Genomic DNA, 137,791 nt, shown 5'->3' with positions numbered 1-137,791 from the left:
TAGCTGCTTTGCCACTTAGGCCCTATGGCCCAGCAGATCCTATGGTGCTTGTCAGTGGTGAATAGGGATACTATACTATGTAAAGCTTTTGGCAGAACTTTATCCCAGCGACTACCCTTAGAATTTTGGAACAAAGTCATGCTATCTTCTGGTGATAACTTCTCTTTTAAGAAACAGCTTTTATATTGCTACAGGTCTTTAGCAGAGGCTGATCATTTGACCACGGACCACCAACTTACCATGTGACCTAAACCGCCCATCATGAACTATATGTGGTCCCTTGTTCACCAAACCGTGAAGCTAGGTGTGCACGACTCCACTCCATTATCAAACAGAAAAAGTGCATGCAAGGTCTTGTTCAAACCAGTCCTGAAGGCACAAGTAAGTTACATGAACCCACATGTCCTTTGTCCCCGCCTGCTACATTATCTTCTCCTTTTTGACATGTTCCTGTGGTCTCATAGTAAGGTCCACGTGACCAGTTGATTGAAGAAGAGAAATCTTGGGCTTGTTGTATAGGTAGTCCTTCACGATACACAGGCACAACCCAAAAGAAAACAGTTAGAATACTACAGCCCCACTCCGAGATAACACTGAAGGATTGTAGTGGAAGAAAATCCTTCCGATGGGTAGAACTTCAAGAAGTGCCTCTGGATATTCATTTTTTGTGGATGAAGGCATGACATGATGTATAAATCTACACATATTTATGAAGGATAGCCAATGGTTTGACTGGATGGTCAAGAACTTCAAAGGAACAGATTGGAAATCTGATTATTAGGATTTCTGAGAAAAAGCTGTGTGATAGACCGTTCCAAACAGGCAGAGAGGTCGAAGATTTGTGTCCCATGTGAACGCTCATCAAAGAGTGAGTGTAGTAGACAATGTTTTTTATAATCAGGTGCATGGGATGACTCACTCTGTGAATAAAGTTAACTTACTTCTCTAGCCACTCCTGCCCTTGCCTATTGGGCTCATGGGTAAATGGCCATGACAGCAGAAATGGAGGTTATACATGGGCTCAGCATCATGGACTTTTTCACACCAAGGCTGATCTGCTACCCTCAATGATGAGTGCCTGATCTCAGCAGAGAACTGCTACAGAGACCAACATAAACTTCTGATGTGACACGATTCCCCTGCTATGTTAGGTTATTTGCATTAGGACACTTCCATTATGAAAAAGGCAGAATTTACTTCTTACTAAAATACTCACTCTGCATGTAGATTTGCCCTCCCTAATGCTTTTGCCAAAACTAATAACCATACCCTTCGGGATGCCTTATCTACCGTAACGGTAGTCCACAGAGCATCACTTCTGACCAAGGGAATCATCTCACAGAAAATGACCTGTGATGATGGGTTCATGCTCATGGAATGCATGGGTCTGAACTTGTTCCCCCTTATCTCAGAACAGCTGGCTTGATTGGTCAGGATTTGAAAACTTGTGCTAGTGGGGTAGCGACAGCTTGCGGGACTAGTGTAATGTCTTCTCAGATAAGTATACGCTCTAAATCGGCATCCAATGATGCTGTTTTCCTATAGCCAGGATCCATGCCTCCAGGAATCTAAGCACGAGGTAGATGTGATCCTTTCACTACACCCTAGGTGATCTATTAGCAGAAAGGTCCTGTTTCCCGTGTCCACGGTCTGCTGGGAGCACAAAAATGATTCCATTCCAATTGCTGCTTGGACACTGGTTTCTTTAGGCCTTTGAATCAACAGGCAAAGAAGAGGGTTATTCTATTGGCTGGTGTGTGTGATCTTGACTATTAAGGGGACCTAGACCACTAATACACAATATTTTAGTATCAGATGCAAAGGCAATAGCCTTCCAGAGACTACTTAACCAACTTAAGCATCCAAATTGTATAAGGTCAAATCCTTATAACAAAACTCCATATCTATCTGTTTACTGCACAAATATTTATTTCTATCATCTATAGTTTCCTGATAATTCTGCTTTTTTTTTTTATTGGATTCTAATGAAGGTGTCAGTGTAAATGATTACAAAGAAATNCATATCTATCTGTTTACTGCACAAAATATTTATTTCTATCATCTATAGTTTCCTGATAATTCTGCTTTTTTTTTTTATTGGATTCTAATGAAGGTGTCAGTGTAAATGATTACAAAGAAATCAAAGTGTTACTTTCTAATAAGAATCGTATCCTGAAGCCACTGGAGAAGAGACGTACTTTTGGAAAAGGGCTTTTGGACTAATTGCCACTAAGGTCAGATTACCACCAAGGTCAGAAAAGATATTTTCCCAGTAGGATCCAGTACGTGTTTTTCACTGAAACAATGTGTGTTAACCTAAATAGGCCTGCTACTTTATTTGCTAAATTGGCACTGTAGCTTGGGTGAATCTAATTAGTCTAATAACACCAAGTCTTAGGAAAATGTTTTCTGTGTTTCTAACAAATGGCTGCAATAGGACAATCTATTTTATATTGGGGATTTTCTATGTGAGGCATTAAATGGAAGGAACCAGAAAAGCTGATCATTCAATAGAAAGGAAAAAATCAAAATGGAATTTCTTTGAGACTGTTTCTTTCTGATAAGAACACATATTGTTCTATTCCTTGGCCTGAAAGAAATGGACGATTTTCTTCAAACCTGCTTAAGACTGAACTGTTAGTTCTATAAACAATAATAAAGACTTCCTTTGTGCTATCATGTAATTACTGTAATGAGAGAGTGAGATCAAAATCTCACTAATATAATGAATATCCAGCTACATTTTTTAGTGTCAGTGAATCTGAAACGTACAGAGTTAGTCAGCAAAGGCTACATGCATGCACCGAGAACTCAGGATAAAATAGGTTTTGAGCGTGCCTCATGGCCCTTGTTTCAGGATTGTATCCTTGATCATGGTAAATAAAGGAGGCCGCCTAATGCGATCTCAGCTTCACCCCCACTTCACAAATACCCTAATTTTATCTCAGAATTTATGTAAACAACTTATTTTTGTCACTTAACACTTTCATGTTCAAAATGCAGACATCTGCTTTTATGGGTTTCTAGGGCTTTCTCTCCTCAAACCAGGAGAAGATGTGTTCCATGTTTCGCCACCCCTTTCAGTAACAGCCTCTTTTAATCGCTTCAATCAATCACAGTCTAACTATGATTAAAATCGTGTAATAAATTACCAGTTGCATGCCGGACACCAGGAAACAGGTAGCTTGAGAAGCGTTTATACTGAGGATCACAAAATAAAATATTCGGGCCCCTTCTCCTCACTCTCTTCTTGAATCAACCAAATTGTCAAAGCGCAACAGCATCTGGAAGATTCATCCAAGTATTCATTGTCAGGGGATGGCAGAATGGCCTCCATCCTGTAGGAATTTCTAACTCTAGAACTGTATTTCCAACAAGGCTCACTGGCATTATGTTGCAAGCCTCCTTACCATATTTCTTCGAATATAATAACCCCAGGTATTTTCCGTCCCACTTCAATTTTGAGGAACAAATATCTTTTTTTATTTGGTTGGTTGGTTTTTACTACAAGTTATTTTCACAGCGGTGAGCTGCTTTGGTTGTTGACAAAAGTAGTCCCCGCTCTGAAAGAGGCATGAAAGACCCTATTTGCTGAAAGAGAAAGCAAGAGTGTGTATAGACTTTGTAACAATGCTTGAGTGATTCGAAACCGAGGAAATTTAGCTCTAAACTGCAGTGGCTGTGGTCCCTGGGGCAGCCACAATCTATTCCTCTAACTTTCATCTTCTACTGACCACCTTCTCTGCCTCATCCTATTTTACTAATAAAACATTCATTTATGAGGCCACAGAAATTAAGCCCCATGTAAATACAAAGTGTGGGAGGGGCTTGTGTCATAAAGCAATTTTTGTTTTGAAGATTTCCCTCATTTTAGAGATTTCAGACATGATTACAGGAGAATTCTAAGCATTCAGTTCATCTCAGTAGTTTAAGAATTCAGAGGGTAACTTTCTCAGCATGAAAAATCTGAAACATATTTTGAAATAAAATCATTAGAAGCATTGTTTTCTAATACATTTCTCAGCTAACCCATGCTGAGCCACGTAAAAAGGGGGAGAAAATACAACTAAATGGCATTTTGTCCCTGACTATATTGGTAATTAGAACATTATAAGACTAGTAAACAACGTGTGAGTTGCAAGCTCTAATGTGATCCAGCACATTATTGTCAGTTACCATTGCATTTATTTAAGCTACTAATTAGAATTGTAACCATTGCCAAATAAAACACATAGAGCCCAGTAGCTTAAAAGCCGAGTCATTATGTAAAGGGCTATGAGAAGGAGTGTTAGAGAAACAGTTCTATGCTGTCTTTTCTAATCAGTGGAATATGAATGCAATACAGCATGAAAAATGAGTAGAAGAAAGATGATATTGGTATAAAACGGGGAAAAAGATATTTCTGCCTCATTGAAATCCATTTGTTTGTTTACGATCTCAGTATTCATCTGGGAATTCACCAAATCATAAGATATTTCTGAGTGACCAAAAAAAATGCTCTTTTCTATTCTCCGTTGTAAATTAAAATGCTTGGCTCTGAACTTACACAGTTCACTTATTTGATAAATGAATTGTGGTAAAATCCGTCTTTGGTAGCCATGAATAATAAAGGCTATTTGGTGTGGTCCTTCAGAACATAAACCTTGATGACAAATGCAACTGGCTATGAACTTCAACTCTGCCACTTACTGAACATGTGATCCTTGACAAATTTCTTAGGCTGTCTGAATCTTAAGTTTATCTATAAAATGGGGCTAAAACAATAGTCTCTATACAGAAGTTATGTGAAAATAAGATGCAGTAAGATAGAGAAAATGCTTAGCACAGAGTCTGATACATAATAAAAGCTCAATAAATGTTTGCTATTTTTAAAGTTGCAAGCTTATATAACCTTGCAATATTCAAAGTATGGTTCTAGAATGTAGATCCATAAGAGGTTGGTCTTTTAATGGAGCAAGGACCCACAATTTTAGATAGATTATGATGACGTAAAGAAACTTTAGATTGGGTCAAATGAGTTCATTGTTCCTTGAAGGTCCAAATGAGATGAACAGGAACATCCAGAATTAAGCATTAAAGCTAACCAGCTGCTAATCTAACAGCCTGAAGCCAGGTAAGGGTAGTGAAGGGCTGTCGAGGCAGGATTTCCTCTGGTGAACAGGCACAGGATTAGACAGATTGCAGGGGTAAAAGATGCAGAATCTTCAAGGACACATTATAAGGAAGGATGCTACATCAGATCACAGACAATTAAATTGGAATCAAAAGCCTAGAAGACAAATCATCAGACAAGAGTTGAGGAATAAAAGCAAATCCTAGAAATGGACCAAAGGGCTAGCTGACAAGCACATCAGCTGAGCCATAGCAAGGAGGAGGGGCAAACTGATGGCAAGCCGATTCTATTCACTCACCTGCTATGTGCCAGGAGCCAGACGAGTTAGGAGAATAAAACAGTATATGCACGAGAGAGTGAGTGTTGGAACTCTGAAGCATTTCTCAGTTGCTATTTATTCATTCAGTCACTCAACAAGTGTTTATCAACCACTGATTTTGTGCTAGGCTATGTTCTAGACACTGACTATACAGTATTCAACAGAGACAAAAATCTCTACCCCCATGGAAATTATATTCTAGTGGGAGAAAGACAGTTAAGAAAAATAAAATATTTTACATGCGAGATGACACGAGTGCTAGGCAGGAAGGGGGATGAGTGTTGTGGGGTTGAGGATGCAACTTTATATAGGCCTTGCTAACAAGTGACACTTAAGTGATAACCGGAAGGAGAGGAGAGAGCACAGCACGTGGATATCTGCAAGGGAGCATTCCCCGGGGATGTGAATGCCGATTTGAGAGCCCGCTGGCTTGCTCTGAGACCCACTACATCAGGGACTGCAGGAGAACCACCAGTCCAGGCTGGATCAAGGGTCTGGTGGACACCATAGTGCCTTCAGTTGGTGGAAACCACACTGAAATTGAGAAGGCAGGCAGGGCTCCCAGGCTATGACCAAACCAGAGAGACTAAATCATGGACAATACAATCAGAAACTAATCCTAAAATGTGAGCAGGGCCGCCATATCCCTTGTTGGCAGGTCCGGAGCTAGACCTGCATGCAGGCACTGAGCCTTACCTTCCCTGCCAATTCCACAAGGACATAAAGGCTGCACGACCCTTCTCCCTCCTCCAACTCCAACCACGGACCCCCCCCCACACACAATATTTAAGGGAAAGAAGCAAGAAGAAGGTTCTGAATCACTGATTACTTTTATTGAAGAGAAGCTGGACTCTTCCTAAACATTACAGTATACTAGATTATGTAACTTATAATATATAAATTACAGATGGATTCTATAATTGGACACAACTTTGAACTGACATGCACAATTGGTTTATTTGGTTTATTTTCCTCCATCCTTCACCTACCCCACGTCAGTGGCTGTGGCCCCAGAGAAAGATGTTTGAATTGTACTGTGAGTAAATGTACAGCTCCAGTGCATTTAAATTACCAAAGGAAAAATACAGGGATGGATGTTTCTTCAACTGCTATGGTATGAAAAAGAGGTTTTCTTCTTAGTTATCTATCAGTTTGTTCTAATTGCCCTTGTTTTTCTTTCCTCCCTTACACATAGGTTTAGTCCTTTTATTTTTCCATTTAACTATTTTTATGTTCTTGTTCCAAAATGATTTTCAGAATAATATGTTCTAGCAGCAGTGCAAATAACCAATATTATTTGGCTAATTCAATACTTTCTATTCTTCTGAGGAAATGTACATTTTTCCTTTCGGATGAAGTAATTCTAATGGGAATTTCAGTGATGATGATGATGATGGTGATGGTAATTTTTAAATAATTATTTACTATTTTTTGAGCATTTAATACGTACCAGATACTGTGCTAATTGCTTCAGGCACATTCATTCAATACTCACAAGAACTCTGTGAGTTGGGAGCTAACATGTTCTCCACGTTACAGATGAGGAAATGGAGATGTGGAGAAGTGAAGTAACTTTTCCAACATGGCACAGTCAGTAAAAATATTTCTTTCCACAAACCTCGACTGTTCTAAAGGGGTGCACATGACCCAAGCCAGGAACTTGTCTTTTCCAAAGTGGAACTAAGATGAGGGGGAGGAGGAGGAGGAGGAGGAAGAGGAGGGTAGCTGAGAGTTTTAGGTGCTACAGGCAGCCATGTTTTCCATCAAATGTAAGAAGCCAGACTAAGAGAATGAAACCAAGATTAGTGGTCTAGAGAAGGTAGGAAGATTCTATTGTTCTAGCCCTACCCCTGAGTTCTGGTGGCATTCCTGCTATTATATAATATAGTTCGAGTTGGGTTTCTGTCGCTTGCCACCAAACTTCCTGAACAAATGCAAATGGGAAGAAACCAAGGAGTGTAAATGTTAAACTCTTCATCTTTGACTGTATCTGTGGTGATGTAGTAACTTCAGAGTTTCAATTTTGTAACTTTTAACATGGAGCTTCACATTAAGATTTTCATTGTTTCTAGTAAAGGTAATATTGCTTTGTTCCATATACTTGATGGTCAAGATCTCAGTGATTTTTTTTTTTTCTTTTTGGATCATAGTATGTGAAAGGACTTGGGGAAAGCATCTTTGACCACCCAAATCTGCAAAAAATAACTCATCTTTCAAGGTTGAACTCAACACATGCTGATTATTTTCTTCATCTCAAAACAAAGATTGAGTTTATTCTTCCTCTTATCTTTAAAATATTTTTTCTATGCTGACAATTTAGTATCTCTTATATGATATTTGGATAGATTTATAAATTGTATGTTGTCAATTTTGGCTTTGTATTTTAATATTTAGCATATACGTAACATTCTCTAGATATTTAAGATACATTTGTTACGTAAATTTTAAAAATCATTAAATTAAATTTAGCCTAAGGAAACAGATAAAAATGAGGGAAATGAAGAACCTTATAAATCACCTAATATAAACTTCTTAGTTTATAAATTTGCAAACTGAGCCCTACAGAGTTGAAGATTTTCTTCCAACTTCACATAACTAATTTTAGCAAAGTTAGAATTAAAACACGGCTCTCCTTTCAGCTATGCCAGGCTGTAGGTCCAAGGAGGTGTTTTCTCAAATTAAACCCTATGTGATACATTTCTGGTTGAGAGAAAAGAGAACTCAAATACCCAAGAAGGGTGGTTCTTGTCATCCCTTATAGAGTTCTACAAAACGGACAGTTATTCTGCCTCTTAATGTGTTGCTTGGTGTAATCTGCCTTGGCTTTGTAACCTGGAAGGGTGAAGAGTATTTTGAGCATGTGACAGTTAATGGTATACTCCCTATTTTGTATTTGAAATGTTTACACTGACATAAAAAAATTCCTCTGTGTTGGAGGTGTTTAAAAATAAGATATCACAATAAGCGTGCTCTTTTTTTTAAAGATTTATTTATTTATTTGCAAGACAGACAGTGTGAGCGGGGGTGGGGAAGGGCAAAAGGAGAGGGAAAGAATGTCAAGCAGATTCCCCATTGATTACAGAGCCCGATGTGGGGCTTGATCTCATGATTCTGAGATCATGACCTAAGCCAAAACCAAGAGTCAGACACTTAACCTACTGAGACAGCCAGACACCCCACAATAAGAGTACTCTCCATTTCCATGTGTTCTGTGTAGGACCCACGTAGTCTTCGTGTTGAACTTTTGTAATGACGCTGGGTCCTGAGAACACTAGGGCACTGAAGAGGAATTCTGATAAGAGGCTGATAGCACATTGGCCGAAGTGGAGATTGCCAACTGTTGATTGCTTGAAGGTCTATATCCTTCATGCATCAAGAACCTATAAGGGAGAAATAAATGGACTTATGTGGATCAACACCTCTGAATTGGGAGTAATATTTCTCCTGATTACAGACTCAAATATCGTAGTATGTGGCTGCAGATAGCAGAGGAAATAAGAAAAGGCTAATCTGAGTGTGGTTTATAAGTGAGATTCCAGCACATGCAGATCACCTCTATGAACTGTCAAAAGAATTTACTCCTTTGAAGTGGAATCAGACATGCATCATCTACTCCCAAGTTGTTTGTGAAATACAAAGTTCTTTTTTAAATTCCATAAACTGGATAGGACCCTAGGAAACCTTATGGGGACTACAAATACTACAAGGATTAGGTGTAAAACTGGGCACCAGTCACACTATATTTCCATCAGAGGAGCTGCTGAGATTCTAAGAAGGAGACAGAGAGCCATGCTTATCCTTTCATGTGGCCTGCGACCTCCGAGACATTAAGGAGAGAACTGAACCCCTGCATTTATTTCAGAGCCAGTCGTCAAACCTAATTTTTATTATAAGATTTCCTTTCTCATCTTTTGTATTTTTGCTACATTAGATCAACATATTTAAGAAATATTTTTATTCATGTATAAACAATATATTTCAAGTACAGCTCGTATTAAATATTTATAAAAACACAAGCATTTTATTTTTCTGTACACAGTTATTAGACTTTCTTTCTTTGTATGTATTAAGATGATACATTTTTTAAAAAAATTATGAGAGTATAGACTTCAATTTATACTAATGCTCTTGAAGGAGAGAGATTAAAACTCATATTCCAACTGTTTGAGAAGACTGACATATTTTATGTTTCTTAATTATCTTTAAAGTTCCCAATTGCATTACTGTTGAAAAGACTCAATTTACTATGTGCCAATGAAAGAATAAAAGAACCTCCCAGACAACTGCTATTTCAGATGAGAGAGTATTTCATTCCTTTGTGCTGTCAGAATATAAAACTTTCATGTGAAGGGCGTTTTTAACCTTCTTTTGTTCTACTCAAAGTCATGGCATCGTTTGGGTCAAGATTGACATTCAACACAAGTATAAAATATTAATTTAATAAAATTTTCCAGTGTATATATTTTCTGTATTTATTAATTGGCAATGCCTCTAGGTCTTTGTTTCTCAAAAATATTTTTATAATATACAATGCAATCTCAAAATTAGCTTGACAAAATTGATCCATCTCTTGAGGTTTTTAGTAGCCTACTGAGATTTTTTTTTAGTCCTTCTCCCACATTTCCTGTTCTTTCTCCAGATGGTCACTACATTCAAGATCTTATTCTGTACCCTCTATGATCCTTTTCACTCTGTGCCTTTTGGAACTAGTAGGGAGAGTTTGAGGAATCAATAGTAGCCTGGGGGAATGGATGCTGGAATTTCTTCGTCATCTGAAATGGCTCAGAAACAGAAAGCCTACCCCTCTCTCCATTTACATTTGGGCAAATTTCAATCTTCCGCAAATCATACTAACTATAAACCTACTTGCATGTTCATGATACAATGTTTTAGATTTGTTTTTTGTTATATGGCTTTTAGCTTTTTGTAGAGAGACTTCTTTTAATCACAGGTCTAGGTTCATGGCATATTATCATCATCAGTGCTCATTTTTTAAAAAATTTTAATTAATTATCCCTTCCTTCAACAGCCACTGGTCTCATTCTTCTCCTGACCCCTCGTCGCACCAAAGACACTATTTTGTTTAAGATATTGTTCATTTGTATAACCTATCCTCGTAGAATGTTGTTTTAAATCTTTTTTTTAAAAAATGTATAGATGGTATTGCACTATGGATCACAGTTCTCTTTTCTGTTTCTTACACTTTTGAAAACTCAGGCATCTATTAACATCCATTCATGTCTGTGAATGCACATTTAATTTCTTGCTTCTAACTGTGGTGTGGTATTTCATAGAGTGTGTCGACCATTCTCCCAGTAATGGACAATCAGGTTGCCTAATGTTTGTACCAACTTCACCATGACCCCTTGGGAGGTTGAGGGGTGGAGGTAGGAAAGAACCATGGGTGGAGAAAATGCCCAGGACCTGGACAGTCTACCCGTACCCCTTGTCAGGGCCTCTATACCATACATGGCTTTGAATGCCTCTCTGTTTTGTCCCTATTATCCCTGTGCTGGCCAGAGATGCTTTTCCCTGTTTCACAGTGAAGAAGGGGACAACAATGTTCCACCTAGGGATTCCTTATTGTTGTTAGTTTTTCAGTGAGAAATTTCACCTTACTTTTGTGGCACATCAAATGTTGGATTTCAATAAAGGGAGCTAGCAGCTTATTCTTAGTGTTTCTCAGAAATCCATCAATATTTTTAGAAGACAAATTTTTGTTTATAATGTAGGGATGGGTTTAAACATTTGGGAGATACAGACTTGAAAATGTACTTTCACTGGGCACATTTAACATGTATATCTACTCTAAATAAACATTAGCCCTGTTAACCACATTAAGAACCACAATTCTCACAGGGAAGAATGAGCGGCTGTGAAATGACCACAAATTTAGTTGATGTAATGAGAGGGGGAAAAAAATGACTTTGGGAAAGATTTCTCAAAATTATTTCAGCAATATATTTTCTGGTCATGTTCTCACCTTCCAAGCAAATTTTGATCTTCATGATCTCTTTTATGTCTTTGATCTCATACTTTGAAACAACTCCTTTTTCTTGGTGGAAGGAACAGGACTTGACATACAATCACTCACCTTTCTCTGCTTGGTGAACTCTGACTAGAACATTCCAACACTGCTTAGAGTCTTCCACTGGGAAAAAAAAATAAAAGAAAGAAAGAAAGAGAAAAAGAAAAACAAACAATAAACAATAAAATACCTTGCTTGATCACATATCTCACCCTAGTAACTGTCTTGTTTTCTTCACAGCCAAATTTCTTCAGAGAGGTCTTCCCTTCCCCCCGTGACCGGTCCTTAACGCTCCACTAAAACGAATGTCACCCTAGGGGGTTAAAGTCAACACTTGATTCTTTGCTCTACATCTTCCCACGTTAGCTAACTGACATTATGAACCCCTTCTCCTACCTCAAAGCTCTCTCTAAACACCCTCTTGTTCAGTTTTAATTGCTGACTCTCTAGGAAATTGCTGTTTCCTTTGTCTCCTAACACCTCCAGCTCAGAAATGTTCTTCAGCTCACTGTCTAAGGAGCTCCTCTCATCACCCTACTCTCCCCCCCCCCGCCACCCGGGGCAATTTCAGAATCTCATTTACCATATGGTTATTTTTCAGAAATTTTCAAATCTGTATATTCAATCCAGACATCATTCCTAACTCCACATGTCCATATTAACTCTCACCTTCGGTAATTTAGAGGCACCTCAAGCTAAGCTTGTCCAAACTGAACACAGGATCTCTCCATTCCCCCACTCGTGTCCTCCAGTCCTCCCTGTTCCTCGTCCAGTTTTTGGACATGTGCCCTGTTTGGTACAACCATCTCTCCAGTCATACAATCTTTATATAAATGGATGAACTGTCCTTTAAAATGCCCTTTCTTTTTTCAATCTTGATATGGAATCAATCACCAAATCTCACCAATATTTTCAAAATATATTTAAAATATATCCACCTTTTCCCATTGTTGCCCCATTTCCATTCTCATGCTCTTCCACACAGTAGCCAGAGTGAATTTCATAATACTGAACCAAATTTTAACATACTTTCAGATGGTTCCATAGTCCACATGATACAATGAAACTCTTCATGGAATAGGTCCTGGCTGTCACTCAGAGTTCTGCTCCGCGCTCTCTTTGCTGTCATCAGACTTGATATAATGCGGTTCCTTGCGCTCTTCCATCTCTCTGCCTGCTGTCATGACTTTCCTTCTGCCTGGAATACTCTTCCTATATCACATTCTCCCACCTTGCCTGAACAACTCTTACTCACCCTTTAGCACTTGGTTTAAGTTTTGCCTTTTCAGATTAGGCAAGGATTCTTTTTGAGGGGCTTATACAGAACATTGCACTTCTCCTTCATAACATGCTTTAATTTGTAATTATTTGTTCATAGACTCCACATGCTACAAGTAAGTAAACGAATTCTCTTATTCTCCTGGTAGGGTGCCTGGTACCAAAGGTGCTCAAAAATATTTGATGAGTTAATGAATGAATGTTTGAAGGACAAACTGCAGCCTTTGAAATTCTCTCATGTATAATCTCCTCAAGAAAGCCTTTCCCTAACTTTCTGTTTCACCTGTGCCCCTTCCCATTACAGTAGCATCACCCTATCCATGACTCTATATTAACTATTTCTAAGTTAGGTGAAAATGCCTGCTTTGGGGTCTGTAACTACTAAACTCTGTCCCGGAATTTGTAGTATCAATTAGAACCGAACTGCCTTGGCTCGAATGCCAGTTCTGCTACTAAATAACTCTATAATAGTCTTGGATAAACTCTGCCTCAGTTTCCCCCTCCATAAAAAAGAGATAGTGAAAATTCTTACGTTGTAGTTTGTTGTTAGGATTGAACGACAATACACATAATAAGTGTTCAATAAAAGTTAGTTACCATTTTTACTAACTTTGTGTATTTCTTTGTGTATTCTGTATTGTTCTGCTGTGAATGATAAGGCGAATTGCTTAAGTCAGCGAAAAGAGAGAGAGAAACCAAATTACAATTTAAATTAATCTATTTATTCTTTCATATAAAATATGTATTGAGTACCTATTTCTAAATTCAGTCCAATTCATCTTCCACACTGCAACCAGAATTATATTGTAAAAATGCAAGCTTTCTTTTGCTACTTCCTTTATCAAAGTTTCTCCTGTGATTCCTGAGCACTGACAAAACAAATACAAAAGTTTCAGCATGGAATGGAATGGTCCACGCTAACCTTTCCTCATTTGCCTCCTCAAAAAAATTTTTTTCCATCCTGTTAGTCTCTCTTGCTTCAGCCATATTTATCTGCCATTACGGGGGTGGAGGGAAAGAGAGAGAGAGAGAGAAAGAAAAAGAAAAAAGAAAGTCAATATTCTCTCACTCAAGCACCTGATCTCTACATGATCAAATTCTCCTTCCTTTTAAAAGTCTGAGTCTTTTCTCTTCTGCCTCATCTCCTTCCCGCTCAACAGAGAATTATGTTGTCTCTCTTCCAAATTCTCATGACATCTTATGAAGCCCATATTGTGATACTTATCACATTTTATTATAGTGATTTATGGGCCTATTTCTCTTCCAGATTAGGAGCTCCTTGAGGCCAGGGATTTTTGCAGAGCACAGCAGCTCAGAATGCAGGCCTTGCATTTTAATTCTAGATTCATCTTTTCCAGGCTCTGTGATCCTGAGCAAGTTTACTTTGGCCTCTCTAGAAAATGAGATAATGTTAGTACTTATCTGAAAATTAGTAAGTGCTTAAGACATAAGAAGAGCTGAATAGATGCTAGCTATTATTAATAGCACTTGTTAGCATAGCAATCCCAAGCCCTAGTAGTTTACACCAACAACCGTTTTATTGTGCCATAATTATGTAGGTCAAAAACCTAAGTGGCGTCTGGACAATCTCCTACTCCTTGTAGCATGGACTAAGACCAGCTGGTCCGGAGGGTCCCAGACAGCCTCATTTGACACCTGATGTTTTGGTAAGGACGGCAGGAAGACTGTGCTCGGCAAGCCAGTCGACTGGAGTGCCCACAAGTGGTCTCTACCTCAGGCAGCCTCAGGGTAGTTGGACTTCTGGAACATGTTGGCTGGCTTCCCCCGGAGAAGAAGTTTCAAGAGAACCAGGGAGAAGATGTGTTGTCCTTCATGACTGGCCTCCAAATTCAAGCACTTTCCTTTCTACTACCTTCTCTTAGTTATGAGCGAGTTCTAAGGCCAGCCCAGTTGAAGAGCAGAGGAATCAGACTCCAGAGCGGAGCCAGGTCACGCTGTAGAAGAACATGTGGGAGGGAGACAGTGCTGCTGCCATTCTGGGAAGTTACAGTTCACCACGGAATTATCAGTGGTTAGCAGAGAGCCAGACACTCAATATTTGAAGAATGGACAAATAAGAGATTCGAGGGGAAGAAAAAAAAGTAGGGCACAGTCCTTGCTCTTTAGGATATTTTAACTCTGTCCTCCCTAGCTGCTGAGAAGAGACAATCACAGTCCGGGTCTGTGTGAAACTGAAGAAATGGGCTCCATTCTTCTTTTTCTCTTTTGCTTCTAAAATAAACCTCAGTGCAGTGTTTTGAAACTGGGAATGAAACCGAGCTTTTTTTCATGGACTGACATCCACTGTTCACTCCCCTCTCCCGTGTCTACCATGTTTTCAAATTTAATTAAGTTTCATATCCGTTGTCTTACCAGTTCAACACAAAGAGATAGTCTTTTTCTTTAACAGGGAAAATTATAGGAAGTTTTATGATAAAGCATTTACTATTTAATTATCTCTATGAATGCGAACTGTAATTTTAAGATAATAACTAAACTTGTAAGTATCATAAAATGTTTCGGAAGTCCAAGATTGTATTTTTAAATGAATGAAAACTAAGAATCATTGATCTAAAAGCCTCTGAACAAATTCTTTGTGCAAAACAAAAATGCTTAGAACAAAAAAATCCTGTGTCCATTCATGGAATCCCCCTGCCCATGTGCCCAAGGGAGCTTTAATAGGCTCCACTCCCTGATGGGGATACAGCTAATAATTACACTACCAGAGAGTATATTTTATTTTCTAAGCCCATAGTTTTTATGCAAAAGATTATTGGCTTGAAAGTAAGTTTTTTTTAAAAATCACAGCAGCATCAGTAGGAAGTGCTGAGCCAAAGATGCATGTATATGATAAAAGGCATGTCCAAGTAATGGCACAACAACGTGCAATATAACAAGACAAAAAAGAATTATTTCCCAAATTGAGTACGGTGTCTCATGCCCAGTGAAAACAAGCTCCAGCTTCATTATTTACATGCACTGGTTAGTTGCATCTTCTTTAAAACTTGGAATGTCTTACCGAGCAGTGGATAAGCCAAGACTCTAAATTCAAGATTTTCCTTTCTCCTGGACCACAGCCCAGCTCACTGAAGTAGAGAGTTGCATTTATTACGATTCAACAGCACCTAAGGGACTTAGACGAAGAATATGCATTGATTTAATGTGACAATTGGCTGCTATGATTTGGCAGAATCCAAGGGGCACAAAAAATGATACTTCTTTAACATAAACTCAAGCAAATGCAAAGGAAAGCACCCCAGTTCAGCTGTGTGAAATTTAATGATGTGTTTGGCTTAGTTACTTGTTTTGCCATTTAATCTCTGCGTTTATCTCTTAAACTAAATGCTAGTGAAAAGTATTTGTTTGACCTTCCTATTCATTGTATCTAATTGTGTTTAAATATGAATGAGTATAAACAATCCCTGAATGAATGTATTCAAACAATGAAAATGGATGTAACTAGTTTCTGAGTGAGATTTAGTCAAACATTACTGAGTCCTCAAGATTTAAGCAGTGGATATAACTTTTCAGCAGAGATTCTAAAGAAACTCAACCAGGTATCTGTTCAGTAGAACTATTTGACTATGCAATGAATGTTGGAGGCATAACTATTTCTGCTCATTTGTCACTGAATTTCCCCCCAGGGTTAGTTTATGCATGGAATCCTTGTCCTCCCTCATGCCTTGGAACAAACACCAAACAGCTTATGGCCATCATACATCTCATCATTAAGTCTGAAGAGAAACAGGCATGGTTTGGGCTCAAAGAAATAATCTCCTTTCCTTGTCCTTCCTCTCTTCCTTCCTTCCTTCCTCCCTCCCTTCCTCCCCCCCTCTTTCTTTTCTTTTCTTTTCTTTTCTTTTCTTTTCTTTTCTTTTCTTTTCTTTTCTTTCTTTTCATTTCTTGTTTAGTTTTTCCAAAGTCTCGAGTTTACCTTTAAGGCACTATTCATTAACTGATGAATGTATAATTTGATCATGAATTCAGTGAACATTACTGAACTCCTATTATATGCCAGGCACTCTAGAAGGTAGAATCATTACTCTGAGTGTCAAATTATAAACAAAAGAAAGTCATTAAACTTCACTTGCTCATGTGGGGGCAGACAGGTAATTACAGGCAATTATATTGTGCTTTATATGATAAACACATAGTATATACACCCAAGCACATATATTAAACCACGGAAGCCCACAGGAGAGGGACACTCATTCTTTCTCCGGAAAAAAAAAAAAAAAGTATTCTTGGAGAAGGTGATAATATGTGGGAAGGAAGTCTTAGGAGACACAAGGAAGGGTCAGAATATGCTTTGATGTTATTTTCTATTTTATTTTTAAGTGGATAGTGTGTATTGCTGAATGGAAATGGTCTTTATTTCTCCATTATTCTCACCTAAAGAGGCAGTCCTAGTCTGCAAACTTCCCACCTTCTCATCACCATTGGAAGAAAACGTGTACAAATTATATATGGGTTTTGTCTGCTGCACAACATAATTGATTTTTGACATTTTAGAAGTCAGTTCCTTACAGCTGAGACAAAGGTGGGAATGGAGGGGGAAGCTATTAAAGAAATCATAATGGCTTTTTTTTTTTTTTTAAATCACCATTTAACTCACTGGTTCTACAGGGACAAAACAGGAAATGAGGTCATTTGACACCATTTATTTTATTGGAAAGACTGCCTTAGAGGCCATTTCTTAGGTGACTCTTTTTTCAACAAAGCTGTCCCCAAGGCCATTTCTATTAACATATATTTCCTGATGGTGATACCACTTGTTGTTATTAAATGTTTTATATTCATTTTTCCATTGATTCATTTATGACTATATATTAAGAGCCACCTGGTCAAGCACTGTCACGAGTGTTTGGGGGGGTTGTTAGTAAATGTTTAATAAAGGCCGGGTGGTGGTGGCGGGGCTTGATTTGTAGCACTGGCTGTTTTCTCTGGTTACTCTCAGGATGGCTGATTTCCAGTTATCAACAGATTGTCTCTGAATGAAGAGTTGGGAGAAGATGTACAGAATCAAATCTTGTGAGCTTGTGCAAGCTGACTTCAGCACACCACTGAATACAGCAGGGAACAAAAGACATGAAAATCATGCCCTTGAGGAACGAACACTGTACATTGTACCCTAGAATCTCAGGACCCTTCCACTCCTCTCTGATACATAAATCTCCGCGAATGAGAAAACGGGAAGCACAATCAGAGATGTTAAATAACTTGAACTGACTCGCCCAGCTGAGAAGGTGTGGAAGCCAGGACTCATACCCAGATTTACTGATGGTGAGGACTGTGTTAGTCAAGTTGTGCGACCAATCCCAATGATAGCTCATTGCAGCGCTTTGAAAATTACCGCTTGTGACCAGCCAGCATTATTAAAATCAACTAGAATTTAAAAAATTAAAGTACATCGTTTGGTATAAGGGATAAGTATTGTTTATGAAACTCTTGTTTCAGTTATGAGTGCATAATGGATCACAAATTAAAAGTCTACTTTTTTCTTCTGGATTATAGTCAAAATTAGTTTGAAAACTGCCTTCTTGACCTAAGCCTCCTAGAATTGCCCTTTAATTGATGTCCTACAAAGGAAATCCCCAAAAGGCATAATTATTGAGCCCCATAGTGAATTTGAATGTCATCCCTTGGGAGAACCTCTGAAAAACACAATTGCCCATTTCAGGTCAAAGGGTAGCTTTTGTTCTACCTTGAATTCACACTTAGGTCTTAATTATATCGACAGTTACTATCCAAAACCCTCTCCAACCCTCTCCCAGTAGCCAGGGGAATGCCTTCAGTTATAGGAAATGAGTCAAAGCCTACAGGTTTAAGAACATTGTAGGCTTTTCCATTTTCCCTCTTGGCTTTGTTGTTGAAGTTATTGTAATTCAGTGGTTATCAGTGAAAATAGTAAAAGATATTGCAGCAGCAAGAAAGAGGAAAGCCTGTCAGGACCAAATCCACTGTAGGACTCATCTTGAGGAACAAGGAGGAGATCACACAGTGATTCTGGAAAAGAGAAAACAGGAAGCATCGCTGAGCTCCGCGGCTGAAAGGGTGAACCAGAAGAGAGGTTCTGGGGCTGAGCCCACGTCTTCAGCATGTCCTCTCTGGATCTGGAGTTCACTTGACTGTGAATTTCTTTTGGAACTCTCATTCTACGTGCCCAATTTTCATATAAAATAACACTCAATGAACTAAGTTTTAAGACTTTTCTGATCAGAAATCTAGGAAGAACAGAATCTTTGTCTATTTTGCCCCCATCAATCTCCTCGACACCAAGTTAATAATAGGTGTTCCATAAATAATTGTTGATTGAATAATTATATGCTTGAAAAAGTGTAAAAAAGAAAAACTTAGGAAACTTTGTATATTTTTAGTCTGTCTTTGGCCTGAGAAATTTTTTTCTTTTTAAGATTTTATTTATCTCAGATAGAGAGAGAGAGTGCAAGGGGTGGGTGTGGAGGGGCAGAGGGAGAAGCAGACTCCCCACTGAGCAGGGAACCCTATGGGGCCCGATCCTGTTTCCCGGGATCACGACCTGAGCCGAAGGCAGACGCTTAACTTACAGACAGAGCCACCCAGGCACCCCTGGGCTGAGAATTTCTTAATTATAACAGAATACTAACTTCTTTGAATCTTTTTTTCCTGGTGCATTATTTGCCAATTTTGGTTATAATATTTTAAAACCATAAAATTGATATAGACTCTGTTACGGTTTCTTATGGCTACTCTAACAAATTATCACACACTTAGTGGTTAAAAACAACACAAGTTATCCCCTTACAGTTCTGGGATTCCCAAGTGCAGAACAGCTTTCACTAGGCCAAAATAGAGGTGTCTGCAGAAAGTCATGCCTTTCTAGAAACCCTAGGGGAGTCTCCATTTTCTTGGCTTCTTAAGCTCCTACCAGCTGCCTGTATCCTAGATCTGCTGCCTGCTTCCTTCCATCTTCCCACCTGGCAGTGGCTGATTGAGTCCTTCTATCACATCACACCGACACTCACTTTTCTGTTTTCTTCATCCGCGTTTAAGGACTCTTGTGATCACGTGGGCCTGCCGGATAACCTGGGACAGTCTCCCCATCTCAAGGTCAGCTGATTAGCAAACTTAACTCCATCTGCAACCTTAGTTCTTTTTTACCTTGTCACCTGACATATTGACAGGCTCAGGGGATGAGGATGGGGGCATTTTTATGGTGCCTTTATTCTACCTACTACAGTTACTAAATACTGGCACTGACCTTCTTGTTCTGCAGTCATCAAGGGTTAAATTCCGTGATAGCACCTTGTCCTTCATCGGCTCATCCACTCAATCTGAAACTTTCACCGAATCGGAGAGGCTTGAGTCACAGAGTCGGGTTTCGATCCCAGCTCTGCTGCGCCTTCTAGTTTTGTGACCTTGGGCAAGACAACTAGACTTCCTCAGCGTCATTCTGAGTCTGTAGAATAGCAATGTGTGTTGCAAGAGTTTTGTGAGGAATAAAAAAATATGGGTAGAGGCAATATATAAAATTTATAGACCTATTAAAATATTGATTTATTCTCACTGTTAGGAGAGAATAGAAGGAATGAAAGAGAAGCTAAACCTCTTGGTTCTAGCTTTGCTTGCCCCAGTGGTAATTGATAGCTACTTTAAAGGTCCATCCGAAGCCATCTTGAAATCTTTATTCCAGGAGGAGATGGGGCTGATCAGGAAGGGGAGGAATGGAAGTGAGCATCTGAAAGGATTACAGAGGTGGTCAGATTCTGAGCCTAAGAGGACATAAGTACTGATGGACCAGTAAAGGAGTTTTGTTTTCCATTTGTACCAGCACACTAGGGCCAGGTAGGACTCAGATAGTGATGACTGCCTCTGTACCAATGGAAATTAGGACTCAACACAGATTTCCACAGTCCTACCTGGCACAGAACTAAAGCATATGCATGCCGTGAAAAGGGCCACAAGGATCTGCACAAGAAGTGGCAAAGTGGTTCACACAGACTTCAGGATTCTTGAATCATGGGAGGAGGGGATGTGGATTGAAAATTTTTGATTCCAGAAAATAAGGATATTTGTTATTTCTTCTGTTGTAAAGGTTCTGAATATACAAGACACTAAAAGAAGTAGCAATTACTCAATTCTTTTTCAGTGTATGTAATCTAATTCAATTCTTTGCAAGTACTACCGTGCTGAATACAAAGTAATAAAAAAGTTTCTGATTCCTTTGTATATTTTTCACTTCAATGTCCTTCATAAATAAGGCTTCTTGAAAACCAAATGGCAACAGGTGTTGAATTTTTACTCTTCGTGAAAATAATCAAGTAATTTTCTCTTTTTTTTTTTTTTGAAATCTTTACTCCTATTCCTGGCATTTGCTGGTTCTCGTGTACTATTTACTATTTCTATAAAATGCAAAAGCAACATTTCTGAAAGGCTCACTCAATATGATGACGAATGTATTTGAATGACTCGAAGGACACTTACTCTATTTAACCAAAGTGTGTATGCATTTTGATATGATTTTATTTTAATTTTTTAAATGTACATTACTTATCCAGCCAATTAGAACTATTCTAGTATGAATTTATTTATGAATGCTTTTACAATTCCAAATGGCTCATAATAGCATTTCTGAAACTACTAGAGTTGATGTTGTAAGTGAATATTAAGACTCATAACCCAAATGAAAAGCTGTTATTACAGACCACTCAAGTCATTTTCTAGAGCATAATATCTCAGCAATTTTAAAGACGTTTATTCAAAATACCCAGAAAAATTAGACAACATGATGACAATCTCTTTGGAAACTTCCATTGTTAAAATCATCCTTCAACCATCCTACTGGAAAAGCTCAACCAACTCAAAGCGTTCATTAGCATTACAATAAACAAACGTTGACTATGGTAATAAAAATGCCATAAGAATTTTAGTAGCTAAGAGAAACAATCTTCTAAATAAAAAACCTCAACACTCTAGATATATAGCTAGATTATTCTATAAAAAGGGAGGAGGTATAAATCTCTTCTACGGGCTTGAGAAAGACAGTCATATGGTTAGCATGGTTCGCTTGCTTTACCACGGCACACAGCATCATGCTCTTTACTGGTTTTGTTCTACATAGTAAATATCTCGTTCATTAATATGTATATTCTATGGACCGTCTTACCCTATTTGTAATGCAGTGCATGATTTTTTGTATGGAATGTATTTTTCTAGTAATTCTTAAATATCAGTTTTAGAGAAATTTGTATATAACCTTTACTCTGAATTGCTTTTAGAGAACTAAAACATATCAAGCAGTTGAGTGAGTCTCAAACTGGGGGCATTTTTGCCTTCAGGGGACATTGGCAATGTGTAGAGACAATTTTGGGTGTCAAAATTGGATTGAGGGTGTTACTTCTGGGACCTAAAGGGTAGAAGCCAGAAATTGTGCTACATACCCTACAATACATAGGACAGCCCCACAACAAAGAATTATCCAGCCAAGGATATGTGAATAGTGCCAAGTCTGAGAAATCTTCCCTCTTTCCTCTCTTCTTCTCTTCCTCTCTTCCTCCCTCCCTCCCTCCCTCCCTTCCTCTCCCTTCCTTCCTTCCTTCCTTCCTTCCTTCCTTCCTTCCTTCCTTCCTTCCTTCCTTCCTCCTATCTTCCTTCCCTCCTTTCCCTCCCTTCCTACTCTTTCTTTCTTTCTTTCTTTCTTTCTTTCTTTCTTTCCTTCATTCCTTCCTGCCCCCTTCCTCACTCACCTACCTCTCTTTCTTTCATAATGACAGTAAGTCCAGCAGGAATTGATAGCCAACTGCATCTCCCTCTCCTTCAACCCTGTAGGGAAAGATGCCATCCTTTTGCCTTGCTCTGGTCTTCTCAGAGCTCAAGTGTCCCATCCAGAGCTCAGGCAGTGCTCCCAGAATGTCATAATCTGGCCACGTGGTAGTAGATGGAGATGGGAAGATAAATAGCTTCTGCTTGAGAGGACGAAGAGGAAGCCAGCAACAGAAAAGTACTGCAGGGTACATTCTGAGAAACCATTTGAAAAGAAATGTTTATTTATGAGGGTTCAAGAGAAAATGCCATTTATTGAGTCTCTTGATCTTCCTGCATAGAAACAGCAGAATAAGGCCATTTAATCTGTTTTATTATGGGAAGTTAACACTTTTATTTTTCTTCTTGTTCTTTGCTATTCTGGTACTGTTTCGGACAAGCTTATACTTATATTTCTAATAATTTCAGATCTAATTTTATTGTGCTGTAGGTCTTATTTTAATGGACCATTCATGTCTGTTACCAAAGGAGAAGATTATTTGAGTAGCAATTCCAGTGGTGGGAACAGAATGCATGGGGCATGAACCAGAGGAAGAACTTTGGAGATGAGAAGCAAGTCTGTGTTTTGGAAATGGAGTAGTCAACAGACGAGGTGCTTAAAGCTTTGAAAGTAAGTCCAGTAAAATTTTCAAAAAGTGAGAAGAGAAGGAAGAACTTGATGGGTATATAATGGAGAACCACTGAACAAGATGTTGACCAGAGTTTGGTTTCTGTTCATCATCTTTCAATCAAGAAGATCATCTTGGGGCTGGACCCCAGGGACTCCGTGGGTTGAATGTCCTGAAGCTCTAAAGAAAATCTTTAATGGCACATCCACTTTCACCTCGAGTGCCCAGCAAGAGTAATGGGCATCCGTGACACAAATATTAATTTGGTCTTGCCACCCTCTGTGCACACACACACGTCAGAGCACACTTGCAAGCCCAAAGACAGAGGTCCTGAGCTTGGAAACTTTGGAGGCAAAGTCATTTCAAGAATTTTTTTTTTTTTGGAAGGGATATTTTTAAGCAGGGCTTGAAAGAGAAACAAACACTTCTCTGGGACAAAAAGGGGCATGAGCACAAATATAGATTTTTTTAAAAAATGGTGTTTATTTCACAAAAAATGGTGAATAAATCAGAACCTGAGTGATTCTGTTAGCAGTAACTAGAAAACCATTTTAGTCAATTAAGGGATACTATCTTATGTAGACAGGAAATTAGTAACTTAACTTCTGCAATGCCATGTTTTGGTGTTGGATGCCCCTGAGTGCCAACAGATGAAATAACTTTAGGATATTTCAAGGCATTGCTGAGTGCAAAACATTATGTGGTTAGCAAACATTCTGTATCTGTGGAGTTACTCCCCAAACTGAAAATAAAACAGAAAAAATTAATAGTAAAGGAGGGATATGAAGTAGTTAAATATTTCTAGAAGAAAAAACAATTTTTAAATTTCTTTTAGGGGAAAAAACGGCTACATAAATTAAGCAGTTCAGCAAATAACGTCATAGTACCCCAAGCAAATGCTTTCCACAAAAGCGTGCGTCCCTCTTTCTGGACTATATATTTATATCAAAATATGAATCAAATTTTCCAGATGCGATCTGTGAACACTGGAGCAATTCTTGTATATTCGATTCATGTCTTTCCTAAGATTAGTGTATATGCATACTATGGCCTGTGCAGTTTTGTGATAAGAATCCCTGTTGCAAAAATATGGACTTGCTTCTGCAAATGCACGTCTGTATAAAAGCTGTCAATAACTATTCATCAATATGTTTTACTGGCCAGTCTTTTTTCAGCATATGCAGTTCCTGTAATTTGTTGTAATAATGCTGGTTTAAAATAGCTATGATTCCAGTCAATTCACATTAACAGTAAACAAACAGACGGCTCACCAAAAGATGGATCTTCTTTTTCAATCACCCAAATTTGCCACATAGCCTACTTTTATAAATATGAACACCTATAAAAATTATCTTCTGTGATGGTTATTTCTGTGTGTGTCAACCTGGCTGGGCCACAGTGGCCTGATATTTGGTTAAATATTATTTTGGATGTTTTCTGTGAAGGTGTTGTTTGGATGAGATTACCTTCCATAATGTAGGTGGGCCTCATCCAATCAGTTGAAGGCCTTCATAGACCAAAGACTGACCTACCCCCAGCAAGAAGGAATTCTGCCGGTGAACTGACTTTGGACTTGAACTGCAACACTTCCATGAGTCTCCAATTTTCCAGCTTACCCCATCAGATTTTGGACTCTCCAAGCCTCCATAATCAGCCAACTCCTTAAAATAAGCCCCCTCTCTCCCTCTCTCCACAGATAGATAGACAGACAGATAGATAGGTAGGTAGATAGATAGACAGAGAGATAGAGATCTAAATACGTTTCCTCTCCAAAGTCACTAGCCTTGCGTTTCCATTTACTCAGCCAGTGACTTTGACATTTTGAACTTCTGAAAAGCATTGTAAGTCTATTTTCCGCCAAAGGCAAGACCCTCTCTGATAATGCAAGAGGATTTGTAATCCAATTATTTTTCTTAAAGTGACCAGTTTCTTTTCTTTTGTTTTTTATCCCTTTACCGCGTGTTTCCAAAAAATCACTTCCAATCTCCCTTGGGTCCTTAACTGGCTTAACTGCCTACTCAAACATCCACACTCTTTTTTATAACATAATATATAACATTATAATATACAGACATTATATAGACTCTTAGGTCACAGTCCTATAATTCAGAAATGTTAGAATTAGATAATTTAAAATTAATCAGTGTTTACGGAGTACCTAGTGCATCTGAGAAACTGTATTAACTCATGAGGGACATAACAAAATAAAATCAGAATAAACATCAAACTTCAGTTAGCAACCGTGTAGTTGCATGGATCAGTATAGAGCTAGCTATATCAAGAAGTATAGGAGGGAGGACCCCCACCAGGAAGGGAACGACTGCTGATTACCCAATTTAGAGTCGCAGATGAAACATGTGGTTACAGGTTCGTTTTGTTTTCCTTGGATGGGACAAGAATTTTGAACAATTCTGCTTGTGGCAATGAAAAATCAGTGAGTTAGAAATTCATGATTACCGTTAGCAAAACAACAACAGGAACAAAACCGTTAAGTCCAAAGGTATCGACATAGGTAACAATCGGTCATTTTTGATTTTAAAAAATAAGAACTACTAAATGAACTTAACACGTTTGGGACCCAGGTTTCTAGTTCAATCGATCACTAATTGAGATTTTTGCCTTCGAATGAAGTTCTAGATACCTTAAACATGGTAGGTCTTCAATCGATGCTTGCTGAATTGAAGTGAACCTTGCTGGAGGTGAATTCGGAAGACAGAGCAGGTGGTATTGGAACCTGCTTTCGATGATCTCCTAAATGCTCCACTTAGCTTATATTTTTATGCTTATCCATACAGATTTGGTGGCCTAAGAATTAAACTGTAAGTCAAAAAAATCTGATAGATCTCCGGTAAGTGCTTTTTAACATCTGTGCTTTACTTTCTTTTTCAGAAAAATGGGAATAGTAAACTTTGTCTCTTCTAAAGGAAAGGTTGAAAAGATTGATTTTTAAAAATCTGTGAGTTTTGCATTATTCAGAAGCAAATATTAATGTTATTTGTGGTGCACAGGCAACCACGGAAGACCACATCCAGGCTTCAGAGATGGAGCAGGTATTATCTTATTAAAACAAAATTAGTAAAAAAAAAATCAACATGTAGTTGATATTAAGTACTTCTAGAAATAATCCTCCCCATCACTTAGGGGATAGTCTTGAATCAAGTTACTTTCTGGATCAAATAAAAAACCCAGATTACTTCTGTGAATCTAATCAAAGTCCTCAAAATGTCTCTTGAAAAATGCAGCCTAATTGATAGTATTTTAATAAACAATCCTATTATGCTTTCCCGGTAAAGTCATTTTCCCCCCAGATAACTATTTCACACCTCTCCTTCCTTCCAAAGGGAATAGACCGGGACACATAGCCACATCTGTGATAAAACTGTGGTTCTGCATTGAAAGATACTCCCAAGGGTTTATACCTCTCCAAACAGAATTCAAGCACACTAACTCTTCCTTGCTGCTACTTACAGCCTTAAGTCCTAAACCTCAAGAGAGGTGTGGAGGGTTTAAGTCCAGGGACATTACATTTTTGCCTTTCTGATGTTTGTGTGAGAATTTGAATCTAAGCAGTCTTGAGCTTTCAGCCATTATATCATGTACTTACGGCTTGGGAGATGACGGGCAAAATATTATTCTGTCTGGAAAGCAAGACTGTTGAAATGACTGTTCTATTTTAATTGGAATAAAGCAGCTACTTTTATGGGGCTCTGGGGTGTTAACTGATGTCACTACTTAGGGACAAATGCTCATCTAGGGCAAAAGAAGGAGCCTATCATTTTTACATACTTTGAAGTCTACTCTTTCACAACTCATTAAAAGATGTTGAACATTTAAATCCTTACTGCACAATGAATTTCAAGCAGCCAGCATAAGTCCCATTGCATCACCGCAAAAGAAACATTTTCTTCCAATTTGTTTATTATATTTGACTATAACTGAAATATCACTCCAAATTAATGTGTTCATAAATATCAGATGTATGGCACTGACCTCCCAATCCATCTCATCACAAAGGGAAGGCTTCTTTTTACCCTGCTTCCCCCCCCCCCCATTTTTTGGTAGTAGGCACATTGGCCCTTTAAAAGGAATTTCACATTGGGACGCCTGGGTGGCTCAGTCGGTTAAGCGTCTGACTCTTGGTTTAGGCTCAGGTCATGCTCTCAAGGTTGTGAGATCAAGCCTCGTGTCACCATTGCGTGGAACCTGTTTAAGATTCTCTTTCTCTCTCCCTCTGCCCCTCCCCCCGCTAAAAAAAATAAATAAAAGTTAAAAATAAAAGGAATTTCACAGTATCTCCCTTGGTGGAACAATTCTCAAACCTTCCCTCACCAGTTGTGTCCCCAAGTCCACTTGCAGTTCTCAGAACTAAGGAAGCAGAGCTTTCAAACCAGATACGCTTCCTTACAACTCTGAACTGACCTGCCAGCCTCCACTGGTACCATCGTCCCTGCTTTCCCTTCCTTGTGTCCAGAGAAGAGCTCTGTCACGGTCGAAGTCCTGTTTTGCTGTGGAACCTCTCTGTTATCTTGCCCAGGAGTTCCTTCCTTGCTTTACTCCTTCTTTCTCTTTCATTATCAACCCTTCCCTTTCCACTAGATCATTTATGTCCACAAACATCTCTCATCTCCTGTCCTGAAAAAAAGGAAAACACCGCTTCCTTGCCCCACATTGTCGAGCTTTCACACGTACTCAGGGCTCTTCCCAGCAAAGCTTTGCAAATGCATTGCCTTCATTCACGGGACCCATTTCATTCCTCAAGCCACTGCAGTTAGGCTGGAACTACTCTTGTAAAAATTACTAACTTTGGGGTGTCTGGGTGGTGCAGCCAGTTGAGCAAGGACTCTTGGTTTCTGCTGAGGTCATGAAATCAAGCCCAGCATAGGCTCCCTGTTCAGTGAGGAGTCAGCTTAGGTTTCTCTCTCTGCCCCTCCTCACCATGCTCTCTCTCTGAAATAAATAAAATTAAAAATAAATAAAAATAAAAATTATTAACTGTATTTTTTTTTAAAGATTTATTTATTAGAGACAGAGACAGTGAATGAGAGCAAGTGCCAGCAGGGGGAGGGGCAGAGGAAGAGGGAGAGAATCTCAAGAAGACTCCCTACTGAGCCTGGAGCCCCAAGGGAAGCTTGATCCCACAACCCGGAGATCGTGACCCAAGTCGAAATCATGAGTCTGATGCTTAACCAACTGAGCCATGCAGGTGCCCCACTAACTTTATTTTTGAGGCCAGATAACAATGCACACTTTTTCTCTTGCTTGACCCCTTTGCCACATTCAACACAGTTCATCCTTTATGTCTTCTTGGCTTTCTGGGCACAACACTTGCCTAGTTTTCTGGACTCTTCATTCTCAAGTCAACTGGGATGCCCCATCCTCTAAATCTGAAGTTCTCAAACTGAACCATTACTTGGTTTTAGGTCCTATCTCATGCTGATGACTCTCAAATTTCATCTCAGTTCTCTCTTCTGACCTTGACAATCTAACTATCCATCTGACATCGTCACTAGGATACCTAAGAAGTACTTCAAACATATTAGACCTTGAGGCAGGGCGAATGATGGCCCCCCCCAAAGATGTCTATGCCCTAATCCTCAGAACTGTGACTATGTTACATGGCAAAAGAGACTTTGCAGGCATGACTAATCTCCTGGATTATTATTCTGATAGGCCCACTGTAATCAAAAGAGTAAGAGGGAGTCAAGAAGGTCGAAGCCAGAGAAGGTGATGTGACCATCCTGGAAGCAGAGGGAGAAAAGAGGATGGGATGTGAGATCACAAGCCAAGGAATGAGAACAGCCCCTTGAAACTGGAGAAGGCAAGGAGACAGATGGTCCCTTGGAGGCTCCAGAAGGAACCAGCCCTGCTGACATTTTGACTTTAGATCAGTGAGTTTGGAACTCTGACCTTCAGAACTGTAAGATGATAAACGTGAGTTGCTTTATGCCACTGAGTGAGTAGTAATTACCTGCAGCATCATGGAAGATAGATCTCAATGTCTGAAATTGGGTTTCTAATCCATCCCCAACCTATGCTTCTGCAGTCTAAATGTCTTCAGCAAATTGCACCGTTATCTAGGCAGTTGCTCAAACCAGCAACCAAGGAACCACTGTTGATGCCTCTCTTTTCCTTCACCTTCTCTTTCACTCATTGACAATTCCTATTAATTTGAAATATATCTCAATTGTGTATATTTCTCTCCCTCTCCACTGTGACCACCTTTGCTAAGTCATTATCATTTATTTTCTATAGGACTTAAATGATCTTCTAAAAATGATTTCTCTGGGAAAATTTCTCATATACATAAAAAAAAGGAAAATAGTTTAATGAACTGCTGTAATAGTCTGTTCCAACGGTTATTAGCATATGTTGCTCTTCTTCCTTCTTCACCCCTCCTTTTTTTCTCCTGGACTTTAAAAAAATTTTTTTTAAATTTTTTAATAAGATTTTATTTATTTATTTGAGAGGAGAGAGAGAATGAGAGAGAGAGCATGAGAGGGGGGAGGGTCAGAGGGAGAAGCAGACTCCCTGCCAAGCAGGGAGCCTGATGCGGGACTCCATCCCGGGACTCCAAGATCATGACCTGAGCTGAAGGCAGTCGCTTAACCAACTGAGCCACCCAGGTGCTCCCTTGGACTATTTTAAAGGAAATCCCATATACCATGTAATTTCATCCACAAGTGTTTTATTATGTATCTCTGATACAAACATTTTTTAAAACAATTTCATTGCCATTTTCATACCTAAAGAATTAACAACGATTTCTTCATTTTTGATATAGTCTATATTTGAATTTCCCTCATTGCCTCAGATGTGAGTTCTACAAATGGTTTGTTTATATCAGACCCAGTTAGGTCCTCATATGGCATTTAGTCATTATGTCTCCTAAGACTCTTATTCTATAACAAACCACCCCCCTCACCTCCACCTTTTATACATCATTGATTTGTTGGAGGAATTAGACTCATGTTTTCCTGTAGAGTTCTCACATTCTGGACTTGGCTGAGTGCTGCTTCATGGTGCTGTTTAACTTCTTCCTTCATTCCTTGTATTTCCCATAAATCTTGAGGCCTGACTAGATTCGGGTTCAGTATTTTAGGCAAGTAAGCTTCCTGTCGCATTCGTCATGTTTTAACAGATAATAACAGATTTTCCCACTTTAGTGATTAGGACAATTGATAGGTTCTGAGCATGGAAGCTTGATTCTTCATTAGAAAACACTCCATTGGGGCACCTGGATGGCTCAGTTGGATAAGCAATCGATTTTTGGTTTCAGCTCAGGCCATGATCTCAGAGTCTTGAGATCGAGCCCTGGGTCCCGCTCCTCGCTCAGCAGGGAGTCTGCTTCTCTTCCTCTCCCCCTGCTCTCTCTCTCAAATAAATAAATCTTGAAAAAGGAAAGAAAGAAAATTCTCCATGAACCACTCCCCTCCTGCAAAGATCTGTTATTTCATTATGGGTTGTGAAATGGTGATTTTCTCATGCTGTTATTCCTACCACTTTATTTGTTGGGATTCTATAAATAAGAACTTCCCACCATCATCGACTATTGGTTATCCTGAAGTGTAAGTTAGGAGGCTACTGTGATGGGTTTGGCCTGAGTTTTCATTGCCAGGGAGGAAGGTGATGGCAATGATGGTAAAGAATAACTGGTTTCTAAATATAGTTTGGCAGTAAAACCCTCAGTATGTACAACCAATCAGATGTGGTGAGGAAGTAACGAGTTACAACTGACCTCTAATTTTGGGCTTACGTCGCTAACTGGGGAATGGACAGGCAGTATAGCGAAATGGGAAAGCTTTGCGGAAATCAGCGACGGGGGACGACAAGGTAACGAAGGAGACATTGTTGACAAAGGAAAAGGGGGACTTCATACTTGTTTGTTACAATAACGTTTAGAGAAAAGGAGTTTCCCAAACAAGAAATGACTTCGCTGGAATTTTAGAAACAGGAAAATCGTTCAGTAAGAAGTCAACCAGTTTTGTGTCTGAAATCCCACAGCGAGCAGCCTGGGCACGTGGCTGCGCTGACTGATGCGGCGTCAGCCATGCTATTACAGCAGGGCATTCGTCCTTCTGAAAGTTAAGGGTCTGTCAGTATTTCCATTATAAACTCCAATTTTCAGCGGTTTATAACTTGGCTATTTTAAAATCACATCAGGCTGAAACTTGCAAGTAATAAAACATTTTAAAAAATAGATTTAATGCATTTTTGTCAAGATCTAGTTAAAATATTGCCTATTTTTTTCTGAGATAAAGTGACTTACAGTTAATACAGTGTGAGAAATGTTTAATTAAAGACACTTATTTTAAAGTTTCTGGAAATAATTACTCTTTATAGTGATGTCACATTTCATATGTATAGAGTAGATACGGATGAACCATAAACATTATACTGAAGCAATTTTAATGGTAATATTTCTTCTAATTATAGCAGAGACTGGTGTATGTATTGTTTTGAATGAATTTCTTTCCTCTAAAGCTGGTAGATTGGCTCAGTTTTCTTTAGGAACAATAACGTGTTCAATTTTATTTTATAAGTTAAGTGTTTTATTATTTTACCAGACAGAACTTAGTCTCAAAGTTATTGTTCAATTAAAAATATACTATCTTTTGTTTGGGATGCAGTGTTTTGATATTCTTTTAGTAATAGAGTTTTCTAATATATGGATGCTAAGTTTATCTAAGGCCTTTTGTAAAATCAGGTGAACCAGGAAGTCTGCCTTAAAGTACAAAAACATTCTCTTTCCTTATAAGGAGCAGGAAGAAACACACTGAGTGTTACAGAATAAAAACTATCGAATACTACATGCTGGGTAAGGCAGAGCATGTAAAGAGGAATCAGAGGTGTGCCCTGCCCTTACAGGACAATAAAACTAATCTACGATAGACCCAGTAAGGCCCCAAAGAGTAAAGCAAGTACAATATGGTGTGAGATTGTGAAGAGATTCCTTCTATCAGGGGAAATTATGTGTGTGTTTGTGTGTGTGCGTATGTGCACGAGTGTGTGTTTATGTGCATATTTGACTAACAGGGTAAGCTAGATAAATGCAAAATGGATTCCACAGGGTAAGTTCCTTGATGACCAAATGGAATCCTAGAAAGAAACTTTCACTTTGGGGAAAGTTTGCTCATGAATTCTTTCTTGTGATGACAGAAATATTTCAGTCTAATATAGAGAACACTGATACCATAAAAATATGATTTTTCAATATTTTTAAAACAGTTCATTAACATACAACAAATTGTCATGTTTAAAATATATCTATATAGTCTCTCTTTCTATATATATATGTAAATATATATATATATATATTTTTTTTTTTTTGAGAGAGAGAGAGAGAGCAAACCTGTGAGGGGGTAGGGGCAGTGGGAGAAGGGAGAAGGAGAGAGAGAATCTTAAGCAGGTTCCACACCCAGCACGGAGCCCAATGTGGGGCTCGATCTCAGAACCCTGAGATCATGACCTAGGCTGAAATCAAGAGTAGGACGCTTAGCCAACTGAGGCCCTCAGGTGCCCCATGTCAATATATTTTTTAAAATGGCATTGTAAACATAACCTAAATGACTCTATATATAAAATATTTGTCCCATTTTTAAAAAAGATTTTATTTATTTATTTTTGAGAGAGAGAGAGTTGGCACAAGCAGGCGAGTGATTGGCAGAGGGAGGGGGAAAAGTAGGCTTCCTGCTGAGCAGGGAGCCCAATGTAGGACTCTATCCCAAGACCCTGGGATCATGAACTGAGCCAAAGGCAGACATTTAACCGACTGAGCCACCCAGGTGCCCTATTTGTCCCATTTTGTTTGGAGAATTTCCTGCTTGGTTATAATCTCATTGAAGGAAACCTGTATGTGTGCAAAAATAAGGTCAATAGGATATGTTTGCCCATAGCATTTAAAGATAAAGTTAAGCACTGAGGCTGATAATGAATGAAGAACACAGAGGTCTGTGATTCCTTCAGTGGCTTTTGGGAAATTCTGTGGGATCTCATCCATTCAGACCTTGTGGGAAAGAGAAGACTGACAGATAACTACTTGCCAAAGAGTAACTGGGGAGAAATCTGAGTAAACTGGTTGTCAAACCAGAACTTTGGAGAAAAGATTTCATCGACCTTAATAAATTATACCTTGGTTTCATTTTTACCCTTTGTGGTAGTTTTTGGTCTTTCTCTTTTGTTTGTGGAAATCCCAAAAAAGAGACCAATCATTTTGAAAGTCTTATCAACACTTTTATTTTTCTTATGCCTTTCAAAATTTTATTTCTAAAGATCCAACCCAGTCCTCTTTGACAAGGTTTATTCTCTGTGCTTAGGGAATATTGGTAGACCCTCCACCCCCACCCCAGCTCACTGGTTATAAATTCACTGGGGATTATTCTAGGGCTGGCAAGCCCAATCATTTGCACTGTCCATCTGTGGTATTTTCAGCATGCCAGGTATCACTGAAATTTCCATCTATAGACTGTGATTGAAAAAAACTAAGCACTTGTTTTTTGAACCATTGTCCTTGCCTAGAACGCCTACTCTGTCCTCCTACAGAAGTTCCATTTGGTTTACAAGACCCATTTACTTAACAGATATTTATTGAATACCTAATTTGTGCCAGATAATGTTTTAGACAATGGATAGCTAGTGGCGAACAACAGAAACAAGATTCCCATTCTCATAAATCTTATATTGGGGAAAGACACTAAACAAGTAAACAACTGGATTTCAGATAACAAGAGGAAAATAGTATCTGTGGTGGAAAAGAAGACTATTTTCATTATGGTAGTCAAGGAAATGTCACTCTGAGGTGACGTTAAGCAGAGAACTGAAAGAAGAGAGAGAAAGAGTGAAACGTACAGTCTAAGGAAAGGATGTTCCAAATGGAGAGTACGTAGGCTGGAATCTTGACATGATTGAGAATCAGAAAGATCTAATTCCATTCCTCAATTTTCAATGAGAAGCTCTGATTTCCCCATCTTACAATGACCAAACCCTTACTAATCTTACTTGTCTTTGTGATTCATTCGGCACTGAACACATGTTGTGTTATAATACTCGTTATCTTTGAAAAATTGAGATGCTTGCTCTCCGCTTAAGACTCAGTCAGTCCAGGACTTTGTCCTATACTTCTTGATACGCCAATACCAAACATAATAGTCTTGTGCAACAAGCAATCAATATAGACCCATGTTCATAATCTGATGTAATGACTTGTGCTATTGTCAAGTCTTCAAGAAGCATATTAACTCTTGACTAAAGATAGAGTTGGGTAGAGGGCTGAGGTTCTGGCTATTTAAAAAAATATATTTAATTAATATATATTGGTTTTGAAAAAAGCAATCAAATCTTAAAAATATGCTATATAGATATATATACATATATGGTCAAATTATGTATATAATTACATACATAACATTATTTATATAAACCAGTTTGGTTATGTTAGGTTTGAGATGCCTGTTATGTCCAAGTGTAGATGACTACTAAGCAGTTATACATATGAGTCTGAAATGCAGGAGAGATGTCAGGGATAACAATATAAATTTGGGAGTCATCAGCATATGGATGGTGTACTAGTTATAGTAATGGGACTGGATAAGCTGAGCCTACCTAGGGAGAGAATAGAAAAGGAGAAAGGTAAGTAAAATCTGTGGTAGCAAAGAATTGCAAACCACTGTCTCTCAATAGAAAATGGCTTGAATAAATTAGGAATTATGCATAACAAACATTTTCATATTGCTATTAATGAGAATAAGTTATAGATACATACAATGACTTTATGGGACATTTAGTATATGTATTTTAATCCCCCCAAAACAGTTTCCAGAGTAACACAGGTAATATATCTACATATTTATATAAAAAAAAACCCTACATAAACTGTATATAAGACAATGTAATAGAAAGATACATTCTAAACTGTGTGGAATAGGAGATTAACTTTTTCCTTCATACATTTATTATATTTGTACTTTATTCATGCAGCTTGTAAAAGACTAATGAAAGAGGGACATAAACAAAACAAAGTATCTGTAACTATATAACTACTTAGAATGTAAAGGAATCTCAGAAATGGTATTTATGATAGCAGCCATATCCTACCAGTGCTCTATTTATTCTCCTTGTGTCACTTTGCATCCCTCTCCCTTTTTTTCTTGTATATCTGCTCTCCCCGTACTTTTAACTTTCTTCACTGGTAATCCTTAGTTGGGGGACTGTCCTTCTGCCATGAAAACGGCCATGCCCACCCAGGAGAGCTGGGAAGTGCCAAGAAATTTATATCTCCCCAGGGGCAGGCACTAACCAATGTCTGATGGGTGAGAAGGTATGAATGTTCCAGCTACCTTGCTCCCTAACTGGGGACATTCTGAGCTGTGATTTGTGCTGTTTCCTGAGCATCTCTGCGGGACTGAGCCAAAGTTCCCTTTCTGAGGATTTGGTTTAATATCACACTCCAGTCTCATCTCCTTCCCTTCCTAATTCTGCATCCCAGCTGCCCTTTCGGCATTTTCTGGGAACGATTCTTGATAAACACTTTTGTATGTATCTTTGTCTCAAGGTCTACTGATGGGGATCCTGACCTAAGACAATGACCCACCTATTTTCAGTGACTATGGATGAAACCGTAACTCCTGAGAGCCCGGGCATCATAGATAGGAGAGTGTACTAGGTTAGATGCTCAGACTTTAGGGGATGAGTCCCAAGCTCTGTCACTTACTCTCCATGTGGTCTTGGGCAATTCACCAAACTCCATGCCTTTGTTTTCTCATCTGTATGATGGGATTGATAATAGAACTACTTCATAGAGCAATTTCAAAGAGTAAATAAGATAATGTACTTAAAATGCATATAGCACATTAGGCACTCAATAATGATTTAAAAATTAATGAGGATGCTTTATATAAGTACGGGGACTATATGTATGCTGAGGCCTGTCCAACAAAAGGAGAGGTTTCCTTTAAATGAAAATTTATAATAGATATGGAGCTTTCCTTAGGATGAAAGAACATTATTTTATTATGTATAACTGATGTGGGGTAAACAAAGTTAATACATCATTGATTTTAATGGGACTTTGCACAGTTTGATTAATATACCATTATTGCATAAAAACATTCTACGTGCTGAGAAGTAGGAGCTGGTGCATTTGAATATCATTTGGTATAAAGTTTCAGCATATGCTATTTTCACTGTATGTCGCCGTGCATGCATTATCATCTGCTATAAAATAAATCAGATAATGAATCAAAAAAAGAAAAATGGTATCTCCCTACAACTATACCACATATTTTAACACTGAACAATATAACATTTTGATGTCTTCAATAACATCATTATGGGAATGGTGTAATGACCACATCTTTTATTGGGCTACTTTTACTTTTAAGAACCTTAACTGATTGCTTAGAGTAACTCAACTGTTCTCTTATCTATTTAAGAACTTACTATCCTGAAGACAATTTTTCTTGGGCCCAGTACCATAGGATTACTTTATATGTGAACCAATTTTATAATAATGTCTGGGCTCTATAAAATCCCCCTGATTGGGGTTCAAGCAAAGCTAGCTGATATTAAATTGTATTTATTGCAAACAGCACATTTCCTGGTAATTTTTAATTTCATTTTGCATTAAAATCCCCATGTAATTGCTGTCATTCTCTTTATGTTTTCTCCTAATTATTCTGACTAGAGTAAATTCTCAATTATTCAGGGACTGTATAATCTGTAGATTTTCCAAATCCTGTTTTTTTTTTTTTTTAAAGATTTTATTTATTTATTTATTTGACAGAGATAGAGACAGCCAGCGAGAGGGAACACAAGCAGGGGGAGTGGGAGAAGAAGAAGCAGGCTCACAGCGGAGGAGCCTTGATGTGGGGCTCGATCCCATAATGCCGGGATCACGCCCTGAGCCGAAGGCAGACGCTTAACAACTGAGCCACCCAGGTGTCCCCCAAATCCTCTCTTTTTGTCTTTTACTGTACATTCTTAACCATTTAAATGTTACCTATTTTTATAATTAACCAGATGATAAATGATCGTAGAGTGAGAAGCTCACATTAAAATAAGCAGTTTGTTATTTTTATAGAAACTCCTGGTAAATGTGTGAATAAATGCATAAAATGAAAGTTTTAACCATTTTTGGACCTTAACCCATTCTCCACCAGCATTTATAATTTAAAATTAGAATTCTACACTTTGTTCTTAAATATGATAATTTTACCAAGAGCAAGGCTGCAAGAGTTTTTTGTTTTTGTTTTTGGGGTTGTTTGGTTTTTTGTTTGTTTGTTTTTAAAGGCCTAATGTCATCCCATTCCTTACCACCCATTCCTAAACTGCCCAGAGCTTGAGATAATGGAGTCTGGAGGCTTTGTTCACAAATTTGAAAGGATTAAGGAGTTCTTAAATAGAACAGTCCTTGAATCAGTTTAGAAATTAGGCTGAAATAAGGGCAAATATCAAAATAAGCAGTAGTTTGTAATCAATCAAAATACTCTTAGTTATGTTCTGAGCCCATTACTTCAGAAAAAAATTTACCCTAAGGATATGTTGATGTGGGCAAAACGTATACACGGGGATCTTAATTTTCACTTACGTTCTTCTCTCACTAACTTCATATCTCTTTGACCACAAGATATTTTTTATGTTGCCCTTGGACTTCAGAGAAACACCCACTGGCCCCAATTCCATTATCTGACCATCTTCCGAACACTCAACTATTTTCCTTTCACTCTACACACGTCAGGATTTCTATTCTCCTTTCCCTACAATAAATAGATTCATGCTGAAGGATGGTTATGGCCACCTGTAAGTCTCCCCACCTCCACTGTATTTCCCTTTTAAGAAAATTTGCATTAAAAAGAAAAGATCTGCAAACCCAATGGAGTTTTGAATCCCTTTAATTTCTGGAAGTTGAACAAAGAACAGAATGTTCTGCTGTCATGCATGTTTCTGTAAATGAATAAACTCAAATGATATTGATAAGTACAGGAGCAATGTCAGAACATCACGTGGATACTGGTTGGTTTATTCATACTACCAGGCAACAACCGCCAAACAGAAAGTACACTGACACACTTGAATGCAGCTCATCAGAAAGAAAGCTATCACACCCTATGTTCTTCCTCTTGGCGTTGTTCGGCCACATGCTGTAGGTCTTGAAATGTTTATTAAACCTCCACTCCATTTTTGTACATTTTGCGTTGTCTCAGGACTCTCCCTTTTGCTCTTCCATCAGGCTGTCTTATTTACTGCAGCATTTATTAGGATTAGCATCTTTTAAACTGCTGCTATTTTTATTGATGTTCTTAGTACTCCTGGTTGCAAAGTTTTGATTGTCCACCCAACCAATTTCCCGTTACTTTTAGTGCATAATATTGCAGAATGTGATGTGACTTTCACAAATATGTACAACATGTGATTGCAAGAACACCTGTTAAGCACTTTAAAAAGTATGGGGAGGATTTACTTCCATCCTTGCTTCCTTTTCGAGCAGGGGGCAGCCTGGAGAAAGGAGGAATGTTTTCCTTCCTCACAGCTCTCTGTATTCTAAATGTCTGTTATAAGTGATTGTTTTTATTTTTTTATTTTATTTTTAAAAAATATTTTATTTATTTGAGAGAGAGAGAGGGAGAGAGTGTGCACAAGCAGGAGGAGGGGCAGAGGGAAAGGGAGCAGCAGACTCCTCCAGGAGCGGGGAGGAGCGGGGAGTCCGATGTGGGGCTCTTAACCCCAGGACCCCGAGATCGTGATCTGAGCCGAAGACAGATACTTAACGTACTAAGCCACCCAGGCACCCCATATAAGTGATTGTTTTTAGAGTTAAAAAGGTAGCTACTTGATCAACTGAAAACTTCATCAGTCTTTATTCCAAGTTATTATTAGAAATAAAGATGAATGTAATCATCAAAGCTCCCAGAGAAGTGCAATTCCAGTGTTACTGATCATGTCTTTTTATTAAAATTTTGTGTTTAGTTAGGTCCAGATTTTTTGTTTCAAACGTCTCATCCTACAAGCATATATAATATTTTGAGAAATAGTCTCATTAATCATCTTCCTCCTTACCATCACATTTTTCTCTGAGGATCTCATGTTCTATGTGATGATAAGTAACCCTTTTGCACTTGAGAAGCATTTTAAGGTTTAGAGCTGACAAGAGGGCTGGCTTTTCATCCTCTCCTCTCGCTTCAGCAGAGGTGAGTTTTAGTTGGATGACGTCTTTCCAGGCTAAAGAATGTATGCAAACTACTGATGTAGGTAATTTTATTCCCCTACTGTATCCCAGTTGAGGGAAGCATTTGCTTATTTATCGTAGAACCTCATTGTTAGATAACTGGTGTTTATTACATCCTTAAATGAGTGAACACCTATTTCATTGGATGCCAGTACCTATAGCCAGAACGGCAGAGTTCATCTACTTTTCTTTGCTACTGCATTGAGCATTGTTTCCTGGGGACGTCAGAAAGAATGCCACACTTGATTAGCCTTGTTAGGGAAACAGGTACAGTGTATATTTCATGAGTACCTAGTAATATCAACCTTGAGATCCTATATACTGAAGGTGGCTCTTTGAAGTCTATGAGCTATATCTCCAATGGAACTTTTTTAAACTAAGAGGTTGTTTGCGGATAGGAATTGAGATGCTTGTGTTCAACTGCCAAGAATTAGTTAGGTAACCTTAGGGAAATCCTTCAATATCTGTGTAAGTCTTTTCCTAACACCTATAGCATCCCAAGTAGCCCATTATCATTGATGTAGTTCCCTTTTTGGTTTATCCTATGAACGTACCTACTTGGAAGCAAAAACTATGTTTTATTGGTTTGTATCCTAAGTGCTTATCACAATGACCTTTATCTGGTATACTCAATAAAATGTCCATTGGTCCAGTGAATTAATGTAGGTGTTTGGAAAGTTTCACAGTGCTAAATAAATGTAAGCTATCTGAAGCAAACAGGTAGAACTGCATCATGTTTTTCCCTCTTTAGGGCTGACAGTTCTTCCTGTGGTCCAAATAACCCTAAGCAATCAGTACCAGCTCAGAGAATGGACAGTGCCTGGATATTGGAGCATGTCACGCTCTCATCCTTCTGGAAATGTTGTCACTCCAAAGGGCTTGGGATTCCTTTGGATCACCTGGTGTCCAGTCACACACTGCTCGTCATACACAGCCATGCTGATACTGCCAAACAAACCTGTAAGAAAATCAAAATGTTAAATATTTATTCTGTAGCACATCTTACACGTGTCCAAATGCTTCAGATTTGCATAGTTTTCTGTAATTACAACAGCTAGAAATCACTGAGATTTTATTGTGTACCAGGCACTATCTGCTTGTGTGTATTAACTACATTCCGAGCACTACATGTATCACGTTTCTGTGGAGCAGGTATGATCGTTATACTCTTTGCATGAGAGCACTGGAGAAAAACAGAGGGTAAGTATTTTGCCCAAGGTCACAGGGTTAGTGGTGGAGCCTAGGTTCCAGCAGGATCTGTCCAGCTTAAGTGTTAGCTTTCAGCCATATGCTATGCTGCCTCTTAAGGACTAATTGCTTTAGCAGCTATATTTTTATAATTCATTTTTCTTTTGGGAAACAGTAACAAGAATATTAAAGCTTACTTTGCCTAATTATGAAATACTTACTTTTTGCTTCTATAGTTACTTTAAGTTTTAACTGGTGCTCTCTTTGCATGCTTATGTTGGTGACAAGAATTCTGTAATACACGCATATTTATAAAAGATATATTTTTAAAAAATGGAATTCAGGGGAATGCTTTTGTCTGCCCACACAGCAAAGGGGCTGTTACAGGAAGTTAAAAAAGATCAGAAATCTACCCAAAACCATACACTAAATTCTAAATAAATGGTCATCTTATAATGTATAGTTGACACTAAAAAAAAAAGATCTATTTTATACCTCTAGCTTAAATCAGGCCTACCTTGCTATGACTGCAGCATTTACATAGAGTGTTAACTATCAAAATGGTGACAACTATCGCTGTTATTGCTTGGATCTTGTAAAGTCATTGATTTTGTATGTTTCCCTTCATAACGGAAGATCTCATGTTAACACCAAGTTGGTTGTAATACTTTGGTACTTTAATATGTGATGAATAAAGGAGAAAACTCAGTTACAATAAACAAAACTATGTTGGATCACTTCAAAGACCATTTTTTTCACACCTGTTTTCTATTAGCATACAAAAGCTACCGGTATGAAGAAAAAACATACATTAAGCATAAATTACCCTGCAGCTGTATTCTGAAGGGGTTGTAACACTTTTCTTAAGAACTGACAATATTCAAAAGGCAAAAGCATTATAAGTCACAGCACACAAGACTTCTTACTTCATCTATAAAAATAGAATGCCAATGTTTTATTTGCCACAGGGATAAGGAGGGAAACATCCGTGAAATAAATTTGATAACATGACTCACACTTCATTACAAATGATTTTCCGAAATTCACAACTTTCACATTTGGCTGAGCTAAAAAGAAAGAAAAAAAACACCACCACTAAAAAAGGAAAATTCACTTGATGTAAGTAGGCCAGATCACATGATCCCTCTAAATGAGAGTTTAAATGAGTGCACTTCTCTAGCTGGGAAAATATTTTCCTTAATTTAGAGAGCCTAAACAATCTACCCAATAAGATGAACAAACCCTTGGGTTAGGTTCAGAAAACCTTCTATCAGCTGGTTTAATAAAAATCACACAAAGCTCTATTATTTAACATACATGAAACATTTCCGTGGTTAAACCTTAATAATAAAGACAAGAATAAAAAAATCCCTACTACTTCACTGTCTTTCAGATCTTTTTTCTCCTAAATGTACCTTCTAGATTTTTGGGGTGTGCTGCACAATTATATATAGCCTATTTTACTCAATGGAGAAATGTGTTCAACTTTAGCACCCTATGGAAATAATAAGTTTAATAACAGGTTTATTCAAACTGCTTCCTCACTCTACTCCCTCTCATTACCAGAAGCAAAGTTTATTTAAAAAAACAATGAGTTAGAAGTACTGAAACCTAGAGGCACCTAGGGAAGGAGGGAATTTAGAGAACATTAGAATATGGCTCTGGAGAGACAAATATTTTAGTCATATTGGAAATTTATGGAATCTTAACTAAACCCCTTTACCCTTCTCCCTGGCTTCAGATTTAGATGTGAGGTGTCAGGGATGTGCATGAAGCCTTCATAAACTGATTATTTTCTTCTGTGTGTTTACTTTCTTCCAGTCAAACGAAAGAACTAGAAATACAAGTGCTTGGTACCACATGCTTTTGAGACTTAAAAAAGCCCATTAATAAACAAGCTGTTTTCATCGTTGGGGGCATCGGGATTCACTTTTTAAATAAATTTCGCCGGAAGAATCTCCTCGAAGGGAGACTGAAGTCACTCTCCCTAGCCAGGAGCCATGAGGGAAAAAGGAGACAGAAGATATTGCCCCCTACTTGCACGTGGGATCTTCCTTTCTCCTCCGACCCCCCTCCGCCTATACCACGCAGGTCTGGCCGCCTCGGGAGGTAGTTGGGAGAAAAGGCAACGCTCAGTCCTCCATGGCAAAGTCTTTGGTCTTTTCCTCCTGGTCGCCTACTTTGTAGCGCAGAAGCACGCGCAGGAGACGGTGGTTGTCCCGGGAGGGCAGCAGCGTGATCTCTCCGGAAATGTCCGTATCTTGTTCCACTTGCACAGGCTCGTTCAGGTAGAGGAGTGCCTGCTTCCAGTGCGTGACCGGGTGAAAAGGCGAGGTGGACAGCACCAGAGGTTTCTCAGAGTCCCCTCCGGGAAAGGTCACCTGGAACCAGATGGCAAAGCCGTGCATGGGCGCTGAGCCGTAGCAACTGAAGCGGAAGCGCCCGCCCACCCCTGCCTCCAGCTCCTGCTCCAGGCCGGTGCGGGCCAGCTCCAGCTGGGCAAAGCACTGTGGCCGGGCCAGTACATCTTCCCCGGACAAGCCCTGCACCACGATCTCCGAGTGGCCCATAAGGCAGCGCGTGGCGAAGCTCTCCAGGCAGCTCATGTCCACACCGTAGAGCTGCTTCACCTGGCTCCAGAAGCCCAGGCGCAACTCCAGCGTCTGGTCGCTGATGGGCGCCACGAAGAGCTCGGCGGAAGCCGGCAGGAGAAGACCGCCCTCCTTCAGCCACTTGGTCCGCGCGTAGAGCACAGAGCTCAGCATAGACTCGTGCAAGAGTCCGTAGCCCATCCACTCGCTCACGATGGCATCCACCTGCTCCGGCAACTCCACCGTCTCCACCGGCCCTGGCAGGACATGCACCCGGTCCTCCAGCCCATTGAGCCGCACCACCTCCCGGGCCTGTTGCCAGATGGCGCTGGCCTCCACCGCGTACACGCGCCGGGCCCCGGCCTGCACACAGAACATACTAAGAATGCCGGTGCCCGCTCCCACGTCCAGCACAGTCTTGCCCCGCAGTCCTGCCCAGTTCCGCAAGATGCCCAGGCGGTAGGCATCGGTCCGGACACGGTCCGCAATCATCTCCTCGTGGACCGATATGTCTGAGTAGCACTCGTAGTACAGCTGGTCACGCTCCCGCCTAGCCCTCCGGGGTCGCGGCAGGGCCGCCTCCTGCTCTCCGCCATCTTCCTCTTCAGTTCCCTCCCCTCCTTCGCCGCCGCCCCCCGACTCAAGCTTTCTTTTCTTGGGCTGCGACATCTTGGCGGCTCCGACCGACTCCCAGCGGGCGTTGCGCGACTCCGCGCGGGCTCCAGAAAGCGGGGACTTCTGGGACTTGTAGTGCCAGCTCGCGCCTCCCACTTCCTGGGGGGTAGCCGGGCGGGCGCCTGACGGAAGCTTCAGAACTCTACTCAACTGTTCTTTGCTTCTCCGAGGTCCTGGAATCCGTATCCCACCCACCACACCCAAATTCTATGGACGTGTACGTACCTCCGCTTTCCCTTAGCTCCATTCTCTTTCGCTTTCACTCCCTTCCTGAAGTCCACTCGCCCGCAAGACGTTTGTCCTGTGTGCTCAACTCCCTGATGTTATTCCACGGAATTATCTGGGCGACGCCCTGCACACACTGCCACCTCACCTGGACCGTTGCTGCTCTTAAAGCTCTCCAGATGGAGATTTAGAAATTGCACTGCACGTTTTCTTTTTGTTTGCGTGGAGTTAGGGTGCAAAGAAGGTGTAAATACAACAAAGAAAATCCCTGACGGAATCAGAACTTTGGTTCTGATTCCAGTAAGCCCACAAGTTAACTGAAAGATTGGGACAAATTATATGACTCTGCTTGCCTTCAATTACCCACTCACACACCAGCAACAAGGAATCTTAATTGCAGTCAAATTATGTTTCTGGTCTCTATTTCAGGAGAATACTTGGCTCTTAGTCCTGCCATGGTAATTCAGTGGCTCATTGGAGAGTTAAATCTTGGAAGGGTTCAGGCTAAAGAACAGTTGAAAAGCAAGGGTGATGTGATACAGTGAAACTCACTGTCAGTTGTATTCTGGTAATCAATTATAATTTTTAACTTAAGAAATAACTGAATCCTTCCCTTGTGATTACTTTTCCATTGAAACTCTTTTTTCTTGTGTGATTGTCTGGACTAGAGTGAACTCTTCGTCTTCTGTTTTTCTTTCAGTCAACTGTCCGGTGTTAATTTCTTCCCTCTGTGTTGTTCATAATAGAAATAAAATATACTTTGAAATACGTGTGATGTCTGTATGAGTGTTTGTGTTGCTAATACTGTGAGAACAAATTTTCTCCCAGCCTCAAAAAAATCACATCGAAGAAAATTGACTTTTATTTTCTTGTAGTCTTGAACTATGTCTATTTAGCCAATGGGCCTGTATTTCTTATCTGGGGGAAAAGTTCCTTCACCCCATTCTCTCTGTTAATCCTTCATTTAATGGAATAGGTTTATTGACCTGGCATCCTCTGCTCTACTTCTAACTCAGAGCTCTCAATTCTCTCTGCTCAGTAGAGCAGCTTTTAAAAAATACCTATGCTTGTGTCTCACCTCAAACTAATTAAATCAGAATGACTTCATGGAGCCTTGGCATATAGTTTTAAAAGCTCCCCTGGGGAATTTGAATGTGCAGCCAGAACTACTGTTTCTCACTAAAATGATCTTAGTTAAATCTTGCTGCATTATTTTCATTGGATAAATTATCTTTTTTTCAGTGGCCTAGGCTAAACCATTTAAGGCTAAAAGTCCTCAAAGCACTTTCTCTCTTTTTCTGCCCAGTTTGATATCTTTTTTAAAGAAAATAGAGGCACAGAGCAGGCCATGGGATTAGAGTTGTAAATGTGGCCACTTTAATCCATCACTTCTAGGCTGTTACTTAATGCATACCTCTCCCATTCTTTCCTTCCTCAAAATCTTATCCTTCCCCTTTTAAATGCACTCACTCCTCCGACCAATTTTCAATTCACTTATGTATGGTCTCTTTTAAGAACATTCTGAGTATTAGTTTCATTGGTTCTACCTCCAAAATATATCTTGAGCCCATCTTCTTTTCTTCTCCTCCTCCACTGCCAGCACCCTAGACTAAACTTCCATCATTGCTTGCTGCAAATCAGTCTCCTAAGAGATGACTCAGCTTCTAATCATACCCCTGTCTAATCTGTTGTCTACATAGCTATACGAATGAGCTTTAAAAAACTGAAATTAAACCATGTAATTCTCCAGTAACTTCCCATTCTAGGTACTGAAACTATTCAGTATCTTCAAATAGCTTCTTATCTCATCTCATGCTACCCTTCCCTACTCATTGGGCTCATGCTTTACTGGCCTTTAGCAACAACCTCTTTCCTGGCTCAGGTCTTCCCTTACGCTCTTCTAGGGCCTGGGGCATTGTTTTTCTCCTTAGTACTTGACTTCAGTGGTTTCTTCACATCTATTAAATCTCAACGTAAATATAAGCTTCTGGCCCTCCTTGGCTACCTTAAATATTATTTTCTAATACTGTTTCTTTCTTTCATAGCTTTTATACTTTGTATGTATTTCATTTACTTGCATATTTGGTTTTTTTATTTGTTTGTTTGTTTTGTTTTGTTTTGTAAAATATAAACTCCAAAAGACTTGGATTTTGTTTCCCTACTGTTGTAGTTCCTAGCACTAGAACAGATCCTGGCACATAGAGTGCCCAGTAAATAGTCTTCAGTGGACTGTTGTGGACACAGTTAAATAGTTATTCATAGGGGAAGGAGATTTGTTTTTTGTCATTCAATACAACAATTTGACTCTAGTAAACTCTGAGATAAATCCAGATATAGATTGAATTTAGTATGCTCCCAGATATGAGAGTTGTTTTATTTTCAAGCACTCTTAATCTTTCTAGACAGAATAATGGTAAGCCCTAAATATTATGCCCAGAGTAGAGAAGAAATGGCCCATGGCACTTTTTCCCTTCTTGCACGGTGGCTTGATATAGAGGGGGATTTCTTTACTAATCTTTTCTACCACACCGAGTTGTTTTAAGTAGGAAAGGGACCTAGATCATAGTCCTCCTGTAAGTAGTATAGCTCCAGCAAACCCCTGGTTGGGAGAAGAGTTGGAGCTCTGCTGGCAGAGCACTCTTTGTGTTTCCGTTTCCATTCCAAACGTTCATTGGATGCTCAAACCCAATGTTTGTCAAACAAATGGATCTTGAAATTGATTTAATTGATCTTTGATTTAATACATCTTTACCAGCATTTTAAAAAAGGAAATAGAATAGAAAATATCAAGTACATAAAAAGAGTAAAGGTGAGTATCATTCCAATACTCAGTGGTTTCAGTTAAGTATACTATATATGCATTTCTTGCCCTAGGTTATGGTTTGAAAGTTGGAAATCCACAGCTTGCTGTTCTCCAAAAGCACCATGAATTTTTACATTTCTGTACCTTTGCTCTGGGTTTGTCCTCTCACTCATCTTTTTAGATAATGCTCAAATGTTATCATTTCTTTGTAGCTTTTTCAACCGGTCTGTGACTGATAATACTTTATAATTATTTTTTTCACTTATCCCGTTGTACCACAGCCATTTACATATCTGGCTTTGTCATGACAGATGGTGGATATTTGAACACCAAGATTTTGTATTTTTCACTTTTATATTGAGAATCTAGTGCATTGTGCTGGAATCTGCACCATTCCCACCTTCCTGATCGTTGGTCCTGAGTGTACATGGGATCATAGATGTGTTTTGTACGACTGAGAGAACCATGATTGATTTTCTGCATCATGCACATTTATGTATTTATCTATTTGTTCAATAAATATTTTGGGCTTCTACTCTGCACTAAATATTCTAGAAACAGAGAACATATCAACAAACAAAAAGACAAAAATCTCTCCCTCTGCGGAGCTCATGTTTTTATGTTAAAATGATGTTATTTATCATTCTTACATTGCCTCACTTAAGCAAATTTTTAGACCACTTTTAATTCTCAACTTTCTTTCCTGTATTATTTTATCTTGAGTTTGCTGATGAGATTGCCTCCCACAAATACTTATTTCAAATTCCTTTCCTCTTTAATGTGAATGTCTGTTTAAAAATGTATTTTAAGGCCTTGTATTAGAATTGAAGGTACTTCCTTCAGGATTTCAAGTCATTGTAATTCTCAAAGTGTATGTTTGGGACAGGTAAAGGAGCAATGACATGAAAAATGTTATAAATATCTCTTTGATATGAAGATTCATTAAGTGCTGTAGTTCTTACCATTCTGTAGTTACTTGGAAACTGTCGGCATAGAAAGAGGCACATCTACCCCCCCCCCCAAAAATCCTTTGTAGAAAATGAAGACATAAGGTGGCGGTTTTTGTATGTAGACAAGTTGGAACATCAAACATAAAAAGTCTACATATACGTTAGTCTCTTGATGTATATAGTGTCTTTCCATGGTGTATTGGCCCAGCTATTAAACCTCATACTAAAACAGATGAATAAGAAATTCATAGCTCCCTGATGATATTATTATGAGTAGTTGTAATTCTTTAAAAAAATGTTTGTATTGAACTGTTTAGGTAGTCACAACAAAGATATAATGAACTTAATCCATAATTATCAATTTGGTTTAAACTTATTGAGCCCTCTTAAAATATTGAATGTGGTACCTTAACAATTTCAAGTACAAATATTGATTATGACATTTTAACAATTTCCACTCTAAATCATGCCACTATAATGGAAATAGTAGAAAAAGCCCCAGGAATGTAAATTATAATATGGGGAAAGTAACATATCAGTGCATCTATGAAATTAGCATTTGCTCATCTGCCACAGGAGTAATGAGAATCAGGTAGCTAAATGAAAATTAGGTATTAAGCTTAATGAATATTATTTAACAAGCTCTCCCTCTCTCTCTTGTTTCTTTTATGAAAACCTTTAATATGAAAGAAAGCCAACCAGTTGCTTCAACCAGATGCTTATGATCTCATAGCATTTTGCTCCTGAGGACATTTCAAGTGCATAGAAGTCAATGTAGTCACGGGAGACCTGTGATTCCCAAAGTGTGGTTTCTAGATCAACAATTAGCATTACCGGGGAACTTATTAGAATTACACAAGCATGAACCCCACTCTATATCTAATGAATTAGAATCTCTGGGGTTAGGGTTCTGCATTCTTTGTTCTAACAGCCCTTCGGGTAATTCCGGTGCACGCTGAAATTTTTTTTTTTAATGTAGAAACAGATAACCAAGTTCTTCTTCATCCTTTTTTTTTAAAGATTTTATTTATTTATTTGACAGAGAGAGACAGCGAGAGAGGCAACACATGCAAGGGGAGTGTGAGAGGGAGAAGGAGGCTTCCCGCTGAGCAGGGAGCCCCATGCAGGGCTCCATCCCAGGACCCTGGGATCATGACCCAAGCCGAAGGCAGACTTTAAATGGCTGAGCCACCCAGGCACCCCCACACCAGACAATCTGAAGCCTGTCCAAACCAGTGTGAGGCCAGGTGGAGTTTATGGAATGGAAGACCTATTGTTTTTGGTTTGGTTGGTTTTTTCCTATTGCTGTGTAATAAATTGCTACCAACTTAGCAGCTTAAAACAATGAACATTTTTATCTGCTCGTGTCTGTGGCTCAGGAGTTCAGGCACTGCTTCACTGGGCGAAGCTGGAATTCGCTCTGCAGGCTGGAAGCCAGCGGTCAGCCTGGCCACATTCCTTTCCAGAGCTGGGGATTCTCTACCATGCTCACATGGTTGGCAGAATTCAGTTTCCTGCTGAGGTAGGACTGAGGTGTCCCTCCTCTTCCTGATTGTCAGAGAGGGGCTACTTTCGGCTCTTAGAGGCTTCTGGCAAATCCTGCCTTGGGGCTCCTGCTCTCTCACCACCTGACAGCTTATTTCCTCAAGGCCAGCAGAGGCAGCTTTCTGACCCTGGGGAGGGCCCTAGTCCAAATCATTCTCTTGTTCCCACCCTCTATCAACCTTCTGACTAAGAATCATCCGGATTGGGGACTTCAATTACATCTGGAAAGGAATAGTTTCAGCCAGAGAAATTGGTTCAGGGTAAAGAGACAGAGGCTGTGTTCCTACTGAAGCTTTGTAAATATTGTGACATGTCTGCGAATAAGTCTATGTCTCAGAGAACTATGGCTGTGGCTCCTGGCACACGGAGATGACTGCATCCAACAGATCAGAAACAAAGTTCTGAACAACCTGTGACCCTATCTGAGCAGAACATTTTAATGCAGCTAGCTGCACAGATTGCCTGTCACTTTTGTTTCTGAACCCTGCTATGTGAAGCCCCACACTCCAAATAGTTGCTAGTCTGGGTCCAAGAAGTGAAGACTCCTGCAAGGAATCCAAGCTGAGCCTAGGAGAACTCAGGAGAACCTACTAGATTGCAACTCCCATGTTATGGAAGCCAGGAACAAAAAACTTACTGTGGTGAGCCACTGGGATATTGGGGTTGTTGCTACAGCAAAAACAAAGCTGACTCAGACAAATATATGTACAGAATGAATCCTCATTCTAGGACCACTGCCAGGTCAAGAACACTACCAGTGCCAGAAGTGTCCCCGCGTCTCTCCAATCCTGTCCTCTTCCTCTTCCCGAAGGTATGTGTCCTGACAATACCATAAGAAGATTCAGTGACCAGAGCTTCATATACATCTGATCACGCAGTATGTGTTCCCTTGTGTTTGATTTCTTTTGCTCACCATTGTGATTGCGAGATTCCTCCATGTGACTCTGTGTAGTAGTGTTTTCTTCACTTTCACTGCTTTATTTTAGAGTATTCCACTGTACAAATATACCATAATTTGTTTAACCAAGTTTCTGCTGCTGTGCAGATCCTCTGAGATGGAGATAATCATTCCTACCAGGAATTTTGCATTGTCAGTTTTTCCTGTATAGTTCTTTTGACTCAAGATTTTCTACTTTACATAAATAATTTTTATTATCTTATTATATATTAAGTGCCTAATAGCTAAAATATATTATGTTTAGCATGTGTTAGGCATTGCCTTAATGTTTTATATGCATTTTTCATTCATTCAGTCATTCAACAAATATTTGCTGACCACCTGATACTCTGTAGGAGTAAAAAAGACAGATAAAAATCCCTGTTTCTATGGAGCTTATATTTTAGGAAATAATCTCTATCTCAAAATCTATGGGGTATATATTATTACCCCTATTTTCATAATTTGGGAAACCAAGGCACATAGCTGCTATATTCATTTCTTATTTATCTTTTCTACTCGATTGTAAACTCCTTATAGGCAGGAACCAGTTCCCTGTATATCCCCACAGTGTCTAGTTAAGCAACATACATATAATCATAATATTAATTATTTGATGATGATTAAGATTTATTTCATGTTTCCTATATGCCAGAGACAACTCAGTCTTCACAAAATCTATGCAGTTGTTATTATCATTAACCCCATTTAGAAATCAGAAAAGAGGCAAAAAGAGGCTACATGCCTTATCTTTGGACTAGATTCTTGTTCTGCATCATGCGTTGAAATGGATCCATGGGGTTGCATGTAACTGTCATTCCTTCATTTCAATTACTGTAGAGAATTTGGTTCTCTGATACCTCTGCAGCCACTGTGGTATACCCTATGGTCTTCCTATGAATGACTTTGCATAGCAAAAGGAACTGAGCTTCTCATTTCTTCTCTCTGTGTTCTGCAGGTACTCTATTTCTATACACCAAAGGGAGAAAACGTGATGGACATTGAGTTTTTATCCAACCTCTACGTGTGTTTTGCCCAGAAGAGTTGTGAGGTGGGAATTATTAGTTATGCTATAGTAGACGGACTGTGTTTAAGAATCTCAGCTGGTTTATTCACTGAATATTGCTGAGCTTCTTCCACGTACCTAGCACTGTGCTGGGCTCTAGGAAAGGGAGGAGGAAGCAGTCTCAGTTTCAAGGAGCTCCCAGTTGTTGGAGGAGATCACAGAGAGAAGTGGTTGCCCTTGAGCTGCATTAGGGTAATCGGAGGCTCCTTACCCCTTCTTGTCCTTAGAATGTGCATTCTGCCCACTACCTCCATAACTGGAGCCACTTCAAGAATGAGTCTTGAGAAAGTAATGTGTTGTTGAGACCATCTGGACTATATGCAATTGAACCCAGTTAAGACCTCTATAAACTTTTAAGATCCTGGCAGGTGGGTGTGGAGGTATACTAGTCTTGTAATTGCCCACAAGCCTTGTATGTAAGTTTTCTTGCTTATCATATCTGTCCACTACCAGCCTAGATTTGTCTACCCTTTCTTCAGTCTCTCCTTGCCCTCTGTGAATGGGGGCCAGTTTTAGATTTCACCCAAGAAGCTTCCAAATTTGTGAACAAACAATTGGCAAACCAGCCGGGAGACCAGAGGAATGGAACTTGGTAAAGAAGCACAGGGACAGAAATCCCAAGTTGGCTACCAACCTCTCTGTGGGGAGAGATGGTGTGTAGGATGCTTGTGGACCTCCATATGAGTACAGGGATGCCTTCAAAACGCCTGCTGGTTTGATGTGCTTGCTTGAGGAACTGCAGATAGTGCACTGGGGCAAAGAAGGGAAAGGAATGGTTGTGGCAGTGGGCTGGCCTCTACTGTGGGCCGTTTGGCTGGCCAACAATGACAAACTAGAGATTGAAGCCAAGTTAGAAAGCTGAACGAAGAGCTGAGGTTAAAATAGGACATGTGGGTGTCCATTACTCAGCTTCAGGGCTGGCAGACAGGGTGGGAGAGCAGGATAGGAAGCTGGAGAACTTAGTGTGCTATTTTGCAAAGCTAGGAGGGTACAGGCTCTGTGAATTAAGGTCTAAGCTCTTGTGACAAAGCCTGATTGGGACCCTAAGAGATGGAATCCCTAGAAAGTAAGGAGAGGGAAGAGGAGGATGTGATTGACAGTAAAACAGACAAAATGTTTCATGCTATCTGACCCCTAATACAAACACAATAGCACAGCACAGGCAAAACAACCCCAGCCAGCAGGGCAGCCCCCAATTTAGGATACAATCATGATGAAAGAATATACTCCCGCTGAGCTTATTGATTTAGCTGCCAAGTTCCAGCAAAAGGCCAGGGAAAGTATTCCAGCACAGCTAGTGTGGCTATGGGATGTGGGGTGGGAGTCAGGGGAGGGGATGATGACATTTTTCTGACCAGGTAGGAGGCACCGAAAATGAGCACCATTACCACACACCCTGTCCTCTGGCAGGACCTGCATGGTGCTCCGGTGTTCAAGATACTCAGCCTGGTATGGATTGGATTGTTCTAGCCTGCAGGAGGTCTGGCCCATTGAAGGGGATCTCTCTGGGCAAATGGAATGCTAGAAATCTATAGAGGAAGTGCAACAAACTTTTAGGAAGTTGGGAATGAGACAGGCCATCTGTTTTTGAAGTCTCTGATTGGGCCACATTCACTGCAGCAATGGAAGCCAATACACTTCAGTCTGAACCCAGGACCTGGTATGGGATGCTGATATCCATGCTGAGCCCTGTCACGGGACAGAACATTTATGATGTTGGGCAATCCGTTGCTCATCTGGGAGACACTGACAAATCCCAGGAAAGTACCAGCTGTGGGAAAAACTTGAGACAGAGATGGGACTTGAAAAACCAAAGGTTATCCCAGTCAGCTGTAAAGGATCCTGTAAAAGTAACCTGGAAGCAAATGTGGTTTGACCTCCTAGCTGCTGGGACTCCACCTGAAAAGGTAGACTGACAACCCAATGCTGTGTTGTTTAGCCTGTGCAAAACCTTAAAACCTCAACAACAGTTCAAACCTGCCCCACCTGCCCCTCATCCCTGATGCCCCTATTTGCTCCAGAAGAGGCCTTCGGGGAGTAGTCCTATTTGGGGTGGGTGCCTCCTACTTCCCAAGTATAAGATACAGGTCAATATTGCCTCTAGGTGAGGGCCAGTGGGGGTGATCAGAGAACTCATGTTGAGTTCGCTACTCACTGAACTGCCAGATATAAACAAAAGGTGATGGCTTTGGTTGACACTGGGACCAGATGTACACTAATACATGGTAACTCTTTGAAGTTTTCTGGCCCCTTCCATTGCCATCTGAGGTTGCAGAAGATAAATTATTCTAGTCAGGAAGTTCCCTTTAACATTGTAAGTTAGGCATTTTCCCCTACAAAAATATGAGATTTTAATCTCTCTAATACCAGAGAACACATTGGGCAATAATATCCTACAAGATTTGCAAACATCTATCAGTGAATTCTGCATCTGGGTTAGAGTCAGCAAGCCAGTACTGAAGGGAAACCAACTGGGAACCAGGAAGTCCACTGCCCTGTGAAAAATGGTAACTGACAAACAATATAAATAGCCTCAGGCCCAAGGAAATAGGAAAAACTATTCAAAAACTGCACTCCATGTAGTTATTCTGCACTCTGCCTATAGCACTTTCAATAACCCCATATGGCCAGTGAAAAGTCAGATGGCTCATGGAGGGTGACTGTGAACTACTGAGAACTGAACAAGGTAGTGCCCCCCCATCCATGCAGTGTGCCCAACATTGCCACCATCTTAGATACTTGGCTGTGATCCTAGGAGTGTACCATGTTGTAGTGGACTTAACAAATACTATTTTCAGCATCCCCCTGGCTGATGAATCACCGGATCAAATTGCCTTCTCATGGGAGGGACAATATGGATCTTTCTTTCTTTTTTTAAAAAAATTTTATTTTATTTTATTTACATTAAATTAGCATATAGTGTATTACTAGTTTCATAGGTAGAGTTCAGTGATTCATCAGTTGTATATAACACCCAGTGCTCATTACATCACGTGCCCTCCCTAATGCCCAACACCCAGCGACCCCATTCCTTCATCCCCTTCCCTGCCAGCGACTCTGAATTTGTTTCCTATGCTTAAGAGTCTCTTTTAATTTGTCTCCCTCTCTGATTTCATCTTGTTTTATTTTTCCCTCCCTTTCTCTATGCTCCTCTACTTTGTTTCTTAAATTCTACATATGAGTGAAATCTATGATAATTGTCTTTCTCTGAATGACTTATTTCGCTTAGCATAATACCCTCCAGTTCCATCCATGTCGTTGCAAAGTTTTTTTTCTTTTTCTTAAAGATTTATTTATTTATTTGAGAGAGAGAGAGAGAGCACGAGGGGGAGGGCAGAGGGAGAAGGAGAGAGAATCTCAAGCAAACTCCATGCTGAGATTGGAGCCCCATGACACCGAGATCAGGACCTGAGCCAAAACCAAGAGCTGGATGCTTAACCCACTGTGCCACCCAGAAGCCCCAACAATGGACCTTTCAAATGCTTTCTCAGGTCAACCTGTACAGCCCCACAATGTGTCATGAGACCTCTTCCTATTCTCCTTCCCCACATCAGTAAAATGGGCCCATTACATTGTTGATATAATGTTCACATGTGAAGACCTACCTTTGCCATAGGATATTGTGCAGACTTTGCTGGAACATCTGTGCAAGAGAAGAGAGGCCATGAAATCACAAAAAGTTCAAGGCAGAGATGCCACCATAAAGTTTTTAGGAGTCATATGTTCGGCTAAGATGTGTGTGCTGTCCCAGAAGCTGTGATGGATGACATGCAAGCCTATCCAACCCCTAAGAGCACAAAAGAGAGGCACGCCTTTGAAGGGACTTGGAGGGTTTGGAGGACTTTTACTGTCCACCTGCCATAGTGTCATCATCCCTTATACCACTTGGTAAAATGTACATGTGAGACTGGTGATCAGAGCAGCAAGCAGCCTTTGGGAAGGCCAAAATACTAATGATTAAAGCTCTGAACCTCTCCCAAGTAGGGCTACTATCTGAGTTAGATGTGTCTGTGACTCTGGAAGGCGTAGGTTGGGCACCATGACAGAGGCAATAGAAGGAGAGCGTACTCTTAGGATTTTGGTCCCAGCTTTGAAAGGGGGCAGAAAACTGATAAACTCCCATGGAGCAGCAGCTCCTAGTGGTGTACAGAGCGTTCCTCCCTGTAGACCTTCTCACAAAGGAACAGAATATCTTGGTAAGAACTTCCCTTCCTATCAAGGATGGGTTGAGAATATGTTCCATCAGCCCATCTCTGGCATGGCTCAAACTTCGTGTTGAGTAAGTGACAAGCCCATTTACAGAAGTGAAACACTTTGTGCATCACTGTCTCTAGAAACTCAGATGCTTCTGAGCCTTGTGGAATCCAGATGTCCCACCAATTTCCTCTGGTGGCCTGTGTAGCCATAGAGTGGATCAGGGGAAATTCCCACTGGTGCTTAGAATACAGATGGCATCTAGTCAGGCATCTGGATAGAAACAGCAGCCAGTGGGCTGAACTCAGAGCCCTTTGGCTGGTGATCACTCAGCTGCCCTGGCCATTAACCCTTTGCATGGACAGTTGGGCTGTTCTAACTCTATGGCTGGGATACTGGGAAGCTAAGGGATAGATCATTACCATGAATAAGCCCTTGTGGAGTCAAGATATAGAAAGACATTTGGGTTTGCCTGCAAGAGTCTGAAGCAGTCCTCACTATCTTCTACATCCTGACTCATAAAGTGCTGACTTCCCCTAGCAATCAGGAAGCTGATGCCCTAGCTGAGTACAAGCCCTAGCAACTGACTCTTTAGTAGACAGCAGATTGGGTGCATAGAAAGAGTGGCTACTGCAATGCTTGGGAGAAATTATGTATTGCTAGGGATGCTGGATTGACCTTGAAATACAGTTACTTGATAAATGCAATAACAGCTGTCCTGTGTATTCTAAACAATAACCAAGGCAACTGCCAAAGGAGCCTGGGGCCATCCACTGAAGTTCCCAACTGGTGAGGGATTGGCAAATTGATTATATTGACGCCCTCACTCAGAGTGAGGGTTCTAAACATGATTTGGTTTGTGTGGACACTGTGTTTGGCCTAACCCGAGGTTTCTCCTCTCCCTGTGCAAACCAGGCTGCTGCTATTAGAGGATTAGACAACCCGAGTACCACATGTGGATACCCTCTTCAAACAGACAGTGATTGGGGGTCCCATTTCAAAGGTTGTAGTATGTAAAACTGGGCAAAAGACATTGAATGGAGGTTCCATCTGCCCTATAACATGTAAGCAGCAGGGATAGTAGAAAGGAAAAATGGAATATTAGAGGAGCCGATTAAATTATTAAAATTATTAACAGGTAAAACCTCACATTAACTGGGTGGATTAAAGTACTGCCCAAGCTTCAATACATTTGAATGCTCAACCAAAAGGGCCTGTTGCTTCATATGCCAGACTGTGGACCCCTGCCAAGGCACCCAACAATGTAAAGATATGGAAGTCCCAGGAAACATCCATTGCCCAGACCCTCACCAAGGATCAACATGCCATGCTGCTGAGAACACCAAGCCCTCTGATGCCTGGGAAAGGCATTGTCTACTGGAATTTGCAATGGGATGTCCCAACGGGATGGGTGAGTTACTTTGCATCTTTGGATGAAGGGGAGCTATTCAATTCCAATTTTGTTGTCTGGATACAAGCTAGATGGGACATGCACCACTGAAAGGGGAGAAGGTGGGGGTCCACGTCTGGCAAATCCCACCCCCAGTTTGTCTTCTCATGCCTGACCGTGCTGCCTTCCCCAGCCGACCTGTACGGTATACATGACTAGATCAAATTCCTAAGCTCTAGCCGGATTAACATCTAAGGATCAGGCCACAAGTATAATTCTTGGAGAAGGGGAAGACCTTCCCATACAGCTTCCTACTAAATATCTGTTTTTTTGTCCTTAGACTTCTGCTGCTCCTGTGGTGTCTGGTCATGGGCTGGGTACCAGATAGAAATACCTGTCTGCAGTGGGCCCACTCATATACCTAGCAAAGGAATCCATCCAGCTGTTGGGTATGTGGAAAAGAAGCTCCTCTCTAGCTTGTCAGGTTTACCATGGTGGGTATCGCCACTCCAGGGAAGTGATTGGAAGGTCCTAAAGCAGTACATTAAGGAAGAACAAGCTAGGACTAGTACTCTTACTTCATCTGATATGACCAATACTGATGCAGAAACCTGGTCTATGGCTATCAATAACACTGGGCATAGGTATTCTTTTTCTGTCACTCAAACTATAAAGGCAGTCCATCAAATCGCTAACCAGGAGGTCCTACAAATACCACCAGCAGAGTCATGGGTGGCTAGTCACATTTGGGATGGGTTCACGTGGCTTACCTTGGATCATGGACATTTGAGCACATGGATACTCCCATGTTGGAAACAGAAAAATCACTCTAAATATAACCAACCCAATTATACCAGGAATATGGGATGGATATCACTGGAACTTTGTAGTCATTCTGTCACATTAAAGAATAGTGACTAGTTTGGTCACACTGAGTATTTATTGGTAGACTTGAATGGGACCACGTGGAAGTGTGACACAGATCTTTGGCCATGGTTTCCACCTGGCTGGCTGGGTCACTGCAACCTAGGTTTTCTCTGGGCACAGGGGAGAATCTGCCCCATGGTAGTGAAAATTGCCAGCTTCCCTCTTCTCAAGACCAGATGAACATATTCTGTTTTCCACTGGTATAATCATTTGGCTGTCATCTTTGTCCCCTCCAATGACCTGGAGGACCAATACACAGAAGCCCTTGCCACATTCACCCAACAAAGCCTGTCTTTACTGAACACTGAAATGTCTTTTTTTAAAAAAAGATTTTATTTATTTATTTATTTGGAAGAGAGAGAGAGAAAGAGAGTGAGAGAGACAGCATGAGTGGGAGGCCAGAGGAAGAGGGACAAGCAGACTCCCTGCTGAGCAGGGACCCCCCCCCCAATGTGGGGCTCAGTCTCAGGACCCATGAGATCATGACCTTATGGCAGATGCTTAACCGACTGAGCCATCCAGGAACCCTGAACACTGAAATGTCTTTAATGAGAAAAGCTGTCTTCCATAGGATGGCTTTGGACATTACTACTGCCTTGCAAAGAGGCACCTGTGCCATTATCCAAAAAGAAGGTTGTGTGTTCATACCTGATGCATCTGCTAATGTGTCATCTTTCTTAAAACCTATGAGGACACAGTGAACACCTTGAATGATCCAACCCCCAGCCTAGGGGACTTAGTAAATCAATAGTTCAGATCATGGGGCTCTTGCTGGAAAAAGTTGTCCCTGATTTGGGGGATCGTTGTCTTCTTAATCTGTTTTCTCTTGCATGGGACTGGATTACTGCTGTGGTATGTGCCTCTGAGCAGCCAGACAGCTGCTGAAGGAGCCACCTTCATGCTCAAGAAACCCCTTGCTGACTTCTCAGGGCACACCGCAGAAGATGGAGGCACGTGAGATTATAAGAGCCAGTCTAGAGGAATGGAGTGTTGGAGGAGGTCATTGAGAGGACGTGACCGCTGATTGACGGGGGAACTGGACTTCGGCAATGAAGCAACCCAGATAAGGCCTCTTTATATAAACTTTCAAGATTCTGGCTGGCAGGTGAGGAGATCTACTCATTTTGCAGCCACCCAAGACAAGCCTTGTAATTTCCCTTGTTTATTACACCTGCCGCCTACCAATCTGGAGTGGCCAGCCTGTTTCTTTGGTCTCTCCTTGCCGTCCACAAATGGGACCAATTTCAGATTTTACCCAAGAATCTCCCAAGGGTGCAAACCAACAACAGTACGAAGAGTTCGTAATCCACTTTGCAGTCATTTCACCCAGGCTTATCTATGGTTTGCAAATGATGCTGAGTGCCTTTCTCAAAAACATAAGAACTAGGAAGATAGGTAGGGGAAGAAAGGGAAAAAGAAACGGGGTAATCAGAAGGGGGAATGAAGCATGAGAGATTATGGACTCTGAGAAACAAACTGAGGGCTTCAGAGGGGAGGGGGGTGGGGGATTGGGCTAGGCTGGTGATGGGTAGTAAGGAGGGCACGTATTGCATGCTGCACTGGGTGTTATACGCAACTAATGAATCATCGAGCTTTACATCAGAAACTAGGGATGTACTGTATGGTGACTAACATAATATAATAAAAAAGATTTAAAAAAAAACTTGAGGATAATTCTTGCATTATCCAAATATTTTTCCTACCTGGCTCTGCAGATATTTAATTTGCACAGAACTTTGTTGCTGTTTTGAGGAACTATTGTGTTACTCTTGTGATGGATGCTGTCATGTTCTCTGCTTAGTGTTATATGCCTTAGGATATCATTGGATAGTGTAATGACCATACTTAAGAAGAATTCAATTAATTTTCACTTTTATGTATATTAAAGGTCTTCGTGAAGTGCTATGAAATGACAATATAATTGTTTCTGTTGCTACTGGTGAGCGTATGCTTTCTCAGCATAGTAAACATGAGGAAATACCTGGATGATTGAATCCATTCTTGGTTTTTAAAATGTCCATTGACTTGAAGACTTTTTCCAAGGACAGGAAGCAAAATTTAACACATGCTTCTAAACTTCTCTTTATTTTCTCAAGTATGGTTTACAGCCTCAAGCGTGGTTGTCCTTTCTGACAGAACTACCTTTTATCTTCTTTTTACAAGATAAGATTGATCTATTTTTTAAGCTGATACACCACTGGCTTTATATCCTTGTTGTAGGCTTTGGGAATAGGTTAAAGCCTCTTTGTGTTGCATTATTAACTGTGCAGCTACATTAAAAAATACAATGAATACACTGAAATTGATAACTCTGGAGAGTGCAAAGTGGTAGTATTCATACTCAATTATGGAGATGATCTATTACAGTAATATAATAGTGATGCTATTTGAATGCAATATGGTGAAGAAAAATAAAGTAGCAGGCTAACGGAATTTCAGTTTTTGAGTTTAGGAAAAAAAAAAGATAAATGGTTAGCAGGCCTGGTTAATAGCTCAAATGCATATGCTATCAGCTCTTATTTCAATGTCAACTCTTAGCAAGGACACCAGGCAAATGAACTTGAATATCCATTTGATTTAGTAGCTTCTTAAAAATAGAAATAAGCTTTTATATACTTTGGAAAGAATTGCTAGCAAAAGGGATAAGAGGGTGGGTTTTAATGGAGGTAATCCTCTAAGAAATTACTCCTTAGCAGTCAGAAATACAGAAAAGCAAGATAAACTTGAAATAAGCCTGATAAATCCTATCTTACTCATTATCTTCACTTAATAGGTACTTTGGATCTGGATTAAACTGTGCTCTCAGTAGTCACCCTGAGAATCCTATTCTTTATATATTCTCCTTCTCCCCTTTTACTGAACTGATGATTACTTTTCCACGTACGGGTTATGAATGAAGTCACTGAATGCAATTATTGGGTGGAGTTCTTGGATTAAGATCATGGATCTCTAATGAGCCTTCATGTTCTATAAATGGTGCTTTTCAGACCTGCCTGGGCGCTAGAATCACCTGTGTAGCTTGTTAGAAATACACATGCCTGTGTCTCTCTCCCATAAATTTTTTTTTTAAAGATTTTATTTATTTATTTGACAGAAAGAGACAGCCAACGAGAGAGAGAACACAAGCAGGGGGAGCGGGAGAGGAAGAAGCAGGCTCCCAGAGGAGAAGCCTGATGTGGGGCTCGATCCCAGAACGCTGGGATCACACCCTGGGCTGAAGGCAGATGCTCAACGACTGAGCCACCCAGGCGCCCCTCTCTCCCATTAATTTTGATTCCATACATTTGGGCCAGGACAGGTAGAGTTTATGATACATGAACAGGATTGAGAATCCTTACCATTGTTGGTTCAAAATACATTTCATAGAGATGAGAATTTTTTAAAATTAAGTATATTTAAACATTGATTTGAATTTATATTATTTTATATAGTTTATGCATATAAAATTAATTTTTATTATCCAAGTATACCTGTGCACTGTATAAGCGTAAGAAAATACAGAAGCAAAAAGAACAAATTAACTTCAAATATTGTTAATATTCTGAAACATACAAATGGGCATTGAGAGTTTAACTCTAGTAGCAGAGCATTTGCCTTTGTAATTGAAGCAGAAATCCAAGGGTGCTCAGTAGAGTTGTTTTTCTTATATATTAGATATTATTTCTTCAAATCGGTGTTCTCTACTGAAGGGAAGATCTCATCCATCCTTTCTTCCTGTACCCAAATATTTTTCTGTGCGTGTGTGTGTTTCCTTCAAGGCATTGGCATATATGAGTTTAGCAAAAGCTAATCATGGACTTTTGGAATTATCAGTTCTGGCGACATACCAACCTGGTGATGGCAGTTTGTTCATCTGCTCATTTATCCATCCAACAACCATTTGTTGAGTACCGACTAATATGCCAGACCCTATGCTGGTGTTGGTGATATTCAATCCCTTCCCTGGAGAAGCTTCACACTCTAGTATGGGATATAGACAAGCAAATATTATGGTATATTGTTTATGTGCTATGAAAGATGTATGTACAGGATGGGTTTAGTGTACAGATAAGAGATATCTAGATCAAAATGGAGAGTCAGGGAGGATGAGTATAAAGAAAGAATGTGAAAGTAGGGTATCAGAGCTAGAAGACACTCACACATGGCCCTTTCCTAATTTTGGAAATATTTATGGGGGGGTAGATATCTTTACTTACTGTCTTTATTGTCAGGAAGCTCTTCTTTCTTCTCTAACATTCTTTTCTTTTTCTTTTCTTCTTCTTCTTCTTTTTTTTTTTCCTTTGGTAGTAGTTTGCTTTCTTTTTCATAGTATTATCTTTAATTGTACTTCCAGGGTCTTAATAATATTTTGAATATTTCTTTTCCCTGCATACTTTCTGTTTCTTCTGAGAAGCATTTTTACTGTTGTTTGTTTTGGTCCCCGTCTTTCAAGGTAGAGATCAGAGAAAGCTGATTGTTCTGAGAAAGCTCTTCAATCTTCTGCTGGACGGTTTCTGTAGAGACCTGACTTTCCATTTCTGTGAAGTGCCCAGGTAAGAACACTGGGGTTGCAGCAGTCACCATGTTCATTGGTGAAAAATGGTCATCCAGCTAATCTGGTTGGATAATGGTGGGATAACTGGTTCTTAAAAAGATTTTTCACTGATTTTCATATTTTGGCTTTATTGTCTCCCATACCCCAGATAGGGGTGGCAGGGGTGCAGTTCTAGGGTATAATAGGGTCTCTTCTCACTCACCCCATTACCTGCTTTGCATTTTGCCTTCCTGGGTCTGCTGTCAGTCAGCATTAGTCAGGTATTTACTTTCTGTTTTCAAAATGTTTGTTACTTTTCTCTAATTCTTCTCTTCACTTTGTCTTTGTAACCTTGTGTCTTAAAACAAAACAAATAAAACACCACCATTATGATAGGGTTTCAGGAAGGGGAGAAAGTGAATTCATGTATTCTGTTTGCCCTTTCACCTGCACCTAAGTGCCTTATTTTTGTAGGACCCTGTGCTAAGAATTTAATTAATAATAATTCTAGGTAACAGGCATTATTACTGTATTACTTTTGCAGATGAGGGAACTAAATTTCAGAGAGATTCAGTGGCCAAAGAACTAGCAAATGGTAGAGCTATGGCTAGTAAGGAGCTCTCAAATCTGTGGAGTGGTTCATACAGATTATAAGGCGGCTTTGGGGCTAGCACTGCTATCACAGACAAGCTCCTTCTCCTGCCACTTACCAGGGTTCACCCTGATCCCAAACCCGGCTTTGGGGACTATTACAGTGAGGACTGGTGAAGGGAGGGTTGAGTGTGGAATGCTATTAGAGACGTCTTGTTCTGTAGAGAGCAGACTTTTATCAGCTCTATCATCATTATCGATCTGACTGTTTTCTGAGATAAATTCTTTCTTTTAGGAACTTGACAAAGTTGCATTTTGATGATCTATTTTAGTATTTCGCTAATTACGAAATGCAGGCCACCTGCTTTCAAAGGAAGGCGCTGGAATGGAGAATAATAGAGATGTAAATATGGTGCCTTTTATGGGCAAAAGCAGATTTTTTAGCAGCATGTTTTAAAAAATTAGAAATTTAACAGCTGTTTTGCAAAATAAGTGAAATGCTTCCGTATTGCTAAAGAATATGCACAGGTAATTAATTTAAAAGTAAAACTTGTGGCCTCATTTGACTGTATTAGCATCACTAAATTAATTAATAAACTAATTTTAGCTGTCAAATTATTGACTAGATTCTAAATCTCTGCTCACTAAAAACACTGATTTTTTTAATGAAAGGTAAATATAAATTAACAAGACCAATTTTCGTTTTTAAAAAATATTTATTTATCTATTTATTTGAAAGAGAGAGTGTGTATGTTGGGGTGGGAGGAGCACAGGGAGAGAAACTCAAGCAGACTCCCTATTGAATGGGGAGCCCTACTCAGGGTTTGATCCCACAGCCCTGAGATCATGACCTGAGCAGAAATCAAGAGTCAGATGCTTAACCAACAGAGTCACCCAGGCACCCCCACAAGACCAATTTTCTTATGTAGTTTATGAAGTGACCTCATGTTTTATGTATATAACTGGTATGAATCACATTTTCTATAAGTGATAACTAGGAAAACGAAGAGTTATAAGATGAGATTTTGGAGGATATAATATTTGTACATTAGAGGTAGGAGTTTGGACTAGAAAAAGGTTTTTATGTACAGATGGTCCCCAACTTATGATGGTTGAACTCACGATTTTCCAAAGGCACTCAGTAGAAACCATACTTCAAATTTTGAATTTTGATCTTTTCCCAGGCACTAATATGCTCTTAGGAGTCTGATAGTGGGAGAAACCTGATTGTCCATACTCACCACTTTTTAAACCATAAACTTTTGGACCCAAAGGAGGGAGCATGGATGTCTCTCTTCATGTGAGGGCCTTGCGTTGTGCATAGAAAGGAATCAACAGATGCTAAACATAAGGAGGGTCCCCTGCCAGTTCTGCATTTTCCTTCTATTTTCATCACCCACTCTCTTGATTGATATTTCAACAGTAGTGCAGTGTTATTGCTCTGTGGTCCAATTTCTCTTGCTCTCAGTGGGAAGGCTTCTCTTTTATTTATCTATTTGTTCCTATTAGGGAGAAATTAAGCTTTAAGTGGCTATACACCTGTTTATTCATTCTGCAAGTGGTTTTGCTCCCTGTCAGTGGTGTTTTTGATGCTAATACTGCTTCTTGCCTTGTTTTATTTGGAGTCCTGACATGTTTGCCAGCCTACAGTAGCTAATAAATAACAATAATGAATTCTTTACCGGCTCCTGTTCCTCCCTTACCACAATCTTCCTTGAGTCAAAATGGAGAAATGTTTTTTTTCTCCCTGGTTTCATATTTGATATCTACAAAGTGTTCAATCAGGGTGTTTACAAAATGAAGTTAGTTGGCATTTCAGTGATGTAGTACTGATATGATTCTCTTATGAGCTATTTTTCTGCAACCATTTTTCATCATTTGATTTTTAGGATAGATAATATGTTTTCATTGTTCAAAAATAACATAAAAATGCAAAAAGATATACAGTGGAAAGTTATACTCCCACCTTTTCCTTTCTTTTGCCCAATCCCCACCTCCCAACTCCATAGGTAACTACTTTTATTAATATTTTATGTATCCTTCCAGTTTCTGTGTATACACATGTAAGCAAATACAAATATAAATAGTCTAATCTTTCCATTTCTTAAACACAAGATACCATTGTTGTACTTCTTTCACATTTCACCTAACATTGCATCTTGGAGCTTTGGTCATATTGAAATATAGACTACCATATTGTTTTATACAATTGAATAGTATTTCAGTTGATGGAGGTGTTGTCATTTACTTAAGTTAAGGTCTTCCTGAAGAACATCTGTTTTGTTTCTAGTATTTTACTAGCACATCATATTACAACAAAAAACCCTCTTATAAACCTCATGTCACATGTATGCAAATAGATTTGTATAGGATGAATTCCCAAAAGTGGTAATAACCAGGTCCAAAGGTCTATGCATTTGTGATTTCGTCAGATATTGGTCAGTTGCCTTCCACGGGAGTTGTACCAGTTCATGCTTTCTTCAGCAATGTGTGAGAATGCTATTATAATGCTCACCTACAGAAACCTTGCTCAAGCTTTTGGATTTTATCAGTCCCCTGGGTAAATATAGTATCTCAGGACAGATTTAATTTGCATTAGGAGAGCGGTTGGACATCTTTTCCTATGGTTAAATCCGTGATTATTTCCATTTATGTGTGAGCTGGATATTCATAGCCTTTACGCATTCTTCTGTTGGGTCATCACTTTGTTAGACAAGGATTAACATTTACCTGTAATATAAAAGTACAATTATTTTTGGTAATTTGAGATTTTTTCTTGGCTTATGGTGTTTTGTTGTGCAAAAGGTTGTTTGTTTGTTTTATACATTTTAATTCATTCAAGGTATTTATTTATCTTTTTATGGATTTAGGGTTTTGAGAGACAATAGAAAGTTCTTTCCTACACAAACCCTGTCCTCCAGTCTCCAGCCTAATGCACAGTTTTCTTCTAGCATTTTATAATTTTAGCTTTTTAACATTTAAATTTTTGTTTGATCAGTTGCTCCATTCATTGAACAAGTAATTACCAAGTATCTCTCATGTACTAGGATCTATTTTAAGCACTTGGGATGTATCTGTGATCAAGACAAACAAATATCCTTGCCTTTGCAGAGTTTGCATTCCAATGAAGGAGGTAGATTAACAACAACAACAAAATAAGTAAGTTCTATAGTATGTCAGAAAGTGATGAATGCTTTAAAATTAAAATAGAAATAATCAGTTAAGAGGAACTGGAATACCAAGTGGTGGGTATAAGTTGCAATTTAAAATAAAGTAATTGAGGGGCACCTGGATGGCTCAGCTGGTTAAGTGTCTGCCTTCAGATCAGGTCATGATCCCTGGTTCTGGGATTGAGCCCCAAGTGGGGGCTTCTGGCTCAGTGGGGAGCCTCCTTCTCCTCTCCTGCTTCTCCCTCTTCCCCTCCACCCTCTCTCCCTCTGCCTTTCCCCACCCCGACCCCACGCTCATGCTTTCTCTTAAATGAATAGATAAAAGCAGATAAAAATCTTAATAAATAAATAAATAAATAAATAAAGTAATTGATGCAGACCTCATTGAGAAGGTAACATCTGAGTGAAGCAAGGAAGGAAGTGAATGACTTTCATGCAAATCTCTGGGAGAAGAAAGTGCTAGATTGAGTCCCTAGGTCAAGAGCATGCCTGAAAAAGAGCAAGAAGCCAGTGGGACTGAAGTGTGATGAATGGGGACAATAGTTGGAGAGGAAACCACAGCTTTCTAGACTCTTACAAAGACTTTAGCTTTTATTTTGAGTGAAATGAGGAATCATCGCAGAGTTTTGAGCAGAATAACAAATAGGATATATTTTAAAAGGATCACATCAGGGAATGTAATTGTTGAGAAATTAGGCAAAATGATCCAGTTGATAGGCTGTGTCAGCAAAAATAGAGAGTAATTAGTGATCTAGTCCAATAGCAATAGATTCAAAGCTGGGTTTTTTAGGGAATGGTCTGAAAGCAGCATCGAGGACTGAGGATGACATCTATCACTGGGCTCACTTACAGCCCAGTGGTGTTAGAGTTACACATCAGAAACAGCCACCACTTAAGAGAACTGCGGGGAAAGAAGGGTCCACTGGGCAGAGCCAGGTTTCGGTTGAGCGAAGAAGGTGAAGGGAAGAGGATTTTGCTGCTAATGGAGTCAGGAATTTCAAAGCGTCAAGTAGAAGAGTTTCTGCCATTGGATGGCCTGGGAGAATGAGACCCAGAAGAGGATGTGGGACTTCTTACTGTGACTAGCGCGAGGAGTTCTGAGGGTGATGAGAGTCATAAACAGAGATGCAGGACATCATGGAGTAAGTTGAGAGTATTTATGTCAGCAGGCCCCTTCGGGTTCAAACTGGAGCATAGGGAGGGTGAGCTTCTGATTAAGAGAATAGATGCCCAAGGAGGTATGGTGTTAGGTTTTCGACCTCAAATGGAGTCAGTGTGGTCTTATATTCAGAATGTGCTTTGTCTTGACTCCATGTTTATAGTCTTGAGGGCTTCTTGGAAGTAGTGTCACACTAAATATATTGGCTGCTTCACTTTTTTTTTAAGATTTTACTTATTTATTATTTTTTTTAAAAGATATTATTTATTTATTCGACAGAGATAGAGACAGCCAGCGAGAGAGGGAACACAAGCAGGGGGAGTGGGAGAGGAAGAAGCAGGCTCATAGCGGAAGAGCCTGATGTGGGGCTCGATCCCATAACGCCAGGATCACGCCCTGAGCCGAAGGGAGATGCTTAACCGCTGTGCCACCCAGGCGCCCCAAGATTTTATTTATTTATTTGACAGAGAGAGAGACAGCCAGCGAGACAGGGAACACAAGCAGGGGGAGTGGGAGAGGAAGAGGCAGCCTCCCAGCGGAGGAGCCTGATGTGGGGCTTGATCCCAGAACACCAGGATCACGCTTAACGACTGAGCCACCCAGGCGCCCCTGGCTGCTTTACTTCTGATTATTTGGAAATTTAATGTGTGAAGTGTTGAACCAACTTAATATTGTTCGAGACCAATTACCAGGTTGACTTAAAAGTTTTTCTTGGAGGGGTGCCTGAGTGGTTCAGTCAGTTAAGCATCTGTCTTCGGCTCAGGTCATGATCCCAGGGTCCTGGGATGGAGCCCCACATCAGGATCCCTGCTCAGTGGGGAGTTGGCTTCTCCCTCTCTCTCTGCCCCTCCCGCTGTTTGTGCTCACTCTCTCTCTCAAATAAATAAGTAAAATCTTAAAAAAAAAAAAAGAAAGAAAGAAAGAAAAATTTTAAAAAAAGCTTTTCTTGGAAAATCTATCTCCCCCCCCATGGATTTGAGATGGCACTATAACATATAAATTGCCACATGTACCCTGGATTTTATGCATATATGTATTGCTGTATTTGCAGTTGTTGTGATTAATAAAATAAGTGTCCTATGAGTTATAGAACCCTTTTCTTAATGTGATTTTCTCGAAAGGGAGGTCATAAAAATATGCAACTATTATTTGCTGGAGAGGCATGTTAAGTCATTAAAATGTCTTTGTTCTGAAAGAACTCTTAGACCAAAATGGGAGAACAACCTTCTTCATTATTTTTCTTCACTGAGCTTATAATCCTGCAGATGTTGGTCACTGTTTGCTTCTGTGCTAGCGTGGCCTTCACCATCAAACAAGGATACAGCAACACAGCATAACTCCCAGGAAACATCTTATCACAAATTGGCGTCTGCTATAAGGTAAGTTAATAATGCAAGGTTGAGCAAGTCTTTCTTTGAAGTAGATCCTGGAAGGGTCCAGTATTACAATTTTGCTTAGGCCGTAGCCTTTTTGTACTGCCATCAATAAAGTGAGACTTATAATTGATTAGTAATAGTGACTATGATAGTAAAAACAAAATACTACTACTAATACTAATTAAATAGATGTCAAAATTTGAGCACCTTATTAGATGTTTGGTATTGTGTCATAGATGTTGATAGTGTATGTTTAAAACAATAAGAAATTATTGTACATGAAGGCCCAGGGAAGTACAGTAACTTACTGAGGTCATATCGCTGGTAAAGGGCAGAGCCAGTGCAATATCACATCTATAGTCTACTCTAAAGTAGAATTTTTTCTCTCTTTTCACTTTACTACTAAATATTGTTTAAATTAAATAAATGATAGAGGAAATCTCATAAAAGACTATCTTTCCGAGTAAATAACATAAGGACACCTTATTTTAGTTTTGCATAAGTAATTATCATGACCATTTAATGTGTTCATGAAATCAATGCACATGTACTTTAATTCATCTATCATCTATTTATCTATTGTCTGTCTATTTATCCGTCCATCCATCCATCACCTGTGGTAGAATAAATTTGTGTAAGTGATTGTAAAGATGGCAAACACATAAAGTAAAATATATTAAAAATTATTTTTAAAGTGTTTTGTTTCAATCTTATAAAATCTAGGATTATGGAAACCCCAATGACAAAAATATATAATCCAGTGCCTTTTACCTGATTTTTATAAAACACACACCTCAAGAGACAGCATCTTTATTAATAATGCTTAAGAGAGTTTAAGAATAAAAGTTCAGTTTTATAAGATTATAAAGTCTGTATTCTGATTTCCCACAGGTAATGAGTAGATTTTTTAAGACTTTTTTTCATTTTCCCATTAAAAGTAACTTGGGTTTTAATTTTTCAGAGAAAATGCAATTAAATAATTTTCTAAGGAATCAGAAAAAGAGAAAAAACCAAACCAGCGTCTTTGCTTTTGTTTCATACATCATAATACTGTTTTTTTCCTTGACGTAAATGTGTTCTGCATATCGTTCATATTATTGATTTTTACTCAGTATACTTATGCATTTTTGTTCAAAGGTTTTTCTCTTTTTGTCTTATGTTGGACAGTAGACCTTTTAACCCTTTGTGGGATAATCAAACAGTTACAGCACAAGAAATCTAATAAAAAATGGATGTCCCATTGTGTTCCAGCTACAAGGACCTCAGATCAGGTCCTTGAAACACGTGGATCACTGTCCTGCTTCAGGGCAGCTGCATTAGTTTCCTTGTCCAAGAATGCATCAACCTCAGATAGCCACGTCTCTTTCTCTTACTTTAGTCAGGATGTCTTTCATCTCTTACTATCTGGGGTCTTTTTCACTGGACTGCCTTTGTTTTTTTTTTTTTTAAGATTTTATTTATTTATTTGAGAGAAAGCAGGAGATAGAACACAAGCAGGGGGATGAGTAGAGGAAGCGGGAGAAGCAGATTCCCTGCTGAGCAGGGAGCCTGATGGGCGGCCTAATCTCAGGACCCTGAGATCATGACCTGAGCCGAAGGCAGACACTTAACTGACTGAGCCACCCAGACGTCCCTCACTGGACTTTCTAAGAGTATCTCCTTCACTCTTCAGCCCTGGATCTTGCTTTTCTTTGTGAACATAGAGCTATCTCTTGCGTATTTGTTTATTGATGTCCTTTCCACTTGAATATAAATTACATTCTATCACAGATCATTTTTTTTTAAAGATTTTATTTATTTATTTAACAGAGAGGCAGTGAGAGAGGGAACACACCAGGGGGAGTGGGAGAGGGAGAACCAGGCTTCCCGCTGAGCAGGGAGCCCGTTGCAGGGCTCGATCCCAGAACGCTGGGATCATGACCTGAGCCAAAGGCAGAAGCTTGATGACTGAACCACCCAGGCGCCCCTATCGCAGACCATTTTTGTTCACAAATAGCCCCTAAGCCAATGTCTGGCACCTAATGGACACTCCAAAAACATTTGTTAATTTTGTTAAGGTTTTTAATGTATGAACACTGTGGGTTCTCTTCCTTTACTTTTCCATGTTCCAAATATCTGATCTATGGACAGCAGGTTTTGATGTCTTTTTTCTTTCTTTGAAGCAAAGTACTCATATATTGTATCTTCCTTGGGTGGTTCTTCTGCAGCAACATATGGAATCAAATGATTTCCTGAAATAAATTGTCAGAATTTCTACCAATCTTTATACTCTATCCAATTTGTAAAGAATTGTAGAAATGTTCATTGAAAAGAAACAAAGAGAATATTTATCTCTGCATAAGAATCTTTAAAGCATAAAAAAAAGAATCTTTAAAGCATCTATATTGCACCATTTATTGAAACATTTGAGACTCATTAGTATGAATAATGCTTATGAAAGCAGTCAGAAGTTCTTTTCAGTTATAAAATATTATTGTAATTTAACATTTTGACTATAGTCATTTAGAAAATATCTTTTGAAACAATATTAGCATTTTAGCTCTATTTTTAACAGAGCACTTTTAGTTATACTGCTGAAAGCTCACTTCTAAATATTTAAACTTAAAATCATGCAAAGTATGTTCTTGAGAGATTTGAAATTTCACAATTATTGTTTATTTGCTTGTTATAGGTGATATATTCTAAATATTTGGACTTAAAATCATGGGCAAAAGACATTCTGAGATTAGTTGTCTTTTTATCGATAGGCAGTCTGCCTCTGTTGGGAGTTGGTCTTCATGGAAAGTCATTTAGACCATTTAACAAGAGAGTAAACCCATTAAAAATATGCAAGCTCTTGGAAAACAAAATCCAGGATACTAATTAGACCTATTAAGGCAATTACAGAGCACTATAAATGATGCAAAAGTTATGTTGGGCTCCTCATGGTACCAATGACAAAAAGCCATGGAGTTCCTATTTTTTCTAAATAGAGATAAAGAGTGTGGGTGATTAATTTCAGCACCATTGAGTTAATTTGCAATGAGTCAACAGCAGAAGACATTTCTATGGGCATAGAATAATGGTAGAAGATGGTGGTTTTACCACTCAGTGGTAATACAGCTATTTGTCAGGCAGTGCTTTAGTAATGAAGGGAAAACTACAACCACCTGTTGACAAGAAAGAACAAATATAAAGAGTTGCCGGAAACTGCTCTTTAGTTGCAGCCAAAGATCTGAGGTTTCCCTGAGGAGCATGCATATTTCAGAAGATTCCTAGCTCCTGCCTTAATAGCTTTTGATGAGTGATCAAAACATTATGATCTCTGTTTCAGAAGATAACTTCAGACTTATGAACTAGTAATAGGAATTTTAAACCTGTTCTTTGAAAAGCACTAATAACTGTGTGGTGCTATGCAAAACCACCTCATTTAAGGAATAGAAAAACGAGGCCGTGGTCAATAAAACCCTAAAGAAAATGTTGTCCCTACAGACTTGTGAAAGACTTTTTAAGTACTTAAAAAAAGAGAGAATCTCAGTTAATGTTTATAACCACTCTGAAGAAACGAGGCAGGGGATATAACTGTCCCCCCTCTTCAGATGAATGACCGACACAGAAGAGTTAAGAGATATCCTTCCCTAAGAGCTTTCAGGAAGGGAAGAGAAATATTAGATCAAGACTTGGCTATCCAGACTCCTAGTCTGGCACAAGGGGGCACAATGAGATGGTCCCTGATACCATGTGATTATTTCCCCAATCTCAGTGCCTAAATGATTTTTTATTTGTTTGTGCCTTGAAGCATCACACATTGCAGAAGGGTATTTATTATTATTCACCAAATTACAACAGATGTGCGAAGTCAGCTAGGGCAGAATAAGCGTGAAGGAAGGACAACCAACAGCATATGTGCAGATGTAATATCTGTTAGAGTTCTCCTCGGTGGTTTTGCCAGGGAATGGAAGCCATCAACAGATTTGCTTGAGGCTGCAGAATCTCAGACAATACCCACCTCCACAGTTAATCACAGCAGAACAACTTAGTGGTTTTGGTTTTGCATTAGTGATTGTCATTTCCATTTAATGTGTTCATAAAAACAATATGTATACATTTTAATTGGTATATGCCCCATGACAGAAGAAAGTGGTATAGGAAGATGAACACAGAGTAACCATAATTAATGGACTGTTTTAACCTCCTAAGATCCAGGACTTCGGAATCCCAATTGCAAAGACACAGCTAATTGAGTTGCTTTTACCCAGTTGCTGCAGCACTTTCCTTAAGAGTGGATATTTCATAACTGAGGTCTTATTAAACTTAACATTTTTTAAATTCTTCTGATAAGGTGCAAATTAATAATAATATAAACTAAATTCCTCAAGGAGTCCATGGTCTGTGGACTGAACATTTCAGCTCTGGTCTGTCTTCAAATTGCCTGTCCCGTTCATAATCTTAAAATGCACTGGCCATGTAAGGTTTTTTTTGGCTAAGTTTCCGCTATAGGCTGGGAAGTCACTGACAGTAGAAATTTTCTATTTCATCTTTTTAATACCCTTGCTTAATATTACACCACAGGTATTGAAGAAATGGTGCATGAACCAAACAACTTTATATCAGACTGATTAACAGTCAAAGTATTGAACAAGACAGGGCTATCCGTAAGCCTGAAACAGCTAACCGGGAAGAGGACCATGTCTTTGGAGTATTTACACAGGGGACATGGTGAAAGTTGTAGACGATTATTCTGATGTTATGATGTTTAAGGGATTAATAAAACTTCTGAAAAAGACCTAGAAAGCCTGCCTAGGGTCTACGAAGTTTTGGGTTCTTTTTTTCCATACAAGGTATAAACTATAGAAGAGAAATGAGGATATGTCCAATTAAGAACTTGGTTGCTAGATGATAGCGTGCCTAGGGAATAGTTTAAGATTATCAAAATTTTGAGCTCATGATGGGAAGTGGAGCTCCGAGGAGGGAGAAAATTCATTTGCTAAGAGATCTGCTAGCTGGATCAGCTGAAAATAGAAGGGGGATTTTAAAACATGTGGATATGTTATTACCCTAAACTGACCTAGAAAGTGGAATAACATGGAGAAACTTCCCAATAGGTCATACCAGAAATAATAATAAAAAAAAAAGATAAATACTTCAGGTGACAGAAAATGGCACAATTTGATTGTATGAATCAAAGATATTACCGAGATTTATTATGATAGGATTGACTACAAGAATTTTGGCTACAGAATGGTATAGGTAACTACTATTTAAGAGAACTATAATGTGAACCACATATCTAATTTAACATTGTCTAGTAGCCATATTGTGTAGTAAAGAATTTGGTCTTGACCCAAAAGATGCTTTTGTCCTTGCTTCTAGGACTAATTTATGTCATACCCAATAGGATTGTCTTTGTTCAGAGAGGGAGCCAGCCACAGAAGATATAAGGTGGGACAAGCCATACCCAGTGGTCTGAGAGTGGGGGTTGGCCAGGCCAGAAAGACCAATCAGGTGATTTAAGGTGGGGGCTTTGGGTCATATGGTATCAGTTTACCTGAAGGCTTAGTTCGACCATGTAGGACATCAAGCAGTCTTGCCTTTGTAATGAAGCCTCAGTAAAAACTGGATATCAAAGCTTGGGAGAGCTCTCCTGGTTGGCAAGACTCTGTGTGTATTGTTATACATTGATGCCAGGAGATCCTAGCACATATTGACACCAGTGGAACTTCCTAGATTCCGCCCTATGAGTCTCTTCCTTTCACTATCTTTTCCATATAATAAACCGTAACTGTGAGTATGATAGTTTGTAGTGAGTTCTGCCAACTCTTTTAGTGAATTATCAAAACTGGGAGTGGTTTTGGAAACCCCTGCAAACTTGTAGTTGATGCCTGAAATGAGGGCTGTTTTCTCTCTAACATTTAATTGGACTGTAATAACTCCTTGCAATTGGTGTCGGAAGTGTTGGGTACATTTGTCAGTCTGGAGGATTGCGCCTTCACCTTCATAGTTTGCTAATTCTGTGTACATGTTAATTAAGTAAAAAGTAAAAAAAAAAAGTCAATATGTCCAAAATATTATCATTTCAATAGGTAATCAAATAAAAATTACTAATCAGCATATATATAATGTTAAGTATATTGGCTACTAGCTACCATGTTGGACCAGGAGGTTATAGATTACTCAAAAATAGTAGAGCTCTTAGCAAAAGGGCTCAAGGACTGTCATTTGTTAAGACAACATTTATCTACTGTAAAAACTCATGAACCTGAAAGTTGAGGTAGATTGGAGAATATTTGGGTACAGAGTAAAAGGGCAATAGAATGTAAGTAACAGAGGACTGTGTTCCCAGTCAAGTACATAGATTGGATATCCCTGAATCTGATCATGAAGCTGGCACAGAGCCAGCACTGGGGGGCTTAGCCATCAGATAATCTACTGATTCTCTCATTTAGCTAACTGCATACATAGGATAAATTCTTGCCATTCACAAGGAATCCCTCTGATTCTGCCTCTCTCTTTCCTCCTTTTCTCCATTTTTACTCTTCCCTCTCCTTCTTCCTTCCCTTCCCTCATTTCACTCTTTTTATTACTTCCCTTTATTTCCTTTCTTTCAACAAATATTTACTGACCGCTTATTTCTGTGTCATGTATTATTTTTGCCCCCACATTTTTGAGCCCCTACCCAGTGGATGTTTGACTATGTCTGAAGACATTTTTTTTAGGTGTCATAACTTGGGGCAAGGGTGCTCCTGGAATGTAGTAAGTAGAAGGCAAGTATATTGCTAAATGTCCTACAATGTACAGGATGGTTCCCCACACAAAAATTGATCCAATCCCAAGTGTTAATAGTGTTCAAGTTGAGAAGCCCTGTCCTAGAAGGTTTTAGAGACAAATGACTTTTTCAGGCAAAATTTTGACTAAGAAGGAGAAAAGTAGAAGTTTATTTTTTAATTAATTAATTATTTTTAAAGATTTTATTTATTTGAGAGAAAGAGAGAGAGGGAGTGTGTGAGAGCAGGGCAGAGCAAGCAGAGCGAGCAGGGCCCACTGAGTGCAGAGCCCAACACAGGCCCGATCCCAGGACCCTGAGATCATGACCTGAGCCAAAATCAAGAGTTGGAAGCTCCACTGACCTAGCCACCCAGGCGCCCCAGAGAAAAGGAGAAGTTTAAAAGTCTTTAGAGAAAGCAGTAATTAATAATAGTAATTATAATACCTAACACTAGTGTGTTTACTATTTTACAGGAACTATGATATATATTTTACTTATATTAACCTCTTTAATCTTTGCAACCTAGTAAATAAATACTCCTATTATCCTCATTTCATGGATGAAAACACTGAGACCCTTGCCCACTAGCTAATGCTAGGAGGTGGTGGCATTGCCAAGCTAGAGTGAAATGGGAGAAAAGAACGATTGAATCACTTGAATCTTTACCCTAGGCACTAGAGATACAACTTCCAAAAAATGGAAGGAAAGATACTGGGATTCTGCGATCTGAGGCTGTAACAGGGGATGTCTTAGTAGGATTTAGAGTCCCAGAAAACACATTCTAACAATAATAGAGAATCTGATCTCATCCAGATAAAGAATGGCTGTTCTCTGGGGCTCCTGGGTGGTGCAGTAGGTTAAGCAGGCTGACTGTTGGTTTCAGCTCAGGTCATGATCTCAGGGTCATGAGATCAAGCCCCTGCAAGCTCTACGCTGAACACGGAGTCTGCTTAAGATTCTCTCTCCCTCTCCTCTGCTCCTCCCTCTGCTCTCTCCTTAAAATAAATAAAATAAATATTTTAAACAAACCTGGCTGTTTTCTAAAGAGACACATGAATCCATCCTAGTGTGTTGTAGCAGATGCTGTCAGTAGCCTTGTTCATATCCATCGGACACATATTTCCTGTGCCTACAGAAGTGACCCAAGAGCTTTCTACTGTAAACTTTTGCAACTCTTTGCTTGAGACTTTTCTTGGGAAAGCAGAGAGTTCTCAGCCTGCAAGAGGCAGCCTAGACGTGTTTTATAATTAATTTCTTTGGTAGAAGCCTTCACTGACAGTTGACAAGAGTGTGCCTAGTATGTCAGCTTCCTTGGCCCCTGAGGTAGTCTCTATGCATTTTCCCAAGCTCCTCAGCAAAACAGAGCCTTGGTTGTCCACCCACAGTGGTATCCTGCTTTTTAACACATCTTACACTGAATTACATCCTTTCCCTGCCTCATTTACTCTGTCTTCTGTGGGTGCTTCCTAGGATGACCTTGTACTCATGACCTTTCTCAGGGTCTTCTGATAGAACCTAACCTAAGATGGGTGTTCTCAGATAGGGTCAGATTTGGAAAGAACATGGCAAACAAGAAATGAGGGACAGCCAGGTAAGGATGAATATGAATAAACCCAAGAGCTGTAAAATCTAGAATATACTAAGGCTTAGGAAAATTGCTGTAGACAACTGAAATGCTCTTAGGAACTAAAGGCAGAAGAACAAAGATCTGAGAAATACAAGTTCCAATGTCAAAGAAATAACTAATATTGTTTTATCTTCTAAGAAAAGNAGAGTTCTCAGCCTGCAAGAGGCAGCCTAGACGTGTTTTATAATTAATTTCTTTGGTAGAAGCCTTCACTGATAGTTGACAAGAGTGTGCCTAGTATGTCAGCTTCCTTGGCCCCTGAGGTAGTCTCTATGCAGTTTCCCAAGCTCCTCAGCAAAACAGAGCCTTGGTTGTCCACCCACAGTGGTATCCTGCTTTTTAACACATCTTACACTGAATTACATCCTTTCCCTGCCTCATTTACTCTGTCTTCTGTGGGTGCTTCCTAGGATGACCTTGTACTCATGACCTTTCTCAGGGTCTTCTGATAGAACCTAACCTAACATGGGTGTTCTCAGATAGGGTCAGATTTGGAAAGAACATGGCAAACAAGAAATGAGGGACAGCCAGGTAAGGATGAATATGAATAAACCCAAGAGCTGTAAAATCTAGAATAAACTAAGGCTTAGGAAAATTGCTGTAGACAACTGAAATGCTCTTAGGAATTAAAGGCAGAAGAACAAAGATCTGAGAAATACAAGTTCCAATGTCAAAGAAATAACTAATATTGCTTTATCTTCTAAGAAAAATTATCTTTATTTTTGATAAAAAGTGTAAAACAAATATCAGTGAAAGGGGTTGAAACCCAAATTCCTTGGAGAGGTAGAGACTTTTCAGTCTGGAAGGGCATTCCAGACATATTTGAGTTGATCCCTTTGGGGAAAGCCTTCAACTACTGATGGACAAGAGTTGTGCATAATGGCCGGGCTTCCTTGCACCTCTGAAATGTCCTCTATGCAGTCTCTGAGGGCCTCAGCAGTCTAAATCCAGACAAAGTATTTTGCAGGAAACAGGAAACTTGAAGATGATATTGCTGAACCTCTGTCNATGTCCTCTATGCAGTCTCTGAGGGCCTCAGCAGTCTAAATCCAGACAAAGTATTTTGCAGGAAACAGGAAATTTGAAGATGATATTGCTGAACCTCTGTCAGAAATCTTAGAAGAAATCTTAGAAGAATCATGAAAAATATGTCAAAATAGATACAATCTATATTTTCAATAAGTGTAAAGGTATTGATCAACTACATTTTCCCCTACTGCCTCTAGACAGGACTCTAGAATAAATCAGGAAAAGAATCATTTGTGAGCATGTGTCAATTGAACCTGTAATCATTTGGAGCCTATATGGATTATTTGACAATTCCTATTTTATCTGGACTTATAAGGAGTTAAAGGACCCAGAACTCTTCCTACCCAGTGTCAGACAATTTGGTATCACCAATTATCACCCTGTTACAGTTTTTTAAATGATGAGAAAATTAGAAATATATGCTAAACCACAGATGTGACCTTTACCTCACAGCAAAATGGTGGTATAAAGAGTCTTACTTAGATGGATGTAAGTAACTTACCTTTTAAAAAACAAGCCTCAAAAGAATTAGAAGGAGTGCATTTTGAAACTTTATTTCACTTTTCCTCCTGTTGATTGCTCAGAGCTTGCTATACCCTTAAAGACCAAAGGAAATAAATTAAACCAGCAACAAGAGAACTATACTAATTATAGAATTAACCTTTTGAAGTGATTCTCATTGTTTTAACTTAAATATTAGTATAAAGATACAATTTAGGATGATGATTAATTCTAGTATAGCATTAGTGATTGGAATGTCTGGCCACAGAAATCCAAAGTACTGGTATTCTCCTGTTACTTTTGTGCCCTGATTTTTAACTCATTTAGTTAGACATCTTTGCATTTCTTTTGAACTGTTTGGAAGGAAGTTTCTGCGTGCATATTTATGATTTAGTATGAGCCCTCTATACATATTAAATATTAATCTACTTAAAAGAACACACTGTTCTCACATCTTGTCAGACATATTCCAAAATAGGGAATTCAAGGAGCACAAACAGCTATGCTTCACATTGCTACATTTTTTTCCCTATGACTTACATCACAGTTTACTGATCTCTGAATGTCTATATATTTTTTTCTTTTCTTTTCTTTTAAGTGTATGTATTTTTGTATTTTCTGGGGATGGTGGAAGTAAGAAGGAATGAGAGCATGGGTGCTGGTGCAGATGGAGGTGGTTAGAGCCATCAGTAATATGTCAGTAATTTTAAAAAAATGAGGTAGGGGAAATTAAGAATTTAGCCACAAAGGGTTCAGAGATGTGCTTCTCATCAGTACGTAACTCCGAGTAGGGCTGCAGCCAGCTGGGTCTTGTCCTTTCATGTTAAGTCTCTAGCGGCTGAAAATCATCATCTCATGAATGCCTGCTGGTGATTTTAGAGCTCATATTGCTCTTTAAGCTCCTCCCAAGACAGAGCACATGTAGGTAGAACCTGGTTGTGAGCAATCCAGCAGTTTACTATCTCAGTCAGTGTTTTGTAGAATCTTCTTTTGACGTGAAATTGTTGAGCCAACAGGAAGGTCTTACTTTGTCAACACATTTCAGCTAATTGAATGTTGTGTGCCCAGTGGACATATTAAACACTATGTGGGTCAGTTGTTTTCGGTTTCACATTCATAACTTTTGTCAAAGCTCATTCTCAAATCAGCCTTGCAGCAGCTTTCTCACATACACAGAGAACTGCTGGCTGCTCAGTGGTATTAGAAAATGGGGGGCTGGATTATATGAGGAGGTGCACCAAATGAAATTAACACAAATATCAATTTATGAGTAACACAAAGACATCGAACAAGGCTTTCTCTCTCTTTTTTTTAGTCAATGTTGCAGTTTTAAAATCGTAAGCAAAATTATAAGTGTTTTAAGTGTTAATCTGATTCAATCATTCTAAAACTCAAACTAATTCAGTAAATAAAATTTGATATGGAAAGCATTAGTCTTCCTCTTTTTTCTCTTGTCCATTTTCCCCTTTTCAGAGAAATCATTTTCACATCTTGTAAATGTCTGTCTCTCTGTCTCTAATTCTATCGCCCATTTACCTCATATTTCTAAATGACATGCTTATATTGTTACTTGTTGATTTTTTAGTTTTAGACATTATATACTGACTCCTTCCTATGGAAAGCAAGTGTTTAGTTCTGTTTTCCCTTGCTTCCATCATACACACACACACACACACACACATCTCTATCCCTCTCCTTCACCCCACCCCCAACCTACTGAGGAAAACCGCTGTTGAGANCCCTCTCTTCCATCATACACACACACACACACACACACACACACACACACACACACACACATATCTCTATCCCTCTCCTTCACCCCACCCCCAACCTGCTGAGGAAAACCACTGTTGAGAATCCAAAGCTACTTGGATTCCTGTCCCTTTGTATAAGAACTCTTTCTCTTTCCACCCCCTCTCTGGAAGCTTCTAGGATTTTATCTTAGTCCTTGATGTTTAGTTTAGAAATTTCATGGTGATGTTCTATAGTATGGCTATATTTTTACCATTTTGCTGGCACTTGAGCGGCTTCTCAATCATTTCTGAAAAGTTTTCTTAGATTATTTCCTGGATGATTTTTCTCTCTGTTCTCTGTTCTTTTCTTTCTATCATTAGAAGTTTGGATTATCTAGATTGATCTTATTTTTCTTATCTTTTTTCTTCCTGTTTCCTATTTTCTTCTTCCTTCCTTCCTTCCTTCCCTCCCTCCTTCCCTCCCTTCTTCCTTCCTTCCTTCCTTCCTTCCTTCCTTCCTTCCTTCCTTCCCCTCCCTCCCTCCATTTATTTATTTGAGAGAGAGAGAGAGATCAAGGGAGCACAGAGTTGGGGGCAGGGAGAGGGAGAGAAAGAATCTTAAGTAGGCTCCATGCCCAGCACGGGGCCCAATGTGGGGCTCAATCTCATGACCCTGAGATCATGACCTGAGTCAAAATCAAGAGTCGGATGCTTAACCAACTGAGCCACCCAGGCATCCCCCTTCCTTCCTTCTTTACTTCCATTTGTGGCATATATACTCAGTGTTAGCNTTCCTTCTTTACTTCCATTTGTGGCATATATACTCAGTGTTAGCTATTGAGTTTTGCATATCATCTATCATTCATATATATATATATATATGTATATATTTTTTTTCATTTCAAAGGCCTCTCTTTTTGCTCTGAGTGCCTTTTTAAAAATGATATTCTACTCTTATTTCATGGTTGTAACACCTTCTTTTGTCTCTCCGAGGTTACTGATGATAGAGGTTTTTATTTTTTTTTATTTTTAAAGTTCTCTCCACTCTGTAGTACATTTATCCTTCAAGTTGCTTTTCCTGTTTGATTATTTTGATCTCAGTTTCTCATGTGAGACATTTTCCTCAGGTGTCTGCCACACCTAGTTGTCTCATATTCAAAAGTGGGTACTCAAAACTCTGATTGGGAACTTTGAGACTAGGAAGGGAGTTCCCGTTTATGAGCTTTGCTATGGGATTATCTGGCTGGATGGTTTAGTTGTGAAGACCGTGATACCTCCATCTTTAAGACTTTTACCTTAGGTTGGTCAGATTCTGCAAAGAACGATCTTCTATTCATGTGTGTGGAGATGAACGATGACTGTTAGCATTCTGGGATTTGCAGCTTTCCATTCCTAAACTCTTCAGAGATTCAGAGATATAAATGGAATGGGCTTTCAGCTTTGCCCTGTTCCCATTTAGAATTCAGTTATATACTACCGTTCCATCTGTTTCTAGCTTCTAAACTTTATGGCTATTGTCCTCCCTCCATACTCCTAGTTACTATGAGAAAATGTTGGGGGGCAAAATCTAGTAACTGCTGTTTTGGTGGAATTTTTGAAGTAATAAAGAGTAGATGGGTGTGTGCAATTTGATGTTTTATCTGGGATTTTAATCTTTCTGAAGTTAATCTTTAGAGACTGAAGATGGAAATCCAGAGATTATCCAGGTTATGTTCAGGCTTTCTGGGGAAACTATTCTTAAATTCATCCAGTCAGATAGGCATTACTCAAAATTAAAACATATTCAAAGACTAAGATTCGCTTTGTGATGACAATCGTTGACATTGGATAACACATACATGTGGGTTCATCATACATACTCTTTACTATTGTGTCTATTTGAAATTTCCCATAATAAAAGGTTAAAAAAGACTATGACTATCATGTAGTCTTCAGTAAAAGTGTTTCTAAATCTAAGAATCAGGTATTTTTTCCCTTAAATTTTACCTGTCATATATGTTATATATTCAAATGAATTTAAATTATGTGCCAATCAAAACATCCCAAGTCTTTCTGAATTAAAATCAAATGAACTTCCTATTAGTCTAGTGGGTTAAGTAGACACTTAGTTGCTTGCAGTTCACCTTTTTAAAAACCATTTCTGTTCCTTTTCTTTCTCTTCTGCTTGTAACTCTAAGTTAAGATAGTCTCCTCTCCATCTCAGCCCAATATACTTCTAGTATCCCAATTTAGGTGCTTAAATTTTTTTTTTGCCATTCACTGCTTCCTTCCATGGCAACCAACAAGGTGAGCTTTGAAAAGATTTTATTGTACCTTAATAAAATAAATTCAAGATCACTAATAATCTATGTGATTACGATTTGTCCAAGAAAAATATATCCTCCTCATGGAATAAAATTTTATTTTACTATTTTATAAAATTTGAATTCTTAAAATACGGAATTTTTTAGATGCAGTATTTTACTCAGAATAGTGCAAAAATGTAGTTATGATATCCTGTATCAGTATTGCTAAAAGTAACTCTTTAGACAATAATAATAATAATGCACCTGACCAAATGTAGGAAAATATGTCATGGAGATTAGGAAATTTTGGCTATTTATAGCAATTACTTTAGGACTTGGAAATTAGAAGCAATCAGGCAGAAATTCAAGATAATAACAGTAGAGAGAAATGTCAAATTTATGAAAATGCTCTTACTAATCACACTGTGTCAACATTTATTAACAAACATTCAGTTCTACTGGCTGCACTTAGAACTTTAGTTATGATCTATTGTTTTGTCTCTTCAATTTAGTTTGGTTTAATTAATAAAAACCCAAGTATATCTATAAAATGACATTTTTCAACAGAGATGTCTGGGAATATTGATGGTTCTATTTAAGGAACATGTCTTATTGAAATGGAGGAATCAGAAAAAGTTTTTTGTTTGCTTGTTTTGTTTTTTTTCACTTGATTTGTGCCAGATCAAAGAATCAAAGGTTGGAATAAACCACCAGAAACCACCTAGTCAAGTGGTTCTCAGCAAGAGTTATTTGAAAATGTATTTGAGTATTTTTCATTGTTAATATGACTGAAAGGAAGGGGCCTTACCAGCATTTAGTAAGTGAGCAACAGAGATGATAGGAATCCTACAATATTCGGGATAGTTCAGGATAATGAAGAATTGTCTTTCCCAATTTCTGACCAGGCTGGTTACCATCTGGGGCTTGAATACTTCCCACATTGTGGGCCTACTGTAAGAATGATAAATAGGAAATTCAGCGTTTTAAAAATTTATTATTGAAGCATAATTGACATAGAATAGTCCATTAGTTTCAGGTTTACACTGCAATGATTTGACAACTCTATACATTACTCAATGCTCACTATGATAAGTGTATCATCATATAGCCGAAGCAATCTTGAGAAAGAAAAACTAAGCTGGAGGTATCACAATCCCAGACATTGAGATCTACTGCAAAGCCATAACAATCAAAACAATATGGTACCAGCACAAAAACAGACACGTAGATCAATGGAATAGGATAAAGAGCTCAGAAGTAAACCCATACCTACAGAGTCAATTAATCTACGCAAAGGAGGCAAGAATGTACAATAGGGAAAAGGCAGTCTTCGATAAATGGTGTTGGGGAAATAGAAAATTTGGTTTTAGAATTACAACAAGGCGATTCTGAGAAGTTGGGGAATAACTATTACAGTGGAGAGCAGTACAAATTTATTGGAACTGTAAGATCACGTAAGAGAAACCGATCATCTATCTGTCTNAATAGAAAATTTGGTTTTAGAATTACAACAAGGCGATTCTGAGAAGTTGGGGAATAACTATTACAGTGGAGAACAGTACAAATTTATTGGAATTGTATGATCACATAAGAGAAACCTATCATCTATCTGTCTAACTGTCCCCAAGGTTTTCTAAGTAAAACATCTTTTAAATCTGATTTAAATGGATTCAAATAGGTTAAAATAATTGTTTTTTTTTTCAAATGGAATTGCCTTTACCCTGATTAATCAAACCGAAACAAGCACCTAGTTTCTATAAATAATCCAGAATACAGAAAAGCACAAGGAAGAAACAACAATATTAATTTTATTACTCAGAGACATTATTATTAACATATAGATTAGGATTTCTCAACAGTAGCACTACTGGAATTTTGAATTGGATAATTATTTGTTGTGGGAGGCTATTCTGTGCATTGTACGAGGCTCAGCAGCACTCCCGGCCTCTACTCACTAGATTCCAGGAGCATCCATACAGTTTTGAAAAACAAATATTTTTCCAGAAATTGCCAAATGTCCCCTGGGGGAGAAAATCACCCCCAGTTGAGAACCACTCATTTAAATGTATAATCTTTTATCTGCATGTGTGATTGTGTTGCTGTGTGTGTGTGGATGTGTGTATGTATGGATGGCATTGGGAATTCCAATGTTTAACCAAACTAAACTAACTAGCTAGATGCCATAGAATATTTTGAAACATTTTTCAGGGTTGTGACTTAATAAGACCCCTGGGGCCCAGTGAATTCCATGCATTCTTCTACATATGTAGCAGGAGGGCCTTACTATGGTTTTCTTCATCAATGTGCTTATCTTTTAGATGTGAAGCGATGTCTGCAAGGATGGTGATCTGCATAGGTGAACCATCTGACCTAATGCACTGGGGGAACATCATGGTTTCACAGTATAGTCATTGAGTTGTTGTACTGCTGTTGTTTTTTTAAATTTTTTAAAAAGATTTTGTTTATTTATTTGGGGTGGGGAGCAGAGGGAAAGGGACAAGCAGACTCTGTGCTGAGCATGGAGCCTGGCACGAGGCTCAATCCCTGACCCCAAGATCATGACCTGAGCTGAAATCAAGAGTTGGACATTTAACTGACTGAGCCATCCAGGCACTCCAAAGCTTATGTCTTTTTTTTTTTTTTTCTCAAACTTACGATTCCGAGATCAAAACTTGAGCTGAGATCAAGAGTCTGATGTTTAACTGGGCCACCCTGGCGCCCCCTGCTATTGTTTTTCTTTTTCTCACCACATTCTCTCCATTCTGGGCTGGCACCCATTTTAAGTCAGGCTGGATATCATCCATTGGTGGTTCTGTGTGCTGCCAACATGAAATGAAGATGTTTTTAATATAGCAGCGCACATTTCCTCCTATACCGTATTGGCAATTTCATATTCATTTTTGCTTAAGCTGGTCGCTAGGCTGGTTGATGAGAATTCATTCTCTGAAAGAGCATGATAACTATTTTCTGCTTTTTCCAAGTGAGTCAGACTGTGAATGCTGTCTTGTGATTTATTAAAACATGAAAAATATATGTTGGCAAGTAATAACACGCAGGAGATTTACAGTGGTGCATTCTAAATGGATACATCAGGACTTTGTCTTTTTTAACTCTCTTGTATCCATAGAACTAGGCTTACATGACAAACTCTTTAGATAATTTAAAAGAACCCCTCCATGCCTGAACCCCACATTTCATTTTCTTTCTCCATGAAAAAAGAGGCAGCCAGGCTTCTATTGACAAGCTACTCACCCCTACCCTGTCTTCAGCCTGACTCAAATTATCTGGAAAGAGTAAACTTTACTAAAAACTGTGTTACCAAGTTACTGAGGAATTCAGTATACTCTAAGAGCAAGAGATGTTAAGACTGGAACAAAACCACACACACACACACACACACACACACTGCTCTTTCATGGTGAGTAAAACTGTACATTAGGAAATCTCAGGTAAAGAGAGAAACATGAACATATCTCAAGAAGTTCAGTCTTCTCTTGGAAATGATTAGCTCTCAACTGCTAACCATGTACTCCTCTATCCTTCCCAGCCTCCCTTGCATGTATGCCTCTAGCTAATGAGAGGTGAGTGTACCCCTCACAGGATGAAAAAGAGCCAGTGAGCCACCTCATCCTTATGTTTTCCTGCTTTGGTGACCTTAGAGCCTGCATGTTCTGGATTACATGGCTATAAGATGGAAGCAGCTTAGACCTCTGAAGTTACCGCATGGAAGAGAACTGTGCCAATCCTGATCTTATACCAGAATAAGAAATTATTTGTAACTGCAGCATGACCTCTTCTCGCATAAGATATCAGTTGACCTTAAAGGATTTGGAAAATGAAAAGGAAGAAATGTGATTCAGACACAGCCAAGTAAGTGATATAGAGTGGAACAGAAATTAGCTCAGTTTGAGAATTACAGAAACACTTTATTTTTTAAAAGATTTATTTTAAAAGATTTATTTATTTATTTGAGGGAGAGAGAGAGGGAGGAGGGACAGAGGGAGAGAATCTTCAAGCAGACTCCCACTGAGTGTGGAGCCCTACAGGAGGGCTCGATCCTATGACCCATGAGATCATGACCCGAGTTAAACCAACAGTTGCAACCTCAATGGTCTGAGCCACCCTGGCACCCTGAGAATTACAGAAACATTTTAGGCAAAATTTTTTTTCCTTGGAAGCAGAGAAACAGATTTTGTCTGAACCTTTGCTTTGTGGATGGAAATCAATTTTTCCAGCAAATTTCTGGGAGAAGAACCTCACTATATTGGTATTTAATTCTTCTGTTTAAATTTCTTTAATTAAAAAATCTTTTGTTTAACATATCTGTGTGAAAGAGTCCCCAAACAATCACAGTCTCATAATCAATGATGACCTTTTGTGTCTATTTTGTTTTAATCCTGTTCCTGTGTGCTAGGAACTTAAAGCAATGATTTTCCTACTATTTTAAAATTCAAATCAATCTTCACTCTTATTACAAATCACCCAAGTTAGGAAAAAATAGTTAAATTGTTTTTTTTAGTTTATACTTGGGTGGGGCTCACTCTTTTTAACTTTATTGTTATATCTTACACATATGTGAAATCTCAAAGACAAGCTACATTGTTAGGTTTTTTAAAAAATATTTTATTTATTTGACAGAGAAAGACACAGCGAGAGAGGTTACACAAGCAGGGGGAGTGGGAGAGGGAGAAGCAGGCCTCTCGCTGAGCAGAGAGCCTGATGTGGGGCTCGATCCCAGAACCCTGGGATCATGACCTGAGCTGAAGGCAGACGCTTAACGACTGAGCCACACAGGCACCCCACATTGTTAGTTTTTTAAAGTTTTGTCAGAGGATATACTGCTATTGTAGCACTTGACTTCAACTAATTATAGAGATAATCATAAGATTGACAGAAAATTTAGAGATCCCAGATATTTTCACTTTGATATTCTTTAAAGCAAAATATTACAACATTTCCAAAATTACAAGAGGAAAGGATTCCCCTATTTTGTCCTCCTTAGAAGTTGACAGAAAGAGTTGGCAAATGAATTAAGTCTGGGAAGAAGGCCACCTGGCTTTTGTACATTAGGCTAGAAGGAATAAGTCAAGCCAAAGGGATTTCCCCATAAGGAGACGGTGGTAGTGAGGAGGATTCTTGAGGATGGATAGAGATAGGGACTATAAGAAGCTGGAATCTAGCCTAGATCCACACAGTTTGAAGAGTTTAATTTCACACCAAAATGAGCCAAGGCTTATTGGAAGCTTCACACTTTAGCAAATGTCAATTGAGTTTCAGATTACAGAAAAGAGCCTAAAAGAAGAAACAGAGCATTGGCAATGATGGTGACTGGCTGGTAATGGCAGCTGCTAAGTGATGGCCACACAAATTGCATTATCCTTCCTCCATCACTGAGTCAGTCTAATGATGCAGGGTACATGTTTACTTTGTGAAAGTTTGTAGTGCTAGAGAGAATCATGTGTTCTGAGCTCTTTGGATGTTCTTCATGTGGAAAATCAAAGACTCCATTAACGATTTAAGAAATATAGAGGAAATTGAGGACTTTAAAAAAATCTATTTAAATTTTTTTTAAAAGAGCATCTCTGTAGTTATCCATTTATTTTATTCAAACATCTCTCAATCCACAATCACATAAATAATTCAAGACTCTTGGCCATCAGCTATAATAATCTTTCCCTACAACATCTTTATTGTAATAGGGTAAATTGGCTGTTTAAAGACTTATTAAAACAGACAACTTCCTGTTTATCATCTGTAAAATATTTGATGTTTGTAGCTTATGAGGTACCTGCCTAAGAAGTGACAAGGACAGAGGAAAAAAGTAAGAAATAATTGTAGTATTAGATTCCAATGGATGTTCCACATTTTTCATGTTGACTAGAGTGAGTTGCTGCTCTTCAGTGTAATAAACATTTAATATCACATTTCAGGTTTGAGTTCCAGTGTTTTTTAGGTTCCAGTGTTTAGTATATGTTTAGCAGGCACATAAATATTGGCCCTTTCTATCATGTGTTTGTTTTGTGGGTTTTCAGAGACTCTTCCTTATGGCAGAACTCCTTTTCCTCATGGCTTGACATGGGAAATGCACCCTCCACCACCAGAGAGGTGCTGTATCTCTCTTCAGGCTCTGCCTTCTGGTAGTTCATCCTACATAAAAAATTTCTCTATTGGGTTACTTTTCCCCTCTTGGGCCTCATGGCTAAGAAGGATTTGCTTAAAAACCATACAAATCTGGCTTTCCACAGATCCATTAGGCCAAGTGACAGCTTGTTGCACCATAGCCCAGTCTATGTGCCCTGGTATCAGGGTGACTCCATGTAACACCTACCTTCAGATTTCTCAGAGAGGGAGTCAGTTTCCAGAAGCTTCATGATCTGCAAACTCCGAGTAGTACAAGTTAGTTTTCCAAGTATTTCTGTAAGCAGCCCCTAGTTCCATCTCACTTGGCTTGGTGGAGATGGGACAAAGGGAAAGGGAACAGCACTGCAAAGACAACATCTTCCGATGAATTTTCTAATTCTAATCTACCACTATTGAATCCCCAGCCTTCTCTCATACAGCTTGAAAGTAGCCTATAGAGGTAGCGAGACAGGTTTGCAAATTCTTCATAAAGGATCTAACATATTTGATTTTAAATATGGAGGTACTTGCATGTATTGCATTTGTGCACTGTTGGTGGGAATGCAAAATGGTGCGACCACTGTGGAAAACAGTATGGAGGCTCCTCAAAAAATTAAAAATAGAATTACCATATGATCCAGTAATTCCACTGCTGGGTATTTACCCCCCCCCCCAAATGAAAACACTAATTGAAAAAGATGTATGCATCCTTATGTTTATTGCAGCATTAGTTACAATAACCAAGATATGGAAGCAACCCAAGTGTCCATTGATAGATGGATGGCTAAAGAAGATGTGGTATATATGGAATATTACTCAGCCATGAAAAAGAATGACTCTTGCCCTTTACAAAAACGTGGATGGGCCTAGAAGATATGATATTGAGTGAAATAGTTGAAGAAAAACAAATACAACATGATTACACTTAAATGTGGGTTTTAAGAAACAAAACGAATGAACAAAAGAAAAAAGACAAGCAAAAAAACCAGATTCTTAACTACAGAGAATGGACTGATAGTTGCCAGTGGGGAGGTAGATGGTGGTATGGGTGAAATAGATAAAGGGGATTAAGAATACTCTTATTTTGATGAGCACTGAGAAATGTACAGAATTTATTATTGAAACTTGCATCTATTGGATGTGTTCTTGGGTTTTTTTTTAAGCTGAAACTCAAAAGAGAAAAAGAGTCCCATTTTATGCATTGGTTACACATGTCAAACTGCTTAAAGGAGATTTTAAACACTAAAATAATAAAAGTAGAGGGATTAACTCTCAAACCATAAGGGAGGAGAAATAGAATAATAATAATTATAATAAAAATAAAATGGATGAATCCAGAAGAAGGCAGGAAATGACAAATACTAAAGTATAGAAATAAGGCTAATAGAACAAAATGAGTCATATGTCCAGAAATATATCTGTAAGCACAATACATGTGACTAGATTAACCTGCCAGTTAAAAAAGAAATGGTCAAACTTGAATTTGAAAAATACCCAGTTATATGTTATTTAAAAAAAAAAACATATTTAAACAGACACAGAAAAATTGGAAGTGAAACAATAAAAAATGTACAACAGACAAATACTAAGCAAAATGAGGATGGTATGTTAAACTCAGACAAAGTTGACTTTAAGGTAAAAAGTTATTGACCTATTAAAACATTAATGTGTGGTGCTGGAATAGACAAAAGGATGGAATAGAGGTCTCAGAATCAGACTCAGAAACTTGACATATAAAGAGGAGGCATTTCCTATCAGTAGGGAAAGGTGGATATATTTAAAAAAAATGGTGCTCAAGCAATGATTCACTCATAAGGAATAAAATATATATTGAGGGGCGCCTGGGTAGCACAGTAGTTCAGCGTCTGCCTTCGGCTCAGGGTGTGATCCTGGTCATCTGGGATCGAGCCCCACATCAGGCTCCTCCGCTGGAAGCCTGCTTCTTCCTCTCCCACTCCCCCTGCTTGTGTTCCCTCTCTCGCTGGCTGTCTCTCTCTCTGTCAAATAAATAAATAAAATTCTTTAAATATATATATATATATATATATATATATATATATTGAATTCATACCTCCCATCATGCCCAAGAGTTAATATGAGAAGATTAATAAAACCTACTGTACAAATTAAATCTTTAGATCTTTTAGAAGTTATGAAGAACTTCCCTGATAGAAAATATCGTCTAATAAATCTAGGAGCAGAATATAATAAATAGGACCCCAAAAGAATACACTATAAAGAAAAAATTAAATTTTATTATATATAAATTAAAATTTTAAAGGTATATCATGAATAGATGGCATAATAACAATAGAAAAGTAAAAGCATAAGCCATATACTAGAAGATAATTTCAATGCATATAATCAGAAGAGAAGTAGGAAGCAGAATTTACAAAGACTGCCTATAAGTCGTTATAATAAAGATTAACAACTCAATAGAAAAACATGACAAGATATCTAAATTTAAGAAGAAATTAAAATGTCCAACAAACATATGAAAATATGTTCAGCCTAACAAATAATCAAAAATGTAAATTAAAACCAGAGTAAGATAAATTTTGCACCCATTAGATGGATAAAAACAAAAACAACCTTGAAGACACCAAGAGTCGGAGAGCATGTTGAGCAAAAGGAGCAGCGTATACTTACCGATGGGCTGGGAATACTTACTGATAAACCGCACCAGAGGTTGTTATGGACTGAATGTTTTCCTCCAAATTCATATGTTGCAGCTCTAACCCCCAATGCAATGGCATTTGGAGTTGGGCCCTTTGGGAAGTAATTAGGTTTAGGTGAGACGCTGAGAATGCCCCCCCCCACTCCCACACCATGGGATTAGAGTCCTTGTAAGAATAGGAAGAGATACAAGGGCTCTGCCCGTATGAGGTCACAGCAAGAAGGTGGCCATCTGCAAGACAGGAAGAGAACTCTCATCAAGAACCAAATAGGCTGGCACCTTCACCTTTGACTTGCCAGCCTCCAGAACTGTGAGAAATAAGTTGTGTTGTTTAAATCACCCGATCTATTGTATTTTGTTACGATAGCTCACATTGACTAAGACAGAGATCTATTTCACAATGTGTGGTCATGTTTAAGATGCACAGATGCTGTGTGGTGGATATAATGAAGGTGTCACAACATTCATTCCCACGTTGATGTACTGTGCCGTTCTGTTCTGTTAAAGTTTGAGAGCTAAAATCAACATTTCTCAGATTCCCATGATGTTAGACCTTCACATTCGATTTTGTCAACTGATATAGGTGAGCAATATTTAGGGAGTAGAAGTGATATGGAGGCAATTCCTCAAGTATCGTTTTGGTTGTCAGGCACAGTCATGCAAACATTGGTTCTGTTTTTGTTTGTTTTTGTTCTTGCTTTGTTGCAGCAGTGAATGTCAAGTCGCTAGTTTCATGGGAGTTAAGAGATAATTGTAGTTGAGAGGCTACGATTTCCTGATCCTGGGATCCCAGTGATAGTGGTTTGTTTTTCAATTTAATGGTTCCAGTAGTGGCCTACTACTTCCTATTTTTCTGGTGAAATTCTTTGGATGGGCTCATTTGGTGACATGGTTCTGAGTTATTCCTAGAGAGCTGGAGCCCACTCTTTCAGTCCCTTCAATGATTTTGCAATCACTTAATACTCTATCACTTACTTCTCTCCTTAAAATAAGTGGAATTATTCTGTTTCCTATAGTTGAAAATTGGCCAATACATCTTCAACTATGAATTCCACATATAGATACATACCCTAAGGAAACTCTTGCATCTGTACCCAACTTCTAGATAAGGAAAATATTGTGTATGTGTCCAAGGAGACATGTGGAAGAATGTTCATAGTGGCATGGTTTATAATGGCAAAATATACTTGACAAAAAAATGGATAAAATAATCAAAGAATCATGCAATCTTTTGCATATTTTATAATAAATTAAAAATAATAATTACACACAAATAGATAAGACATAACATCCTCTCTTGATTAGCTTAACAAAATAGTAGCCATCTGTAAGCACCAGACTTTGGAACCAGATGATTAAAAATTAGTTTGCTCCCCCTTAGTTCTTAGTTATATAATATTCTTAAGGTTTGTTTACCAGCTTTCTTCTTTTCAAGCACACTATTCCTGTGAACTCCTATGGTTTTAAGCACATTGTATGTGTTGATGATTGTCAAAGATGTATCTCTGAGTTTCCAACTCATACGTCCAACTCCACTTATGTGTGTTGAAGACATTTCAAATTCAGTGAGGCTGCAAATGATCTTTGTTCCAAAATCAGCTCTTTATTCTGTGTTCTCTATCTTAGTTTAAAGAAAATGCCACTCTTTATTTCCACAAACTAGAAACCTAGGATCATCCTTGCCAATATTGTTTCCTTAACCTCATGCCTCTCACGTACAATCACTAAGTCTTGCCAATTCCTTCTACTTCATGTTGTTAAATTTTTTCTCATCAACTGTATTGTCACCTTCTACACATATGTACTATTGAAAAGCCTTCTAACTCATTGTCCCCTTGCCTTAAATCTTACACTACCTACCTATTCCACATAACACAGTTAAAGTGACATTGCTAAAGCAAAGACATCATTATGTCATCCTCTTGCTTAAAATCCTCCATGGTTTCTTATTGTTCCTAATCATAATATTCAAGGCCCTTCATGACATAGCTTCCAATTACCTTTCAGTGTTCCCACTTACCTCTTTCCTTTCAAACTCTGCAACACAATCCTATGGTGTCTTTTAGTTACTTGGATGCATTATGGTCTTTCCAATATGCACAGTTTCCCATGTGCTACTTGATTCATGTGGAGTACCTTTCCTTTCCCTTCCTAGCCACTTATTAGGTCTCAGGTAGGACATTAATAATTTTCAATAACAGGTATCCCTAACATTCTCCTCCTTCCTCACATTACATTCCCTTTTTACAATCTGTATTATAACAGACAAGCCCTTTTAAAAAAACAGTCATCATACCATTATCACATCTAACATATTTAATAAGTATTTCTCAATATCATCTAATGTCTGTGCACAAATTTCCTTGATTAACTCAAAACAGTGTACAGTTGATTTGCTTGAATCAGGACCAAACAAAGTCCACACATTGCAATAGGTTAGTATATCTTATCTATAGTAGTTCCCTTTCTTATTTTTAATGCATTTTTTTGGAAGAAACCCATTGATTTTTCTGATGGGATTTTCATATACTATATTTCACTAATTTCAGTCTCACGGTAAAATTTAACAAGTTCTTTTACCTACCATATTTTCTATTAGCTAATAATTAAATCTAAAAGCTTGATTAGGTTCTTATTATAATTTTAGTAAGAATACTGAACAGATTGTTCTGTGTACTTCCCATTGCTTTCATCAGGATACATATAATAGCTGGTTGTCTCTTTTTCAGGGCTATTAAGGTTATCAGTTCAGTTCAGATGGTTTCTGCCTAATCTTCTATTACAAAGTTTCCCATCAACCTTTTATCTAATGGTTTTCACAGATGATTGTTGTCTAAACCCAGTATTCCATTAGAGTTGCAATCTGATGTTTCTCATCCTTTTATTTCTTCTGCATTTTGATATTCTGGAATACAATTGATATGGAGAAGGCAGCATGTTTGATTCTTTCTCTTTGCTGATTTTAAGAATATTGGCTTGGTGCGTGTTATGGTCACCCCATAGGAAATGGGCTCAACTCCTTACTCATAATTTGATTTAATGTTGAGACTGATAACGCCACAAATGTGTCAAAGGGGTATGAGGAGATTTGTTACTCACATCATCTTTCTGAGGCGAGCAGAGCAAGCTCTCAAGCAGGTCTGAAAATGGCTTTAGTGAGCAAGGAGGGTGTAACTAGCTTTGACTTCTATTGTGGTTAGGGAGTGGGGCTCATGTGAGGGCTCCTGAAAAATGCTGGAGCTTGCCGGTTTAAGCTTTGCAGGAGGGATCACCTGGGCTTGCCCGGAAATGGGACAATAGGAGAAAGAATGTGTGTGAGGGGGGAGAAGTAGTACTTGAAAGCTGTCAATAATCAGAAACAAAAGAACAGAGTCAAACTCTTTACTATAATTCACCTTTGATATTTGACTGACAATTGAAATATGCCATATTTTATCTAATTAAATTTGAACTTATTTAAGCCAGCATGGCATTTATGAGGTCTGAAACATGAAGCTGGTAAGGGAGGTGAAATTTTTATTGAATGCCTTATTCAAGAACCCAGTATTGTATATTCTGAGAAGTGAAATGAGTGCTTTTCCTTCTTTTCCAAATAGGTCTTGTATAAGAAATTTCAATCCTTAAAGGCCCTGTTTTCATTTACATTAGGCCATATTAATTATTTTTGACCAGAGAGTACATGGAATCCCATTTTATCAAGCTGATTGTAAGTGCTAAAGTTTAATTTTATTTAAATTTATTACTTGTTGGGCTTTGGCAAATGTCTAATGACACATATCTGCTATTATAGTATCATGTAGACTCATTTTACTACCCTAAACATCATCTGTGCTCTGCCTATCCTTTCCTACTCATTACCCAACTCCTGGCAACCACTAAACTTTAAACTCTTTCCATAGTTTTGCCTTTTCCAGAATGTCATGTAGTTGGAATCATATTTATAATCATATGCAGCCTTCGCAGATTGGCTTCTTTCGCTCACTAATATACACTTAAGATTCCTCTGTGTCTTTTCATGGCTTGTTAGTTCATTTCATTTTTATCACTAAATAATATTCCGTTGCTTGGATACACCACAATTTGTCCTTCATCACCTATTGAAGGGCATCTTGGTTGCTTCCAAGTTTTGGCGATTATGAATAAAGCTGCTATAAACATCCATTGCAAGTTTTTATGGATAATTTATTAACTCTTCTAGATAAATACCGAGAAGTACACTTGTTGGAAAATATGTTAAGAGTATATTTAGTTTTGTAAGAAATTGTCAAACTGCCTTTCAAAGTGGCTGTACCATTTTGCATTACCATCAGCAATGAATGAGAGCCCCTGTTCCTCCACATGCTCAACAGTATTGGTGTTGTCAGTGTTTTGATTTTGGCCATTCTAATAGGCGTACAGGGGTATGTCATTGTTACTTTAGTTTGCAATTCCCTAAGGACGTATTATGTTGAGCATATTTTCATACGCTGTATGCCTTCTTCCTTGGTTCTGAAATTTCTGTTCAGAACATTTACCCATTTTTTAGTTGGGTTGTTTATTTTCTTCTTTATTTTTTTAAGATTTATTTATTTATTTTTGAGAGAAAGAGAGATAGAGAGAGTGTGGGGGAAGGGGCAGAGGAAGAGGGAGACAATCTCAAGCAGACTCCCTGTTGAGCACAGAGCCTGATGTGGGGTTTGATCCCAGGACGTTGAAATCATAACCTGAGCCAAAATCAAGAGTCAGATGTTCAACTGACTGAGCCACCCAGGAGCCCTGTTCTCTTATTATTAAATTTTAAGAGTTCTTTTTATATTTTGGAGAACAATCCTTTATCAGATGTGTCTTGAACAAATATTTTCTCCCAATATGAAGCTTGTCTTCTCATTCTTCTGACAATGTATTTTGCATAGCAGAAGTTTTTTTTTTTTTAAGATTTTATTTATTTATTTGACAGAGAGAGACAGCAAGAGAGGGAACACAAGCAGGGGGAGTATGAGAGGGAGAGCAGACTTCCCGCTGAGCAGGGAGCCCCATGCGAGGCTCAATCCCAGGACCCTGGGATCATGACCTGAGCCGAAGGCAGATGCTTAACAGCTGAGCCACCCAGGAGCCCCCTGAGCCACCTAAGTGCCCTTGCATAGCAGAAGTTTTTAATATTAATGTGAAGTCCAGCTTATTAATTTTTCCTTCCATGCATTTAAAATTTTTTCTTTCCATTTCTAAAAATTCATTGCCATACGTAGGCCTTCTCGGTTTTCTTATCTTTTTGTAGTTTCATAGTTCTGTATTTCACATTTATGTATAAGATCCATTTTAACTTAATTTTTACTAAGAGTAAAAGTTCTGTGTCTAAACTCACTTTTTTTGCATATGGATGTCCAGTTGTTCCAGCACCATTTGTTGAAAAGACTGTCTTTGCTCTAATACATTGTCTTTGCTCCTTTGTCAAAGCTGACAGATACTAAGCCTGTATTTATGTGGGTCTATTTCTGGGCTCTATGTTCTGTTGCATGGATGTATTTTGTCAATTCTTTTGCCAATATAATCCTTTATTGATTATTGGGGTTTTATAGCATTGAAGTTGGGTAGTGTCAGTCTTTCAACTGAATTCTTTTCTTTCAAAACTGTGTTGGCTCTTCTGCTTTTTTGCCTCTCCATATAAACTTTGGAATCAGTTTGCTAATGTCCATAAAATAATGTGCTGTGATTCTGACTGGGATTACATTTAATTTGCAGATTACGTGGGAAGAACTGACATCTTGACAGTATTGTGTCTTCTTATCCATGAATGTGAAATATTTCTCCATTTATTTAGTTCTTTGATTTATTTTATCAGAGTTTTATAGTTTCCTTCATATAGATTTTGTACATATTTTCTTAGATTTATAATGAAATTATTTCATTTTACAATGTTAATGTAAAGAGTATTGTTTCTACGTTCATGATCGTGTTGATTGTTAATAAAGATAGTTTTACTTCTTCTTTTCCTATCTAACACCATTTATTTCTTTTTCTTATTGCAGTGCATAGAACTTCAATGCAATCTTGAATGGAAGTGATGAGAGTGGACATTCTTGCCTTTCAGTGTTTTAACATTAGCTATGATTCTATCTGTGGGTGTTTTGTAGATGTCCTTTAACAAGTTGAGGAAGTTCCCTTTAATTCTCAATTTGCTGAGACTTTAAAAATCAGAAATAGGTTTTGGATTTTTGTCAGATGCTTTTTCGGCATCTATTAAGATGATATTTTATTTATCTTTTGCTATCTAACAGTAACATCACAAACTTAGCAACTTAGTGCAACGTGTATTTATTATTTCACAATTTTGGAGAATCAGGAGTATGGACAGTGCTCATTTAGCTTAGTCTCCTACTTCAGGGTTTCCCAAGACCTGGGCTTGGTCAAGGTATTGGCCTGGGCTACAGCCTGATGTGAGGCTTGAATCAGAAAGGATTGTATTCAAATTCAGATCCAAATTCAAACGTTTGCTGGAAGTATTCATTGGCTTGCAGGTTGGGGGACTGAGGCCTATCTTGCTGGCTGTTAGCTAAAAGCTGCCATAAGCACCTCTCTGAGTGGCCCTCTCCATATGGCAACAAACAACATGGCAGTTTGCTTCTTTAAAGCCAGCAGGGAAGAGTATCTTTTAACAATACTGATATTACAGTTTTATGTGATTTAATCATATGCACAATGTCACATACATCCTTTCCCCTTTGTGGTCGTCTATCCATTAGAATCAAGTCACAGATTCTGCTCACATTCAAAGGTAGAGAATGACATACAGGTGTGAAATATCTTCTGGTCAGGATCATGGGGACCATCTTAGAGTCTGCTCATCACAGGTGGCCATATGGATGGTTTTTTCTTTTTAATCAGTTACTGTGATAAACTACACTGATTTCTTTCAGCAGTGAAATTAACCTTGCATTCCTGAGATTACTTCATTATGATTTATTATACTTTTAGATATTACTATATCTTTTTTGCTAAAATTGTGTTTAAAATTTGTGCCTTGTGTAGTTTTTTCCATATTTCTGGTGCTTGGGATACATATGTGGGTTTACAGTTTTAAAATATATGTAAAAATTGGACTTTTTGGGGAAGAACTTTTTATAACGCTCCCTCTCTGTTCTCTGCTTTGGGACTCCTATTATATGTATATTACATCATGTGAATTATCTCCACATTTTACTAACACAGTGCTTATTCTTTTTATTTCTTTTGTTCCTTTGTGTGTTTCATTTTGGATAGTTTTATTTCTACTTCTCCATGTTCTAATCTGCTAATTAGGTTTTCCAGTATTTTTCTTCTCAGCAGAGTAGTTTTCATCTCTAGAAATTTACTTTGATTCGTTTAAATATTTCCTATTTCCCAACTTAATTTTTTTTTTAAAGATGTTATTTATTTATGTGACAGAGAGACAGCCAGCAAGAGAGGGAACACAGCAGGGGAGAGGGAGAGGAAGAAGCAGGCTCCCAGTCCCTGATGTGGGACTCCATCCCGGAATGCCAGGATCACTCCCTGAGCCGAAGGCAGACGCTTAACGACTGTGCTACCCAGGCGCCCCATCCAACTTAATTTTTTGAACAAATGGAATCAGTTATTATAACTGCTTTAATGTCCTTGTCCACCACTTCTAACATTTGTGTCAGTTCTGGATCAGTTTTGATTGATTGATTTTTCTCCTCATTGTGAGTTATTTTCTCTGGCTTCTTTGCAAGCCTATTATTTCTTAAAAAATTTGATTCCAGACATTGTAGATCTTACCTCACTGTGAGCTGGATATTTTTGTATTGCTATAAATATTCTTGAGGTGTGTTTTGGAATGCAATAAAATTACTTGAAATAGTTTCATTTTTTTTTGGTCTTTTCTAAAGATTTGTTGTACAGAAACAGGCCAGCATTTAGTCTAGGACTAATTTTCCCACACTACAGAGAAAAAAATCATTGTGAGTACTCCATCCAATGCCCTGTAGAGTGTGATGTTTTCCAGTTTGTGGGAACAGGCAAGATTCCCAGGCTTGTGTGAACTTTGGTATTGTTCCTTCTAGGCTGGTTCTTTCTTAGGTTTTAGATCCTCAGTTTTCTCCCACACTGTGGATATTCAAAGTCCCTGCTCTGTGAAGCTTTTTTTAGTGCTCTGTCCTGTGAATTGTGGCTTTTTTGGTGTCCGGATTCACAAATCCATGTTTTTCCTCAGGGAATCATTATCTTCTGCCTGGGCTTCTCCCCACCCCCTTGTGTCATATCTTGGAAATTTCTCAAAGCAGTAAGCTGGGACAATCTTAAGGATCATCTCATTTAAGTCCTATTCCTCAGGAATTTATACGCTTCATTGTCTGATGTCCAGCGCCTTCAAAACCATTATTTCATATATTTTATTCAGTTGTTTTATTGCTTCAGGCTGGAGGGTAAATCCAATATGTTATGTGAACTTGGCAGGAGGCAGAAGCTTCATAGATTTCTTTTAATAATTAAATGAAATAGCATGCTAAAATACGTTTTCATATAAAACCCCATACATATCCTCAGTATTTATAGAACAATGTATAAAGGGTAAATATCATGTTATTATTCAAAAAGCAACTATGAAACTTTATTTTAATGTATGTTTTTTATTATAAAAGCCACAACATGCATGTTGTAGATTATTTGGAAAACAGAAACACAAAAAAGAATATTAAAATCACCTATAATCTCACCACCAAGATATAATCACTGCTGATATTTTGGAATGTATCCTTCTAATTTGTTTTTTGTATAATTGGTATCCTTTCCCCCATATTATATAATAATTTTTTGGTGACATTAACTTTTTTTTTTTAAAGATTTTTTAAATTTATTCGGCAGAGATAGAGACAGCCAGCGAGAGAGGGAACACAAGCAGTGGGAGTGGGAGAGGAAGAAGCAGGCTCATAGCAGAGGAGCCTGATGTGGGGCTCGATCCCTTAACGCCGGGATCACGCCCTGAGCTGAAGGCAGACGCTAAACCGCTGTGCCACCCAGGCGCCCCAACATTAACTGTTTTTCAAAACATGATTTTCAATGGATGGTTGAAAATCTATTTATAGATCCACAATTCTTTGTTTAACCATTATACATCTGTAGGGACATTTAGATAATTTTGAAATTTTGCTAATATAAATAACACATTTTCCATAAATTTTTGTCCATAATTCTGATTATTTCTTTAGACCAGATTTTTAGATAGATAATTGCCAGTTCGGTCTTTGTTAGAAACAAAGGAAACTGATAACTTTTGTTTATAAAAGTTACTTCTGACTCTCTTAGTAGAAGGAATATTTTATCTTGTGGGGTTGGAGTTGATTGATGCTAGAGATCATTTTGCCATCCTGCATTTATACCTATAGTGTATAAATACACTTCATTTAGTCAAGACATTTCTCTGTATTCATGCTAGTTAATTGAAAAATCCTATAACCAGGAGGAAGATTCTGAAAGATTAATGAAGGTTGTCAAAGGAGCTAGCAGACAGTGATCCAGATGCTGAGATAAATTGTCCTGCTCTCTTTTCTACTTTCACCATGTTAGAATAAATACATCAGTGGAAAAAAGATGACTTCAATAAAAAATACATATGAAAAGACTGGTGTATCTATAATGAATGGAGTTATGATCTGTGATCACACCATTGGTATTCAAATTCTGGCCTTTTCATTTATTAGTTACATCAACTTCTTAAAACTCTTTGTGTCCCAGTTTTTGTTTCTATAAAATGGGGATAGTATAATAGCTCAAATAGTTTTTAGGTTTTTTTGTTTTTTGTCCATTAGATGCTCTAAATGTATAGCACTTAGAACACTCCTTGGCAAGTAGCAAAGAGTTAAGATTTAATAGATACTATTAGTGTCAATCCTTTGTAACACCTTTATAAAGAATTCACTTTTCTTTGGTAAATAATGATTAAATATTTATTGGATGAGGCAATTGATTAGTTTTTAGTACTATAAAAAAGAAAGTATATATTACAATCTTATGAAATCCTTAGATTTTACTTAATCTCCTAGTCATAGACTTTATCATGAATCAAAGACTTCTTCTATGAGGGAAATTGTAACTTCCTGTCAACAGTGAGAATTCCTTTTAAGTATCACTGGCAGCTGGTCTCACCACTCTCATCTGAGAACCAAAGCTGAATGCCTTCATGAAATGATATCCTTCATTGTGGGGCCAGTGCAGATTAAAAAAAAAAATACTGCTCATGCTATGTATCCATAATTTCTACTTCAGCCTTTAGGTTCCACTTTGAACAAATCAATAACCTCAACTTTTATCTACACTATAGCTTAGTATCGACTCTTCAAGCAATTCATTAGATTTACTCAATCCTTTTCTAACATGGGTAAGATTTCCTTATCTTTTACTACCATTCTAGGTCAACTTTTCTCAGAGAAAAGCAACCTAACTCCATGGATAGTTTTTAGCTTCATGATCAAGTAAAAATTACAGCAAACTTAAATTTAGCTCCAAAAGATTCAAAATTGAGCTATTAAAGAGACATTATATTAAAATTACATTTTTTTTCATGTGTGTGAAATAGATTTATCATGGGTATAATTAGTTAATATTGATGCATTTGTATTTTTGAGTTGTCGTTTTCAATTCCACAGTGATATATTTTATAACTACATCTATTTTTAAAATCGACTTTTGTTTCTTAGAAGTTTTCTCTTTCAACAACATCAAACACTAGAACAAAAATTTTCATTAAAAATCAATTCTTACTATACATGTTATATATGAACCTAATGGTAACCACAACTCAAAAACCTATGATAGATACATGAAAAATAAAAAGAAAGGAATCCAAGCATAACACTAAAGGAAGCCATCAAACCACAGGGAAGACAGCAAGAGAAGAAAGGAACAGAGAAAAACCACAAAAATAACCATAAAAAAAGTAACAAAATGACAATAAGTACATACCTATCAATAATTACCTTAAATGTAAATGGACTAAATGCTCTAATCAAAAGACATAAGGTGACTGAATGGATAAAAAAGCAAGACCCAGCTATAAGCTGCCTACAGGAGACTCACTTCTTAACCTATTTTTAAATCTTTTTTCAAATACTTAATTACTTGGCTTAAAGGTTCATTTCCCAGACACCCTTTATAATAAATGTTAGCAGCTTCAACTTCCACATTTTTTATCTTCCAAAATTCTGGATTCAAGGTTCTTGCTCCAAACATCTCAATTTCATTTCTGCAAACTTGGAACTTTGTCATCACTGGCAATATATCTGCACCTTTATTTCTCGTGCACCTACAGCTCACCTATTCCCTCTTTTCCATTTGACCTTTCATTTTCATTGCATCTAGTATACTTCTGTTTTTATTTTGCTTTGTACCATCTGAATTCCATGATCAGCCATAGTAGATGTGTTCTAATCCCCTCAACTATCTACTTCAGAGATTTCCTATCCAGGAATAAACCTCACATTCATTTTCTTTACTCCTAATCCCATAGAGTCAGACATATGAACATTGAGGGGTTTTTTTGTTGTTGTTGTTTTGTTTTGTTTTTAGTGCATTATGAACTCATGTTGTTACCCTCAATCTCAGCAATGAGATGAAGGACATAAAATTCCTTCATTCCTTCATATGTTTTATTTCCTACCCAGGAAGAATGGGATATGACATTGAAAGGGTATGCCAATTGCCAGTCCTTTTTGACATTATTTACATGCATAAATCTACTACTAAAATGCAGGTATAAGAGAATACCATTACTTACAGTGTTCCTTTGTGCTCCTTTCTGGACAATCTCTGTCATCCATAACTGACACCTAAGAATCTGCTTCCTTTCTGTGAAATATTATCTTTTCCTTTTACTATATTAAGTTCTTTACAATTTCATATGAATGGAATGTAGCCTTTGTGTATGTATGGCTTCTTTTACTTAGCACAAATTTTGAGATTCATTCATGCTGTTGCATGTGTCAGTGACTAATTCCTTCTTAGTGCTGAAAGGCATTCCATTATATATACCACAATTTGTTTATCCATTAACAAATGACTAGACATTTGGATTGCTTCCAGTTTTTGACTATTATAAATACATTTTTGTGAATATTTGCAAAAAATCAATTTCTAGAAGAATATTTAAATACAGAATAATGTTATATGTCTTATACTCTGTGCCATGAAACTGCAATAGTAGATCTAGGAATAAACAAAACTGATTCTCTTCTTTCTTATAGCTATCTACCTATTTTGGTTTTTACACAATTAGTATCAGTTCCTTTGTTCACTTAGAGTTGGAAAAAAACTCATTGCTAATTTTTAAAATTATCTAAGCCGACCCGTTCACTTTACAGATTAAGAAATGGAGGCTCATAGGAGTTACATCACTTGTCCAAGGCCATCAAGCTCTTTGGTGGCAGAACATAAATTAGAAATTAGATTTGAAACCTATGGTTATCACTAATATTTTAGAAAAGATTTTGTTTCCAAACAGCTTATTTATAGCCAGTCTGTAATAATTTTAAATTATTTTCATTTTAGCAAATCTTAACTACTACTAACTGCTCAGCACTAAAGTGGGACTCCAAGAAAGCCAAAGAAATTGTTTCCCTGCACATAATACTCTTAACAGAGAAGAGATAGGCCCAAGTAAAATAATTAAAGAGGACTTTGAGGTAAAATATACTGGCAGATGGAACCAGGAGGTTGAAGCGGGGACTAGTTGCAGAGAAAGGTGAGGATGATAGAGTGATCAACTTGACTCGAAACAGTTGTTAGAGAAACTTTTGGGAAATACTTGGAGCATTAATGGATCCATCTTACCACCAACCTTCTTCTTACCCACTCCATGCTACAGAGTAGAACTGAAGGAAAACAGCCAACAGGAGAAATGAGGCAATCATTTACTCTTTGCCTCCATGCTCAGCTGTAGGTCAAGTTCTCAACAATCCTATAGATTCCAATCAGCTTTCTCTTCAGTTGCAAGCAGGTGCTTTTCTAAACTCTTCTGCGCTCAAACCCCCAACTGTACACACCTCTCATAGTTGATTGGTGCTGAAGATTATTTTTGCCAGGTTGGATTGTTATAACTACAGGTATAAATTCCCTTCAGCTAGAAAGAACACCACTCTGCATTCACACTAGCTAATTGAAGAGTCCATAACCATTAGGAAGAATCTGAATGACTAAGGCATTTATTTTTCTTTCCATTTAATTCTAAGTAAGTGACACCACCAGGATAGAACACTTGCTGCCTTTTTGCCCTATCACCACCATTTGTTTTCTTTAACTTCATCTATCTTTTCCATCTCCTCTCCCATTGCAGAGGATGAGGTAATCCTTTTTGTCTAAAGTGAATCTGTCTACTTGCTTCTGAAAGCTTCTTCAAGGATCCTGATCCATTAATTATTTCCTCTCTTTCCTATGTTTTTAACCTCCTATTCTTTACTGGCTTCTTTGTACTACATTTGCTCAATGATTTCTCAGTTTTATAAGGGAAAATAAATCTCCATCAAGGCTATTTACTTTCTTTCTGATGCTTCTCTCTTTCCTTTCATAGTCGGTTTTCAAGTAAGTACAATCTGCAACCTTAGCAAATACCATGTTTTAAAATAGCTTATTGAGATATAATTTGTAGGCCAGAAATTTTACCTATTTTAAATACATAGTTCTATGAATTTTAGTAAGTATATTGAGATGTGCAACCATCACCACATTCTGGTTTTAGAACACTTCCATCACCCCCAAAATTTCCTTCGTGCCATTTAGAGTTAACCCCATTCTCATTCCCAGCCCTAGACAACCACTGATTTGATCCCATCCTCATAGTTTTGTATTTTCTAGAAATTCCAAATAATTGGGTTTGTACAACATGCAGTTTTTCCTTTTTAAAGATTTTATTTATTTATTTCCCAGACACAGAGAGACAGCACAGGCAGGGGAGCAGCAGGCAGAGGGAGAAGCAAACTCCCTGCTGAGCAAGGAGCCAGAATCAGGACTCAGTCCCAGGACCATGGGATCATGACCTGAGCCTAAGGCAGACTCTTAACTGACTGTGCCACTCCGGCACCCCTACCATGCAGTTTTTATATTTAGGTTTTCTCAGATGGCATAGTGTTGTGAGGTTCTTTTGTGTTTTATATGTATCACTGTGTGTTTCTTTTTGGCTCTGAGTAGCATTTTATTATACAGATATACCACAGTTTGTTTGTTCATCTATTGATAGACTTCCGGATTTTTTTCCAGGTTTTGGCTATTACAAATAATACTTCTATACTCATTCATGTACAAGTCTTTATCTGGTCATATGTTTTCATTTACTTTGGGAGATACCTGGGAGTGGAATTGCTGTGTTGTATGCTAAGTGTATGCTTAACGTTTTAAAGAAACTAACAAACTTTTCCCAAAGTGCTTGTACCATTTTTACATTCCTACCTGCAATGTATGAGAATTCCAGTGTCTCTACATTCTGTCTCACATTTAGAAAGCCTTTTTGATTATATTCATTCTAGTGGGTGTTTAACTATTTTTTGTGGTTTTAATTTCTATTTTCCTATTTACTAATAATGTAGAGTAAAATTTCATGTGCATATTTGTCATTTGTATATCCAATTTGGTGAAGTAATTATTCAAATCTTTTGTCAGTTTTTACTACTGGGTTGTCTTCTTATTCTTGAGTTGTAACTTTTTACATACTATGAACAGAAGTGCCTTAACATTTCTATGATTTGCACATACTTTCTCCCTGTTGATGCCTTGTCCTTCCATTTTTTCAACATTGTTTTTGTAAAAACACAGTTCTTGGGTGCCTGGGTGGCTCAGTCTGTTAAGCATCTGCCTTCAGCTCAGGTCATGATCCCAGAGTTCTGGGACTGAGCCCCACGTCAGACTCCTTGCTCAGCAGGGAGCCTGTTTCTCCCTCTGCTTTCTGCTCTCCCTGCTTGCGCTGTCTCTTCTATCTGACAAATAAATAAATAAAATCTTTAAAAAAAAAGAACTTAACAAATTCAGAAGGTATGGGCTTTGAATTTGTTGGTTTCCTACGAAAGTTATGCTCCCAGGCAAGTCCTTTACTATCTTCGGAAATTGGCTAGCCCTAAGAGGGTCAGTCCCTCGAAGATCAGCAAGGCCCAGGGGTCAGTTTGTTCTCTGTATTTATGAGTTTGGCTTTTTAAAAAACTGCTTATTTTAGTGTAGTTGACATACAGTGTTATATTAATCTCAGATGAACAACCTAGTGTGACATATCCAGTGATCCAACATCTCTGTGTTATGCTGTGCTCACCACAAGGGTAGCTCCCATCTGTTACCACACATCACTATTACAGCACTATTGACTGTACTCTCTATGCTGTACCTTTTATTGCTATGATGTATTCATCCATAATTGGAAGCGTGTATCTCCCACTCCCTTTCATCCATTCTGTCCAACCTCCTACCCCTGTTCCCTCTGTCGGGGAGGGATTTGTTCTCTACATTTACAGGTTTGAGTCTGTGTTTTGTTTGTATATTCATTTGTTTTGTTTTTCAGATTCCACATATGAGTGAAATCATATGATATTTGTCTTTCTCAGTCTGACTTATTTCACTTTGCATGATACCCTATAGGTCCATCTATGTTGTCACTAAATGGCAAGATCTCATTCTTTTTTATGGATTCCTAGTACTCCATTGTATATCTATACCATATCTTTTTTATCCATTCATCTATTAATGGGCACTTAGGTTGCTTCCATATCTGGCTATTGTAAATAATGCTACAATAAATATAGGGGTACATATATCTTTTTGAATTATTTTTGTTTTCTTTGGGTAAATATCCGGTAGTGGAATATTGCATCACATGGTATTTCTGTTTTTCATTTTTTGAGGAACCTCCATTCTGTTTTCCACAGTGGCTGCACCAATTTACATTCCCACCAACATGAAGGTTCCTTTTTCTCCACATCCTTGCAATACCTGTTATTTCTTGTGTTCTTGATTTTAGCTCTTTTGCCAGGTGTGAGGTGATAACCTCATTGTGGTTTTTGTTTGCTGTTTGTCCATTTGCTTAACTTTTTAATATTCCATGTATAAGTGAAATCATATCTTCTTCTCATTTTTTAGATTAGCTCTTCAACCTTAATCACTCCTAAGGTCACCTTTATCTTGATCCCTTTACCTCTATTATCCTACCATTCTGGACATCTCCACTTGAATGTCTGATATTTCAGATTTGACATGTGTCAACATGAAACAGTATTTATTTCATACACTGACCACCCCAAACCTGATATTTTCCTATATTTCTGTATCTCTAAAAGGCTCCACTAGGCATCAATCACACAAATCATAAACTTCAAATGTTATTTCACTTCTTCCTTGTTACCAAATCAGTCATCATGTTTTCAGTTCAGCAACATCTGGAAAAAGTGTTTTCTGCTCTTAAATCCAGAGCCACTAATCTTGTCTCCTACCACTCTTCTGCTCTGTCGGAGGTTCACAAACTTCAGTGTGCATCCACACCTTCTGGAAGGCTTGCCACAGTGCAGACTGCTGGGACAGAGCCTGTAGTTTGTGATGTGGCAGGTCTTGAATGGGACATGAACATTTGCATTTCTAACAAGTTGCTGGGTGATTCTGATTTTGCTGATTTGAGGACCACACTTTGACAATCGTTGTCCTAGATTATCGTAATAGCCTTCTAATGGATATCCCTGTTTCTTTTCAACACTTCTTCAAGCCATATTTCACACTTAAACCACAATTTGCTTAAAAGTTATAATTGCCCGTTATTGCCCTTTAGGGCCTCGCAAGTGCCTGGCACATAGTAAGTGTTCAGTATTTGTGTAAATGAAATAGGCATTAGAGAATGAGTAGGATTTGCATAGGAATTGAGACAGTTTATGCTAGCGTTAGGGTGGAATAGGGGGAGGGATACGGTATATAGTTTATTTTATTTTATCTTATTTTAAAGATTTTATTTATTTGAGAGAGATACAGAGCACAAGCAGGGGGAGCGGCAGGCAGGGGGAGAAGCAGACTCCCTGCTGAGCAGGGAGCCCAATATGGGGCTCAATCCCAGGACCCCAGGATCATGACCTGAGCTGAAGGCAGACCCTTCACCAACTGAGCCACCCAGGCGTGCCTGGTATATAGCTTTAGTTGCAATAATATTATGTATAAGGAAGCAAAGCCTATCATGGAAATCAATTACTAAATAAGGACAATTTTTTAATATACATACAGGCCAGTGAGGAAATCAACCAAATTGGAGCCAAAAATGATACTAGACTGATATATTCAAGGACAGGGAAAAACTCAGTGTCTTAAACATCTTATTTTGCTTCATAGTGTTAAAGAAATCTGAGTTTACTTTTACACTTTCACCCATCTTACGCAGTTTGAATATTTGTTCTAGCATTCCCCCATGTAGCTTTTTAGAGCTCAAGAAATATATTTATAGAGTTTGTCTACTTACTCAGTTTGTATGTGGAAACTTTTTCCATTAAAATTAGCTCAAGGACTTTATTTAGCTTGCCACCACACTCAAGAATATATTTGTTATATCCCTGGATTTTTCATATCATGATTTCTTTGTGAAAAGAATTATCGGTTACTTGAAGCTTCCTCTTCAAAGATCTTTTTTATGTGGAGCATAGAAACTTGTTTCCTGAAATATTATTCCTCTCATTTAGGAAACTTCATTGAAAACTGTTTGTCTCCTGTCCACAGAGGTGAATGAATTCAAGAAAAATACAAATGTAAAGAAGATATGGGTCTTTGAAGGATGATAGTTGATCATTCTCTCCTGAGAACTGTGGATGTCAATTAGGGTCTGTATCAGAATCTTATATAAAAATACATATCTCTCTTTCTCCTCTTTCCACTTTCCTTCTGAGACCTCACAACAGAGGGGAGTGGCAGTGTCTATTTTGAAACTGCTTCTAAGGTAATTGTAATTCACTTTCTGGAAAAGAACTGACTTAGATTGCTAGGTCTTGGATTTTCTTTTTCACAGATCAGATTTTTTTTTAATTGGGAGAATATAATGTTGACCTTTAATTTTGATCAGTAAGGGTTTTGGAATGAAAAGCTAAACTCTCTTATGTTATCAACATCTCTTCTAATTAAAGGATATTTAATACAAAAATGCTAATAGACACACTCCCAGAATAAGGAATAATCCTTTAAATAAGAAATACACATAAATGAAAAAACTCACCACTTGTCCTCACTTTGTAGGGGACCAGTGAAAACGTCATTATGGACCAGTGCTTTTTCTAACATCTGAGAGCTATTGCCCTAGATAAGTTAGCAGCTTCCAGGAAAGAAAGTTAACATCATCTTTACTTTCTTTACCCTTTATTTTAATTCATCATTTTAAAGCTTTGCTTTCCATGTATATCATAGTAGCCTATGTTGGTTCAATTAAGCATTTCCTTTCCAGTTTTTCTCTGTTCTGCTCCAGGGAACCATCGTCAGTGCTAAGAATTCATGGCATTAGATCAGATGGTCCTTTTTCTGTCCTTCATCCAGTGGCAGGTTTAAAACCCTTTGATGATTCAGCTCTATAATATTTAAAGTTCTGTTTCAAATCCTTTAAACTTAGGGTTTTAGGAAATAGCTAGCTGTGTGGGAAGGCAAGAGAAGAGTCTATTAAAATCTACAATCCTCTTAGTGACCCATTCATTGAGTCTCTCAACAAATCTGTTCAAGATTTTTCCTGTTCTGAAAACAAAAGACAAAGCAAATGGAAAACGAAAACTCTACCAAGGCAAGCCTAAGAAAAGGCCACTCGGAAAGAAGCCTTATTAAGAGAGAATATTGTAAGTGCTATTTATTTTGTACACTAAGAGCGCCAGAATCTCAAGTTAACAGCTGAGTGGGGTTCAGCCCATTCAGGCAACTTTCTTTTACAATACCTGAACGGACTTTTATATTTAGAATTCTGCGAATATGGAAAACAACGAAGGCTACATTCTGTACTAAGAGCTATATACTGTTTACATACATATGACAAAATTTCAAGGCTATACAAGATTTCTGAAGCGAGTTTTCTTTTCCTCTTCACTCATTGCTTTCCATAAGCTTTGACCAGGTGTGGCAGAGGGGATGCGTCTGGTCCAGGCTTCACCTCCCGCACCTGATGTTGTTCTCATTTATCCGGGTCAGTCAGACCCTTTCCACTGAATTTTAGTTTTTGTTTATGTACTTGATCAAAGACTAGTTATTAGATACTGAATCTTCAACAGCTAGTTTCTATGGAAAGCTTTGCCTCCTTTCAACATTGTTTATTGTTAGTTGGGCCTGTATAATCCCCAGCTGTCTGCATCTCTAAGCTGAGCATTTTAAGTGTCTCTTCTTTGGGGATCAATGTCCTTAACACTAGAGCAATGGTTTGTGAGGAAGGAGGATTAAATCCCTTTTGACAAGAAGAATGACTTTCTATTTGAATGAAAGCTGGAAACACATTTACTTATTTCTGTGGGACCATGAGTAGATCGATGAAGTACCATTAAATGTCTCTTCTCTAACCCATCCCAGGCCCCCTGAGTCCTAGTAGTTATGTTAAGTGTATTAACAAGAAACATTTCTATAGTGCTTCCTATGTGCCAGGCATTATTCTAATGCTTTATTTTTATTAATTAATTTAATATTTAAATAACCTGAATTAAGTGCTATTATGCCCACAGAACGAAAGAGGACTCTGAGGCACAGAGGTTTAGCCCATGGTCACCCAGACAGTGGTAAAGCTGATATTGTGAACATAGGCAGTCTTGCTCTAGAATCTGGTTCCATAACCACTAGTCTTTATTGTGAGAAGGCAAACATTGCTTTTCAACCACCCTATAATAAAAAATTATGCTTGTTACATATTTTTGCAGGCAATGAAATTAGGGTCAAGACATGATATAATAGGGTAATAATCAGCTTGCAAGATCTCTGGGTACCTTGGGGAAGCAGAGGAGAGATGGCACAGATGTGCAATCAGGATTTAAATATATTGGGTGTCACTTACTAGCTGAGACTGTGGGCAAGTTCCTTAACTTCAATACTTTGTTTTTTCATATTTATACAGAACAATACCCTTTTCTTAGGGTTTTATGAGCTGGAGTACAAAAAGCACAGCAGCTGAATAATTGAATTAATAGAGAATTTGAGATCATATGCTGTCCTTTCTCACATGTGTTTATTTCACCAATACATATATCACATTTACTGTTCTGCACTCTTTTTTTGTTTTTAAAGATTGTATTTATTTATTCGACAGAGACAGAGACAGCCAGTGAGAGAGGGAACACAAGCAGGGGGAGTGGGAGAGGAAGAAGCAGGCTCCCAGCGGAAGAGCCTGATGTGGGGCTCGATCCCATAACGCCGGGATCACGCCCTGAGCCGAAGGCAGACACTTAACTGCTGTGCCACCCAGGCGCCCCACTGTTCTGCACTCTTGTAGGTGTTTTGTGTATTCCAACTGGTCAAAGCCTCATATAACAACTCCACGAGAAATTATCATTATTGTGAAGCCTATTTTACAGAGGAAGCTGAAGCAGAGTGGTTAAATCATCTGCCCAGGGTCACACAGAGTTGGGATTAGCAGAGCTGGCATTCAAATTCAAGCACACAAATACCAGTCCATTTTTAACTGCTATGTCATGCTGCCTAATACGAGTTAAGCCATGGAATGAGACTGTTAGGTATTCCAGCATTCATGCCTTTGCATAAAGAGAGGGGCAAGGACTGCAACCAAAATCGCTTAAGAAACATTTTTTAGCACAAACCGAGTGGTATAGTGGGAACTAGAAGTGTTCTCTTATCCAGCTACAGCTTTTTGTTTCACCATAACTTTGGAACCTAAAGATAACACATAGAATTGATCAAGTAGGAATTTGGGACTCTTCCAGAAAATTCAGGATCTCAGCTCACTATGATTATACCATGCTGCAAATGATGTAAATTCTCTTATCGTATCACTGCACAATAACAGATATGCTAAGCTCATATTGCCCTGTACTCCTTTAGAGAGAGAGAGAGAGAGAGAGCGAATAAGAATGAAATGGGATTTTCTGCTTGGTTTGTTAATGAAATATCTTGAAAGCACTTTCCACAACAATAACAAAATGCTCCTGTTCTGGTAACGTAGACAAATTCCAGCTGAGTGATTACATTCCACCTAATTAAAAATTCTTCCTCTAAATTCAGATTCTCCACGTTTATGATGCTCTTTACCTTCTGTCCTAAATTGTTGTTTACTATGTTTTCCTGCTGCTAAATTCCTTACTGCATTTCTCCCTGGAGGTAGTTGTATACTGATAATGGTTAAAATAATTCTATATGTAAAATATTCACAGAATATGTAAATATTTGTACTTTAACGCTGGAATAAATCTAAATTAAAATGTATAAATATATTGTTTTCAGAACTCCTTTCAAATGCTTCACACAGTCAAAGCTCCTTTTGAATATGGAGTTAAAGATTGGACACATAGTTGTAATTATTTATTAATCATACATTTAATATTCCCCAAGCTGCCATAAAATGTCTGAAGAGACGTGCTGCTAAGAATAACTTGCTCAGCATTGCAGTACAATGCAGACAATTTTCCACAGGGAAAGAAAAAAAGAAACATATCTTTTCACCTATTGCCAAGCAAATTGCTAACGATTTTGCCCATTTGAGCTGAGAAGTAATTAGTGGTATGGGATAGAGGCCAAGCATATCAAGAACTTGAAAATGTGTTCCTACTTATGTACTGATATGCCCATTTTGGATTTAGCTGTATTTCTGTACATTTTATGAATTTTCTTTACTTCTGTCACAATGTTAATATTGATAACTTGCCTTTCCAAAATAGCAATTTAAAAATAATGGCCATAGTTTCTATAGACACAAATTGTAATTGTATGAATAATAATAACAACAAACTAAGCCAATTAGGTGCACATGTTAATTTTGGGGTTTTGACAGCTTAATCTGACTTTTCTTTTTTCCATAGTAAGTAAACCCTGAGCAGTACAGAGGCTCATACCAGCCTCAGAATATCATCATGAGTATAGCCAGTGGCAATGGCTTAATGGGCTAATCCCTTGCGTCAAACCTTAGCAATATTTTAAGGCTCTAAGTGGCTTCAAGGTCATCTGATTTACTTTCCTGACATGATATACAAGCATTCAAATAGTGGCCTAATCCAATCTTTCAAACCTCCAAGATAGGCTAATGTGTCTCACTAGACAATTTTTTCTGGGGGTCAACTACTCTGGAAGTGGAATAAATATATAATTAAATAAAATACAATTTTATTCTCTTTTTCAGGAAGGATGGAAAGTTAGCTCATGCTTACTTTTGTGTGTCTGTGTAATGTGTTAACTGGCATGGGTCATGGAGAATCATAGAATCTGAGAACCAATAAAGTTAGAGATCAACTATTCTGGACACTTGAAAGGCAGTCATCCAGCCTGAGGGAAGAGGGATGGAAACATGATGGAGAGAAGTGATCATGGTCTCATCAGTCAGTCATGCTTGTAGTTACTGCCATTTTATAAGTGTATGGTCTTGACCCTACCCACGGCTATTGGTGAGTCATTCTTGCAAAAAAAAAAGGCATAAGTTTATACTTATAAAATGCATTACACAAAACTTATGAGTGGTGTTCCAAGACAGATAAATGGCATTCCAAGAAACAATGAATTCTGAAAACAAAATATGTTATTACACTGGCAATTCTGACATGGGATTCTATGTAGTGCTCTTGCCTTGCTAAGCTATCCGAATAATCTCGTGCTTGAATACAACTCAATAGTTTTCACTATCATTTCACAGTGTTTGAATGTTTGCCATAGACCACAGTTCTTTTAAATACTAAAGGAGGGGATGTGAAGAGAAAAAAAGATGTGAGCATTGTGTGGAATACTCTAAATGAAATCAGAAATTGATTTAAACTCTGAATTAGCAAAAGCAATATTAACTTCAATGGCAAAACCAAAATCAGAGCAAGGAGAAAAGATATTTTCACCTCTACAAAAGAAAATGAGATCATAGGAAACAACATATACTCTAAATGCCTAACTTGAAGACACTTTTGGAACCGCTCTTCAAAATCCAGTCAAGAAAAATGCAAAATGAAAGGTGTTCTATGCCTAGAATATTTTTTTTTTTATAAAACAAAGGTCAATATTACCAAGGAATTGCTGCTTTGTATATTTTAAAATTCCATTTTAAGAATAATAGCTTAAAGGAGGAGGATGACATCATCAAGATGGTGACATAGGTTGTTCCAGTCCCAATAATACGAAGACCAACAAGTCACTCTTCATAGACAGGACACCATTGTGAAGCTGCCGAGTCCTGAGGGGAGGCTGTAGCACTCCCCTGGACCACAGACACTGAGCAGGACGCATTTGAAAGGTAAGAGAAGTGGTCTCACTTTAATCATAGCACCCCTCTCTGGGAGGGAGGGCACAGAACTTTATTAGGAGAGCCTCCCTGGCCTTCCAGTTTCTCCAGTGGAAAAAAGAGGACCCAAGATGGACATCCAATCTCCCCAGCATTGTGGCATGTTTCCCAGGAGGCTCACTTGGGTCATCCCTCCCAGGGATCACGGGGGAGAATCTGTGGAGTTCAAGTATGGGGGTTAAGATAGAGACAGATAAAGTGGGGGTGGAACTTAAAGCAACCAGCATATACATCTTGGCAGACCTCATTCCTGCTTGAGTGGAGATGCCAGTCAGCAGCTCTGCAGATCAGCAGACTCCAGCCAGTGACCCTGTCAGGCCAGGAAACTTGGTTGGCAGTTCAGCCTGATTTGGTTCATCAGCCACAGGGCCACACTGGCTGTGAAGCACATATTCTGGCCTTGCCTGAGCAGGGGAGGAAATTCACAGTTCTGCCCAACTGCTGAGCATGGCATCCAGACCCACTGCTTCAGGAATAGCGACCACAACACCCTGAAGTTGTGGAAGATACCTTATGGCTCTGCCTGGCAGGGAGCCAAGCCGGCAGCGCTGCCCAAGTGTTGAGCATAGCCTCTCGCTCCACATAGCCAGGGACGCTTGAGTTTCCTGAGGAGATTTGGAGCCCAGCCTATGGTAAGCACCCAGCTGCCAAGCCCAGCCTATAATCCTACTCAGTAGTAGAGCAGAGGATATGGACTTAACAGATGGCTAAAGAGCCTGTGTCCTCACCCAAACAGGGAGCTCACCAATGACCTTGCTCAATCACAGAGCATAGGTGGCAGCCCAACCTGACTGAGAAGCAAAGACAGTGATCCTACCCAGCTGCAGAGCATGGTCACGAGCCTCACCCAACCGTGGGGTGCAGTTAGAGGTGCCACCTCACCAGAGAGCCCAGCCAGCAACCTCTCCCAGCAGTGGAGCATGGCCAGTGGCCTACTGAATTGTGAAGCCCAGCCTGCAGCCCTGGCCACCTCTGAGGCATATTCTGCTGCCCTAATCGCAGAGCACAGACTGAGGTCCCATCTGACCATGAGGTCCAGCCTTCAGCCCTACCTAAATCCAAAGTCCAGGCTGAGGCCCTTCTTAAATAGGAAGGATTGCAGAGCATAGCCCCAAACCCTGTCCCATTGCAAAATTTCACCACTGGCACTGTCCTGTGGGGAATATAGCCTGCAACTCCACCCTACCAGAGGTGACTGCAGAGTCCAGAGAATGCACCATCTAAACATGGAAAACAACCAAAAGTCCTGCCCAACCAGGTAGTGCACAAAGCAGCACTGCTTGAACACAGAGTCCAGCCAGAAGGCCAACTCAACCAGTGACAAACTCCACCCCACCAAGAGCAGGGGGAGTGGCCTCACCTAACTAGAGACCCCAGTGGCAAACTCCATCTGCTCACAGATGCTACCAGATGACCTAGTATCCTAAGCTGAACTGGCTGGTGAAGGTCTTTCCATGCTGAAACAAAACCTGCAAAATCTGGATGCAGAGTCTGTTTACTCAAATGCAAATGCCAACACAAGGATATGAGGATCACAAAGAATCAGGTAAACATGACACCACCAACGGAAACTAATAAAGCTCCCATAACCGACCCTAAAATGTGATGAACTGTCTAACAAAAACTTTAGAATAATCCTCTTAAGGAAATTCAGTGAACTACAAGAAAATACAAACAGACAACTAAATGAAATTAGGAAAAGGATTCATGAACAAAATGAGAAGTTTAACAAAGAAAAAGAAATCATCAGGCAAACTAAGTGGAAATACCAAAGGTGAAGAATACAATGACTAAACTGAAGACTTCAATAGAAAGTTTCAATAGCAGATTTCAAAAAGCAGAAGAAAAATCAACTTCCAATTTCTATTGGAAATTATCCAGTCAGGGGAGCAAAACGAAAAAAAAAAAAAAAGGAATGAAACACTGTGAAGAGAGCCTATAGAATTTATGGGACATCAGCAAAATAAAATAAATTGATGCATTATAGAAATCCTGGAAGGAGAAGAGTAGGAGAAAGGGGAAGTAAATCTATTTCATTATTGAAAGTTAAGTTTTCTATGGAAAAATTCTGAAACTTGGGAAAGAAATGCACATCGAGATTCACGAGGTTCAAACGCCCCCAAAAGTTTCAATCCTAAAGGGGCTAAATTGAGGCACATTATAATTAAATTGTTAGAAGTCAAATAAAAAGAGAAAAATTGAAAGCAGTGATAGAAAAACAACTGGTCGTGGGGCACCTGGGTGGCTCAGTTGTTAAGCATCTGCCTTCGGCTCAGGGCATGATCCCGGCATTCTGGGATCGAGCCCCACATCAAGATCCTCTGCTGGGAGCCTGCTTCTTCCTCTCCCACTCCCCCTGCTTATGTTCCCTCTCTCACTGCCTGTCTCTCTGTCAAATAAATAAAATCTTGAAAAAAATAAAAGAAAAACAAATGGCCGCATACATGGACACACCCAGTACAACATCAGAGATTTATCAGCAGAAACTTTGTAAGCCAGGGACGGTGAGATGATTTATTCAGAATATTGAAAGAAAAAAATCCTACCAACCAAGAATGCTATACCCGGCAAAGTTGTCCTTCAGAAATGAAAGAGAGAAAAATACTTTTCCAGACAAATAAAACTGAGGGAGTTTATCACCATTATACCTGCCAAATAAGAAATATTGAATACTGTTTTACTAAATTGAGGTGGTGCTGATTAACATTAGAAAAGCATAAATGAATAAAACTTACCAGTAAAGGTAAATACATAGATAAATCAGATTCTCTAACATAATAATGGTGGTGTATATATCACTTATAACTGTAGTTTAAAAGTTAAAAAATACTAAAAATAGCTATAACTGCAAAAATTTATTACTGTATACACAATATACAGAGGATTTAAATTGTAACATCAATAGCCTATAATGTGATGGGAGGAAAATAAGTAAAAGTATATAGTTTCTGTATGCTCTAGAAGTTAAGTTCTTATCAGGTTAAAATGGGATGTTATAAGATATTTAATGTAAGCCTCATGGTAACCATAAAAGAAAAACCTGTAGTAGATACACAAAAGTTAGGACAAGAGAGCCAAGTCGAAGCATAACAACACAAAAAGTCATCATTTCACAAAGGAAGAGAGCAGGAAAAGAAGAAAATAATAAAGGATCTACAAAGCAGTCAGAAAACAATGAACACAATGGCAATAGTAAATTGTTATCCATCAATAATTACTTTAAATATAAACAGATAAAATCTCCAATTAAAAACAATGAGTGGAAGAATGGAGGGAAATACAAGATCTAAGGACATGCTGCCTATAAGCATCTCACTTTAGCTTTAAGGATGCACACAGGCTTAGAGTAAAAAAGTGGAGAAAAGTATTTTATGCCAATGGTAACCAAAAGAAAGCAAGGGTAATAAATACTTATATCAGACAAAATAGATTTTAAGTTTAAAATGGTCACAAGTGACAAAGAATTTCATTATATAATGCAAAAGGGGTCAATTCTTCAAGAAGATATAATAGTTATAAATATTTATGCTCCTAATACTGGAGCACCTAAGCATATATAGCGAATGCTAGCATAGCTAAAAGGAGAAATAAACACCAATACAATAGTAGTTGGTGACCTCAATAAACACTCTCAACAAGGATAGATCATCCAGACAGAGAATCAATAAGAAAACAGTGGATTTGAACAGTGCTGTAGACCAAATAGACCTAACAGACCTTTACAGAACATTCCATCCAACAGCAGCAGATTACACATGCCTCCAAGGAAAGTTGGAACATTTTCTAGGATAGATCATGTGTTAGGCCACACACACACACACACACAAGACTCAATACATTCAATAAGATAGATATTACGTCAAGTATCTTTTCTGACCATTATTGTATGAAAATGGAAAACAGTCACAGGGAGAAAGCTGGAAAATTCCGAAATAGATGGAAATTAAACAACACACCCTTGAACAACCAGTGAATCAAAGAAGAAATCAAAAGAGGAACAAAAATTAATTGAAGGCAAATTAACATGGAAACATAAGATACCAAAATTTAGGAGATAAAGCAAAAACAGTTCTAAGAAGAAAGTATAGCTATAAATGCATACATCAAGAAAAAGAAGTTTCAAGTAAACAACCTAATAATACAGCTCAAGGGACTAGAAGAAGAATAACCTAAGAAAAATGTTAACAGAAGGAAAGAAAGAAAGATCAGAGCAGAAATGAAATATACTAATAAACATACTAAAATAATAACAAAAACCAAAGTTTGGTTCCTTGAAAAGATGAACAAAATTAGCAATCCTTTAGCTAGACTACCCAAGGGGGAAAAAAAAGAGAGGACTCAAATATATAAAATTATAAATGAAAGAGGAGACATAACAAATGATACCACATAAATACAAAGACTCACTAGAGACTAATATGAGAAATTCTATACCACAAATTGGACAGCCTAGAATAAATGGATAAATTTCTAGAAGCATACAATGTACCTAGACTACATCATGAAAAAGTAGAAAATCTTAACAGACTAATAGAAGGTAAGGAGAGTAAGTCACTGATCAGAAACCTCCTAACAAAGAAAATCCCAGGACCAGCTGGCTTCACAAGTGGATTTTACCAAACATTTAAGGAAGAATTAATGTCAATCCTTCCCAAACTCTTCCAAGGAAACACTTCCATACTCATTTTATGTGGTCACATTACCCAGATACCAAAGCCAGACGAAGACTCAAGAAAAGAAATTATAGAGTGGTATCTTTGATAAATATCCCTGCAAAAATTTTCAACAAAATACTAGCAAATTGAATTCAGCAGCACATTAAATGAATTATACACTATGATCAAGTGGGATTCATCACTAGGATAGAATGATGGTTCAACATATCAACAACAGATCAACAAATATGATCGATCACATTAATAGAAAGAAAGGAAAAACTCATATGATCATCTCAATAGATACAGAAAGAGCATTTGATAAAATCCAACATCCTTTGATGATAAAAATTCTCAACAAGTTGAGTATAGATGAAGCATACTTCAACATAGTGAGGGCCCTGTATTACAAGCCCACAGCTGACATCATATTCAGCGGTGAATAGTTGAATGCTTTCCTTCTAAGGTCAAGATGAAAACTATCACCATTCACTCAACCTATTACTGGAAGTCCTAGCCAGATCAGTGTGGCAAGAAAGAGAAATAAACAACATCCAAATTGGAAAAGAAGAAGTAAAACTGTCTCTATTTGCAGTTGACTTGATCGTATATATAGAAAACCCTAAAGATAATTTATCAGTAATCATTCAGAAATACAAATGCAAACCATAATGAGATAACTTCACATTCATTAAGATGGTTATTATTTTTTTAAAAAGCGAATAAAAAAAAAGAAACTACTGTTGGCCAGGAGATACAGAAATTACGACCATTGTGCATTGCTGGTGGGCATGTAAAATGATGTAGCTTCCATGAAAAACACAATGGAGATTCCTCAAAAAATTAAAAATAGAACAACTACATGATCCAGCAATCTCTCTTCTGGGTATATATCAGAAGGAAATGAAATGACTGTTGAAAAGATATCTGCACCCCCATGTTCATTGTAGCATTATTTACAATAGCCAAGACATGGAACAGCCTAAGTGTCTGTCAATGCATGAATGGATAAAGAATATGTGATATGATGTGTGTGTGTGTGTGTGTGTGTGTGTGTGTTATTTAACCTTAAAATGAAGGAAATCTTATCATTTGTAACAATATGGACAAAATTTCAGGGCTATGCTAACTGAAATAAGTCAAACAGAGAAAGGTAAATACTGTATGATCTAATATATGGACATTAAAAGAATGAAACTCATAGAGACAGATTGTAGATTGGTGGCCGCTGGGGCAAGAGTGTGTGGGAGATGGGTGAAGGTGGTCAAAGTACAAAGTTCCTGCTATAAGATAAATAAATTCTGGAAATCTAATGTACAGTATGGTGACTATAATGATCATGTATTTTACACCTGCAATTTGCTTAAAGAGTAAATTTTTAAAGTTCTTACCAAAAATATAACTGAGATGTAATCTTATTGTAGTAATCATTTCATAACATTTATGCATACTAAATCGTCTTAAACTTAATGTTATGTCAGTTACATCTAAATAAAGTTGGAAAAGATAATGAATTTCAAATTTAAATATTTCTGGCAGTATCTTTCAATTTCTAAATAATTTTTAAAATTATTACCTTTTTTAAAAGTGCTGTTTCTTTTTTTAAAGGGTTTTTATTTATTTATGTATTTGAAAGAAAAAGAATGAGAGAGAGAGAGAGCATGGGGTGGGGAGGGTCACAGGGAGAAGCAGACTCCCCACTGAGCAGGGAGCCCGATGTGGGACTTGATCCCTGGACTCCAGGATCATGACCTGAGCCGAAGGCAGTCGCTTAACCAACTGAGTCACCCAGGTGCCCTAAAATTAATATTACCTTAATTTAAGGTTTTTGTTCTCAAATGTCTACATGGTAGAGGCCATTTTTACATCTTATTGAATTATATAACCTTATCATAACATATTGTTTTATAATAATAATAAAAACCATGTATTTATTATTATAGTTCCTTAACACAGAAAAATCTGTGAAAATTTTAGTATAGTTCTATCACAGAAAATGATTTACTATTATCACTCATTTAAAAACAAAAATAATGTATTATGAAAAATACAGAATAATTTAAGATTTTTATGAAAATTGCTGTGAATTCTTATTTCTAGTTCCTTGACCCCAAAGATTAATATCCCTTGGGTATTTGGAAACATTATTAGAGCATGGCCTGTTCATCCTATAATAATGTGATTTTATTCACAGAACGGTCTGAATTTACAAATTTTTACCTATTTTATTTTTGGTAACTTTTTGACTGTAGAATATTCTGACATCACACACACTTCCTGGAAGATGAAAGAACAATACATGTACTTTTTTTTTTAAAATCCATGTTTCCCCATTCTTTTTTTTTTGAAGATTTCATTTATTTATTTGACAGAGAGAGACACAGCGAGAGAGGGAACACCAGCAGAGGCAGTGGGAGAGGGAGAAGCAGGCTTCCCACTGAGCAGGAATCCCAATGCGGGTCTCTATCCCAGGACCCTGGGATCATGACCTGAGTCACCCAGGTGCCCCAGAACAATACATGTTCTTGAGCTCTGAATTTCCATTTTTCAATTAAGTTGGTGATGAAAATGTAATTTGTATAGGTATTTGCTGACATTTTTCACCCACTGTGGATAATGTCATTGACAATAAGACCGTATACAAACCAGAAACAGCAGTAGACACTTCAAAAATTAGTATTAGATTATTATTCTGCCTTAAAATGAAATGGAATTTGGATACATTCTACAACGTGGACAAACCCTAAGTGTATTACTAAGTGATATAAGCCAGATACCAAAGAGAAATATTGTGTGATTCCACTTATATGAGGTACCTAGAATAGGCAAATTTATAGTGACGAAGAGTAGAATAGAAGGTATCAGGGGACCAGAGGAGGAAAAATGGGAGTTATTGTTTAATGGGCACAGAATTTCTGTTTAGGATGATGAGAAAGTATTGAATAGTAGTTATGTTTGCAGAACACTGTGAATGTACTTAATGTCACTTAATCATACACCTAAAAGTAGTTAAAATGGTAAATCCTGTGTTATGCACATTATGCCACAATAAAAATAACCTCCCAAATTAATATTTGTTTACAAATGCTGGGCCAAAGTATGATTTAATGCATATAACCACAAAAGCTTCACTCACGTATTACCTTGTGAAGCATGAGTTTTCATCTAGATCAAATGATTTTTGTAATTTATTTTTCTTGTGGATATTCTAAGATTTCCTATATACATATGGAGCGTGCAGTGGTAGCTGTTCACATGCTGCTTTCATAGTAGCAGAATTTCATTCACATGTAAACATACACATATGTCACCTCTATAGTAGAAGCAGCTCATAAACATTTATATCAGTCATCAAATTTCACATTGAAAAATTAGTTACATTCTGGTAATGGTTTAATTCCTTCGAAATCCAATTCACAGGATTTAAGTAAAACTTCTTTTGGAAGTTCATTATATTGAAAGTGAAATACCATTATTTTGAACATCTTTATTTGTAAAGGTGAACACTGAAGATGTATTAGTTTTCATAGAGATAATATGATCATAAATTTCGTGTAACATAATGTATGGTAAAAAAATGGTTTCCTAGTAAATTAAGACATGTATAGAAATTTGTTATGATACATTCATAATTTACACTTCAAACAAGCTATAGTATTCTGTTCTTTGAAATATAAAGTATAATGATCCAAATTTGCAAATATTCTATACATACACTGAGAACTAAACTACAAATTTTTTTTGAAAGAGTTGGTATTGAACACACACACATATTATCATGGCAATATATATTTTCTGTTCTTATGACATGTCACAGATTCAATTTTAGATATGTTTGAGCTTAAACAGAACAATTTTGTAAATCATTCTAATTGTCTTACAGTTATATTGATTTTTTTCTAACCAAGTTCCCTAATATTTCATATTGTTAAAAAACAATGAGAAGTATTTAATCCCTGTGTTAGAGTGGAATTTCAACTTTTGAAACTTTGAAGGGAAATGCAATTACTGAAGACAAAGCATGAAAACAGGAAGTCATTGAAATTTATTCCTACAAGGGAAACAATTGACCAAATAAAATGATAAGAGTGTAAATGTTGTACATTATTTAGTTTTAAAATTCTATAATTTATTTTGGAATATCTCATCCGGTAGGAAGAATCTTTTTTTAATTTTTTTTAAAGATTTTATTTATTTATTCAACAGAGATAGAGACAGCCAGTGAGAGAGGGAACACAAGCAGGGAGTGGGAGAGGAAGAAGCAGGCCCACAGCGGAGGAGCCAGGATGTGGGGCTCGATCCCATAATGCCGGGATCACGCCCTGAGCCGAAGGCAGACGCTTAACCGCTGTGCCACCCAGGCGCCCCTAGGAAGAATCTTTTGATGGAGCTTCTGGTTTTTATTTGTATACATTTATTTTCTGTATCACAATAAAATGAAATTGAGAGGAACAATGATATTGGAGAACCAAATTTTGTGAAACATTCAAAAGAATAATAAAATGTCTTAACTTACCGACAAGTATCAATTATAAAACTATTTGTTGAACATTGTTACTTTGAATGGGGGCAAAAGATATCTAAGAAGAAATATTTCCACTTAAATATGAAAAAATAAAATTCGGGCTATCTTGCACTTACCAGAATTTACTCTGAACAGACAATATCCCTTAGTGCTGTAAACAGAATATTTCCTCAAATGGTATATTCTATATAGAACAGTCATTTAGAGGTATCAAGAATTTCAAATATATTGACAAAAAATGTAATTTTGAGGATGGATCTAGGTGCTATTATAAACAATTTACATTTTGCTTTAAGTACACAAATATATGTTATTTAGCTTTTTAAGGAATAATTTCATTTTATAACTATCTATCTATAGAACTACTTTCTAGGTCTTCTAGCATAAATGAAACCAACTTTAGTGAATATTTCATAGGTCATATTACTTGAGTTATTTTGATGTCTTTTTTCCTTCTCAAAAGTATCCCAGTTTGAACAAAAATTGATTTGGACAAAATGATTAAGCAGGTAATAATATTATAATTGCTATTTTAGATAAACAGAAATGGAGCCTGGAGAGGTTAAGTAGCCTTCTCAAAGTCACAGAGCTAACAAGTGCCAAGGTGATATTGAAAAAAATTTTTAAAAAAATGCAATACCAATTATTACCTACTGGGCATCTCCTGTGGGCCAAGGAGCAGATTTGGTGCATGACATGCACTCTTTATTTCTCAAGAAAATCCACAAAGTAGCTTATAATTATTTTTATCCTTGTTTTATAGACAAGGAAATTGAGGCTTATTGAAGTAAGATAATGTGCCCAAGATCAACAGCTGGGAAGTGAAAAAATTGGATTTCCTGCTTCTGTCTGACCTCATGCTCATATCTCTTTACCCATTTCTTTTTTTTTTTTTCTCTTCTTTCTTTTTTTTTCTTTTTCTTTTCTTTTCTTTTCTTTTCTTTTCTTTTCTTTTCTTTTCTTTTCTTTCTTTTCTTTTCTTTTCTTTTCTTTTCTTTTCTTTTCTTTTCTTCTTTTCTCTTTCTTTTCTTTTCTTTTCTTTTCTTTTCTTTTCTTTTCTTTCCTTTATTTTTACCTTCCGTAGCTTTTTTGAGATTTAATTGACATATAATAGTTTGGAATTTTAAGTCGTGCAATATGATGATCTGATATATGTATATAATGCAAAATGTTTACCACAATAAAGTTAGTTAGCACATCGTGTACCTCACATGATTGCTGTCTTGTTGTTGTTATTCACACCCATTTTTAATGGAAGTTTTAAAAAATTCTTAGGAAAACGTGAGATACACAGAAAAAGAACCGTAATCATTACCTTGAAAGTAAAGGAACCAAGATTCGCTAATCAAAAAGGACAAAGCCTGGTGGACATGGTAGAGCCTCTCCTGTTACCTGGGGCTTCACTGTCTGTGGTCGCAGTCACTCACAGCCAACGGGTCGGGAAGCACGTGATTCGCGCTATGAAGGGTCCTCGAAGTCAGTAGTAGTCTAACGCTGAGCCATGGTGCCTGCGTCGTTCACTTCTCTTCATCTCATCTTGTAGGCATTTCATCATCTCACATCATCACAAGAACAAGGGTGAGTATGGTACAAAAGTATTTTGAGAGAGAGACCATCTTCACATAACTTTTATTTATAGTATATTGTGATACTATATTATTGTCATTATCATTAATCTCTTGCTCTGCTAATTAGGCACAGTAAGTTTAATTAATAAATTAAACTTTATCATAGGTGTGTCTGTATAGGGAAAAACAGAGTGCACTGGGTTTGATACTCTCTGCAGTTTCAGGCATCCACTGAGGGTCAGAACGTATCCCCCCTGGATAAGGGGAGACGCCTGTATGACCAGCATGTAAAGACAATGGGTTTTAACCTGAGCTAACATTCCAGCTCCACAACCTCCTAGCTGAGCAATCTTGAAGCCCATTTTCATGATGCATGAGCTTCAGTCTATAAACACAATGGCAAAAATAACGTCTATCTTAAAGAGTGGTTTGAGAATAAAGGAAAGTGGGGTTTAGAGAATAAAGTAGCACTTTAAAAAATCTAGGGTAGTGCTTCGACCTTTGCCAGTATTGAGTAAATGTTATCTATTGCTATTATTGCTCATATGAACAATAAGGCAAAGCAGTTGTTCTTAGAGAAATGGTTTGATGTGAGTCTGCTTGTTAATGTTGAAGCACCTGCTTGCGTCACCGTGTGAGCAGGACTTAGCTGCCTGTATGTTTAAACTTGGAAAATAGCTATCAAAATAAATATGTGGGTTACCTGATGAGTGGATAGGTATGTGGAAGACAGCATTTTTTTAAAAAGATTTATTTATTTATTTGAGAAAGGGGGAGATGGGCACGGGGAGAAGGAGCAGACTCCCTGCTGGGCATGGAGCCAGACACGGGGCTTGATCCCAGGGCTCCAAGCTCTTGACCTGAGCTGAAATCGAGAGTCAGCTGCTTACCTGACTGAGCCATCCAAGCACCCTGAAGACAGTGTTTTAATAGGCCAAACCAGTTACAATTTTTATCATATTCCTCTCCTAAAAATAGGGGGATTCCTCCCATAGCACATTATCTGATTTTAATGAGTGAATGAAAGCAGGAAAACAAGAAGTTGCAGTTTTTCCCTAGATAGAATTATTTTAAACATTTTCATTCTGTTGCCAAGGTTACTTAGCATTGTCCTTGGTGGGAGGGGTGGGGGGTGAATTTGGTAATAGGATTTTATTACTGGCATCAAAGTTAATGTTTCTTGTGATTGTCTTTCAAGGGAATAAAAGATGAGGTTGTTTTTCTGCTCTGTTTCTCTAAAGGTTTAAAATTTATTTTTAAAAGATTTATTTATTTATTTGAGAGAGAGAGAGAGAGTTGCACAAGCAGTGGGGAGGGGCAGAGGGAGAGGGGAAGAATCTCAAGCAGACTCCCTGCTGAGCATGGAGCCCGACATGGGGCTCGATCTCACAACCCTGAGACCATGAACGCCAAAATCAAGAGTTTGATGCTTAACTGACCAAGCTGCCTAGACGTCCCTAAAATTTATAAAAGCAATGTTATACAATTGCATTCTTTCTTTTTTATAATAAATTTTTATTATGTTATGTTAGTCACCATATAGTATATCCTTAGTTTTTGATGTAATGTTCCATGATTCATTATTTGCGTATAACACCCAGTGCACCATGCAATACATGCCCTCCTTACTACCCATCACCAGCCTATCCCATTTCCCCAGCCCCCTCGCCTCTGAAGCCCTCAGTTTGTTTCCCAGAGTCCACAATCTCTCATGGTTCATTCCCCCTTCTATTTAACCCCCCGTTCTTCCCTTCTCCTACTGATCTTCTTATTTCTTATGTTCCACAAATGAGTGAAACCATATGATAATTGTCTTTCTCTGCTTGACTTATTTCACTTAGCATAATCTCCTCCAGTCCCATCCATGTTGCTGCAAATGTTGGGTAATCATTCTTTCTGATGGCTGAGTAATATTCCACTATATATCCATCTTCTTAATCCAGTCATCTGTTGAAGGGTATATCGGTTCCTTCCACGATTTAGCTATTGTGGACAATGCAGCTATGAACATTGGGGTGCATATGGCCCTTCTCTTCACTATGTCTGTATCTTTCGTGTAAACACCCAGTAATGCAATGGCTGGGTCATAGGGTAGCTCAATTTTTAACTTTTTAAGGGACCTCCACACTGTTTTCCAGAGTGGCTATACCAATTTGCATTCCCACCAGCAATGTAAGAGGGATACCCTTTCTCCACATCCTCTCCGACATTTGTTGTTTCTTGCCTTGTCAATTTTTGCCATTCTAACTGGCATAAGGTGGTATCTTAATGTGGTTTTGATTTAAATTTCCCTGATGGCTAATGATTTTGAACATTTTTTCATGTGTCTGTTAGCCATTTGTATGTCTTCATTGGAAAAGTGTCTGTTCATTTTTTGATTTGATTATTTGTTTCATGTGTATTGAGTTTGAGAACTTCTTTGTAGATCTTGGATACCAGTATTTTATCTGTAGTATCATTTGCAAATATCTTCTCCCATTCCGTGGGCTGCCTCTTCGTTTTTTTGACTGTTTCCTTGGATGTGCAGAAGCTTTTTATCTTGATGAAGTCCCACAAGTTCATTTTTTCTTTTGTGTCTCTTGCCTTTGGAGATGTGTCATGAAAAAAGTTGGCCAATGTCAAAGAAGTTGCAGCCTATGTTCTCCTCTAGGATTTTGATGGATTCTGTATCACATCGAGGTCTTTCATCCATTTGGAGTTTATCTTTGTGTATGGTGTGAGAGAGTGGTCAAGTTTCATTCTTTTGCATGTAGCTGTCCAATTTTCCCAGCACCATTTATTGAAGAGACTGTCTTTTTTCCACTGGATGTTTTTTCCTGCTTTGTCAAAGATTAGTTACCCAAAGAGCCGAGGGTCCATTTCTGGGTTCTCTATTCTGTTCCATTGGTCCATGTGTCTGTTTTTGTGCCAGTACGATGCTGTCTTTGTGATCACAGCTTTGTAGTATAGCTTGAAATCTGGCAATGTGATGCCCCCAGCTTTGTTTTTCCTTTTCAACAATTCCTTGGTAATTCGGGGCCTTTTCCGGTTCCACACAAATTTAAGGGCTGTTTGTTCCAGCTCTTTGAAAAATAATATTGGTATTTGATCGGGATGGCATTGAAAGTGTAGATTGCTCTGGATAGCATGGACATTTTAACTATGTTAATTCTTCCAACCCATGAGCATAGAATATTTTTCCATCTTTTTGTGTCTTCTTCAATGTCTTTCAAGAGTGATCTGTAGTTTCTAGAATATAGATCCTTTACCTCTCTGGTTAAGTTAATTCCGATATAATGTATGATATTTGGTACTATTGTAAATGGATCGGATTCCCCAATTTCTCTTTCTTCAGTCCCATTGTTCGTGTATAGAAATGCAACTGATTTCTGAGCATTGATTCTGGATCCCACCACATTACTGAATTGTTCAATAAGTTCTAGTAATTTGGGGGTGGAGTCTTTTGGGTTTTACATATAGAGTATCACGTCACCTGCGAAGAGAGACAATTTGACTTCTTCTTTGCCAATTTGGATACCTTTTATTCCTTTTTGTTGTCTGATTGCTGTTGCAAGGACTTCTAGTACTATGTTGAATAAGAGTGGCGAGAGTGGGCATCCTTGTCGTGTTCCTGATCTTAAGGGAAAGGCTTTATGTTTTTCCCCTTTGAGAATGACATTCGCTGTAGGCTTTTCATAGATGGTTTTTATGAAATTGAGGAATGTGCCCTCTATCCATATACTCTGCAGGGTTTTAATCAGGAAACGATGCTGTATTTTGTCAAATGCTTTTTCTGCATCAATTGAGAGGATCATATGGTTCTTGACTCTTTTCTTGTTGATATGATCTATCACACTGATTGATTTGCAAATGTTGAACCACCCTTGCATCCCAGGGATGAATCCCACTTGGTCATGATGGATAATCCTTTTAATGTACTGTTGGATCCTATTAGCTAGGATCTTGTTGAGAATTTTGGCGTCCATATTCATCAGGGATATCAGTCTGTAATTCTCCTTTTTGATGGGGTCTTTGCCTGGTTTGGGGATCAAGGTAATATTGGCCTCATAGAATGAGGTTGGTAGCTTTCCTTCTGCTTCTATTTTTTGAAATAGGTATAGGAGAATAGGTATTATTTCTTCTTTGAATGTTTGGTAGAATTTCCCAGGGAATCCGTCAGGCCCTGGACTCTTGTTTTTTGGGAGGTTTTTGATCACTGCTTCAATCTCTTCATAATTAATAAGTCTTTTTAAATAATCAATTTCTTCCTGTTTCAGTCTTGGTAGTTTATAAGTTTCCAGGAAGACATCCATTTCTTCCAGGTTGTTTAATTTATTGGCATAAAGCTGTTGAAAAAAGTTTCTAATGATCCTTCCTATTTCATTGGTATTGGTCATGATCTCCCTTTTTGTTCATGATTTTATTAATTTGGGTCTTTTCTCTATTCTTTTGAATAAATCTGGTCAGTGGCTTATCGATCTTATTTATTCTTTCAAAGAACCAGCTTCTAGTTCTGTTGATCTGCTCTACTGTGCTCCTGGTTTCTAATTCATTGATCTCTGCTCTAATCTTGATCAACTGCCTTCTCGTGTGTGGGTTAGGCCTGTTCTTCTGTTACAGCTCCAGCTTCTTGAGGTGAGACTATAAAAACTGCATTTTAGATTTTTCTATTCTTTTGAGTGAGGCTTGGATGGCTATGTATTTTCCCCTTATTACCGCCTTTACAGTGTCCCATAGGTTTTGGACTGATGTGTTTTCATTCTCATTGGTCCCCCAAAATTGCTTAATCTGATTTTTAATTTCCTGGTTTACCCAATCATTCTTGAGCAGGATGGTTCTTAGTTTCCAAGTGTTTGAGTTTCTTCCAAATTTTTCCTTGTGATTGAGTTCCAGTTTCAAAGCATTGTGGTCTGAGAATATGCAGGGAATAATCTCAGTCTTTTGGTATCAGTTGAGACCTGTTTTGTGACCCAGTATATGGTCTGTTCCGGAGAAAGTTCCATGTATATTTGAGAAGAATGGGTATTCTGTTGTTCTGGGGTGTAGTGTTCTGTATATATCTATGAGGTCCATCTGGTCCAGTATGTCATTCAAAGCTCTTGTTTCTTTGTTGATTTTCTGCTTAAGTGCTCTGTCTATTGCTGATAGCGGAGTGTTGAGGTCCCCTACTCTTAACGTATTATTATCTATATGTCTCTTTATTCTGGTTAAGAGTTGGCTTGTGTATCTAGCTGCTCCCCTGTTGGGGGCATAGATATTTATAATTGTCATATTCACTTGTTGGATACATCCTTTAAGAATAATATAGTGTCCTTCTGTATCTCTAATTACAGTCTTTAGTTTAAAATCTAATCTGTCTGATATGAGAATTGCCACCCCAGCTTTCTTTTGAGGTCCATTGGCATGAAAAATGGTTTTCCATCCCTTCACTTTCAGTCTGGATGTACCTTTAGGTTCAAAATGAGTCTCTTGTGGTCAGCAAATGGATGGGTCATGTCTTTTTATCCAATCTGCAACCCTGTGGTGTTTTGGGGGAGCATTTAGGCTATTCACATTGAGAGTGATTATTGAGAGATATGATTTTAATGATGTCATGTTGCCTGTGAAGTCTTTGCTTCTATAGATTGTAAATTTCTGTTCTTTTCACTCTTGGGGCCTTTTTACTTTTATAGAACCCCCCTTAATATCTCATGTAGGGCTGGTGGTCATGAATTCCTTCAGTTTCTGCCGATTCTGGAAGGTCCTTATCTCTCCATCCATTCTGAATGACGGCCTTGCTGGATAAAGGATACTTGGCTGCATGTTCTTCTCAGATAGAGCTTTGAAAATACCCTGCCAACCCTTCCTGGCCTGCCAGGTCTCTGTAGACAGGTCTGACATAATTCTGATATTTTTCCCTCTGTACGTAAGAATTTTCTTCCCCCCGGCTGCTTCTAATACTCTACCCTTGGATCTAATATTTGCGAATTGCACTATGACATGACGTGGTGTAGGTCTATTCTCATTGACCTTGGGAGGGGTCCTCTCTGCCTCTTGGACATGAATGCTTGTTTCCTTTGCCAGATTAGGGAAGTTCTCAGCTACAATTTGTTCAAATATCTCTTCTAGACCTCTCTCTTTCTCCACCCCCCCGGGGATGCCGATGATTCTGACATTGGAAAGTTAATCATTGAGTCAGTAATCTCCCATAATCTACATTCTTGAGATTGGATTTTTTTGAGCCAAGTGTCTGTTTTAACTTTCTCTTCTACCATCCCATCCTCCTATTCACTAATTCGTTCCTCTGCCTCATTTACCTTTGCCATCACAGTGTCTAGTTTAGACTGCATTTGATTCATAGCATTTTTAATTTCTGCCAGACTTGCTCTCATTTCCGCCCTTAGAGATTCTATATTCTTGTTAATATTTTTGTTAATATTTTTTTCAAGTCTACACATCATCTTGACCATTGTTACTCTGAACTCCATTTCTGACAATTTGGTTATATCCATATCCATCAGTTCTGTGGCAGAGGCCACAGACTCTGTATCTTTTCTTTGTTGGGGGGGATTTGTCCTCCTCATTCTGATGAGGAGAGGTTGTGGGGATGCCCAGAGCCCAAATTATTGACCAGGACCCAGGCCGTGTGCACTTGTTTTATAGGGACTTTAGGGATGTGGGCTTCTTGACTTTTCAGCCTGCCTTCTGGACGAGGGGCCTGCTGCACTGATACTCAGGCAACCCTGTTTGGGTAGAGTCTCTGTGTCCCCTGCAAGGGGGGATGGGGATGGGCACACTGTGAGCCAGTCTTTCCAGGCTTTTGTTCTCTGGCGGCTTTCCCTGGTAGTTTGCTGTGCCTCTTTCTGAGAGTCAGAGCAGCAGTGGCCATATCCTAGCCTCTGTCTCAGAACAGAGGGATCGCAGTCCGCTCTCCACTGAGCTCTCTTGGCCTCTTTAACTCTGTTTCTATTGGTGCTGCTAAAAACCCTGAAGCGTCCTGAGTTTTATGCCCCACACCCGGCGTCCCAGCCCTCACTTCCAGGGCCGCCGCATCTCTGTCCTTTGTGTTTCTAACACCGCCAGCCGCCCCTGGTTCCCGCGCATGCTCCTGATCTCCCTGTTTCAGTGTGGTTCGTGCACTCTCCGGAGCGCCGGTTTTCATTCTGGCCGCTTGTGCGCTCCCAAGCTCCCGGTTTTAGTCCGGTTCCAGTGTGCACTCCGGAGCTCCGGTTTTCAGTCTGGTCGCACGCGCATTCCCAGGCTCCTGGTCTCAGTCTGTTTTCTCGCAGGTGCCGTCCGCGAGTCTGCCTGCTCCCTCATGCAGGTGGCTACTGCTTCCCAGCACTGGACCGCGGTGGCTGCCTTCTCCTTCCGTTTATCTTCTGTTATCTGTGCGGTGTTTCATGGCTCCCCGCTTCGTACCTCAATATTCAGTGCTGGAGATGTTCATTTATAGAGATCCAGATGTATCTTCCTGTGTCTCAGGCTGATTCCGTGGGTGTTCAGGATGGTCTGGTAGCTATCCAGCTCAATGCAGAGGACCAGCTGAAGAAGGGGTCTCCTACTCCTCCGCCATCTTTTCTCCAGTCCTTCCCGGCGGTACTGTCTGGCTTCCCTCAGCCTTTGCCCCGACTTTCACAGGATTTTGCCTACAATTACATTCTTGAAGCAATGTAATGCAAGGTAAGGAACACTTGGCTTGACAATCTAAATATCTGCCATCTTACTAGAAATGTGGATTTTACTAATCTCTTAGGTTTCTAAGCCTCAGTTGCATTATCTCCTAACAGAAATGGTGTTTGTGATTTCAAATGCAATAATACAAAATGGAGACACTGTAAACTGGAGAACTTTCAAGGTAGGTATGCCATGTCACATGCCTTGAATAAATCTGGATATTATATGAGACACAAATTCTAAATGCTTTATATTTCTAATACACACAAACAACATTTATGTACAATCATTACAAAGATTAAATGGCTTAATCTGCTTAAGGAGCTAATGATGAACTTTTATTCATTTGGTTCAGGAACTCATGTATATTGAACCAGGCAATATGTTACAGTGGTAAATAAAACAAAAAATGTCCCTGCTTCATGGTGTTTATTGTCTACTGGAAAAGTTGAACATAAACACTCACATAATTATATAATTAAATGTTGCAACGACTTCTATGAAGTAAATTAACTGGCTCCTAAGAGACAGAATAACAGCTGGGGAATGGGAGCTAAGCTGGATTGGAGAGTTCATGGGTATAATATTTGAACTGAATCTTAATAGATGAGTTGATTTTAGCCAAGTGAAGACTATTAATGGATGGGTGAGAAGTGAAGGAGCTGTCTAAGCAGACAAAATAACGTATGTAAAACCTGAAGCAGGCAAAAAGTTGGTGTTCTCTAAGAACCTTTTCGTAATTGGGTCAGTGAGGTTGCCATGTGGAAACATGAGATGGAGTTTTAAGATCTGGACAGAGGCCAATCCTGCAGATCACTGGGGGGCATGTTAAAGAGATTGGATTTAACTGAAATAGAAAGCAAAGTCATTGAAAGGGACAGTGGAAGAAACTTGCTTGTATTGGAAAAGTTCGTTTGCAATGATCCTGAGTCATTTAAATGGCTGAGTCAAGTAGTCAATTGTGTGTGAGTCTGTCATTCTGGGGGCTGGGATTGGCATCATCAACACAGACAGTATTTTCAAAATCATGAGACTGAATGAGACCACTTAGGTAGAAAGTCTAAGAAAAGAACCCAAGGAACATCAACATTGAGATACTGAAAAAAAATGAGTAACTAGCAAAGGAGACTGAGAAAGAATTGTCAAAGATACAGGAGGAATTGTGGTGTCAAGGAGTCAATGAAGCCCATGTTTTTTGAGAAATAGTGGCCACTTGGGTCAGTTCTTAAAAATCCATTATGGAGGACAGTGTCAACTTTAGCAGGAGTGAGTTAGATGGAGTGTTGCAGGCAGATGACAGATTCGAGTGAGTTGAAAGGTAAGCAGAAGTTTCAGAAATAAAGCCAAGACCAGAAGAAAGTTGTTAAAAACATTGGGATTTGGAAACAGAAAGAGAAATATAGAGCAGTAACTGTGGGAAGATGAGATGCGTTAAAAAAAAAAAAAAACCCAAAGAAGTTTTTTAAAGATCTGAAAAGGTAGAAGACACTCATATGTTAATGAAATAATCCAATTGTTGGAGGGGTTTGAGAAGAAGGGGAGAGAAAGAGCAACCAAAGAAGTAAATTCCTTGAGAAGGCAAGAGAGCCTAGGATTCAGAATAGGAGCAGGAGGACTCTGTTAGGAGAAGACGTTAATGATCATAAAAATGTGGTGATACAAATTTACTCAGCTGTATCAATCTCTTCATTGATGCCCAGCTTCAAAGATACAACCTAGAGGCAGGTAATTGGGTTTATCTCCATGGAGTTTTGCCAGAACACTTCATGAGACTGAGAGGGACCAACAATGGCAATTTACAAGGGAATGCTTTTAGCTAGTTGAGTTTGGGACTTTGGATAATAGCCTAATGCAGACTTGTATTTGTTGCAGTAAGTAGCCTGTGGCCTAACTACTTTTGAGATGTGCCCTGCGATGTATATTCAGTTTGAAGGCCAGTACCTGTTTCTTTACTGCTACTTCTGAAATATGTCTAGGTATGAACATTTTAGTAGCTAAAATGTAGTGCCAATTTTTCGCATTGGCATTCTTCTCTTCGGTAAAATAATTTAAGTTGTAAGAATAAGCGTTTTTACGGATCTCTATAAACATTATTTTCCTTTTGATTTCTAAAAATGGGTCTTATAAACATCTTAAAAATTTTATTTCAAGTTGGTCTTCATGCAAAGATTTAGCTTGCTACTGAGATGGAGGGCATGGTGGCTGTTGAGAACAACCACAGGCTCAGAGGATAAGGGCATGGCTTTGAGCAGCCACTTTCCCTTAGAACACATTTCTAAAAGCATTGCTTCCAGAAACTTCCTCATCACCAGATATCACGAAGGTTTACTTGGCCTACTGGGTGAAAGATGTTACAAATTAACCTTAAGAAATTTAAAAATATGGGGGTGCCTGGGTGGCTCAGTCGTGAAGCGTCTGCCTTCGGCTCAGGTCATAATCCCAGCATTCTGGGATTGAGCACCGCATCGGGCTCCCTGCTCAGTGGGAAGCCTACTTCTCCCTCTCCCACTCCCCCTGCTTGTGTTTCCCTCTCTCGCTGTCTCTCTCTCTCTGTCAAATAAGTAAATGGAATCTTAAAAAAAAAAGAAATTTAAAAATAGGAGTGTAAATATGAATATAAATTAGAGTGCGCACGTTGTTTTTAACATTTTTGGATAAGATTTCCCTGCTTACAATCTTCTCTTTCTTAGGAAGTACATTTGATAGATGTTTTTCAAGATGCACTACCTAGTTACCCTCCTACATACACGTTCTTCCTGGCAGGCTCCCTCCTTCTGTCTGTGAAAATCCATCCAGCAGTACGCACTCTCCGATTTAAGCCCCACCTGTGGGCTCTGTCTCGGCCACCATTACCTCCTTGTCCTTTGAGGTGACAGAATGCAGTGGTGGCAGTAAGGACACAGAGCAGGCCTCCTCATGCAACCAGCATTTGCAAATGTCTACTATTTAATGGCGTGATTTGGTGTTTTACCTTCCTGCCCATTATAATGAAAAATTTAAAAAGAGAGGTAATTTTCTGTGATTGCTCTAAGTAAGATTAAGATAATTCTTTTCCATAAATAAATAATCAAACATTCATTAAAAAATAAGCATGTTATCAGTGGAAATCAGCATGCAGTTTAATATTTATTTATGCACATACATATGTTTCCATTTTAACTTCCTTCATTCTCCCCTTCCCCCCACCTACCAGCGACTTAGTTCATTTTGGAAAATGCTAACAGCTATTTGTAAATTCTAGGAGAGGTACTTGATAATTATTGAATAAATGAGTAACACTGTATGCTGTACCCATATATTATCTCATGTAATTCTCACAAAAACCCCTGAGAAATGGATGTATTATCATCAAATGGAGATAGGAAGAGTTTAGGGTTGAGTAACCAGCCTAAAGTGACAGAGGAAGTAAGTAGTCAGGACAGGAGTTAAGCCCAGGACTCCACATTCGAATTTCTGTGTTCTTTTTATTATCTGCACTGCCCCTTCCTAATGCGGCACCTGTAGGAGCTGGGACAAGTCACGTGACTGGATTTGGCTACAATGGGAAGACCGTAGATGAGAGTTGTGGTATGGCACGTGCTTTCCTTTGAAAGTACTTTTTGGAGGAACTAGTCCTTCCCACAGAAAAAAAGCCCATGATTTAAACCTCTTGGGATACCCTTGCTTTGTCTATCACTCATTTTATAGAATCTTATGAGGCCTTAAGAGCATAGTATCTTTAATAACATATGATGAAGAGAGCATGCCATGTGGAAAGGCAATTATAATATAGCAGTTTAGCCCTAAATTAATAACCCTCGACTGTAAATGTTACACCGTTTATAAGATTGTTTTTTGCACCAGACGAAAAGTATTTGTGCTTGTCATATAGACATGTGTGATGTACATAGTTAGTAAAACTGATAGTATTAATAAAAATCTTAATAGGCTTCATGATTAGAATAAAATGATATTTTGATCCAAATCCCTAATTAGAACAGTACATTTACCAACTGTTCTCATGGGAAATGGAGCCAGAATTCATCATTTAAAGTAATACCTAATTAATCCTTTTTTGTAACAGCTGTCAACCTTATTTTCAAATCTCTTGTAGACAATGACTCGCTGTATGAATCTTTCAATTGCGTATCTTGGGTTATTTATTAACATTGCAATATGTGGTTAAATAAAGGAGATATAGATCATCAGCTTAACTTTGGTTAACTTTCGAATCTGTTTAGCTGCTATAGTAGAGCTATGGAATGTTGAACACAACAAACATATTTATGATTCCATCAGAATCAATTGTAAATAAAATGTAATAGTAAATCTGTCAGTCACAGTGTAGTGGAGAAACCCTGGGCTGGGAGCTGGGAGACAAGCACTCGATCGTGACCCGGCCATGGATTATTGCATGAAATCAAGCAATTTATCCCGTCTTTTGGACTTCAGATACTGCATCCGTGTGACGAGGCCACTGGACTATGTGACTTTCAGGGTTCCTTCCAGGGTGAAGTTTCATTACCTTTTAAAAACTATTCTGTTTTTTTGGGGCGCCTGGGTGGCACAGCGGTTAAGCGTCTGCCTTCCCCTCAGGGCGTGATCCCAGCGTTATGGGATCGAGCCCCACATCAGGCTC

General features: G+C 38.4%; 2 protein-coding genes across 10 annotated transcripts; one reads left to right on the top strand and one right to left on the bottom strand.

The window, feature by feature from the left end:
• Nucleotides 1–41,209: 41,209 nt before the first annotated feature.
• Nucleotides 41,210–43,869, bottom strand: PRMT6 (protein arginine methyltransferase 6). Its single transcript, XM_034653990.1, has one exon. The coding sequence runs from the start codon at nucleotides 43,812–43,814 to the stop codon at nucleotides 42,687–42,689; it is 1,128 nt and encodes a 375-aa protein (XP_034509881.1). The 5' UTR covers nucleotides 43,815–43,869; the 3' UTR covers nucleotides 41,210–42,686.
• A 42-nt stretch (nucleotides 43,870–43,911) lies between these two features.
• On the top strand, nucleotides 43,912–98,707 carry LOC109490178 (endogenous retrovirus group PABLB member 1 Env polyprotein-like). 9 transcript variants are annotated; one of them, XM_034653996.1, is made up of 6 exons: nucleotides 48,892–50,220; nucleotides 51,239–51,331; nucleotides 52,967–53,253; nucleotides 56,774–56,951; nucleotides 57,271–57,379; nucleotides 58,728–59,332. In XM_034653996.1, the coding sequence occupies exons 3-6, from the start codon at nucleotides 52,969–52,971 to the stop codon at nucleotides 58,813–58,815; spliced, it is 660 nt and encodes a 219-aa protein (XP_034509887.1). In that variant the 5' UTR covers nucleotides 48,892–50,220; nucleotides 51,239–51,331; nucleotides 52,967–52,968; the 3' UTR covers nucleotides 58,816–59,332. The 9 variants fall into 9 exon arrangements, 7 of the variants coding, with proteins under 7 accessions (XP_034509884.1, XP_034509886.1, XP_034509888.1 ...); XM_034653993.1 differs by lacking the exons at nucleotides 52,967–53,253; nucleotides 58,728–59,332 and adding an exon at nucleotides 43,912–44,037 and having other exon boundaries at nucleotides 50,073–50,154; nucleotides 57,271–58,213; XR_004623337.1 differs by lacking the exon at nucleotides 52,967–53,253 and having other exon boundaries at nucleotides 56,679–56,951.
• Nucleotides 98,708–137,791: the final 39,084 nt, after the last annotated feature.

This window comes from Ailuropoda melanoleuca, chromosome 2 (assembly GCF_002007445.2).
Source record: "Ailuropoda melanoleuca isolate Jingjing chromosome 2, ASM200744v2, whole genome shotgun sequence".
Lineage (NCBI taxonomy): Eukaryota > Metazoa > Chordata > Mammalia > Carnivora > Ursidae > Ailuropoda > Ailuropoda melanoleuca.
This window is presented reverse-complemented; position numbering and strand designations above follow the sequence as displayed.

Coding starts and splice junctions, on each gene's coding strand:
- PRMT6 (XM_034653990.1), bottom strand. CDS start 43,814: ATGTCGCAGCCCAAGAAAAGAAAGCTTGAGTCGGGGGGCGGCGGCGAA.
- LOC109490178 (XM_034653991.1), top strand. CDS start 52,969: ATGGAAGCCAATACACTTCAGTCTGAACCCAGGACCTGGTATGGGATG. Junction 53,254..56,773: donor CTGGGACTCCACCTGAAAAG/GTAGACTGACAA, acceptor TTCATATGCCAG/ACTGTGGACCCCTGCCAAGG. Junction 56,952..57,270: donor GGGATGTCCCAACGGGATGG/GTGAGTTACTTT, acceptor TTTTGTCCTTAG/ACTTCTGCTGCTCCTGTGGT.